We start from the raw sequence: 144,179 nt of genomic DNA on the forward strand, positions 1-144,179 counted from the left end.
CATCCAGTAATACGCGATCCACCGACTCCAGGTATAGTTTCAAAAATTGTCTATACTTAAAAAAAATGTCCTATATCCAATATTTTAATTCACATTTCAATATCCAAAATATATTTAGATGCAAAGCAATTGGAGTTATTGAATAAGATGGAGGAAGATAGAATCTGACATTCAAGGATGGTTTAAACTTCCACATCTTACAAACATGGCTACATGCACAATGAAGACTATTATTGTATAATTGAGGATACAAAATTGTATTTATAATTTATAAGCACATGTTTGAACAATGCTTATTACATGTGTTAAGTGAATTTTTTGGTTACTTGTCCTTCTTAGCTTCTATGAACTTAGTTTATGTGTGTTGACACTGCCATACATTCAAATTTAAAAAATATGTTCACTTCAACCACATAAATGGAAGACAATTAAATTTAAATAAAACTTCAAAAAGTCCAACCAAATTAGAGTTACTAAAATTACTACACAATTGCTAAATACACGTCTTAAATTCTCTAACCACATTACACCCAATGAAATAAACATGTATCATTTCTAACAACTACTTCGTAATAAACATAATTAAGTACTAAACACGTCATGTACGATCCCTTTCAATTATGACTAACAAAATCATTTTTTCCCCTTCCATACCTAGTTCATGGTGATTTCATCACAACCGACTTCACACGTTTCCTTGCTCTATGCTTCACTCGGGTGAATATGTTACTTTTTTCTTCTCCCCCATCTTGGTCTTCGGGTACGTCTTGCTCTTGGGGTACGTCTTGGTCTTCGAGTACGTCTTGTTGTTCGGGTACATGTTGCTCTTCGGGTAAGCCTTGCTCATCGGGTAGGCCTTGCTCTTCAGGTAAGTCTTGCCCTTCAAGTATGCCTTGCTCATCGGGTTCGTCTTTATCATCAACGTAAGACGTCTGCAGATGTTCGTCGTCATCTACAGAAGGACTATCATGCACAGAAGATTTTGCACGTGCACTTAAAAATTCTTGTAACTCTTTCAACTCCTTCTCCAAATTGCTGATGACAACCTGTTGTTCCTTTGCTTGGCGAAGCATATCAACTACTTTCACCTTCATTTTACCATAGTCCTTTTTTTTTACATGTCACTTGTAAATCCACGTCGAATTATCTCAAATGCTTGTACAATGAATTCTTTTTGCAACTCTTCATTGGACGCAGATAAGTCCACAATAACCTGTTCAGGCAGACGACAAATACCAACATAAATAAATAAATAAAACTAAGTATTGTACATTAAATAAAAAATTTCAATGTATTCTACACACCACATTCTGTTGCAGTCCAGATGCAATTTCAATGTCACTCAGCCTAACATCCATCCAATGTGTGATACGAGGATATCTATTTCCAATCCTCGGCATTTGCCGCTTGTAAGAGAACAAATGTTCAAGAGCCCATATCTACACAATTCATGTCAAATTAATGCCAGTAACCAGAATTTGTATGGGAAGTCAAAACACATATGAAGTAATTATTTTAAATTACCTGCATCAAGTACACACAACCACGAACATGGATATATGTAGCATTAGTTTTCTCCTCATACACATTGAAGCTGAACACAAACTCTGATCCAAAAAGTCATAAACTAAACCTCCCCAATTAAACCTACCCAATTCGCCTAGATCATCCACAACCCTAAACAACCCACCAAGGACTAAACCCATTCTACTTGGAAATAAAAACTCTGACATTCCTAACAAGATGTACAGCCTGCAAAAGTCATGTATAGAACATTCGTTGCAACGTTTAACAATTTCATCATAAATCATTTTGACAGATACATGACTACTTTTGAAAAAACTCATACTCTTACAATTGTTTTCTGTTTTTTGTAAGTCAAATTTGTCTCTCAAAACTCTAAGACCTATACCTAAACAAACATCTAACAAAGTAAATGGGACAACTCTAGAGTTGACTACAAAACCATGACTTCTCTCCACCCACCTAGTACATAACTCCCTTAAAAGGCAACGATTCAATTTCAGGTTCCCATCCAACACAATTAGCCAACCAAAGGGGGTTGACTGAATAATAAACTTTTCTTCATCACTTAAGGTTTTGTTCAAACTTCCCAAAAATTTAGGCCTACAATAATGCCTAAAGACCTGCATTTATAAAAACGTGTACACTTTACTAAGAATGTGATGCCATTGTATGCCCAACAAAATTAAGCATATTTGAAATCGAACCTTATCATCCACAAAAGATTTTGCATGACTACTTTCTTCACTTGTCATTATATCCTACAAAACATAAAAAAGCAACATTGAATATGTTATTCAAAACCAAACAACAATCAAAGAACATCAATCTTTAAAAAATCAAACAATTCATAGTTAATGTATTCTGTAAATGTGCTTTTGCAATAAACTGACTTTGGGTCAACACAAAGAACATATGAAGGACAAAAACCTTACATTATTCCCCACCCCACACTAACTAATAACACAAAAAACCTAACATTTTAAGATGAAATTACCCTGCCTCTATCATAGAACTATAATGTGGGTCACCACATATTCCCTCTAGGGTCACCACATTCTACAACTGTCTAAGTGGAGTGAATTTTGTGGTTAGTTTGCACTTTCCTACACTCATGGGTTCTAAAGAACCCATTTAACCCACTTTCTCTCCACCTCATGGCCCACCCTTCACCAACACGAACACTCACTTCCCATATCCAGGAAAAAATTTCACTGGGGCTGTGCACGAAGTGTAATGTGGGTCACCACATATTTCCTATAGGGTCACCATTTGATGATATTCTTAGTTGAGTGAATTTTGTGCCCACTTCACAATGCTCTAAACTCATGGCCTCTAAATACCTCAATTAAACCACTTTGTCCCCAGCTCATGCCCCACTACAACCAACACGAACACTCACTTCCAATTTCCAGAAAAAGTTTCCCTGGGTATGTGCAGGAACTAAAGTGTGGATCACCACATATTCCCTATAGGGTCACCATTTCATTATATTCTCTTAGTTGAGTGAATTTTGTGCCCACTTCACACTGCTCTACACTCATGGCCTCTAAACACTTCAATTAAACTACTTTGTCCCCAGCTCATGCCCCACTACAACCAACATGAACACTCACTTCCCATTTTCAGAAAAAGTTTCCCCACATCATGCCCATCCCAACAAACATGAACACTCACTTCATATTTCCATAACAAGTTTCACTGGGTTTGTGCAGGAAGTAAGAGGTGGGTCACCACATATTCCCTGAAGGGTCACCACATACTGTCAGTCTCTAACTTTACTAAATTTTGGGATTAATTCATAGGGTCCTACTCCAACAACCTCTAAATAACTCATTTAATCCACTTTCTCCCCACCTCCTGTCACTCCCTAACCAACATGAACACAATTCACATTTTAAGAAAAACTTCCCCTGTTAAGTCTGTGCAGGAAGTCTCATGTGGGTCACCACATACTCCTACTAGGGTCACCACACACTGCAACCCTCTAAATTCAGTGAACATTGTGGTTACTTGACACTATCCTACTTTGATGGCCTATATAAAAAACTGATTTAACCCACTTTCTCCCCACCTAGTGTCCCTCCCCAACCAACATCAACACTAACACTAACACAAACACTAACACTCTCTTTTTAACTTTCTTATCTATGTCAACATTACAAAATTTCCTTTATAATTTTGGTACCTCATCAACCTAACATTCCAAACAAACACTCTGCACTAATTATATACCAACACACATATTTCCAACAACAATATTTTCACAAAAAATCAAGTCATACTCCACAAAAATGGGTCCCGATTTTTGGACAACTCTAAATGAGTTGCTCCACCAATCCCTTTTCTTTGTGTATCCTAACATGCTACTATGAAATCAAATACTACAATAATAGTGAAATACAGACCCACAAAGTAAACCCAACATCAAATACAAATATACATTTATCTTAATAGTCTGTGCGAGAAATCAGCTTTGGCTCATACAAGCGTCACCATAGGATAAATAACAGGAATGACCCAACAACAAATCACACAACATCAAGGTTTCAGTTAATAAACAAATGAAAAAAATAAATGTATTACCTTTGAAAACAGGATGTCCAAGAGGAGAACGCCACCCAACCACCGTGAAAACAGGATGTCCAAGACGACATCGCCACCCAACCACCATCAAAGGAGGATGTCAAAGACGACACCACCGCCAAACCACCCTGAAAATAGATGCACCTACGACGACCACGAACGTCGTTGCACATAAAGGTTGCGGAGAACTTCGAACAAATACCTTGCAGAGAAGACGATGTTGGTGGAGAAGACGATGTGCTGGAGAAGACGAAGTGGTGGAGAAGACAAGTTCGTGGAGAAGAAACCTAAATTCAGCCCCTTTCTAAAAACCTAATTTCACATTCTACTGCACCCTAAACACTCAATTTCATATTTTTTCTGGACCCCACATCCAAATAAAATAATATTTTCTTGTGCCACGTTGGTAGTTGTATGGTGGAGCAACAAATTTAGGGTTGTCCAAAAATCGGGACCCAAAAAAACATTAAAGAAAACTGAGAGGGTAAAATATACAGATAACCATTAATTTTTCATTAAATTTAATTATATTTTACCACTTTGAATACTTATATTTTAATAGTTATCCACACACAATATTTAATACTTATACTCTGTTAAAAGAATTTAAAAATGATACTTTAAAACATGAAATTTAATCATTATCAACTTATAAAAAAACAAGTTAATATAATTAATTGATATTAAATATTGACAAACAATTGCTAAAAAATATATTTTTATTTTATTTTTCTTATATTTTTATTGTTTGTACATAATATATTACTTTCAATCAATATTTTTATAATATGTTATACTCAGCACTCTTTAATTAGTATGTGTAAATATTTTTTCCGTTATCTTTAATGTAGGAAAATTAATGTTTATTGATAATATCATTTTAATAGGAATTATCTATAAAGGTACTCTAAAAATTGGTTGTATTTTCAGGAATCATTTTATTAGAATTTTATGGCATCTCATCGTCTTCCCGCGAATATGTCTATATTGCGACTCCAAGAGAAACATGTTACTAAATACGTATGGGAAGGTAATGAAAGACTATTGAGACCCATAAGACATGCAAGTTGGGTACTAAAGCATGAGGATATACTTGACCAACGAGTCAAACGGTTAATTGATCATTCTGGTTTTGGACATTTGTTAAAATTTAAGCACATTGACTTCAACCATGTACTAATTACAGCATTAGTGGAAAGATGGAGAACAAACACTCATACCTTTCACTTTCCTCTCGGTGAAACAACTGTTATTTTGGAAGATGTGGAATTAATATTGGGTTTACCTATTGATGGGCAGGTTGTCACCGGGATTACTAGTGGTGATTTAATATCTTTCTATAACCAGTTGCTCGGATTTATACCACCCTCAACAGCGGTAAAAGGAAATGCAATTAAGTTGTCTTGGCTTAACAACACTTTTCAGGAACTGCCACATAATGCAACCGATGATGTTATTGCTCAACATGCTCGAGCCCACATATTAACACTTATTGGGAGTCTATTGATGCCTGATTCTTCAGGTAGTAAGACATTTAATGTATCTATTATTGTTGGCAGACTTAAACAACGTAAGGAATTACAGTTGGGGGTCAGCTGTATTGGCTTCTTTGTATCGTGCGCTCGATCACGGAATAGAATTTAATCAAGATAATATTGGAGGTTGCATGCTTCTTTTACAGTGTTGGGCATGGGAACGCATAACATGCATTTCTCCACAACTTCAACCATTGACCGATGAAGAAGTTCAACAAGGAGTTGGTTTCCCCTCTCGGTAAAAGGTATGTTATTTTTGTATTAATTTTCGAGATAAGAAAACGAAGTTCTTAATATTTCTTTGCTTACGTTAGGTGGACTCGGAGGATGCATGGGACGCACATAGGAGGAACCATTGTTCCACAAATACGAGCAATATTTGATGGCATTAAAGTTAAAGAGGTTGTGACAAATATATAAACTAACATATCATTTTAACTAAATATTTCATATTACTGATGTTTCAAACATTTATTTACAGTTTCTTTGGACTCCACGCTTGATCACTATTGAGGTTTCCCCAACTGCACGGGTTGTAGTTCCTCTCATATGTTTTGCAACTGTTGAATTTCATCAGGTTGATAGGGTTATGCGTCAATTTGGATTTCGACAGAGTATTCCAAGTGACCCATTCAACCTCGATCAACTTCACAAAGAGGATATGAGAGGACGAATTGATCGATACTGGCCACAATATCATGTCGCATGGATAGCTATGTGGAATGACCGTCATAATCATCTAATTCACGGAAATCAGTTTAACGGAAATGGCAATTTGCATGACAACTCAACATACATGCAATGGTACATCAACCATACTATCCGCTACATCACGCCTATACAATCATCGTTTGATGATGATGTAAGTTCAATTACAAAATTATTTATTATTCTTCATTCACTCATCCAAAATTAACACATATTTTCAAAACAGTATGATATGCCACAGGAGACTACACAACCTCACTATCAACATCATGTCGGGTCTTCTTCTCAAGTTCAATCATTTAAACAACAATCTTTTCGTCCACCAGGTGTTCAACCGACCCAGTTGTTCGGATATAGGGATCAATCTCACATGTCATTTCAATCATCATTCCATCAACCACCTTTCAACTACTTAACATTTCTATCTCAACAAAAATTGTTTGTTGGCCCGTCAAATTCCTTTGCAACCTCTACCATGACCCCCCCATCTGCCTACAATCCAATGTCATTTATGCAGTATTATCGACCAACAATGCCTTCACAAGTGTCCGCAAATTAGAGTGATGACAATGAAATCGAAGGCATTGATGATGACTGTAGATAAATGAATAAACTATTTTTCTCGAGGTTTTCTCTTTAAAGTGAGATTTATCTTTATTATCTATATCATTCATCTTTAAAGGTAAGATGATTCCTCTTTAAAACATTTTTTTTAATGTTTTTCCATTTTATCCTATTACGGCAAAATGTAGAATTAGCTGAAAAAAAAGTGAAGGCCCTGTGGACACTAAATAGTGTGAACTAAACCTTCATTATTAAAAAAATTAAATAAAGTGAGTTATACTCACGTAATTTTTTTTAAAAAAATAAGAAAAAGGGTTGTGTGGTCAAATGGTCACTGTTGAAAATATAAATAATAATAAAAATTTAAAGTTTGAAGATTAAGCTCACACTATGCATTTTGAAATTAAATTTAAATAAATAACAAAATTGTTAAGGTTCAACCTACGCAAATAATTAATCTTTTATTTATTTGAAAATGGCGCTGATGTGTGGAGAAAAGAGTGAAAACTTTTCAAAGCTTGGGTTTAAGTTGAAAACGCGACCAAAGAATGTACATTGAGAACGTGCCCTAGCTGTTGAGCAGTGCGACCTGAGAACGCGACCTAGCTATTGAACAGTTCGACCTGAGAATGCGACCTAGCTGCTGTTGAGCAGTGCGACTTAAGAACATGACCTAAGGAGCGACCGTGAGAACATGCAACCGTGAGTTTCACATTCCTTTCCTTTTTCAGTCTCTGCGAGTTGAAGACTCAACCCTAGGTTTTGCCCCATCTCGATTTCTTTCTTTTTTCGTTATATTGGTTGAGGTGTGTGTTGTGTAATTTTATTTTGAAGATCTAGCCCTAAAGATTCTAGAATGATTCTCAACACCGTGTTTTTTTATTTCAGTTGTTTGAGGGAGCTTGGAAACTTCTATTGTGAGAGCTTGAAGTTCCACCACTTGAGGTAAGTCTTTTATAAGAAATTTTAACCTGTCTGATCAACTGAAAAATCATGAGTTCCATCAATTAAGGTACATAGGAGAAGGGAAGTAGCAATCACTAAGGTACATAGGAGAATGCGATATCATCAAAGAAATTGATCATGGTTTGGTGGAGCCAAATATGAGTTTTGAGGTACTTCACATACTGAATGGCTTCCTCCAACATGGTTTGCTGTAAAAGTTCGTGATATAAGCAAGGGAAAAAGGATTACAATTTTGGAAAAGTGTTACAATTTTACGAGGTACGTAGCTATATACGTTCTCTTCTCATCCTCTGTGAAGACAAACACACTATGTTGTGCCATCTATCTTTGCTTAAAATATTTGTCAAGTGTCATCGTCTTTTCTTCATTTTACTGTAATTAGATTCTCCTCTTCAAATTTAACTCTCCATAAACAAAAAAAAAAAATATATATATATATATATATATATATATTAACACGTTACTTCATCTTCATTTTGCTGTAATTAGATTCAATGTGGAAATCAACCCAAAATTGATCTGTTTTATTGTTGCCGTTTTACAATTGTTTAAGAAAAAAAATGAAAAATGGTAATAAATTCTGTGAGGAGGACAACACATATGGATTATGCATTTGGATTATTGTTTTATATTTTTCCATTGCTTTTTCGTCCATAATGAATAGTTCTAGTGAACCTTCCAGTCATTTAAGTCCACATTTCCACTCATTTGCCAAATTGCAATATAATATTTCTTCGTTGTGCGATAGAATAATATATGTGTAAATCAAATCCCAGCAAAACAATCAGTGCGATGAGAAACATTATAATGATGGTTGGTAGAAAGTGAATATAGGAATGAGGTGGGAACAGATAAAAATGGAATGCTGTAAACAAATTTTACAACTTAAAGTAAAAATAGGCAAGGAAAATGAAACCGCAGAGACATAGTCCAATAAAGTCAATAAAGAGAATAATGTTTAATAAAGTCTTTGAATAAATAAAATAATCAATTTTTAATAATTAATTTATTAAAATAATAAATTCTGTCAATATAATAATTTATTTATTACTTTTGTCTTTTAGTTTCTAACTTATGAATTCATGTTTTTTGCTTTAATGCTATTGAAAAAAAAAAGTAAATTAAAAAATCTTAATATTTAATATTTAAAATTCAAATTTTTATTTAAAAGTGGAGTCATCATCACATGGATAGAAGAAGAAATTTTTTGAGTCCAATAGTTGCCAAATTAGCATTTTATTTCATTGTATATAATTGAGTACAAATCTCATTTCATGAGTCGGTTTTATAGTGTTAACTTAAGCTTAAAGTCTACTTCGTAATATGGTATTAGAGCCATTTCAAACCTATATTAACGAGTGTTTATTGACCTTATCAGACCACCCGCTATCGGACCGTTATCGGACCACCCATAATATATTATCCTAACATGAGCCGATTTTATGACAAAACACAAATTATCAAAAGTAAAACATTAAAGATGTAAAACAATTAACTAATAGAAAAATTATTTTAAGAACATATACTTCTTTTCTCATATTGTATTTATGGTTTAATTTAATATTAATTAGATGTTAATTTTTTATATTAATTTCGATTTATTTATTAAGTTTTTATTAAATTTACAATTTTACTATTTTTTAATTATTTATATTCCAATCTTATTTAATTTTATCAAAATTCCTCCTAAATACTCAATATATTATAAGATTATTTAAGTTTAATAATGTTACTTTTATTATAATTTTTTGTTTCATCAAGTGTTTGATGTATTTTTTATTTTCGTATTCTTCCTGTTAATTTTATCAACCTGCCTATTTATCCTCTACTTGTTTATTAATTTACATTATTATTTTTTAGTATTTTTATTTTTAATTTGTTAGTCAACTCACTATTAAAAAATAATAAATTAATCAGAGGATATTGAGAAAAGAAGAAACAAATTGATCAAAGGAGAAGATAGAAATAATAGTTCCATCCATTTCATTTATATTAAATATCAAACACAAGAAGAAAAATATTTTTAATAAAACCAAAATTTTTAACAACAAATTAAAAATATTTACATTCATGAGATATTTAAACTTATTCTTATTTTTTTTAATGTTAAAATCTGATTATTTTATGTTTATTTTTCCCTTATTTTAATATTTTTGTTTTTAATATTTATGTTTTGACAATTATTCATCATAATTTTATAATTCTGCAAAGAAGAGAAATTCTATTTTAGAAGACTACTTTTACAAATTTACAATTAACTTTGTAAATTATAAGACATTTTATAACTATTGAATTTCAATTTAGGAACTGTTAATATAATTATATTAGTTTAAAAATATATATAGTATGTATTAAAACTTAAATTAACATATATATTAAATTTAAAGGAAAACTATTAATTCTATGTTTCATTTATGAAGAAAGAATTCGACTAATTCCATTATAATGAATATATCTCGTTGAAATTTCACAATCTTAGCTCATATCTTAAAAAAATTAAAATCAAATGGATAAGGATTAAATATTTTTATAATTCTGGTCTTCAAGTATCTGAAAAGTTCACAAGTATACTAAAAAGAAATATTCAATTACTGTAATTTTTAATAATGCTTTTCCTCTTCAGTATCTATAACAATAATTTAAAAAATATATTAAAGTAGTAAAAATAATTAAAGAATAAGATTAAAATAAGGAATATAAGTTATTAACAAATAAATGAATTATCTTACTTTTCATTTATTTATATTTTATTTCTCTTAATTCAAATCACTTTATTCTCTATTTTTTTCATTCATTTTTTAAACAATAAAAGAAAACTAAAATAATCATTTAATGCATAAAAATGGGTCAACTGTATCTAATTATTTTGTTAGTAAATCTTATTAAAGTTTCCTGTAAGTATATAATATTTCGTATTTATTCCAAAACATTGATACGAATAATCATTTAATCTATAAAATAAGTTTAATAAAATAAGTTTTTTTATAATAAAAATAAAAAATACTGATAAACACTACAGTACAGAAGCAAAGGTGTCATGAAAGGGGTGGTGGTGTGTCCGTGCGCGACCTTTTGCGGCGTCAAGGGACACTGTTCAATGCTGCTATGTCTCATAGTCCAACCTTCAAATTAATCCAATTCAAGAAGTGGATAACTATAAAACTCTATTCCATCAAATACACCACTGTCCCCTGTTCACCGTAAGTCTACTATACCAAACAATGATCTCCGTCACTCACGCCATCCAAACAATCCTTAACGTCTCTAAACGTCTTCCTCCACTCACTGTGCCTCTTCACGATGCCCTAGGCAAGGTCCTCGCGCAAGACGTTCGCGCTCCCGATCCTCTCCCGCCCTACGCCGCCTCCGTCAAGGACGGTTACGCGGTGATCGCCGCCGATGGCCCCGGCGAATATCCAGTCGTTGCTGAGTCTAGAGCTGGAGACGACGCTCTTGGCGTCACTCTCTCCCCTGGAACTGTCGCTTACGTTACTACCGGAGGTTCGCCTTTTTCCGTTTTCATTTTCCTAGAAAAAAATGTAAAATAAGTTTTGCTTCTCTCGCAACTGTATTTCAGTTTCTGAAGAAGTTATATTCTAGAGTTTTAAGTTAATTTAATGGAAGTTAAGTCGATAAATTGATACTAGCTTGCACGAGAAGTTCAGTTCAGTTCAGTTCATTTTGTCTTTTCTTCTTCTCTTGTTGTTAATGCTTCCAGTATAGTTTATCGGAGTAGAGCTTTATATATTTATATCATGGATTATTGATTTATGGTTAATATTCTTTGTCACGTTTCTCTCTCTCTTGATTTAGGACCAATACCTGAAGGTGCTGATGCGGTTGTTCAGGTTGAGAATACGGAAGTTGTGAACGATGCCTCAGATGGGAGTAAACGAGTCAGAATATTGGTACAAACCACCAAAGGGAATGATATACGTCCAGTGGTATGCTCTTGTCGCTTCTCTGCTGTAACTCTGATCATAATGTTGAGTTTATGTTTTAAATTGCGTGTCATTTTTAATGTCGCCAAATTTGACACGGATTCGTTGTTTACTAGTTTAAGTTCTGTATAATATCGAAGTTTATTAGCTGTTTTGTTCACTGCATTTTGGTATTCATTGACAGGGACTTGATATTGAGAAAGATGCAATGGTGTTGACATCTGGAGAAAGGCTTGGTGCTTCGGAAATTGGTTTGCTTGCTACGGTTGGTGTGACAATGGTTAAGGTATTCTTTTAGAGAGTTCCTGGATTCTGTAACCAAGCAAGCTTCTCCCTGTATTAGCTAATACTTCCTGAACTTTGACATGTTTTGTCTAATATTGAGTATTGATACATTTAATGATGGGAATTATTGCTTAAGTGCAGGTTTATCCTGCTCCAACAGTTGCTGTTCTTTCTACTGGAGATGAGCTTGTAGAGCCAAGTACTGGGCATCTGAGTCGTGGTCAGGTATTGTTATGTTCTGCTAGGATCCTAGGACTAGTGAGACTAGTGTATGAAAAATGTTTAGCATAACAATAATGTTTTCAGTTATTAGAACTATCATATGGATGGAAGCTAGTGGTTGTAACTTATAATTGACTAAAAATGCATGTCAGCTTCAGGTATTTTCTTAAAGGATTATTAATGTGATAATATTTGGAATAGATTACTAAAGTCTTATCTGAATCAACCTATAGGCAATACCAACATTAATTAGGCTGCTTGCTTTGATTTTAGCATGAGTAGTTTGTTGAAGAAAGAAGGTTCAACCGAGCATTATAATGGACCTATAATTCTCAGTCTGGCAGAGGCTTAAACATATTACTCTGCTGCATAGATGTAAATTTCTTACTCTGCTGCATAGATGTAAATTTCTTACTCTGCTGCATAGATGGTGTTTAAGATTTGTTGGGCAACCCAGCACTTTTTTTACCACATTATTCAACTACTTATTTGTAGACTATGTATTTGGGTTTGAGCAATAATTCGCAAGAGTTGCTGGGTAAATGTAATTAAAATGGATGTAAGCTAATGTAGTTGCTTTGCAGATTAGGGACTCTAATCGTGCCATGCTCCTGGCAGCTGCAGTACAACTTCAGTGCAAAGTTCTGGACCTTGGTATTGCTAAGGATGACAAAGAAAGTCTAGGAAGGATCTTGGATAAAGCTTTTGCTTCTGGAATTAATATTCTTATAACTTCAGGAGGTGTTTCAATGGGAGACAAGGATTTTATCAAGCCTTTGCTTGAAAAGCGAGGAAAAGTACATTTTGACAAGGTTATGCCATTCTTCTATTTGATTGTCTATTAATTAAAAATGTTCTGACATCCTGTTAATCTGTGCCATGGATGCAATGTGTATGTTGTAGTTGTAGAAATCTTACTAGTCCGTATAATCTCTGGTGAGTATAATTTGTAAATCATGTTTTCTTAATTTAGATTTTCTTTTCATCTTTCAGGTGCTTATTAAACCAGGCAAGCCATTTACATTTGCAGAGATTGACTTTCCGTCAACAGAAAGTAAAATTCTAGCTTTTGGACTACCAGGAAATCCTGCCAGTTCTTTAGTTTGCTTCTATCTCTTTGTGGTCCCTGCAATACGCCTCCTTGCAGGGTGGACAAATCCTCATCATTTGAGGTTACTTAATTCCAAAGTTTGTTTTTATGATGGTTTGCTTGCCTTTTGAGTTTATTCATTTAATTATTTTCTATGCAGGGTACAAGCTCGACTTCATCAGCCCATAAAGACAGATTCGTTTAGACCTGAATATCATCGTGCTTCTGTTATATGGACTGACAATGATGGAACAGGCAATCCAGGGTAAGTCGATGATGAATTGTTTGTTTTGGTCTGGGTCTAGCTGAATCTACTGCATATCTGTAATCTACATGCAGATCTGTTCTCTCTATTGTGTGTTTTTATTAATTTAATATAGGGAGGTTGTTATGTGGAGGGTCAGAGGGGCTGTTATCTTTTATCTGTTCTCTCTTAATGAATGAAATTTTTATGCTGTCCATGAATCTCAGTTTTGTTGCTGAGAGCACTGGTCATCAGGTAAGCAGTCGACTGCTAAGTATGAAGTCAGCTAATGCTTTGTTGGAGTTTCCAGCAACAGGAAGAGTAGTTCCTGCAGGGACCACTGTATCAGCTATCATAATTTCTGACCTAAGATCCATGGCTTTTGATGAGAATCATATGTCATCAGATGCGGCATTTTCTTTGCCAGGAATTAAATCACACAAAATAACTACTGATTCTTCAGGGGATGCTGAAGTCAGAGTGGCTATTCTTACAGTTAGTGATACAGTTGCTATGGGGGCTGGCCCAGATAGAAGGTATTGATATTCATATTATATTTGATAGGTGTATGCAAACAAAGAGACAGACATACATCTGAAGATCAAAATTAAACCTTTTTTTGGCCTATCTGTATTTGTTTTTTGAATCAGGAGAGCCCTTTAATTGATTTTTCTGCATTTGATCAATTTATGAATAATGCTTTAGACTAAAAAAGTTTTTCTACTTTCTAGATAAAGCAGCTTCTAGATACTTCTAATGAAATCTTGCAAAAGAAGAAATGTGACACCACACCTTTTATTTTTGAAATTGCTACAACACAATACTATATTGATAGAAACTGAGTATTCCGATGTTAGAAAGAGAGTTAATAGACTTGATACTGCCAAATCTTTATTAGAATTCTCTAATCCAGTTCCTATCAATTTGGTAGAACCGTCCCAGAACCAAGTATGATTACAAAATACCCCACTGAGGTTGTTCGAGAGAACCTCACTCTCCACACACATACAGTTCCTCTTTTTTTTCTCCAACCAAAAAGTCCCTCCCAACTCTGTTTCTCGACTATTTATATAGTTTAGATACAGCTGTCAATTATTTCTTCTCTTATATACAATACCAAACCTATCATATATAAAAAAGGTTAATGAGGTGCTGGCCATATTCATAATCTTTGTTCTTGATCGCCAAAGTCAACTAGTAATTTTTTGTCATTAATTGAGTGCATCTAGTATCCTCTTCCAAACCAAAGATTTTTTTTTCTGTAGATATGAAAATAATGGAGCAGTGTGGCATTTGTTATTATTAAAGCTAGATTTTAGTATGCTCATATGCATCAGCATTCACATGCTGTAGATTTTTAGTATGCTCATATGCACAACATTCACATGTTGAAGGAGTCAAATTAACCAATGTTGGAATACCATCACTGTTGCTATATAAACACACACATACTTTTTATCCAACGAATGACATTATATTTGTTAACATTTTATATTGCTTTTCGAAATTACCCTTAAGATTATTGGGCTCATCTTCTCATTCTTTTCACCTAGTTGGTTAATGTGTGCTGGTCATATTTTCACATCTGCACAAGAGAGAGAATAACTTCTATTCTTTATTGACTACAAAAACTATAAAATAATTAAGTTAAACAAATAATTAATGCAGGAGACAATCTGAATGCCTTGTGAAAAGGGAAAGAGAAATTTCTTAAAAGGCTCTTATATATATGGGCACAAAGGTATTAATTGTTAAATCATATTCCCAGTTGGATAATGTTGAAAGGCATCTAGATACACCTCTTTAAATCATTGTTTGAAAGAGGTCACAAAGTTGATGCAAAACTAAAGAGCGAGCTTGATGTTAGTCAATGCCAAAAGGGGCATGAGATCTACTGAGTGTCTTGCAACAGTCTCAAACTTTTAAGTGTTTAAAGATAAAATTTCTGTTTTGGGCATTGATCCGTCATAGTGTAGAAGTGTGTTCTGTTGACTGCATAACCTTATCTGCAGTACGTCTGGCTGTGGTTCATATTATTGATTTTTCACACATCCTTCATTGGGGTTTATAGTATTTTATGCATTTAAGGATTGTACATTTTTTCTGTTGTCTTGTTTATTTCTTCATTCTCTTTCTTAATTTGTTATTTGCTCACTGCCTTGTGAATGAGTTAAGGAGTTGTGGAACCTTGAACTAAAATTCACCCTAATCACTATTAAAGAAAATGGCAATGTCCCATTTTTATTCAGTTCAATAACAATTAGAAATAAAGGGTTTGACTGCCAAGTTGCTCTGGACATAATTGGAAAGTGGAAGCTTTTTCTCAGTCATCCTTGGCATTAGACATTTCTCCTTCTCTGTTGTTCTAGGTCTGATGTTACTACTTGATTAAAAAATAGCATCCCTCTGTGCTGGAAACACTTGGGTTCAGGTTGAACCCAAAAGAAAAATTGCGAGTGAACTAAGAGCTTTGGCCTGTGATTTTGTTATCTATGAATTTCTGTACTAAATAAAGTGAAGTTCCTTTAGATTTCCCCTGGCCAAAATATTGGAATAGAATGAATGCTTTGGCATCCATTAAAAGAACTGAAGTTTTTGTAGTATTTGTCCCTTCTATGCCATAAGAATGTTATTTAAATTTAACTTACCTGACTTTATGAGGAATCACTATGTCATGATCTGGTTAGTTCAATTGGTTATAGCCGTGATTGAACTTGCTAATATAATAAAGATAAATTTGTCCAGAGACATGTCTGGTTCATGATTCAATTGGTTCAATCAGTCAGTTCAGTTGTTTTTTTAAAACATTGGTGTCGATATCAAAATGTGCTGACCCTTTACAAATAAACAGTGGTCCCAGGGCAGTTTCTGTTATTAATTCTTCATCAGAAAGGCTAGGAGGAGCAAGAGTTGTAGCAAGTGCTGTTGTTCCAGATAATGTGGCAAAGATTCAGGACATTCTAAGAAGATGGAGTGACATTGAACAAATGGATCTCATAATTACTCTCGGTGCATTTTTATCTAACTGTCAGCCTCCCTAAAGTATTTAAAAAATTGTAGTTTTGTTGAGTTGACTTCTGCTTTATTTTTGCTTTTCCAATCCAGGGGGGACTGGCTTTACCTCACGAGATTTAACTCCAGAAGCTACAAAACCATTGATTGAGAAAGAAACACCTGGTCTTCTGTATGTAATGATGCAAGAGAGTTTAAAGGTATTGCAACTATGTTCATAGTAGTTAGATGAGTAATTCTTGTGATGTCTTTTGCATTTTGTGGTTTCTCATTTTCTTGCTTCTTTAGTTTCTTTTTTAAAACCTTCTATTTTTTCCAAATCAATGTTAAAAGAGCCTTGACCTGACTGATTTACCTGGACTGGTCAGTCTGTCATCAGACTCTGCTATATAATGGCTATAACCGTAACCAGAAACCAACATATTTATAGTAATGCACTTTTTTCAAACTTCTATTCACAAGCTTCTTGCTTTGTTATTTGGACGAGAATAATAACCAAAACATTCATTTGATAACAAAGTAAAGAAACACTATAAGAAAATCATTAAATAAAAACCAATTTTAGAAACAAAAAATAATTAGTTCTTATATTGACTAAATAGAGACTAAAAAAATTTCTAGTTTCTAAATTAACTTCTATTATTGTTAAATAGTTTTTAAATTGGTATCTAATTAGCTATGAAGGTTTTGCTACCAAATTTAGAATTTAAATAATTAGTAGTTAAAACATTGTTAGCTAATTAGATATACCAATTTAGAAACTATTTAACAATAATGATAACTAATTTAGAAACCATTTTTTTTTTATAAAATTGGTTTCTATTTAATGATTTTCTTTGTAGCGAAATGAGTTAGTAATTAAATAAACAATGAGTTTGTGAAGAGTTTGTGTATAGAAGTTTGAGTGTAGCATAGCATTACTTACATTGATTAGTTATAGAGCTTGTGTATATGTCTAAAGGAAGATCAATTTTTTGAATTTTAATTTTCTCTTTAGTCTGTTTGATTAATTCTGTTTTCTGCATACTTAGCTATGCTGATATCAGGCCTGCTTCCTTGGAAAGTCTATAGTTAGTGTTTGTTGATTTCTGAAGGGCATAATTGATTTATGTTTAAATAGGTGACCCCATTTGCAATGCTTTCTCGCTCTGCAGCTGGAATCAGAGGATCAACCTTGGTAAGGGAAAAATGCTAATGATATTAATATCTACTTTTAAAGTACCGTATGAAAGCTGTGCTGTGCTTTGTCTCCTGGAGTTTTTGCACCTCATTTTAATGTTATAATGGGATTTGCTTTGTGACCATATCTTTTCATGCATCGTACAGCTTTTTTGACAGCACAGTATTCCATGTAAGATTGCTTGTCAATCTTCTCTTACTCATGAAAAAAGAAATTCCTGAATGTGAATTGAGCGTCTCAACTCTCAAATGTCTTGTTAATTTGTAAAGGGTTATTTCATCTCATTAATAGTTGATTTTATTTTTCAAATGTTCTTTGTTGGATTTGTATGGTTCTGCTCTTTTTATGCTCTTCTCTAGGAAAATATTTTATTCTCCCACTTGTACAATATCTTCTTATCAGTAGCAACAAATGAGAAAGTAATTAACTGCCGTTTGAAGTCAGAAAAATGGTTTACATGTCTTGTTCGATTTTAGACAGGAGTTTGAAGGTAGCAATTGTTTTCATTTCAGTCTTCACCGTTACAGTGTGGTTGTTTTACTTGAATAGTATTATTTTCAGGAAACTCAAATCATCATGTAGATTTTAAAGCATTTTCATATGATAATTTGTATTTATTACTAGTTACTTGGGTTTCATTTCACTTATCACCGTTACAGTGTGGTTGTTTTAGTTGAATAATTACTATTTTCATGAAACACAAATCATCATATATATTTTAAAGCATTTTCATATGATCATTTGTATTTATTTCTAGTTATTTGGGTTTCATTTACTTAGTTTTGGTATACAATACGAGTGCTCTTTACTTCTAAATGATGCTGCATTAGGATTTAAGGTAAATCTTGCGTTATTTTGTTGGTGTAACTAGTACACCCTGAGTCAAGACATGTAATCTGTGTTTCTTTTAGACTTGTATTTACTGGCTATTTATGGTGCTTGATTTGTTGACATTCAGATCATTAACATGCCTGGAAACCCTAATGCTGTTGCTGAGTGTATGGGAGCTTTACTGCCAGCGCTTAAGCATGGTCTGAAGCAGATCAGGGGAGACAAGAAAGAAAAGCATCCTCGTCACGTTCCACATGTCGAAGCAGTTCCTGCAGATGTGTGGGAGCAGAGTTATAGGCTAGCCACTGGCGATGACGTCTCTTGTTCCTGTTGCAAGTAAAGTTAATTATATTTTCTTATCGGTTTCAACGTTTGGCTCCCATGTTTTTCAATAGCAATCAATGTTCGGAAACACTATTTTATCAGAAAACTAAAATTTTGATGGGTGACAATCCTAATTAACTTGAAAGATCATTGAAAAATACAAATAAGAATCAGGAGGAGCAGGAGAATTGAATTATGCTATGTAATCTTTAATTAATAGCAATTTGATAGATCAAGTGATTTTATTAACAAAAGCCTTTAAAAAAAGTATACAAAGTAAGGTTAGTCCTTTATGAGAGAATTTTGTTTATGGCCGGTGGGCAGTGAAAATAATTTTGAAGAAAAATTGTTTTTCTTTTCAAATATTTGAAAATTACTTCAAAACTTAATCTCTACTTTTATTGAAAGCGTGTAAGCATATGCAAGGGAGAAAATGATCAATACAATATTTTATATGGTTTGACCCTACTATTATTCAATTCTACATCTAATCCTTTACAATGTTTAAGCAAATTTTTACACCTTTTGAAAAATAACTGCCATTTGACAGTCGTGATTTGACACATTTTGTGTACGTGATTAAGGGTTTTTTTGTCTATGCAAACAAATTATTTTTTGAAAAAGTGTGAAAGGGGAGGGGAAGAAAGAGAGTAGGCGTGAGATTCATTTCGGGAGAAAATTTTGTAGATCCGTTGTGAAACCTGGAGTGAGGAGTGATTGCAGAATCGCCATTGAACCTTGCAGATGAATATGTCACACATCAGAAGTATTGAAGGAGAGGAGTGATTTCATAAAAGTGGAAATGTTGGCATTATCATCATTGCATCTGGTAAGTTGATTTTAAGGGTTTCTACTTTTGAATATTTGTGTAAGGGTGTCAATGGAAAGCATCCTGATGAGGGAGAGTGTCTAGCTTGATAGGGTGTCCAATTTTGAACTGATGGTCATGGTGCACATGTATCAAAGATATTGTAGAAATCTTTCAAAGGTGTCCATATAATTGATGGAGGGTAAACCACAACTTCCCTAATGTACAACTTGAGTTCACCAATTTCCTGAATTGGTGCCTTTGCTTTCATTACTACCTTAGTATACATGCAAATGACCCCATGCGGTTGTAGTGAACATAAAAAAGAAAAATATTTGGAGTTGTTTCTAGTTGTGGTCATCAGTCAACATTTATCAAAATGGTATAGTCAGTGGCCACATAATTGAAGTGGCCAACCACTATTTTGTAAGGGCATGCCTTTGTTTTAGTTCATTTGTTAGATGATTGTTAAATATTTCTGGATATTTTTAGATATTTTTATCTATTTATATTTTGTAACATAACCTTTTGTACTCACTACACATGAGAGATTTGCCCACATAAGAGATTTCTCCTGTTTATTCTTTTCCTTTATTAGGGATTTACAGCTTAATGGTAAGCTAGGTTATTTTTTTCACACCAAAAATAGTTTGTCTCCACTCCATCATATCTATTTCATATGGCTATTTAGTATTTAGTAATGGATGCAAACCAACCAATTTATGAACGAGTCAACATTGGTTCAAATATCGTAGACAGGTATAAGTTTGTTGTTGGACATTGGTAACTGGTGTGGGGGTACCAACGAACACTTCCATCAAATTTGACCATCACATGCATTGAATTTAAGTTTAATTATTATTTGATTAGTGACTAAATAATTCATAAAATCAGAGTTAACAATTCACCTATGGGTGTATACTTGCATTTATCTTACTGTAAGATTAACAATGTGGTTACACTGGTTAAATTTTTGGCCAACCTGTATTTCTATTTTTTAGAAACATTAATCATGTTAACAGTCATTATGCAGTGAACCTAATAAAATGAATCAAAATGGTTGCAGTGTTTGTATCAAGTCGAAAAATAAGTCTTTTTCTATTAAACATTGCTAAATCTAATTGTTTTGAGTAAGGTCAAAATGAAGCAAACTTCAAAAGGTCAAATTTCACAATTTTTTCGAACTCATTACTTATTTACAAATATAAAACACAAAGTAATGGTTGTATTTTACCAATTTCTACAATTCTACATACTAAAACGTCATGAAATGTCAAAATAATTGAACCAGAACTTTGAACAAAATAATTGGAAGGTCTACTTAGTTCACAATGTTAAACAATTTCGCTTGCCACTAACCTAGTTCAAAAGAACCAGTCAATTCTATTTATTACATCAACTTTATCCTAATAATTTCTCGTACTTTATGGCCACTTAACTCAAAATTTCCCACCACAACTTTTCGATGAATGTTGTTTTCATGAAGTATATGTTTGCATACAAAATCTTGTTGGAAACTCTGAATTTAATCATGACAAAACAATATCATCCATAAATTTATGCACCAACAAAATTACCACAACAACAAAACATAAATATAATGAAATTAAACCAATCGAAAGTGTATTCTGATATGTTATTCCCATCGAACCAAGGCCTACTGACCCATAACTCCACATATTTGAACACCATTAGTCCACAATCATATTTTCAAAACATTAATCACATTATCCATTATATATATACACTAATAGTACATCTATCTACACCTATCTATGAACATAATATAGAGGTATAGACTAACATATTTAGTTGTAATGACATTTTTTCCTCAATAACCTTAAGAGGACGATCTATGTGTTTACATTACTTAACATACCAAACAGATGCTCAGGTTGACGTGTCTCTTAACATGCATATAAATTTTGAGGCATATACGATATACTTAAAAAATAACTTGTTATTTATTGAATGAGTTTCAAATCCTTATTAACTTACCACTATCTTACCAATATGCTTATTTGAATGACCTTTGTGTCACAGGGAATCCAACACCACAAATGATTTCTAGTCTCACAGTTGGCCACATAACACCACTAGTGGTCATCATGAACCATTGGGATAAAGATGTACATTTAAACCAGAATGAATACATTATAGAAACGTTATATTAAGTTAGGGTTTAAAGAACTCACAAATTCAACAATCAAAATTTCTTCCAAATGAAACAAGACCTCAAGTTAACAAACTTTATAATCATACTTTATAATCATTCTAGGTCCAAACTCGCACTTTGGATTTCGAATTTTCATGTTTTGAATTATATTAGTTTGCAAAAGAATTGTATAATAATATAAAGTGTGTGATTGAAACAACTATCAATACTAATTTCTTTTATACTTATTAATTCAACATATATTGGATAAAGCGTACTAAAAAAAAATGAATTCAAGCAAACTCATTTTACAATTTCTCCTCTCTTCATTTCATCGTAGGGTGTTGGATACAAATAACATAACCTATAAACACATTAAACAATTATTTTTATATAAGACATTATTATATGTAACACAAACTTTTACCATATTGTCAATTTTCGTCCTCGATCTAAGTGTATGGAAATTTGTTTTTGTCAAAATTTGTTGTTTACCTGAACTGCCACTCTACACAAATACAAACATAACATCAACAAATCAAGTTTTAAGCATCATTACTAAATTGATTTTGCCATCTTAATATGCACAAACCTAATGTTATCTCCATCACCACCTGAAGTATGAGTCCGATAAAGTTGGCTACAATCAACACCATCAAAGATTGTGTCAGAGTCATCCATGATGCTCCCTCAAAACCTTTTCCCGAGGCATTAAAGAATTCTTCTTGTAGAAATCTTATCTATTCTTCAAGGACAACAATGTGTTTATCATTTGCTTCAATCTTATCCCTATATATTTACTCATCAGAAATAATGCTTTCCCACTTATTCGATAAGGGAAAATCATCATTATCACTCGGTTTTGAAGAACCCTTTCTAGTAGATTGTAGTGCTTCATGCACTATCCCCAACATATATTCTTTTTCTAAAAGGACCCAATTCCATATAATTTTACAAAAAATTAATTATTTCTTCTCAGCTAAAACATAACATACCGTACCAAAATTTACAAAATTGCTTAATAAAATCAACACTACCTCGTTGGATATGAATGCACCATGAATTTTAGAGGATAAAATGTTTACACACTATCATTGAAGAAACCGTGGAAAGCAAGAACTACCACTAGTATCACCCCATACTAACGTGTTGAACTCACAATTGTTGCCAAAAAACTCAAGTTAACATATAAAATAAATACTACATTTTTCGATCTCACCAATATAAAAAAATACATACTATAGTTTTTCATTTTTTATTATACAAAAGTAATTACACTAACTTACAACACTGTAAAACAACCGACTAAGTGAATTCAATGTGCATTCTTCATTCTTCTGGTGGTTGAAAACTTGGGAAGCCTTGTTCGAACTCCTAACCAATAAGCCATGAACATATTTCTCCCAATTTTACACATTCAATTGGTCTAACCTATGCAACAACCAAAATGAAAAAAACTAGTCACAAACCTAAACATTTGAGGGAAATAAAGAACTACAAACCCAATCAATATATACAACTTACAAAAGGCATCAACATAACATATTTTTTATTTTACTATCGCTAAGTTTCTTAACAATAACACTTATTGTGATATCCTCCTTGCCAAACAAATTTTTGACTAACCCACCACAATCATCTTCCAACTTAATTGTTTCCTCGGCACCCAAGCCCACCCCAATACATACATCCAGAGGACTAAATAATATTCTCTGATCCTAAAACATTAATCATCATTGGTCCACCTATTGACCAATTCATGTAGAATGGTTTTTGGAATATGCAATGACTCTTCCAATCTAAGAAGCCATCTAAAGGGGATCTTCTCAAATTTTTTTTTATGTTGAAACGAAGTTAACATACAATTAATTTCAACAATGTATTTCGTTTTCACTTTGAGCCTCACTCTAATATCAAATTAATTACTTTGTTAGACATACAATCACATCTTCAAACTATTTGTTAGTTGATTTTGTTCGTGAGAGGAACCCACTCCCATTTGACAACTGGTGATGTGGCCAAAACGTTGACAATTTTATTGTTGAAACATATATACTGATATTAATTTAGAAACTAGTTTATAAATTTTATTAATAATAAAAATTAATTTATATATCAATAATTTTTGTAATTTATAAAATAATATTTAATTTAATCTATATAATAATTAATTATTATTACTTTTTAAAAATAATTTCTGTTTAATATATATATATATATTCAATTTTTTTGGTTGGATTTAATAAGAATTTTAATTGGTATGTAATTAGATTTATTTCATCAACACCGTAAGGATATTCATTAATCTTCTTTCATTCGCATTGCTCCTAAATCATTGGAGAGAAATTTTAAGAAGCAAAAACCATGGAAAATTATACTACAGAAAAGGTGTGTTATATTTAATTGCAGGTGAATTCACGTAAAAGAAACATAACATAATGGATACAACACAACGTGCAGCAGATAGTTATGAGAAATCGTATAATGCTTTTCTTTATTATTCATTTATTGAAATCATGCATTTACACGCAAACGAATACAGTGTTCTCTTTACGTGCACAAGTACCTGAAGAAGAAGAAAATCACAGCTCTTGGAAGAACAATTCTGTTTCTGATTCTCCATTGGATATGAATGCATTTTTAGCATAAAGACCAAGCGCTACAAGGGCCACAACCGCATAGATTAGCACCATCCATTTCACAATTTTCTTGCACTTGTTTCTCCCTGCGTCAGAATCTCCGTTCACTTCATCATCAACCTGATTTCCAGAACCGAGTGCAAAATCTATCAGCCTAGTTTTGGTTCTTGAAACAGGCCTAGTTTTAGGGGCTGATGGGGTTTCTTCTTTTGTCTCACTTGAGCCATTAGCCTTGGCTTCTTCCTCCTTCTGGGGTGGCTTCTGGTCTGCAGAGACTTCACCATTGGTTTTTGCTTCTGCTTTTGGGGTATCTTGTTTTTGCTGTTCAATCTTCTGTGGTGGAGTTGGTGCTGATTCCTTGGGCTTATTGGGTGAGAGTTTTCCAAATTTGATTGATAGAGTGGAACCCTCAAACTTGGCAGTGACATCGTCGGTGTCATAATCAGACTGAATGGGCAATTCTAAGTTGAAACGACGCCATCTGTTCTGAACGATCACTCGTTCACCTATTAGCCTTAGGGTAGGCTTGGAGGTCACTTGAACCTTCAATTGATCCCTTCTAAAACCTACTCATAGTTCAAAACCATATGATAGATATTTCATTGTTATAATTAGTAAACTATTTTCAACATGAGTATCTGTTTCATTAACAAATTTGGAAAATTTATACATTGAAAGCATAATGAAGTTGATATGATTCCAGAGGGTATAAGGTTTGAGAAGTTGAGAATAATGAATGCATTTACCTGGTAGCATTACTTTGACAAGCCTTTCTTCTCTAACCCATTCATAGAGTGGTTCAAAGTCATCGTAGACAACACCAGATGCTGGCTGTGTACTTGAAGCCATATTTGAGCCCTAGTTTCTTTCTCTTTAGCTTCTGAGTTTGATGTATGTTTGGTTGGTAATGAATTGCACCTAGGGTTTCTTTTATACTGATAGGTGATGAGGCAATAATAAGGAGCATTTTGCACGCAAAATGTAGCATTTAGTTTGCTTTTTAAGTTTCTTGTGAATGGTGAAAACAGTGTTGGTTTGTGTGGTGCAAGGAAAATAATATGCTTTAGTAATGGGAGGAGGTGACCTCGTCCTTTGGTGATGCTAAAACCTAAAAGCAAAATTTTGTTCCCAGACCAAATCTTTTACCGACAAATTCCTCCCTGCTCAAGATATACTATTTGCACGTGTAATTCCAATTCTTTTTTGTTCCCCTCTCAAACATAAACAATAAAAACTCAAAAACATATCTCTCAAGGTTAACTCAAAATTTCAAATTTAATCATCAATTTGGAGGATACCATTTTATCTTATAATTAATGCAACAAAAATAGATTTGTTGAGTGACAATTGTTTACATAGATGAAAACAAATGGAGATCTTTTTTGTTTTTTTGTTTGGATGAGTAGAAGAGTAAGTGAAATAATTTTTTTTTATGATAATTAAAAGATAATTTTATGTAAAAAAAAGTAAAGGTTTTACTATATTATTTTTTTAGTACAAATTATTTATTATACGTTAAGTTACAAAAAAATAAGTTTTAAACAAGTGAAATAAACAAATGTAGCATTTTCCCTTTTTTAAATTTATGCATATGCATCTACCATAATCTTACACTTTCAAAAATGCTACATTTTGAGAAATTCCGACTACAATTAAACGATATTTATACATTATAAAACGTGATCTTAAAGTGCAATATCTTATAAAGTACGCTGCAGACATGAGTATAGTCACACCTATGTAAACATGAGAAGTAGAGTTATATAAAAATTATGTTAAAATCACTCAATAATGCTTAATTTAGTGGATATATTGCAATTGTGTGATGATATTTTTTGGTAGGAGTAATTGAAATTTATATTCAAATTCTAGAGCACCAGAATATAGAAGATCAAGTACAATAATATTATATTATATGTTAATAATTATTTAATAACAAATAAATAAATGAGAGAATTTTTCTCAATGTAAAATCTTGTACTATAATCCACATATGATTCTTAAAATATTTCAATAAGGTCTCACATCTTGATTAATGATTTAGGAAAGAGTGCAAACTTTTTTATTAACATAACTACCAAATGAATGAATTGGGTGAGTCTCTTTGTAATAAGTGAAGTTATTAAATTGACTTATAAGCCTTATTATGAGTTACTTATTCATATGTATAAGTTCTAACTTTTGTATATTTATTTTTTTATTAAATTATATCATATATTTATAACTAAATAATATGTTGAAAATAATTTTGGAAATAGTATAGTTGAGTCTTATCTTTAATTACTATGTAATGTGTTAATAACAACTAATCTGTGTTGGAATATAAAATCTAAGCATCTCGGATATTCTTAACTAATAGGACAACTAATAGGAACACAAATTATTTTTTTAGCCTTAACTTTTTATTTGTTTTTATACCTCACATATTTTATTGACCTAAACCACTACAAGAAAATCTCAACCAATTTTAAATATCAATAATTTTTTGTAATATTTAAGTTAATATTTAATTTTGTTAATTTTTTTATCAACAAATAATAAATGAAATTAAAAAGACAAGAGTATTTTAACTCTTATACAATTGTGAAAATCATACCTTGTAGCTTACAATCCAAAGTATTACAAACCAACAAAATACAAATAAAAACTAAAGTTCACAAGGACATTAATTTTGCAGATTATATAACAATTTTATATAATAATTAATCAATATAATAATTAATTATTTTTTGTTTTTAAAATTAATTTTTATTTAATGTTTTTTAGTAAATATTTTTGTTGAGTGTGTATTATGTAGTAATTCAATATATATATATATATATATGTTTTTTTTTTTGTTTTTTTTTTTTTTTTTTTTGTTAACTTTTTTTATTTCATAAAAGATAGGATATATGTATGGTTTGTTAGTGTCAGAGTTTATACTTTTATTTAGACTCAAATTATTATATACTCCATCTTCTCTTTATAACAGTGGTTTAAGATTTGTTTACTCAAATCAAGGAAATATTCAATTATTTTGTTTACGTATTTATAGGCCATACTTTTCCTACTTGGTACTTTCATAGTATTGTGCTTACGCATCTTATAATCTGTCACGTGTTTTCTGATATTATAATGAATAAACCTTTTTGTTAGTTTCATGAAATCTATAAAGGTGTATACATTTATTAGTTAGCACTGATTACTGCATAATTTTATTTGTGTATATATCACAGGAAACAAATATTGACATCTTCACCACGCAACTAACATATACGTAAGGGAATAATAAAAAGGAATATCAATTGTGTGATCTTTAATACCTCTTATTACACAGGGAAAATTGGTCTATTTGAATCCAGATATTCAACCAGACCAGTTTCACACTCCTTTATTGAATTCAATCATGCTTTCACAAGCATGAACATGCACATGGAAATTAAAATTCCTTGAATTTCTCAAATTCTGGTCCTCCCTGAGATGACCTGAATGCATTTTTCACATACAACCCTACCACCATAACCAATAAGATCACCACACCAATGTTCATCAAGATCTTCGGCCTCTTAATCAGATTAGCACACTTGTTATCACCAAACCCTTGCTTAACATCTTGGTCTTCCACTGATCTCAAACTCACAGTGAAATCTAAAACCTTTGTTTTCAGTCTCTGAGTCATCCTAGCTTTTGGCTTCACTTGTGATGTTTCTGGCACATTAGTCCTCACCTTCTTTTCAGCAACTTCTTTAGGTGCCACTTCTTCTTTCTTCTCACCCTTTTCTTTCTCTTCACTAATTGCTTCATTCTCTTTCGGCCCTTCTGTTTTCTTCTCTTCTTTTTCATCACTGGTTGGCTCTTGCTTATCCACATGATCTTGATCTTGTGCTTCTTCTTTCTCTTTCTGAGACACTGGAGCTACCTGTGACTGTGCCCTAGCAAGGGTGATCAGCTTGGGAAACTTGATGGTTAGAACACCACCCTCAAACTTAGCACTCACTTCATTGGTGTCACAATATGGGGGAATGGAGAACTCTCTACCAAAACGACGACGCTTGTTCTCAATAATCTGTCGTTCACCATTGATCCTTAGTGCAGGAGTTGAAGTCACTTGAACCCTCAGTTGTTCCTTTGTGAATCCTTTGCATTTCCAAAGTATATACAACAAAATGTAACGTTTTTGAGAAAGTACATATATAATGTTCATCCTTTTTAATCAGAACAATTTATATAGTTAATCAATCATAATGACTTCTAAGATATATAACCATTTCAAATTTAATATAATGATCTGTGATTGAAATAAGAATATAAAAGTATATATTATTAGTGTATATATATATTACTCCATAGTTCATGAATGATTATTTTAAAGAAAATAACATTTAAGAACATGTATTGAATCATTGAGTGACACATATATAATATAGAAGGTAGTTGAATGAAGTATATTATATAAATTTAATCATACTAGGGTTCAAAAGATAGGGTAGAAGAAGTTTAATTACCTGGCAGCATCACAGTGAGGGTGGCACTTCCTTCGTCTTCAGACCATTCAAAATAGGGATCAAAATCTTGGTATTCAAAATTAGGTGCTGATTGTGCCATGTTTTTAGTTGATGTTGTTGATATTTTGCTTTTGGCTTCTCTTGTTTCTCTCTTTTGTTGCAGAAGTGTGCTTTTATATGTGTGCTGATGGAAGATTGTTATGCATTTTTACACGCAAAATTCTAGTTCCTGATATTTCTCTTTTGCTTTATTACTTTCTTTTCGTGCAAACAATTTTGTCTCTGTTATTAGGGCAGTGATGCACGAAAAACTATATGCTTTGGTCTAAGAGAAGAGGTAAGTGATACTAAACCTCCAACTCATTCTTCACTGCAAATATATTGATTTCACAAAAGTTAAGCATTTTGGTTTCTTTATTCCTTTTCAAAATAAAGATTTCAAAAACACTATATTTTAAGGAACCGACTTCTTCAAAAGAATGGCTATATATCTCACCAGAAAAAAGAATAGTTATTATATTATGTTCACTTTATTTCTCTATCTTTTTTTTACAGTATCAAGAACTTGAATTATAATGTATCTATATATTTATCTATCTATCTATATATCTACATATAGATACACTACTTGTGAACAGTGACTTAGTTATTGGTTAAGGGTTTTTATTAATATAAATAACAGTACACACACAAATTGTTAATTAATCCTTTAATCAGTTTGATGTGTTATAATAATTGAATGCTTAGGTATACTTAAGTGTACGTCAAGTGTAAGATATTTAAAAGAATATATAATTGCAATTTTGTATTCATTTTCTTCCTGTACTAGGTATTCTAGAAAAGTTAAAAGAAGAAAAGAATTTGAGTTATAATCAATCTTGTTTACAACTTTATTTTGGAATCTTTTGGGGAAAAAATACATGAGAAACTTGGTTCTTTCCAAAGTCTAATAATTACCACCTTGGTGTTTTGTTTACCGTTTGAGAGGAAAAAAAATGCTTGTTTGTATATTAATTGAATTATTTATATTTTAATACAGTATCTCGTTTCTAAGATATTAATATATAAATTATTAAAAGATAAACTCATTTTACAAGTCTTTTAAAAAAAAAATTTATTATAGAATTATGATATATACATATTTCAATAAAAGAAGCTATTGCTTTAAAGTTTCGTATATGTAATAAAATTATATACATATATTTTTATAATTTATATCGTCCATTCACATCTTCATAAGCATATTTTTGTGGATGCACATTTAATTCATTCAATATATAATTCAATACACATATATCATAATTAAGTATTAATTAATTCTAAATTTATTCACTATATTTCATGTCATTAATTAATCACTAATACATTAGATAGACTATTATGCATTCAAAGTCACATGTGTTAAATTAGATTCAAAGTTTGTTTTTATCTTCACTAAGTTGTCAAATATAATAAAACAATATAATAAGAACATATCCACTTTTGTGAGAGGAGACATCCCTATAATCTACTAGATACAAGTCATTTCTCACACTAAGGATTAGGTCATTAGAATTTTCTTTAACTGATAGTTGTCGTTTTGCTGTCAAATTAATATGTTCTAGCGTAAACTTGTCTAACACTAGAGAGATGATAGTATAATTGTGGACAAATGTCCCCAAGTCGTCTCCCAACGAATCCAATAGTAAAATCAGTTGATCAGGGTTTAAAATCTATCTGCAAGCAATGAAAGTTAGCAATAACAATAAAGATGAAAAGGGGATTTGAGATAGTTGTGCAAAAAATATAAAAGAGATTAAAATAGCAAATAAAAAGCGGTTGATCCCAAGTTCTTCCACCATTGAATTCTTCACAGGTTCTCTAAAGATTAATCTTTTCTCAATCCTTCAACAGAGCTAAACCAGATTGAACATGCGCCGATCTAATTCAACTGAAACTCACCAGTAAAGCATGCGTCTACTAGTTTAATCGATACCCACTTTGTTCCATGCGTATACTCCATGGGAATGCTTACCTCCTCTCTCTTGAATCATGCGCCCAAGAAATTAATTAGAACAATGTGAACTAACTAAGAAACCAAAGTTTAAGACAAGGAAGACTCTCAATCATGCGTTCAAGTACAACCTCTCACAAAAACTAGTTTTCCAGGAGATTAGACAATAAAAACAACTACTATAGAGAATTAAAAATCGAAACTTTTATTGAACAAAACCTCAGAGCTCAATGGGAAATTACAAAGGAATCAACCAAAAAGGTTTAGTCTTCCATGCGGAGGCAAAACAAAAGAATTACAAAGAAGAAAATAAACTAAGAAAACCCTATGAAACTCTCTCTCTTCTCCTTGATGCTTGTGTCCTTTTATAGGCTTTTCTGCTCCAAGGATCTTGAGAGAATATTGTAGTTTATATTTTGTTAACCGTTTCCAAGTTTCTATCTTTCCAGAATTATTGTATTTTGCAGAAGATATTGTAGATTTTATTTTCTCTTTCTTCTCCTCGGAATTTGTTTCCTGTTTTGGTTCAAGAAGCAACTTAGACTTTTGCATATTTGGCCCATTTATAAAGGTAGATGCTTCCTCCAGATAATTTACTCTAAAAACACAAAATTAACAATAATAATAGTTAAGGCCCAAATAAACCCAATTATAAGAATATTAATTAAAACAATGGATTTATTTATTACTATAGTCCAATAATCTATGATTAAGGCTATTGTGTGTGAATAAATATATGTTCATCATTAACTCTTATCATTTGATAATTTTGTCTATGTGAGTGAAATATTAGTAAAGTCACGATATTTCCTCTAGAATCTCAAATTCAACGCACAACTTAAACATCTCAACATAATATTCCCTTTCTAGAAATAATTATGTTTACGACACATCACATGTTTATGTCACAATCTTAATTATATTCTTATCCATATACATTTAAACTTAATTTAAATAATAATAGATTTCAAATTTATCATTCATCACAATATAATAATATTCAAGTATAACATGTTGATAAAATATAACAATTTAATGAAATAAAATAATTTTAGCATTTAAAATCATTTAAAACATATTTGTTCAAAGTTTAAAAAATATTGTCTCACTCAATCACTATTATTTTGGCTTATCGGATTAAGTACATATCGGATTAAGTACATGTTTAAATTCACCCAACCATCATTTTGCTCGTTCAATCAAAGCTATGTTCGTCCAACGATCAAAGTGATCGTTCAACGATTAAACTTTTTGAGTTTTTAATTAAATAAATTTTGTCAACAAAAAATCGATTATCCAACTAAACCTCCCAAGTTTTCAATTAATGAATTTTATCCAGTGAGAATTTGGTCACCAACAATACTGTTTAAATCATATTTTTACAAAATTTCACAATTATACCAAATTGGTACAAAAATTGTTCTACTTTTTTTCTTATACATAAAATTGAGTAATTGATTTCTAAATAAGCATATTTTGAACTGGTTTGATCTACTTGAAATATTTTACATTTTTAATGACAAATCATACAATATATATCACTTAGAATTTCACCCACACAAACTATATCACTTCTCTATCCTTATCTTGTGTTTCTCTATATTTTTCTTTTCCAAAATATTTATAATAATTCATAATTAATGTCCCCAAAAGATTTATTCCAAATTCCTATACAATTTTTCTAGTAGTTTGTTTGGCCATGACAGCAACTAGAAAGCCTACTCCAGTTTTTCTACTAATCACTCAATTATTTAATTACTTACATAATTCTCTAAATAATGTTATTTCAAGTGGGTAGGTATGTAATTGAGAAAATTAAACACAGTATCATTTATTACGTTGAAAGAAATACAAGAAGAGTCAACATAAAAATAAAAATGTAGGAGTAACTTTAGCTAAATTGTATTAACCGATAGTAATTTTTATAATTTTCCTCTTATTATTTATTTTTTAATAAAAAAAACACACCACAAATATATAATAAGACAAAATATTTTATAAAAAGCATCTTGAAGAATACAGTGGAATATTTTATTTTGGGATCTCCGAATGAGTTGAATAATTTTGTTTTGATAATCTGAAGGTCATAAACGGGGGACCAGGAAGAGAGTGCAAGACATGTATCACATGTTTCCACGTCGATGCAGTGTTTTTTTTAGTATTGAACCTATTGATAATGTTTTTCTTTAAAATATACTAGATTTAATATATTAAAAAATATTCTTAATATATTTTGAAAAATAAAATGAAGACAACACTGAACAAAAGTCCAATGGAGAATCCAAATTCATGTTATCACTGAAGAAATGACAAGGAAACAAAAAAGAGGTAGCTAAACGATGAGGAGTGTTCTCCAACACTTTTGAATTTTACACTGTGATGTGAAGAAAGATATATACTTACAAACTCACACATCATAAGAGTTTAAAGTCCTCTTGTCTTGCTGAAAACTGATATAACAGTTCCTCGACTATGGAACTGCAGAAGACTCCAACAAGTTTGGTTTTTGCTGTTAATGGTGAGAGGTTTGAGCTCTCCCACGTGGACCCATCAACTACCTTGCTCCATTTTTTACGCACTCGCACTCGTTTCAAGAGTGTAAAACTCGGTTGTGGTGAAGGTATCTATATCTATATCTATCTATGTATACATATATGGTTCTATGTGTTCGACAATCTTTGTTTTTTTTTGTTTTTCAATGGTTTAGTTGAAAGTTGTTGTGCCCTTGTAGGATGCATGGTGTTTCAGTTTTTGCGGTTGTTTATTCTTTGTTTCTGCTTACTGTCAATATATAGATTACACTTGAGCTATATCTTTTCAGTAAAGATATTAGTTCAGGATTAGAGTTACATCACCTTTATCTTTAGGATGTTGTCCTAATTATAGTGGTTGTCTTGTACACGGACGAATAAAATAGGATCCAATAGTTATTTCAGAGTAATTTGATATACTCTGTTTGTTTCTGTATTGGTTGGTACTTGATGTTTAGACATGGTTGGTTTCAGGGGGTTGTGGTGCTTGTGTAGTTTTAATCTCCAAATATGATGCTGTGCTTGAACAAGTTGAGGATTTTACTGCAAGCTCTTGTCTCACACTACTTTGCAGCATACATGGTTGTTCAATAACAACTAGTGAAGGAATTGGAAATTCTAAAGAAGGATTCCACCCAATTCATGAAAGATTTGCAGGATTCCATGCCACTCAATGTGGCTTTTGCACTCCTGGAATGTGTGTTTCCCTCTTTGGAACACTTGTCAATGCTGAAAAGACCGACCGTGCAGAGCCACCGGATGGCTTCTCAAAAGTGACTGTTAGTGAGGCTGAGAAAGCTATTGCAGGGAACCTTTGTCGCTGTACTGGATACAGACCAATTGCTGATGTCTGCAAAAGCTTTGCAGCTGATGTTGATATGGAGGATTTGGGGTTCAACTCGTTCTGGAGAAAGGGAGAGAACAAGGACTTGAAGATTAGTAGGTTGCCTCGATATGACCGTAATCAACTGAATAGTAGATTTCCTACGTTTTTGAAGGAAATCAAGCATGATGTGTTCTTGGCTTCTGAGAAGCACAGTTGGCACCGACCTATTAGTCTAACTGAGACTCAGAGTTTATTAAAGTTAAACAATTCCAATGGAACACGCATAAAAATTGTAGTTAGTAATACAAGTATGGGATATTACAAAGATAAAGAAGTCTATGATAAGTATATTGATCTAAGTGGAATTTCTGAGCTTTCAAATATCAGAAAAGACCGAACAGGGATTGAAATTGGAGCAGCAGTGACAATATCTAAAGCTATTGAAGCACTGAAGGAAGATATCAGAAGTGAGTTTCTCTCAGATTATGTAATGATACTTGAAAAGATTGCTGATCATATGAGCAAAGTTGCCTCTGGATTTATCCGGAACACAGCCAGTGTAGGTGGCAATTTAGTCATGGCACAAAGGAATAATTTTCCCTCGGACATTGCTGTAATACTTCTTGCTGTAGATGCAATGGTTCACATTATGACTGGTGCACAATTGGAGTGGTTGACACTGGAAGAATTTCTGGCAAGACCAGCCTTAGGTTTGGAAAGTGTGCTTTTAAGCATTAAAATTCCTAGTTTAGAACACAATCAAAGTGAATCATCAAAACCAAGAAGTAGCTTCCTCTTCGAAACATACCGAGCTTCTCCAAGGCCCCTTGGAAATGCTCTTCCCTACTTAAATGCTGCTTTCCTGGTTAAGGTGTCTCCCTGCAAGGATTCTGGTGGAACTGTGATAGATACTTGTAGGCTGTCTTTTGGTGTTTACGGGAGTAAGCATGCAATCAGAGCAAAAAAAGTTGAAGAACTTTTAGGTGGAAAACTTTTAAGTTCTAGCGCTCTGTACGATGCTGTCAACTTGATTACAGCCACTATTGTATGTCAAGATGATAACGCAATCACAGCTTATCGTTCAAGTTTGGCTGCTGGTTTTATTTTTCAGTTCTTTAACCCTCTTATTGACAGTCCTGAAAGAATAAGCAATAGTTATTTGAACGGAAACAATAATGATCCTTTTGCTGAGGATCTTGAATTAAAAGTCAGTGAGAAGAAGGTACCTCGTGACAAAATTCCAACTTTACTAACATCTGGCAAGCAAGTCCTTGAAGCAGGCTGTGAGTATCATCCTGTTGGTGAGCCAATCGTGAAATCTGGAGCTGCACTACAAGCTTCAGGTGTGTTTTGTATCATTTAAGTTTTAAGTTGATTTACTGACTGCTGTCTTTTCTTTGCATTTCTATCAACGTTTCAGAGTAGTAAACTAAAATATTTACATACAAAGTTGGGACCTTTTTGTATTAAAGAAATAACTGTTCTCCATGCTCTGGGTTTTGATGAATTGTGTATCCATATTTTGCATCTTATAGTCTCTGGGTACCTTGTAACTATTGTCGAGATAACTATGCTAAAAGTTCCAATTTCCAGGTCATAAAAACGTGTTCCAAATGCTTTCGGTTATGATGAATGCTGCATCCATATTCTGCATCTTAAAGTCTCTGGTTTCCTTCTAACTATGCTCAAAATTTCACTTTCATGGTCACGGACTAGTTTTTATGTGTCTTATTTTATCCTGTTTCGATGCCTGTGAATTATGACTTTTCATGTTTAGTTGTTTAAATTTATGTTCAGTAACACAAGTACATATTTGTGAATAATCACTTATAGGTGAGGCTGTGTTTGTGGATGACATTCCATCACCATCAAATTGCTTACATGGAGCATACATTTATAGTGCTAAACCTTTAGCAAGGATAAGGAGTATAAAACTCACGCCTGAGTTGCAACTGGATGGAGTAAGGGATATCATTTCAAGTAATGACATTCCCAATGGTGGGGAAAACATTGGATCTAAGACTATATTTGGGATCGAACCTCTATTTGCAGAAGAAAAAGCCAGATGTGTTGGTGATCGCCTTGCCTTTGTTGTGAGTTCTTAATCCCTCATTGTGATCCAACAATGTATAAGCTTATTTTTCCTTTCTTTGGAGATTGATATGATAATACCACCATTTTAGTCACTGAATGGCTTCTTCAGGTTGCAGATACTCAGAAAGTTGCAGATATGGCTGCAAACTCGGCTGTTGTTGATTATGATACTGAAAATCTTGAGCCACCTATTCTATCCGTTGAAGATGCTGTTCAAAGATCCAGCTTTTTTGAAGTTCCTCCATTTCTCGATCCAAAACATGTTGGTGATATATCAAAAGGAATGGCTGAAGCAGATCACAAGATTCTTTCTGCTGAGGTACATTGCTATATGTTTATTTCTTTTATTTGTTTTCCCTCATTCTCTCATTTCACAACTTTGTGCGCCGTGGTTTCAATAAAATGTTTAAGTTTGCTCCTGAATGTTTAAATGGTTATGCTGAAAAAACATTCATTGTTATCCATCTTATTTGATGTGAAATACAGATGAAACTTGGGTCTCAATACTATTTCTATATGGAGACACAAACTGCACTTGCTGTTCCAGATGAAGACAATTGCATTACAGTTTACTCCTCAAGTCAATGCCCTGAATCTATTCATTCTACTATAGCAAGATGCCTAGGAATTCCTGAAAATAATGTTCGTGTAATTACGAGAAGGGTTGGGGGTGGTTTTGGTGGAAAGGCCATGAAGTCCATACCTGTAAGTATTGAGTTATGTTTTAATATTTTGAAAATCTTATTCATTACTACATCTCTCTCACTTTTTTTCATTATAATTTACCAATAAATATTGTAGAGTGTAAACATGAAGCTTCAAACTTCTGTCGTTTGGAGAAGTCACCAACAATTTTCCTTAGAAATATTACTATGTGCTCTTGTTGAATTTTCTGAAACAGTACAAAATATTTACCCAGTGGATTATGAATAAAATCTTGTGTCATTTGTAACATCATCTTTCAAAATATCCAACTTTGATGCTTCTTTCAATGTGGCTATATCCATTGTATGTTGTATGATATAACTGTTAACGAACGATTAGAATAAAATGTCTTTGTACTTCTCTGATTCTATTGTACGATTGCAGAAAAGATTCACCAATTAAGAAGTTAAATATGAAAATTATACGTGCATGCATGTGTGTGTATATTACTAACGATTAGATTTTGCAGGTTGCCGCAACATGTGCACTGGCAGCACATAAATTACAGCGTCCAGTTAGGATATATCTAAATCGAAAGATAGATATGATAATGGCTGGAGGAAGGCATCCTATGAAGATAACTTACAGTGTTGGATTCAGGAATGATGGTAAGATTACAGCATTGGAACTTCAGATTTTGGTCAATGCTGGGATCTATGTGGATGTAAGTGCAATTATGCCACATAATTTAGTTTTTGCACTTAAAAAGTACGATTGGGGTGCACTAGCTTTTGATATAAAGGTATGCAGAACAAATCATCCTAGTAGATCTGCTATGAGGGGTCCTGGGGAGGTGCAGGGATCATTTATTGCTGAAGCTATTTTAGAAAATGTTGCAGTTACACTTTCAATGGATGTAGATTCTGTCAGAAGCATTAATCTTCACACGCACAAAAGCCTTCAGTCGTTCTATGAGAAGTCTAGTGGTGAACCTTATGAGTATACCTTGCCTTCAATATGGAGTAAGTTGGCTGTTTCTTCAAACTATGATCAGAGAACCAAAATGGTGAAAGAGTTTAACAGGATTAACACTTGGAAGAAAAGGGGAATTTCTCGAGTACCAGTTGTGATTCAACTGACTCTGAGACCAACCCCTGGAAAAGTAAGTATTTTTTCAGACGGGTCTGTGGTGGTTGAAGTTGGAGGAATTGAATTAGGTCAAGGTCTTTGGACAAAGGTGAAACAGATGGCTGCATATGGTCTCAGTGCTATTCAATGTGAAGGAACTGAAGGTCTCTTTGATAAAGTACGGGTTGTACAATCTGATAGTGTGAGCCTGATTCAAGGAGGCTTCACTGCTGGGAGCACTACATCAGAGTCAAGTTGCGAAGCAGTTAGGATTAGCTGCAACATCTTGGTCGAGAGACTAAAGCCTCTTAAAGAAGAACTGCAGGAGAAAATGGGCTCTATCAACTGGGATACCCTTATTATTCAGGTAGCTACTATAAATAAAGTATAACACCTCAATTTTGAACATTGATTGATTTTCCTTTCAGTTATCTTCACGAATGTGGGAGGAATTTCTCCGAAGATAAAACCAGTTCTCTTCATAATCATGTTGTAACATGAAGCAATTGGCATTTTAACTATTTTTTCTCTTTGTGATCATCCATATGGGGAGACTATTTTATGATTGAAGTTCGCTAATGACTTTTGAAGGTTTTGAAACTTTGTTTTTCTGTTCACATTGATGCATGTATATATTGGTATTTGTAATTTTGATGTATAGCTTCAAGTTTTTCTTGTTAAGGTCTTGGAGTATGTAGTACGGAAAAAGGCACATTGGCACTTAAGCATTCTCATAATTTGTGAGATCATGGTTAACTCCTTTTAATTAAGAGAATTATTCAGAGAATTAAATGTGGAAATGGAGTTGAGAGAATATAATTTCTTCTTATTTTCCTAGCCCACGAGCATAAAATTTTAATTACCATGTTACTGACAATTTATTAACATACAGGCAAACCTGCGAGCTGTGAACTTATCAGCCTCTGCATTGTATACACCCAGTAATGACTCCACCAGTTACCTTAATTATGGTGCTGCAGTAAGTGAGGTTAGTTGTCTTTTTTCCTATGCATATCTCAAATCAAAATGGTATTTTCTTAAGTCCACTGGTAGTCACTACTTCTCTAGAATGTTAAGTGTTTGTGTCATATTTACACACAAACCAAGTTACTGAAGTAACTGAGCCAACTTATCTCATATGCCATGCTAAATAATGGAAATTTTTTCTCAGGTGGAAATTGATCTTCTGAATGGAGAAACCAGATTTTTGCAAACAGATATTATTTATGATTGTGGACAGAGTCTAAACCCTGCTGTGGATTTAGGACAGGTAAGTTGACTACATACTTGCTATGCATGCTCAGCCATAACAAAAGGAATAAACAGGAGTTGGGCCCAAAAAAAGTTTGTATTAATACAGCCTCTCACATCATGGCTCTCTGGGAGTGGAGAAAGGAGAAAGAATTGGGAAACAATTACCTATGCTATAAATTAAATTCAATATTCTAAGAGGGAAAAGCTAGAATCAACTCCTGTTCACTTTGCTAAATAGTTTTTAAGTTTGATATTTTGTTAACAACCAAGATCAGAGGTTGAGGAGCCTTGTTAAGAACAAAGAGTCTTCAACTCCTTATGCTAAAAATATCTTGCCAAGAACCAATTCAACCAAGAACCTGAGATATTAAGTAGAGGTCCTATAAGATGTCTGTGGTCTCTTACAAGTTACAGTTATTCCACTATGAATGTTTATCCTTCTTAACAAAACACTCCTTTCCTGCAGATTGAGGGAGCTTTTGTCCAGGGCTTAGGATTTTTCATGCTTGAAGAATACGAAACAAATCTCGATGGTTTGGTGTTGCAAGACAGCACTTGGAACTATAAAATTCCTACTGTAGACACTATACCTATGCAGTTTAACATTCAAATCCTCAACAGTGGGCACCACCAGCATCGTGTTCTCTCTTCAAAAGGTATGACAGAAAAACCTGTTCATGCATTGATCTTATTTATTTTTCCTCATGAATGCAAGTCAGTCATACATGAAAAGGGGAGTTTTGTGATTCTGTCATTGATTCATTATTCTAGCAGTTACATTCCAAAATCTAGTGATGAAGACAGAAAAAATGTGTTAACCATATATTTTGTAGTGCAAACTTACTAGTTAAATAGCAGTAGTTTGAATACAGATTCATGTAACACCTCTATAGAATATATTGTAAAAAGTAAAAAGTTTGGTATCAAGCATAAGGATTGAAGTGGATGAAAGAAGTAATATTGAGTTCAATTTCATCTGCATATAGTTTGGATGTTGCAGCCCATGTTTTATTTTAGACTGTTAATAAAATTGAGAAAGCTTCAGTGTTAAAAAATGAAATTTGTTGGTGCAGCTTCTGGAGAGCCGCCACTGCTTCTAGCAGCCTCCATTCACTGTGCCACAAGAGCAGCAGTGAAAGAAGCAAGAACACAGCTTCTTTCATGGAGCAACCAAGATGGAGAAGATTCAACATTTCAGTTGGAGGTCCCTGCAACCATGCCTGTGGTGAAAGAACTCTGTGGACTTCACACTGTACAAGCATACTTGAAATGGAAAATGAGCAACAAGTAAAAAGGTTAACTAGGTCTGCAATAATCTTGCTCACTTGTGACAGTCACAGGTTTGAAGGATTTCTTCCCATGAATTGTTAGATAATAAATTAATTGATTGGATATAATAAAAAATAAAATGTATTTCTATTTGAAAGCAATCATATTTAATTAAAAAGTATAACAAATATGTCTAACAATAAAAATATAAAATTTGAAAAAAAAATTAACTTTACCATGTTTAGAAATTTTTATTTTTATTTGTCAAAATAAATTCAGACACAGAGCTTTGGGAAAGTTTTAAAACAAACCATATTTTTAAACTAAAAAATAAAACATGAATATTTAAATAAAAATATAAGTTCTATCACATAAACTTCAATTGGTTTTTTATATGAGATTTTTATTTACATTTAACTTTAGTTTTTTAAAAATATATGTTTTTTAACTCTTATAAAATAAATGAGTTTTGATTTTTGTTTTTATATTTTTTTATTCTTCATCTTATAAAATTGTAACTAAGTAATTTTAATCTTTAATACTCATATAAAGGATAAATAAATAAGATATTTAAAAATAAATAAATTTTATATACAGATATTAAATCATTGTAATATATCACATTAATGCTTGAGACCACTTAAAATGTTCACTTGAACTTTTGTTAGATACATAATTAATTAATAAATGTTATATAAAACTAAACATAAAAAAAGGCATTTCAAATTTGAAAAATTACTAAATACCAAGAAAAATACCCGTATTGAAATCAAAACACACACTCGTCTCATGACTAATATTATATTTAAGTTTTTTTTAATTTCATATTTTTCGAGTGAGTTTTTGTCATTTAATTTTTGTTATAAAACTAATATCTTGTTTTATCATTTTACTTACTTATCTTGTCTCTATTATTAAGAAATGTGAAATTTTATAATTAACATAACAATTAATAAAAAATAATAAGTGATTTTTATTACTTTCTTTAAAGATATGATATTGGTGAAGACGATTACTTCATCATAATGTAAGTGTAGTAGAGAAACATTATAAACTTATTATTTGACATGTTTTCAGTAATAAAAATCACTTTTCGTTTTTCATTAACTATAATGTCATCTTATCTTAAAATTTTACAATTTTTAATACATTAAAACAACTTATATGATAATAATCACATTATTTAATTAATAAAAAAACATAACTATCTCAACTGAAAAATATAATAATTTTAAATATGTAATAAAATAAAATATTTTAATATATACTCAATTAAAAATAATCAAATTTACAATAAACAAAAATCTTAATTTTAATATCGATCAATTTTTAAATTAATCAATTATTTAATCATATTAAATAAATAAATAAATAAAATAATTAACAATTGATGTTGACTTATACACACTAGAAAAATATTAATGATTTATATTAATGTTAGATAAAATCAGAAATAAAATTAATGATAATCATGGTAACCTATGGTTAACAAACGTGCTGCTAATTAATGATAACTATTTATTGATATTAAATAGTTTAATGTAGAAAATAAAAAGCATTAATTATAATAATAATAAAAATTTAATGTTTAATTAAATAATAAATGTAGATAATAAAATTAGCTATTTAAAAAAGATTTAAATAAATTTTAAATACTTTATAAATTTGGATATTTTGAATTAAATTCAATTACAAATTTGTTAATGCTTAAAATATTTTTGTAAGTAAATAGTCCGTCCAATGTAATAATTATATTGATATATTTCATTTAGTATATTAAAATAAAATAAATTAAAAACTGTGATAATACATAAACTTTACAATTTTATTAATTTTATTTGAATTCGGTCAAGTAACCTTGGACACTCCTTTTAAATGGTGTGTTGGATACTTGTAGTGAACTGTTCAATTTAAAAATATTTGTTAAATTTCTAACAATTTTATTATGATTCTAACCTAATTTTAAAAAGAATTAAAAATTCAAACTTTATTGTATAAATTATTATTATGATTATAAAAATTCACTTGTTTGATTATCACATCTGTTTAATAAAGGAGAAAATTAACGAGTTAATAAATGTTAAGATGAAATATATCAATAATTATTATACTGATTATTTATCTATTTTTTTATTTTAATCTGAGTATCATGTTGTTTAAGTTTTTTTTTTAGGATGATATAAATATTGTTTTCGTTTTTTCATCTCTAATTCGAAGATCAACTTCTGTCATCATTTCTATATTTTTCAAATTTTTTCGCCAAAAAATCTGCTTTTTTTTAAAACGAGTTAACTCACAAGTTGGAAAAAAAATAGGATTAACTTTTTTTACCAAATAAATTTTTTAAATTAAATATCTTGTAAATTAATTTTTTTAATAGAAACATTTAATATTATCTTTATCGGTGTCAGTGAGTTTTTTTAAAATTGAAACACGTGTTACACTGTTTACAATGTTGAGTAATAGTGTAATACATATAAAAATATTTCACTTAAACATTAAATATAATAACATAAACAAAAATATTTGTTTTATGAACTTAATTTTATAATGATTATTAAAAGTAAAAGGATAATGTCATGAATTAGGCAATAAAATAATATTCAATTATATATAATGATTAATGATAAATATGAATAGTGGTTGGTCTTTAGGCTAATCAACTTAATTAGAATTTAGTATCTTAAAATCTATATTTGATTATTTAATCTATCATATATAAACTATTCGGATTACAACACACTTTAAATAATTATTTTCATAATAAACTATAATTTTATATAATTTATTACAAAATTAAAAAAAATATTATATCAAAAGTAAAATTTAAAATTACTTTTGACTTAAATTAAAAAAACTTTACTAAGATAATAGCATCTTTGTCATGTCGCATAGGAAGAAGGTTCAATAATTCAGAATTGATCCTTCTTATCCAGAAAACCAGATTTTATTCCTTCAAAAGCCTATTGATATAATTTTATTCATTTATTTCTAAAAGATATTTGTAAACTCAGGGTCCTCTTTGATGATAATATAGTAGTTTGAAAAATATAAGACTTAATTAAATTTTAAATAACTTATAAAAGCATTTTTAATTAACAGAATTTATTTTATTAATTGTTTTAAATATTTTTCTATTCTTATAAAAATTTTATGGTCTGATATTATTTTCATCTTTAGTTGATAGTTGATGTGAAGAATAAAATATTATGTGATCTATTCACAGTATAAAAAATACATAATAAACTGAAAAATTAATTTAAAATATTTAAATTTGTGAAATATGAGTTTTGTTTTAATTTCTTAATATTTTTATTTTTTTCTTATTTTTTAATAATATTTTTTATATGATAAAAGATTGTTGTTAGTTGATTTGATGTGATGTTAGTAGAAAAACTTTTTATATAAAAAAATTAATTAATTAATTTAGTAAAAAAAATATGAAAGAAAATGGGACCAGAGTATCTTTTCCAAATGTTGTCATGTCAGTCTCAAGCAGTTGACTATGTTATAAAGAGAGGTTGATCACTACGGAATGTTTACTCTCACAACACAACACAACTCACACACATTGTAATAGTTTAAGGTTCTCTTCTGTTCTGTTACTGAAAACTGAAACACGAGTTGCTGAAATTATGGAACTGCAGAAGACTCCAACAAGTTTGGTTTTTGGTATTAATGGTGAGAGGTTTGAGCTCTCCCATGTTCATCCGTCAACCACTTTACTAGAATTCTTGCGTATTCACACTCGTTTCAAGAGTGCCAAGCTTGGCTGTGGTGAAGGTACATGCATCTCTGTCGTTCTCTGCGTTCAACCATTTTTTATCTACTGAAGGTCATGGAGTTTATTCATTCGTTTGCTTCATTGCCGAATTAGTTTTAGAGCTGTTCCCCTTCATAGGTGTATTTGAATTTCCGATCTTTTTTATTTTTTATTTTTGCCTTTCAATTTCTGTAAGCTTGGTATTTACTGTAGGGATTCATCTTTTCCTTTTTTTTTTGTCTGTAAGATTAATCTTGGACAAGTGTGATTTTAATGTTTCATCTTATTTTTCTAGTGGTCTACTCATGAAGATGAAGGAGAAGGTGTTGGCTTTAAGTAGTCCTAATTATTGTTTTCAATCTGGTACTTGATGTTTTGAAATGGTTGGTTTCAGGGGGGTGTGGTGCTTGTGTAGTTTTAATCTCCAAATATGATGCTGTGCTTGAACAAGTTGAGGATTTTACTGCAAGCTCTTGTCTCACACTACTTTGCAGCATACATGGGTGTTCAATTACAACCAGTGAAGGCATTGGGAATACTAAAGAAGGATTCCACCCAATTCATGAAAGATTTGCAGGATTCCATGCCACTCAATGTGGCTTTTGTACACCTGGAATGTGTGTTTCCCTCTTTGGAACTCTTGTCAATGCTGAAAAGACCGATCGTGCAGAGCCACCAGATGGCTTCTCGAAAGTAACTGTTAGTGAGGCTGAGAAGGCCATCGCAGGGAATCTTTGTCGCTGTACTGGGTACAGACCAATTGCTGATGTCTGCAAAAGCTTTGCAGCTGATGTTGATGTGGAGGATTTGGGGTTCAACTCGTTCTGGAGAAAGGAAGAGAACAAGGAGTTAAAGATTAGTAGGTTGCCTCGATATGACCGTGGTCAATTGAGTAGTAGATTTCCTACGTTTTTGAAGGAAATCAAGCATGATGTGCTCTTGGCTTCTGAGAAGCACAGTTGGCACAGACCTACTAGTCTAACTGAGCTTCAGAGTTTATTAAAACTAAACAATTCCAATGGAACACGGATAAAAATTGTAGTTAGTAATACAGGTATGGGATATTACAAAGATAAAGAAGGCTATGATAAGTACATTGATCTAAGGGGAATTTCTGAGCTTTCAAAGATCAGAAAGGACCGAACAGCGATTGAAATTGGAGCAGCAGTGACGATATCTAAAGCTATTGAAGCACTGAGAGAAGATCTCAGAAGTGAGTTTCTCTCAGATTATGTAATGATACTTGAAAAGATTGCTGATCATATGAGCAAAGTTGCCTCTGAATTTATCCGGAACACAGCCAGTGTAGGCGGAAATTTAGTCATGGCACAAAGGAATAATTTTCCCTCGGACATTGCTGTAATACTTCTTGCTGTAAATGCAATGGTTCACATTATGACTGGTGCACAATTTGAGTGGCTGACACTGGAAGAATTTCTGGAAAGACCAGCCTTAGGTTTGGAAAGTGTGCTTTTAAGCATTAAAATTCCTAGTTTGGAACACAATCAAAGTGAATCATCAAAACCAAGAGGTAGCTTCCTCTTCGAAACATACCGAGCTTCCCCACGGCCCCTTGGAAATGCCCTTCCCTACTTAAATGCTGCTTTCCTGGTTAAGGTGTCTCCATGCAACGATTCTGGTGGAACTGTGATAGATACTTGTAGGCTGTCTTTTGGTGTTTACGGGAGTAAGCATGCAATCAGAGCAAAAAAAGTTGAAGAACTTTTAGCTGGAAAACTTTTAAGTTCTAGCGTTTTGTACGATGCTGTCAACTTGATTACAGCCACTATTGTATCTCAAGATGAGAACACAAAAACTGCTTATCGTTCAAGTTTGGCAGCAGGTTTTATTTTTCAGTTCTTTAACCCTCTTATTGACAGTTCTGATAGAATAGGCAATGGTTATTTGAATGGAAATAATAATCATCCTTTTGCTGAGGATTTTGAATTAAAAGTCAGTCTGAAGAACGTACCTCATGACAAAGTTCCAACTTTACTAACATCTGGCAAGCAAGTCCTTGAAGCAGGCTGTGAGTATCATCCTGTTGGTGAGCCAATTGTGAAATCTGGAGCTGCACTACAAGCTTCAGGTGTGTTTTGTATCATTAAGTTTTAAGTTTTTTCACTGACTGCTGTCTTTTCTTTGCATTTCTATCAAATTTCAGAGCAGTAAACTAAAATATTTACATACGAAGTTGGTACCTTTTTGTATTAAATTCCATTTCCTTTGAAGTGAGTCTTAGTGCTATTATAAGATTGTAAAGCTTGTGACCTTGGTGATGAAATTTTTATGTCTCACAAACAGCCTCTCAACTACGATGGTTAATTTGTATACATCTTAGCCTCTCTCGATCCTGTAAATGGATGAGAGTCTCAAAATCAGTAAGTTAAAAAAATAACTGTTCTCCATGCTCTTGGTTCTGATGAATTGTGTATCCATAATTTGCATCTTATAGTCTCTGGTTATCTTATAACTATTGTCGAGATAACTATGTTAAAAGGTCCAATGTCCAGGTCATAAAAACTTGTTCCAAAATGCTTTTGGTTCTGATAAATTCTGCATCCATATTTTGCATCTTAAAGTCTCTGGTTTCCTTAACCATGCTCAAAAGCTCACTTTCATAGTCACAGACTAGTTTGTATGTGTCTTATTTTATCCTGTTTTGATGCCTGTGAATTATGACTTTTCATGTTTAGTTGTTTAAATTTATGTTCAGTAACACAAGTACATATTTGTGAATAATCAAATATAGGTGAGGCTGTGTTTGTGGATGACATTCCATCACCATCAAATTGCTTACATGGAGCATACATATATAGTGCTAAACCTTTAGCAAGGGTAAGGAGTATAAAACTCACGCCTGAGTTGCAACTGGATGGAGTAAGGGATATCATTTCAAGTAATGACATTCCCAATGGTGGGGAAAACATTGGATCTAAGACTATATTTGGGATCGAACCTCTATTTGCAGAAGAAAAAGCCAGATGTGTTGGTGAACGCCTTGCCTTTGTTGTGAGTTCTTAATCCCTCATTGTGATCCAACAATGTAGGAGCTTATTTTTCATTTGTTTGGAGATTGATATGATAATACTACCATTTTAGTCACGGAATGTCATCTTTAGGTTGCAGATACTCAGAAAGTTGCAGATTTGGCTGCAAACTCAGCTGTTGTTGATTATGATACTGAAAATCTTGAGCTTCCTATTCTATCCGTTGAAGATGCTGTTGAAAGATCTAGCTTTTTTGATGTTCCTCCTTTTCTGTATCCAAAACATGTTGGTGATATATCAAAAGGAATGGCTGAAGCAGATCACAAGATTCTTTCTGCTGAGGTACATTAGAATTTATTTGTTGCTCTCCTTTGTTTCCCACTTCCTCTCATTTCGTGCCTTTGTGCTCCTTGGTTTCCTAGGCAATGTTGAAGTTTGCTCCTGAATAATTACTGTTTAAATGGTTATGCTGAATAAAATATGTGAACTACAGATGAAACTTGGGTCTCAATACTATTTTTATATGGAGCCACAGACTGCACTTGCTGTTCCAGATGAAGACAATAGCATTACAGTTTACTCTTCAAACCAATGCCCTGAGAATACGCATTCTATTATAGCAAGATGCCTCGGTATTCCAGAAAATAATGTTCGTGTAATTACAAGAAGGGTTGGGGGTGGTTTTGGTGGAAAGTCTATAAAAGCCATGCCTGTAAGTATTTATAATTCTTTGAAAATATAACTTTATTTTATCTCTATTGTTTTTTTCATTGACTAACTAATAAATTTTGTAGAGTGTAGACATGAACTTTCATCTCCTGTTGTAAAGGAAATACACTAATAATGTGAAAGAAAAGAAAAGAATGTGTCTATAGTCATTCCACTTATGTTATTTATATATTATATTCAGCAATCTGGAGACGTCCTTCTATTGTCTTTGACAATGGTTTTGTTTATTAAAGCAACCATTTGCTCTTGAAATGTGTATTTTGAATGTAATAAATTAGAAATTGAATTCTTCTCTTGGATAAAAAATTAATGTTAAGTGGGAGGAAGGGTAAAAAGTTGTCAGATAAGCAAACGAAACAAGACAGAAGAAAATATTAAAACATTAGGTGAAAAGATCCTCTTTGATAAGCTACTATCCCAATTGTTAGATGTGTTTTACAATATGGGCCTAGGCCCTTACTCAGATTTTCGGGTTAAAGTATGGTTACACCTTTTCTCCAGTCAACAAGATGGTCTCTATCAAATTATTTTTAGCCATAATTGTTTTTTGATGTTGCCTCCTCTATCAGTTGGATGTAAACAATGTCTTCCTACATGGTGATTTAATAGAGGAAATTTATATAGAACAACCTCTTGGTTTTGTTGATCAAGGGGAATCTTTCGACTTGGTTTGTCATCTCCGCAAATCTTTATATGGTATATCGTCATTCTATTGTTGGGTGTATCTACCTAGTAGTGTATGTTGATGACTTTGTTCTTACATGTAGCAATCACCATGACATTTTACAAATAAAACAACACCTTTGTCATCATTTTTAGACAAAAGACCTTGACAAACATAAATATTTCAGAAGTATACATTGGATATTTTAAAGGAGACTGGACTAATGAATTCCAAGTCCCTTGACGCACCTATAGATCCCAATGCTAATGCTCAAATAGTTACTTAAAGAATTGAGATTAGGGAAGGTTACATCCAAATTTACTACCAAAGACTAAAGACTTATTTGTGCATGAGATTTCCACTTAGTGGAGTCCAAGGAGGGTAGTTGTATGAAGCCTTACCCTTGTAAGCAGAGAGGTTTTTTTAAATTTGAATCCATGGCCTCTGGAAATTTCATGTCCAAAGACTGCTTGGTTGTTAGGAATTATAGCTACTTCCCCTAAAATTATCCCTAAGTGTCAAAGGAAACCAAGAAAGAACAAAGGGTGCAATGAAATCTTTATTATCGAACAGGAAGTACAGTATCCTTACCTAGGCAAATCTCCTTCTACTGAGCCTGAGGTCTAGGGTCTCATTTCTACAAAATTTCTAACTAACATACAACTGATTCCCTCTTATTTTGTAACAGTAGCTACCCACTTCCTTACTAATTCTCTCAAATTCTCTTATATACGAAAATTTATATGTCTTCGTGTGTGTGTGTAGTACTAACAATTGGATCTTGCAGGTTGCCACATCATGTGCACTGGCAGCACATAAATTACAGCGCCCAGTTAGGATATATCTAAATCGAAAGACAGATATGATAATGGCTGGAGGAAGGCATCCTATGAAGATAACTTACAGTGTTGGGTTTAGGAATGATGGTAAGATTACAGCACTAGAACTTCAAATTCTGGTCAATGCAGGGATATATGTGGATATAAGTGCAGTAATGCCACATAATGTAGTTTCTGCACTTAAAAAGTACGATTGGGGTGCCTTAGCTTTTGATATAAAGGTATGCAGAACAAACCATCCCAGTAGATCTGCTATGAGGGGCCCTGGGGAAGTGCAGGGATCGTTTATTGCTGAAGCTATTATAGAAAATGTAGCAGCTACACTTTCAAAGGATGTAGACTCTGTCAGAAGCATTAATCTTCACACATACAATAGTCTTCAGTCATTCTATGAGTACTGTCATGGTGAACCTCACGAGTATACCTTGCCTACAATATGGAATAAGTTAGCTGTTTCTGCAAACTATGACCAGAGAACCAATATGGTGCAAGAGTTTAACAGGATTAACACATGGAAGAAAAGGGGAATCTCTCGAGTACCGGTTGTGTTTCAATTGATTCAAAGACCAACTCCTGGAAAAGTAAGTATTTTTTCAGACGGGTCTGTGGTTGTTGAAGTTGGAGGAATTGAACTGGGTCAGGGTCTCTGGACGAAGGTGAAACAGATGGCTGCATATGCTCTTGGGGCTATTCAATGTGATGGAATTGGAGGTCTCTTCGACAAAATACGGGTTGTACAATCTGATAGTGTGAGCTTGATTCAAGGAGGATTCACTGCTGGGAGCACTACATCAGAATCAAGCTGCGAAGCAGTTAGGCTTAGCTGTAATATCTTGGTAGAGAGGCTAAAGCCTCTTAAGGAAAACCTGCAGGAGGAAATGGGCTCTGTCAAGTGGGAGACCCTTATTCTTCAGGTATCTACTATAATAAATTTAAAGAGCTTAGTTTTAAACATTGATAGATTTTCCTCTCAAGGAATTCTCGTTCTCATCATGGGAGGAAGTTCCCTTGAGATAAAATTGGTTCTCTTCATAATCATTCTGTAAAAATGAAGCAAGTGGATCTGTAACTGTTTCTCTCTTTATGATCCATATAGATAGATTATTCATGATTGAATTTCACTACTGTTTGCCTTAAGGTTTAGAAACTTTTTTTTTTCTAATTTATATCGATGAATGTATATTGGTATTTGTAATTGTGCATAGGATGTATTGCTTCAGGGTTTTCCCGTTAAGTTCTTGTAGGTACTCAGTGTTCTCATAATTTATGGGATCATAATTAACTCCTTTCAATTAAGAAAGTATTAGGGGAGTGCTCTGGAAATGGAATTAAGTATAGAGAACTTCTTATTTTCCTAGTCCACAAGCATAATATTAATTACCACGTTGCTGACAATTTATTGAATACAGGCATACATGCAAGCTGTGAACTTATCAGCATCTTCATTTTATGCACCCAGCATGAGCTCCATGAGTTACCTTAATTATGGTGCTGCAATAAGTGAGGTAGGTTGGTCTTACTTTTGGTTTTCTGTACACATTTCAAATCAAATTGATATTCTTTTCGAGTTCACTGATAGTTACTTCTCTTGAATGTAAGCACTAATGTCATATTTTCACATAAGCCATGTTGTAGAATGTAAGTACTGATATTCTAAATGATGGAAATTATATCTCAGGTGGAAATAGATCTTCTGAATGGTGAAACCAGATTTTTGCAAACAGATATTATTTATGATTGTGGACAGAGTCTCAACCCTGCTGTGGATTTAGGACAGGTAAGCTGACTACATATTTGTTATGCAAAGCCAACTCTAATCATGGAATAACACAATACAATAGTTCGAGGCCCAATAATAGGTTTTATTAACACGGCCTCTCGCATAAAGGCCCTCTGGGAAGTCAAGAGGAGACTAAGAACTGGCACACTTTTCCTTCCTAAAAAATTACAGTTAATTATTAGAAATGGAAAAGGCAAGAATCAACTCCTGATAACTTTCTGATACCTTGTTAAGAAACACCAAAGAGGCTTTAATTCCTTTAGCCAAAAATATCTTGTTAAGAACAAACTCAACCAAAACGCTTGAGAATTTAGTTGGAGATCTTGGAATGTTAAAAGTTACAAATACTGTTCAGTTGTTCAACTATGTGTGTGTATTCCTCCTAATCATATAACACATCCTGCAGATTGAAGGAGCTTTTGTCCAGGGATTGGGGTTTTTCATGCTTGAAGAATACGAAACAAATCTTGATGGTTTGGTGTTGCAAGATGGCACTTGGAACTACAAAATCCCTACAATAGACACTATACCATTACAGTTTAATGTTGAAATCCTCAACAGTGGGCACCACCAGCAACGAGTTCTCTCTTCAAAAGGTATGACTAAATCACAAAAAATCTGTCAGTGCATTGTTCTTATCTATTTATTGTCCTCATGAATGCACATCACGTGATGAAAAGGAAGTTTTGTGAATTCTCCTCCATTGATTCATTATCAGTTCATTCTAACTGTTAATTCCAAAATGTTGGGATGAAATGAGCAAATATTTGTTAACCATATACTTGTTGTGGCGTAAACTAACTAGTTAATTAGTGTAGTAGCTTGAATATGAGATACATGTTATAGTTATACATCTAGAGCAGGAATTAAAAAAAAGGTTTGGTATCAAAGCTAAGGTGGAAGTGGATGGAACTGAATAATCAATTCAATTTCTTCTGCATAATAGTTTGGGGGGAAAATTGTGGTTATAACTTGTAGGCATGCTGCAGCCTATTTTTTATGTTAGAATCTTAATAAGATTGAGAAAGCTTCACCTATTCCTGTTTGAAAATCTAATATGAAAAAAAAAATTGAAATTTGTTGCTGCAGCATCTGGGGAGCCACCATTAGTTCTAGCAGCTTCCATTCACTGTGCCACTAGAGCAGCAGTGAAAGAAGCAAGGAAACAGGTTCTTTCATGGAGCAACCAAGATGAAGCAGATTCAACATTTGAGTTGGGGGTCCCTGCAACCATGCCTGTGGTAAAGGTACTCTGTGGACTGGACAATGTTGAAAGATACTTGAAATGGAAAATGGGAAGGACATAATACTGTTGAATATCCTAGATTAGTTAGAAGAATAATTTTATTCTATCCATTTTTCAGTCCTTCTGGTAAAAATTTAAAATAAGTTGAGTTTTTATTATTTTATTTCTCATGATGATCATGCTAGTGCAAAACTTGCAATTTTTTCTTATGTTCACAATAAGAAACACAGGCTATTTCTTGTGGGGCAGTTTTTGCTGCAAGAATAAGGTATATCTGGACAGTAATGTACTTTAGTTATGCATAAAGTGCTTAAAGTGATGTGCATTGCTTTATCGGTATAAACATGTTTTAATTTATAAAAACTAATTTATGTAGAAATTAATTTTAAAATTTATAAAAAATAATTTTATTTGAGAAATGGTCTGTTTCTTAAAAGGAACATGTTTGCCGACAAAATTTTATTCTGCAATATGTTATTTTGTAAGGACTACCTTTTTTATTACATGTACGAAGTTCACCAAATTCTGCATGATGAGATTCATCCATATTAATTTGATAATAAATGCTGCATCTGCATCATAAGCAATGTGTCAAACACTGGTAACAGATAGCATTTCTTTTAGTTTATATTACATTTTAAAGATGAATATATGAAATATTGCATTATATTCCTATACTTTAAACATCCTTTTATCCAATTTTTATCTCTAAAATCGAAATAGATTTATGGTTTGGTTATATTTTTAATTATTTGAATTTAAATTATGTGTTGTGGTAGTTTCAAGTTTTTAGTTAATTAAATTTTCTTTTTTCAAAATTAAGTAGGTTTATACACTCATCTAAAAAATGCATTTTTATTTTTTTAAGCCATTTTGAACAGATAGAGGTTTAGTGGTTCCGGTGAGTTCAGTCAATCTAAATTTCTAACTCACTTATTCACTCACCATACAATAATGTTTTAGTATGAATCATATATATAATTTCTATTTATTTAGTTACACACCATGACCTTAAACCATTATTTTTATCACATACTAAAGTTTATCATCTCATTAATGAGAATCAATTACTTAATTATGACTAATTTTTTATGTGATCTTTTGGTAACATATAAATAACTGACATAAGAAAATCACCTTAAATATCATGTTTAAATGTTTATAATTGCATTGTTCCTTTGTTAGTTTCTAACTTTGAGAGGTTGGAGTCATGATTTTCATTATTATCTACAACGTACGAGCAACTTAATCATCTTATCTTATGTTAGTATCCTTAAAATATTTACAACTTAAAGCATTTAAATTATCATTTATTCAAAAGCTCATTCATTCCATCAATTTTGTATTAGAATTTTTTACGGGATACAGGAGATAAATCTTATATTAATAGGTTATGAACAAATAATACAAGAGATCATGATATAATTTTATCTTAATAATTCGTTAATAATATGTGATTGTATTTTTTAATATGTCCCAACTTTTTTATTTTTAATTAGTGCACAACTTTTATTTTATACTTAAATTCCTAACATTTTTTTCATTGAAAGGAATATGTTTATGATCATTTTAAAAATACATGTTCTATATTTTCGCACATGATTATGAATGAAAAATTTGGGATGTAACCACGCAAAAATAAAATGAGATTAATCATAATTAAATAATAAACATTATTTGAAACAAAAGAAATAATTTTAGCATAAAAAAATACCATTTTACGAGTGCCTTCTCTGGTACTCATTTGTTTGTATGTTAACATCAGAAGCAAATATTAGAAACACAGCCTGTAATTGTACTGCAACAAATCACTCACAGCTGCCCTGCAATATCAGGAAAAGGTATATGCAAATAAAATAAAATAAAAATAAGTAAAAGTAGATATATAAATAAATAAAAGAGAAATTAAAAGTTTTAGTTTAAGAGAAGTATATAAAAGAAGAAGAGAGAAAGAAAATTGAAATAAATAAATAAAAATAAATATTGATTTTTATCAATTTCAAAATTATTTTTCCTCTCAATCCCATAAAAACAAACCGTCTTAGCTTACTTCTAGTTACACAAAATTATTCCATCTCGTAAATCAAACAAAATTTTAGTCTCATACTAAATTATTAAGTGATTCCATGATTATTATTTATTATAATTTCAGTTAATTTCTATATTCTCTCATTCTAAAATAATAGTAGTTTAAAGTTTTTCAAGAACAACAATAAATAATAAGTGTATGTTTGTCTTAATAAATTCTTATTTTTATATATTACAAATACAAACATTGATATAATTGATCTGAGAAATAAAATTAATATTTTTGCTGAAAATGGGAATATAAGTTAATTTATAAGTTTAGAAAAATAAAACTACTGGTATTTATGATCATGAGTATCTTATAATTTATCCTGAGAACTGCACAAAACACATTAAGACACCTCACTCTCAAACCCACTTTGTTATCTCCATTCAACTTCTTCCTTTCAGCTTCTTCACTTCAGTGCCTGAAGTAGTGGTAACCTTCTTAATGCCATTAACTATGCTCCATTTCATGTGTTTAGAAAACTACATGTTTTTCACTTGCTTCATATGCATGTCAAATAATGGAATTCACATCTTATGGCTATTGTGAAAATATCTCAACTACATGCTGATTATATACAGGTTCAACTTCAAGTGTTGAAATGGGGGCAATTGCAACACCCCTTGTGGTTGTTCTTCTATTTTGCTGCCTAGTTTCTGTTTCACAAGCAGAATACTTGAAGTACAAAGACCCAACACAGTCACTGAATGTTAGAATCAAGGACTTGCTGAAGCGGATGACCCTGGAGGAGAAGATAGGTCAAATGGTGCAGATTGAACGAAGTATTGCCACCCCTCAAGTGATGAAGAAGTACTTCATTGGTAAGCTCTCACCCAATCTCTGAAAAACTACCAGTGCCTTATATGCTACTATACTATGCATGGTGGTTAGTAATGTTTTTCTATTTTCCTCATATAATAAGTGTATGAGTTGTTGGATATAAGGGGTATAACAGTGTTTGCAATTATGGAGGTGACATTATAGAAATACATGTGATGTGATGATTGATGGGCAGGGAGCGTGCTGAGTGGGGGAGGCAGTGTTCCAGAAACAAATGCATCTGCTGAGACTTGGATCCAAATGGTGAATGGGATTCAGAATGGATCTTTGTCTACCCGCCTTGGGATTCCAATGATTTATGGCATAGATGCAGTTCATGGCCACAATAATGTCTACAAGGCCACCATCTTTCCTCACAATGTTGGGCTAGGAGTTACCAGGCAAGTATGCATGATATACTTAATGAGTAGTCATGGTCATTTTCTTTTGTGACAAGATAACTTTTTTTGTTTGTAATTTGAAGACCTTGGTTTTCAAATGCTAATGGTGCCGTATGCAGTTGAAAGCCATATTTCAACATGTTGACATTTTCACTACACCCTTCAATTATTATCCTCCATTCAATGATAAACCAAATTGAACTATAGGAATTCATTATTGGGACATTTTAGATCTTTAAAATGAATTATTATTTCATTTTTATCTCTTCTCACTACCTTTCTTCTTAGCTGAATACATAAACTAATTATATAATGCTAATAGGGATCCAGTGCTGATAAAGAAGATTGGAGATGCAACTGCCCTTGAAGTTAGAGCTACTGGAATTCAGTATGTTTTTGCTCCATGCATTGCGGTAATGTTGATGATTCCGTTCCTTTTACATCAAGTAAAAGTTTAACATTGATCAAATGTATGTTTGGTAACCTTTTTCTTCCATAGGTCTGCAGAGATCCTAGATGGGGGCGTTGCTATGAAAGCTACAGTGAGGACCCTGAGATTGTTAAAGCAATGACTGAAATTATTCTTGGTTTGCAAGGAGACATCAGTGGAAATTCCAGAAAGGGGGTTCCCTATGTTGCTGGAAAGTAAGATTCTTAATAGTAGCTTGAGTTCAGTGTGAACCATTTGGTTAATTGATCATCCTAAACTTTTTAAATACTTCCATAGTTCCATGCACATATGTTGGATGGTAATAATCACTCTGTTCCTTCTCACCTCTTGTTTATAGTTTATTGTTGTTAAAAGATTTTCTGTGTTTGTAAATTATTTTAAGCTTTTGTTCTGTTTTTTTTATGCAAAAGCATTGTATTATTGTCTTTAATTGTATTTATGCAATTTTCTTTAAGATTTTGGGTTCTGGAATTTCTGTGTAAAATTTTGTGAGTTTTGCTTCTACAAAAAGTGTTACATTATTTAAACTTGAATATTGTTTCAACATTGTAATTAATTTGACACAGGAACAAGGTGGCGGCTTGTGCTAAGCATTATGTAGGAGATGGTGGCACATCCAAGGGCATTAATGAGAATAATACTTTGATCAGTTATAGAGGATTGCTTAACATTCACATGCCTGCATATCATGACTCCATCCTCAAGGGGGTTTCAACAGTAATGGTCTCCTACTCTAGCTGGAATGGCAAGAAGATGCATGCCAATCATTTTCTTGTCACTGATTACCTCAAGAACAAACTGAAGTTCAGGGTAACAAATAAAACTTATTTGATTAGTCTCTAATAAAGCAATTGAAGTGTACTTTTGGTTCTTTTAATTTACATTACATGTGATTTTGGTTTCTCAAGTTTTGTTTTTTACCTATTTTTAAATATATAAGAAAAGATCTTCCATCAAATTCAATGAGTAAACATGCAGTTTCTGATGTAGTCTTTTTGGCATTTTTCAGGGTTTTGTCATATCAGATTGGCTAGGCATTGACAGGATTACTTCTCCTCCTCATTCTAACTATTCGTACTCTATTCAAGCTGGTGTTGGTGCTGGAATTGACATGGTAACAAAAGAAAGAAATTTTTTATGACTTTTGTGACTGATATTTAGTATCATGACTTTTTCATTTATATCTACGTTTACATTATTTTACAGATCATGGTTCCTTTTAATTTCACTGAATTCATTGATGTGCTGGTTTATCAAGTAAAGAACAATATTATCCCTGAAAGTAGGATTGATGATGCTGTGGAAAGAATCTTAAGAGTAAAATTTGTCATGGGCCTATTTGAGAATCCACTTGCTGATCCAAGCCTGGTGAATCAACTTGGTAGTGAGGTATATTTCCAGAAGGATGTACTTTTAATATCTTTCAAATGAATATTTTTTTATGAATTACTGTGCCTTGAACAGGAGCATAGACAGTTAGCAAGGGAAGCTGTAAGAAAATCTCTTGTGTTGCTAAAGAATGGTAAATCTGCTGAGAAGCCTCTACTTCCCCTTCCCAAGAAAGCTGCAAATATACTGGTGGCAGGAAGCCATGCTGACAATTTGGGTTATCAATGTGGAGGATGGACAATTACCTGGCAGGGGCTTGGTGGCAATAATCACACAGTTGGTAAGCCAACACGCTTAATTTTGGTGTAATAATGTATATTTTTAAGGTAAGAGGCCTTGGTATACGATATAATGTGTTTCAAATAATCAAGAAGGGTTTTGGGTGTTAAAAAGGTAAGAGTATGGTGTGAAGTTTCAACAAACCACCGGTGCCAATGTAATTTGCCCAAAACATTAACTCTTAACCATCTAAAACCTGCATGGATAAGCATGTAAAACATTCATACACACTGCAACTTGGATTATCTGATTATGGTTTTCTTTTTGTAGGATAGTTACGGTTTATCTGACAAAAAAATATCACTTTCCTAACAGGTACAACAATCCTTGATGCTGTAAAACAGACAATTGATCCTGCTACTAAAGTTTTCTACAAGGAAAGTCCTGACTCCACCTTTGTCAAGTCCAACAACTTTTCTTATGCCATAGTCATTGTAGGTGAACCCCCTTATGCAGAAACACTTGGTGATAGCTTGAATCTAACTATAGCTGAGCCAGGTCCAAGCACCATTACCAATGTATGTGAATCTATCCAATGCGTGGTAGTTCTCATCACTGGCCGTCCAGTAATGATTCAGCCATATCTATCAAAAATAGACGCTCTTGTGGCTGCATGGCTTCCAGGAACTGAAGGCCAAGGTGTCGCTGATCTTCTATTTGGTGATTATGGATTCACTGGCAAGCTGGCAAGAACATGGTTCAAGACAGTTAACCAACTTCCAATGAATGTTGGTGATAAATATTATGATCCTCTCTTTCCATTTGGATTTGGCTTATCTACAAATCCCACCAAGCACTAAAACAATATTTGAGATTACTACTCAAGTCTCACGGCTCCTTTTCACCAAGGAGATTCTGAATTGTCTTCGGCAAGTGAATGATCACACATGTATGTTTGTAATGAAAACCTTAGAGAAACTTAGCACTAGAAAATAAAATTTACTGTTTTGACAATTTTATCTTATGAATTTAACATTATAGTGTGCTCGGATAAGTAAATAAAAGTGTTGATTGCAAAGGATAGAGATGAAACAAAACAAAAAAAATAGCTGTGATTTTTCAACTTGACAGATTTAAAGTGCAGTTCTATATACACTTCTCACTCACAACACAAGTAGAACAACTTAATCACCAAGAAATTTCAACCACATAAGTTACCATTCCAATTCTACAAGGTCCCTTATCATTCATATGCAAAGATCCCAACATCATCTAGAAATCACCTTACGTACTTCAAACTTTATAAATAAAATAATTTCCTTTCGGAAAACCAAAATCAATCCACAATTTCTAACATTTTATTCCAATTATCAAAGATGCATTGACTTCCATCTAATTTCCAATTCTAACTTCATTCAAATAAACTTTCAAAATTGAATTAGTTTCTCACACCTTAATTTTCTTGTACCCCACGGAACTAAAATGGTAAGGATATGTGAAACACACACCCTCAGCAGCTTCTAGATCAATCCAAACCAATTAGCTAAACATCAATCACCACCCAAAAAAAAATTATAAACCTCAATTTCTCTCGAATCTTAGAAACCCTAGACACTTGCATTCAAGTCTTTGAAAAGATGTAAGAATAGAAGGAAAGAAAAAAGAAGTTTACCCTGAGTAAGGAAACATCAAACTTATGCTCTAGCTTTCCTTTTAAATGAAATTATGGAAGAAAATCTCAATTAAGGAAAAGAAGGAGATTTGGTGCTTTTTTACGGCTAAGGGGAGAAGAAACGGTGAAAGGAGAATGAAGGCAATTTTTCCGGCACCTCCATAATTTGTTCTTGCACCTCCTTAGTTTCTTTTTACACCTCCATAATTATTGTAATTTTAAAAATACCCTTATGAATTTGTATTCAAAATTTTAAAATTAAAAAGTGATTTTCTGAATTCATAAATACTTTTAAGAAAATGCTCCCTGCACCCAACACTTTTGAACCTGCACCCAACACAATTTAAAAAATTCCAAAAATACCCTTTATTTTGGAAATGAAAATCTAGAATTAAAAATAATGCATTCCGGAAAAGTAGATCCAAAAGAGATTTTTGTGTTCTGGATATAAAAATCCGGATAAAAAAATCAAAATTCCCTTCCGGATAAAAAATTCCGGAATTGAAAATAATTCATTCTGTAAAAATTTATCCATAAGAGATTATTGTGTTTCGGAAAAAGGGTCCGGAGTGTAATTTTATATGTACCCTTTTTTTAAGGGTATTTTCGTAGTTTCCCCTATGATTGGGTTCAGTGATATGGTGCAGGAAGCAATTGCCTACTTTTAAATTATAGAATTTGTAAGCCAACTTTGTATTGTAAATTCTTCAATTCACATGACTTCCAAATAGTAGAAATTAGAATAAAAAGTTGGCTTTCAAATTATAAAATTTGGAAGACATTTTTTACATTGAGTTATGACGTCCAAATTATAGAATTTGGAAGGGAATTTTGTATTTCAAATTATATATAAGTCATTTTTTAATTAAAAAATAACTTTTATTTTTATATAAATTGTAGAACTCAGAATACTATTTATACTAAATCTGACTTTTCACAAAAAAAGTATGGAGGTGCATAGAGAAACTATGGAGGTGCAGGATAAAATTTCCCAGAATGAAAGTTAGAAATGTTTCTGTTCAAATTTTTAGGGAAGGAAATAAAATAAGATTTCGAGTTACACCCCTTTTCCTCTAAATTTCACTCTCTTCTTTATCGTTTCTTTTTAAACAACACCTGGTTTAGCCCACATATAGCCCAATTAAATCAAGACTAACTCTCTCTATCCACTAACTACACCCTTATTCTCACACATACACGCATCCTTCAATGAATTAAAGATCTCTCTTAAAATAATTTTAATTAAAACTTTTTTATTTGAATTCACCCACTTATTAAATATGAACATAGTACAAAATACATTACTTCTACATATAAGTTTTATCTAACTCTTAAAATCTTTAACAATTTAATAACTAACTGTAAAGATTAATCATAAATATTTAATTTTTTATATTAATTTTTTTATATATAAATACGTTGTTACCTTTATATATTAGAGTATTTTTTTAATTATAGACATGATCATATTCATAATTGTATAATGGTTAGCCTTTTATTAAAGTTCACTCTAAATTTTTTATGAATATTAATAGATGCACTATATTCATTGATAATGATTTTATAATAAATAAATAATCCATTTTATCGTATATTCTAATTAATTTATACGAACTTTTTATATAATTATGTGATTTACATCGTTTTTATAAATATTAAAAATTTATTAAACATATGTATAATTATGTTTCATCTTATATATAGTACTTATTAATATATATATATATATATATATATATATATATATTTCAATTATAAATAAAAAATTATTTAATATGTTACATTATAATAACTATATATAAATGACCATATACATCATTTTATTTAAATATTTAAAAATTGTTAGATATAACAAACTTTAAAAAACGTAATTGTTTAAATATATAAAGAATTTTATATTCTGTACTTAATTCTTTTAAATACATAAATATATATAATAAAAAAATTATTAAGAATGATACTTTTAAAATAAAATCTACATAAAATCCTAAACATCCTATGTATAATTTACACCGTATTCTTCATTTCATGCGTAGACTATAAGAAAATTATTTATTAAAAAGTATAATTTCACTCGAATTTAAAAAATATTACAATTTATCAACTTTCAACAAAATCATTTTTATGAAAACATTTATGTAACAAAATCCATATCTTGTCAAGCTCAGGTAAATATTTTCATAAATATTCCTTTTCTAAAAAGTAATAAATAACAAATAGTTTAATTTTGTTTAAATTAAAAAGAAATATTTTTAAAATTAAATTAATTTTGCATATTTAAGTTAAAACAAAAGTTCTTAGATATGAAAAACATCCTTCCACGGAATTCACTAATCTATTCTTCTAATAATAAACCATATTATCCTAAAAGAGCTATTAGACTAATCTCGGATCATGATGACCCCACATTCATTTGTTTTCCTTTAGTTGGTACCAAAACCAAAAGGATAAAGTAGTCTATCAAAATCCATTGAAATTCTATATTTTGGGAGCAAAAATGTTTTAAAAAACAACAAAAGCTATCACTTGCCTGTATACTTCCTGGCCCCTTTTAAGGTAAAAAACAAATACACATACCATTTGCTCCCCCCATACTTTAAACCAAAAGATGATGCATGAAAGCAATACAACTTTCTTTCAGACTGGGGAAAACCCCTTCTCTGCCTCGTTGATGATTACAAAATCTTTACATCCTATACAAAATTTAACAGAATCAGTAACTGACATCAGAAGATGAGAACTCCAACTTTTCTCTGTGGAGTCTGGAGGATAATGAATGCCATTACTTCTTTGAGAAAGTGAGATATGGGTCTTGAGCAATGGTTAACACATCTGGTCTCTCAGCCTGGTTATATGTTAGACACCTTCGGATAAAATCCTGACAAAAAAAGTGTACATACGCAACAGACTATTGTCAGGTTTGACAGTATTGTAGATAGTAGGCACATGATACCATATTCTTCCTACAGTAAACCGGATATAAGAAAGTGTATATACATTGAGGTCTTCAATGGAAACCACAACCTTCCTAGTTCCTACACTTGCATGTGGAATCATGTTTGAATATTTTATTATGTCAAAACGATCATAACATACATACAACCTTTCAAGAAGCATAGTTGTGTCCATCACTGAATAATAGAACAGAATAAAGGCAACTGCACAAGCTAAGAAGCTAAAAGAGAAAAGCTCTATTGAGAAATACGATAATGCACTTCTACTATGATTTTTAATGCACCTCAACGCTGATTCCTCAATCAGTGCATGACATTCATTTGCAAAATACCCTTCAATAAAAAATTGACGCAAGGCAAAAAGGGATCAACTATGGGCAGATAATATCGGTAAAAGGGTGAAACTCACCTTTGCCTCGTTAGAAATGGTAGGTCTAGAAGGAAAGTCAACCTTGCGAGCCTTAATAATTGTGTCCTCACGAAGTATTCTCTCTTGGGTTTGGTGATGCCCAAAAGGACGTCGGCCAAAGAGCATTTGATAATACAAAATACCAGCAGACCAGACATCAACCTGACTTCCACAAAACATGTCAGAAAATATGAGCCAAATGATAAAAATCTCTAACGTTATGATCAAAGAGTTCGTTGTTTGCATAATCCCAGTCATCATGACACTTGTGTCAAAGTGAAATATCCTTTGACCAAAGTAATTGAGTGAGAATAACAACAACGAAAAAAAAATAGAAAAAAAAAATTATCTGTGTATTTACAACTTAGAAAATGATTGACCTTTGATGATATAAGAGGTGTCTTGCTGAGCTCAAAGCATTCAGGAGGCAAATACCTGCAAATTGAAAAACAAAAAGAGCGGATAAAGAGGTTGTTAGATATTATTAGATATTTCTATTTATGTAATGGGCTTAGTTCATATGTTTCTTTTTTATATATAAACATAACCCTATGTGTTCAATATACACAAGGGATTTACCCTATTCTTCCTTTTCTTTTAATAGAGGTTTTACCAAAGTAAATACTAGAATCTCAAGGAAACATAAAAAGGAGCACCAAAGGTTAAGTCAGATTGAGGAGAATGAAGCCTAAAACATACAAATTTGGACTACTTCAAATTTTGGATTCCAACAAAGATTGTCACCACTTACCAATATGTTCCAGCTCCCTGGGATGTAAGTTCCATACCTTGGGATCCCACATCATCCTCCACTATCTTACTAAGACCAAAATCAGTCACTTTGGCAACACCAAGCTCATCAAACAGAACATTTCCAGGCTTCAAATCATAATGGATAATCTTCTGTGTTCTTTTATTCATGTAAATGAGGCCTTGAAAAATCTGAACTATGATAACCTTAGCCTCCCTCTCGGATAATATAGGTGTTGCTTTAAGAACAGCATCAAGATCCTTACCTGGGAGAATAAAGGAAAGTCAAGCGCTAAGGGGTAGATTAAACAAGAAATCATACAAAAACAATGAAGTTATTCCAGTTCAAACTCCAAAAAAATATTTGGAGTCTGTAAAATAAATAAAAATAATGAACTTCATAAAATAGTTAACAGTGTATACCACTACAATACTCTAGAACGGTGCAGAATGTGTTTTGATCAATCTCAAAGATGTCCCACAAACGAACAATGTGGCGATGTACAAGAGTCTTGTGAATATTATACTCCCGAATTGCATGTCGTATGTAACTTTGCTTCTTCTCTTCACTCCATTGAGCATTTAAACCATGAAGTTTGCACGCAACATATCTATGGTCCACCAAATCGAAAGCCTGCTGGAAATTTCTTACTTCAAATTACTGCAAAAAGGTATTTATTTACAATTGCCCATGTAGGCCATGTAATCGTCTAGACTCTGGTTTTTAGTTTTTTCAAAACCTTTTATAATATTTGCTAAAAGAGTAGACCAGACACATTTTGAGTTAAAATTTATTGAAAAGTACAAAAGCATTAGTGGAAGTATTGAATGTTGATACAGAATTTGTGATATATAATCATTTTGTCAATGATAAATAGTTTCTAGAAGTGTGTTTAGTGTCTTGCTAGCATTTTTCCAGCAAAAACAATATCAACATGATCAAATGATTATTATTTCTGATCTGACCTTGTACACCTCACTGAATCCTCCCTTCCCAAGAAGGTTAAGAAGGGCATAACGATGATTTAGAATCTGAAAGTTGTTAAACCGTGAACCATCTTCATCTCGTATGCGTTTCATCTCCCGAATTAACCTCCCCTTGTCTATTTCATATCGATCCCTCTCTCGCAAAACGATTTCCTCTTCCTGAACATTTCCATGCCATTAGAAGCATAAAGAAGAAAGAAAACAGTTGGACCAGAAGAAATTGCAACTTACTCTTTTAAGGCTAGCTAATCGACATTTGTAAATTTCATCGTGAATTAGAATATCTTCTGGCAATGCAGCCTCTGCATCTGTCCCATCACCCTTATCTTCAACAAAAGAAAAGACAAACAAAAACAAAACACACTATTAACACAGGGAGTAGAGTAGTATAGTACAAGATATAGTCCAGCGATTTGTGTGTGAAACAGATATTTTTTATATCAAACTATTCATTTGAACATCTGATAAGTACCCTAGCACTCAGGGAATCCACCCTCAAAAGCTAGCTATTAACGGTGAAAACCAATCACTCAAATATTCTACCAAGTATTCCATTCTAATTCATGTGAGACATAGGCACTCCGATCCATAATACCCAAGTTCCTCTATAGCACTGCCCCTGAGACAGGCAACCAGTTTTATATCAATCACTTGGGGAACCCACCCTCAAAGGCTAGCTATTAAGGGGGGAAACAAAACACTTAAATAATTCACTGGACATCCCATACTACTCAATGAGGGACTTAGGCAACCATAACACCCAAGTTCCCATCAACATCCTTAAGGAGCATATGGATTATCATGATTTGTATAATTTCTAGCGATGTTATTGAGATTCAATATACACAAAGTACCTAATGTAGAGATTTGACAACATGCATGGAATGTTCATACCAATGGATGGTATAAACTAAGGGGAATGAGGAAGTCATAATGACTGGTCCCAAATTTGGTCCAATCAACCTCTCCTCCCTAATATTAGAAGGATAGTGCTGAAAGAAAAAAAGGAAACAGAATTTACCAGATTGCTTTTTCTTAAATAATTTGCGCTGCCGCTCTATCGCCTCCTTTGTTTCTACTAGTTGTTTCTGGGGAAAAAACAAAGAATGAAAAGGAAAAGGAATTCTTGGCATCACTAATGAACACTATCAAGATAGGCAAGGTTTAAATTGCAAAAAACTAACAAACAGAAGCTATGGTGAAATTGACATTATATACCCGGTGCTATAGCTAAAAGATACTGAGAAGGAAAACACTTGACACTCCAAAAACAATATCCTATAATTTTATTCACTCAAGTGAAGCAAAAGAATTCAGATTTGGTAGTATTTATAATATAAGGATAGTAAAAACTTTGTAATTTCACTGCACAATTGAACATGAAAGTATCTTCAGATAATGACAATTTAATTGAATATGAAATGTTCAATCAGAAACAATCAATTTTAATGATATTGATCACAGAAAATTAGGAAAGAATCAGAATCCTAAGAATCTGTTATAATAATTCCTAAATCAGAAAATCTCACAATAAATCCTAGTTGAATCTGATAAACTAATCACAATCATTAATAATCTCCAGTACAAAAATTAAAAAGAAAAGTCATGAAGAAGGAGAAAGGAAATGGGACATACAAGCTGGGCATTCAGATCCTTTAAAGCTTGACCATCTTCCCAGGTCTCAGATATTACAGTTCCAGCTCTACAATTCATTATTTTAACTAATAAGAAACTTAGTAAGAAAAGATAATGTGAAATATAATTTCTCAGTTTCATTTCTGTATTTCGGTTGCCAGAATATGAATGTCTCTAGTTTAGGGTAAATATATGTATATGTATAAATTATTAACTTTTATTTTTAAAATTCACAATAGCAAAGCAGTTTTGGTGTCAGCTGCTCCACACTGCTATCCGGGATTGATAATTATGTAATTTCTTAAAATGCTCCATGCATACCTGATTACACCAACATTTCCAAGTCTCAACGAGTCTTGTCGTACTTTCAGCCTTGCTTCTTGTCTTTCAGCCTTTGAAACGGATATCAGCAAGTCAGATATTATTTTCATTCTCTGCAAAATAGAAAGATCAGATGTGAATATGCTGCCTAATTGATGCATGATACAGAGAATGCTAATTAACTATTTAGTTGGGGGGAGGTAATGGGGATTTAACTCCTGTAAAGTGAGTAAAGGTTAAGAAAGTAATCTTGCTCATTGAGAAAATAATTGTTTAATATTCCAACACATGCATGATTTACTATACATGTGCACTTCATATCAACTGGTGATTTTCTCATCAATGATTGATATTACTTAATGCTTACTATACTCTCTAAAGTGAATAGCTTTTAGAGGAGCCTCCCATTTATTGTATAACAGCAAGGAGCTGTCTAAGATTTCTAGTTCACTTTTACATACAGAATTCAAACAAACAAGATTTAGTGTCTGCATTCAGTTTCATGCACCGTAAGGACAGCCAGTGCTCATTGTTTAAATAAAAGTACATAATTAGTGATGAAGTGTTTCGATAGACTCAAGAAGCTGAGAATATCACACCTTAGGCTTCATTTGTTGTTCATGATCAGTCATCTCCTTCAGTTCCTGCATGTGCCAAAAAATCAAGCAACAATATTATAAGAACAAAAAATCAACACATCAATTCAATAATTCTCAATTCTCTATAATTTAAAATATATTTTGCAATTCAGTATATATTCCTTGTTATTTTGTCCCCAAAATTGGGAGTACTTTCATTAGTCAATGTTATCAAAAATCATGAAATTTGCAAATAGAATCACACGATTTGGTCCTTTTCACTAGCATCTAGTATTTTTCAGGCCACAACAGCCATGGTTTATATCTGTGTGGCCAAAACGGTAAAAGATATGAAAATTTTAAACTTTGTACCTTCTTCAGAAACGTGAATATTAAAAAAACTATATCTGAGACTTTATGGTACTATTACAAAATGCAATTGCACAGAAGATTTAACTGTGTTTTGGTTTGGCAGTGAGATTGCAACAGAGCAGTTCAAATCTGCTAGACCCAAACAGAAAATACACAAATTTGAAATCAAAACACTTTTTTTCAAAGAACAACAAATAAGGTAGAATTTATTAAACATGACAGGAAGACCTTTCTTGGATCCAAAAACAAGAATGGTGACATAATAGCAATTGCCCAGCTTTACCTCCTAGTGGAAATGTATCATGAATCAATTTTTTATATTCAAGTCTGGACTCTATCTTTGAATTTGAAATTTATGTAAGACATGATTAGTTGTTATTGTTATAACAAATTAAGTGCCATGTTTGGTATTAAAATAGTTAAATTTGGATTAAAATCATATGTTAATCCATTGAGGTATGCCTCTTTGAAACTATTTTTCAATTCGTGATAATATCTTACAATTATTTGATACAATTCAAGATTCAGACATCATCCATCTAATTGTGACATGACTATGTCATCCATATACCTGTTCTAACTGTTGAGTAAGATTCTGATAATCAACTGCTTCTTGCTTTGATTTACGCAATTCCTCCTCCAAAGCAACAACTTTAGCTTGTAAAGATGCAACTTCATCCTAATTTAAGACAGAGATGAAATAAAATGAGATAAAGTTTGAAAATTACAAGCTTGTGATACCTCAATAAACAACAATGGAGTTAAAGTATCATCAATGTCCTTGGATATGGCGGAAGGAGGTAGAACTGAAAGAAGTCATACCAAACTCCTATTTATTTTCATATAAAGCCACACATTTTACAAGTGGAATTAGGCAAAAGCCATACCTCTAATGAAACACAATTATCACTATGAAACTGATCACTGGGTTTGCCACCCTGCAAATAAATACAAGCTCTATAGGGTACAATCAAGGAGTACAAAATAAATTATTAACGAGTAAAATTAATTGCTTAAGCAATATGACATTCCTAAACTTATGAATCTTCCATTCGTAGGGATCAGAAAAGATTCTAATTTGTATAACAACAGGTAAAAAGACGCAACCAGACAACAATATCAAATAACCATTGCAGAATAGAGAAGACAGAGTGGTTTATAAGACATTACACTGATATTTAGTAACCATTGAAAAAACAAGCAAAAAAAAGGGCACCCAAAACCAATGCAATCAAATTTCCTTTCAGCTACAGACTATAGATGATATAATCAATCCTTACTGCTGAAATCCTTTCAGCCAAGAAGTTTAAACTTCAGAACTCCATTAATATCAGTTAAAGAAGACCAGGTGTGCAACTATGCTTCCAATCATGTATAGACAACAGACAGGATCACAATAATAAGACCAGTTTAGAAAAACACAATAGGGACAATTGAAAAATTACAATTACAGAAACAAATATTTCATGGGAATGAGCATACTTTATGGTATACATTGTCGATCTGACCATTTGAAGCCAAAACAGTTGGAGGAGAAATTAGTATTTTGGTCTGATCATTAACTCTGGAACCCCGGCCTCTACCCGAACCAGAACTCCCTCTTCCACGACCATGTTTCTTTCTATTCATTTCAACATGCATTTTTGTCTCCACAGAATCCAAACTAGTTTGCCTTCCATCAGTAACAACCTAATATGTAAATTATTTTCAGTTGGATTAGAAATCACAAGATGACCAGTTTCTGAGACAAAATGTACACATTTTACCCGTGGTTGTTAAAGTCATCAAATACTAGATACAGAAGATGATGAGAACAATAAATTTATAAAGGATGCAACTTATCCAGTAAGTAGCTGTATTTCAACAACAGATGCAGTTATTGTATAAAATCAAAGAGTGTATCAAGTCATAAAAACCAACCTCAACACGTTCAAAAACACTGGCGTTGCCATCTTCTTGAAGTTTTTGGCGCTTCTGTGTGTTGGCTTGTATCAAGAATGCCCCGCCATTCTGGAACAGAAATACGAAGATACCAACAATCTAATCAGTCAAGTTATCAGAGAAACATGTTTCCTTACATCTACCGGTTCAACGAGATAGAAACAGCGGCAATGAACACAAAACATACCACCTACATTTATTATATCCTAAACCATAGATAAATACCCAAGCAATAAACCTCCAAAATAAACAAAAAAAAACTACAAATATTAACATTGAAAATCCCTGGTACCACAAGAACAAAGCCAAAACCTAAAAACAAACGTCCCGCTAAATGAAGTCAAAGTACCAAACCCATGCACTGTATAAGGATAAAACTTACATCATCATCAGAATCACTTGAAGTTGACGGTTCAGCCGAATTTTCAGCAGCTCGACCAAATTTCCCAGCAGAAGGAACAGACACAGTGGACCAACCTGGTTGCTGAGCAGAAGTTGAGGAACCCTTGCCAACCATACGAGCTTCCAACTTCGCAATTTTTGTAGGCAGGGAATGATCGGATTGGTTTGAAGAGTTGGACGAGAAATGAATGAGCATGTCATCTGACATTGTTGCTGCAACTACAAACTGTTTGGAAACAAAGAAAAAAAAAACGTCTCAATTCAAAATAAACCAGCAATCTAGAAAATTCAACCGATTTAGGGGGAAAATGGCTTTTAAATGTGGAAAAGGAAAATGGTGAATAGAACTAGGCCATACCCATTCGTGATTAAAGATGCCAATTTTCCATAGACCCCCACGTGAAAGAATTGGGGTTTATGAAAAGGGAAAACGGCAGAAAAGTTGAAGAAATCAGGTAATCAGAGAACTGATACGGCGATGTGATTGAAAGAAAAAAAAAAATGAAACTTTGGGAAATTTTGAGTATCTTTTGCCTTTTGGTTGAAGAACTCAGAGAATTAAGCCAAATAGAGAATCTAGGGTTTTGATGTTTGGTAAAGGGGTGAAGGAATCAAAAGATTGAGAGGGAAGAATGAACACTGGGGAAGTGAATGAAAAAGGCATGACTGCAAATAACAGGCGACAGTAGAGAGTAAATTCAGTGACTTTATCTCAGGAACTGCATCATGCAATTGAGATACTATGAGCCATTTGATTTAATAAATGCTTCAGATTTTGCCATGTGTCCTTGGATATTTTTTAATCACCATTACTTTCCTTGTATCTTCTCTGAGAAATTCAACTTTTTTTTCATTTGAGAAATGTAATAGTTAATTAATTGCATTGTGTTTACCTCAAATGCAAATTCAAATGTACCTGATGTCTTGGTGATTGTTTTGTCGGTATGGAGATGTTCAGGTGCATTGACCGTTACATGTATTTAAATGACAAGTGGCAAAATCTGAAGCATGTATAAAATCAAACGGTTGACAATGTCTCAACTGCACAGTACAGTTCTTGGGTTAAAGACACTGAACCACTCCTGCTTAGAGTAACAAATAATGTTTTTTTTTCTGAGAGAATGTGGGTTGTTTGAATTTGTTTTGGGCTGTTTTTATTGAAAGAAGTTGCTGTGGGTGTAAATGTATGACATGAGAATAGTAGCAGAGAAGTTAAAATGGACCAGAACTAAAAAATGTTGCACATGTAGGTGCAGAGTGTGTTTGAATGTGATGTGAGTGCTTCTTAAATCTGGTGAGGTATTATTGTGAACAATGATGGCAGTTTGTTCTTACCTATTTTATTCATATATGATAATGGTGTTTTAAATTCAAAATTTTGTGAGGATCCTATGTATTTATAGGGAATAAATAGGTACACTTAATTAAGTAAGAAGATTTAGGACTTAGATTGGGGGAAGTTCAAGATCTTTATTTGGATAAGATCTCTTCACATCAAAATTTGTGAAAATAACTTTTGGTTGATAAATTGAAAGATTAAATAAAATATACTTGTTCTCCTCAAAGGTTCAAAGTAAATGTACAAATTGTGCAGGTTAGTTTATTTTTTTCTTAAAGAGTGGAGTTTTGATAATCTATAAAAGATTATTTTACGTTTAAGTCAATAAAAATTTAGAAATAGGTTAAGGGATGAGTGAATAAAAAAATATTCAGTTGTTGAAATCAGTACTCTGATATTAAATTTATAAGCTTTTGGATCCACTAAAATATTGAGATAACTTATATCTAATATCGAATATAGAGTTAATTTACACTAAAATTAGTTATTTAAGATATTTACAAGATGTGCATATAATGTACATTAGTACAATGCTTAATCACAAGTTTATTATGGGCTAAAATGATGTTATGAAAATATAACAAATAAAAGTGTTAATGTCTCAAATTCAGGATAATGTCTTAGATAGGAAAGGCAAATTACACAATAAATATTTTATTCTTATTTTATCTATACTTGTATATAGGATCATAAGCTGATTCTGTCGTTTTTTTGGAAGATATCATTGATAATGATTTTAAGGTTGAGTTGATCTCAATGTATCAAGTTAAACTATCTTATCAAAAGAAACTTCATAAAAAGATCGATTAAGTATCATGATTACTTATTTATTGATGGTAATTAAGTATTATGATATCATGTGTTTATGTGAACTTTGCTACCAATGACTTGAGATGTAATATAAACCTAAATCATACGCCATAATGAATAAAATAAAAAGGACAAAGTATTTTATATGTGATATTATATTTATGTAAAGGACAAAGTATTTTTTTATATGTGATATTATATTTATGTAAAATTGACTTTGTAAACTTATATTAGTTATAATTTATTATTTGATTATAAGGAATGTGTTCATAAAAGAATCATCATGAAATACTCTCAACTTGCATAGATTTATTGTGTGGTACTTATAATCTAAAATAACAATTAAGCATCGTCATAAAATACTCTCAACTTGCATAGATTTATTTTGTGGTACTTATAATCTAAAATAACAATTAAGCATACATTTTGTTTGAAGTAATTTATCGGATAGTTTCAACAACAATGAGACACAAGTTAAACTCGTATAAATGATTGACACCACATTGAGATAATGGATTTGAGTCATATTCTTTATATGTTGTTTAACTTACTTAATTCTACATAATATGAGACTTGGACTCACTTTAATTCTCAAGAATCTCCTCCTCAAGTGTGAGTTGCTTTCATATTGGACACTTTCCTCAAGCATAATAATTTATAGCAACGAGTACCTTTGTTTGGTCTTTCGAGGGAGATTAATAGAAGAGATTCAACAACAATGAGATATGAGTCAAATCTATATAAGGGATTGACACCAACTCCAACCCTAAATTACCAGATAATGGATATTTATAGGTCTTCTTTTTTATATGTTGTTCAACTTTATTATTTATATGTAATGCGGAACCTAAACTCACACTTGGATTTTTAATAATTTTCCTATTGGGTGAGTTCCTTCCATATTGATACACTTCCCTCAAGCGAAAACATTTATAACCATGAGTACCTCAATGATGATCCTTACTTGTATTGTCATTCATCATAACGAGACAAATTTGCTTAAAAGTTTCGTGAGGAAAACTTTCAATACAAGGACCATCATTCGCTCTAATACCATTGTTGGGTCTTTCAAGGGAGAATTTACCAGTGAGATTCAACAACAATAAGACATAAGTCAAACTCATATAAAGGATTAACATCATCTCCAACCAAAAACTTCAAAATAGTGAATAGATTTTCAAATAACTTACTCATGTTTATTGGATTTTTAAGATATTTGATAATTATTGTTCAATTATTTTAAAACACAATACATATTTGTAGGACCAAAATTCATGTCAATGTTTTCTACCTCACAAAAAAAGTAAAAAATAATATAAAATATAGTTCATGTAAAAATAATTTGATGATATGCAACAATCTTAATTGGATCACTTAAGTAAATTAAGTAAAAAATAATACAGTTCATGTAAAGACAATTTGATGATGTGCAATAATTAATTAGATCACTTAAGTAAATTAAAGTTACGCACATAACCCATTTTTATTTAAATTAATTTGATTTGTTCATCGGTTGAACTATATATATATATATATATATGTGGAAGCTTACATCCATGGGGTTTTTGTTGGGGAAAGAGATAATTTTATGAGCTTGAGGTTAATTTGGAAATTTCATGACTATGAACTTGAGTTTGAAGATGATCAAGGACTTTGTCTGGCATTTTATTTCATATTTTTCTTTATTTAAAATGGTAAGAAAATTTTAACATAAAAGAAACTAGTTTAGTTATAATTTTCAAGTTAAATTATAGTTCATATTATAAAGTATTTTGAATGGATATGCTTGCATACTTATAACATTTTAAATAAAATAAAAAGTATAATTTATTAAAATAATCTGGTTTTCAAGAACTTTATTGTTGTTACATGCACTTAATAATGAGTTTGTGTGGTGCTTTCGTGAGAATAATGAAACTTAAACTTAAACTTTATTTGTAACACGTACTATTTAAATGATATTTTGAGCATAATAAGAAGATAGCAAATATTTTTTTCTATGATTATTTTAAGAATAAAAAATAGTTATAGGATTTAATAATAGTTATATTTCTTTTATTATTAAACACACTATTTATCTAATGAGATATATCGGCGATTTAGTTTTAAATTTCATTTCTTTCCAGACATTATATTAATGTATTGTTGATCTAAAAAAAATGATTTTAGATCATTTAAAAAATTATTAAGTTTAAAATTTTGCAAAATTCAAGTGAGTATCTAGAATGTCGTGTAAAATTTAGTGTTCAGTAAAATTAATAAATATTCATGTCTATAATATAGAACTAAGAAAACCCTTTCTGATTATCAATGTAGTTGTTATCTCTCTATAAAGTAATAGTCTCTGTAAAGTAATAGTTATCATGACTTTATAATATAATTCACTAGAAAAAAATTAGTTACCGACTAAATAAGAGATATTTTAAAAATTAAAAAGAAATAATTTTTAAATTATTTGTTATTATTGTTAAATAATTTTTAAATTGATATTTAATTAACTATCAAAGTTTTAATTATCAATTATTTAAATTATAAATTTGGTAGAAAAATATTTGTTGTTAATTAGATAACAATTTAGAAAACATTTAACAATAATAGAAACTAATTTAGAAACTAAAGGTTTTTTAATCTTTAAAATTGTCTATAATTTAGTCCCTAACAACTAATTATTTTGGTGTCTAAAATTGATTTCTATTTCATGATTTTCTTGTAATGATTTATATTAGTTTTCTGATCATAATACTAAAAGAAAAATAGTTATTTGATGTAAGTGTTAATAAAATAAACACTTTTGTATAACACAAATTAAAATACTAACATTGTTTCAATTTGTATAGTACTGAATATTGATATGTATAATTGAACTAATGACCAAACTAAATTAAGTTTAACAAAAATTGGTCACAAGATCGATTATAATACTAAAATATTGATATGCATGAAAAATTGAAAAAAAAAAATCAAAGTGTTAAATTGGAAGTCAATCTTGGTCTAGATCAAGCTGAGTCGGCTTAGACAAGTTAAGTCAAGTTGTCCTGAGTCAGGTCAAGTCGAGTCAACCCGATTAGATCGAGTTGAGTCAACCTGAACAAGGTTGAGTCGACTGAGTTGAGTTGATCCCACGTCAGGTCAATCTCATATCAAATTTAATCTAATTTAAACTGACTTAAAAAAATCTAAATAAATTTGATCTAGTTAAAATAATATGGATTTTATATACAACCTATTTTATTGGATATGGATTGGATGTGACCTTAATTTTAAAAAATACAATCCATAATCATAATGATATGTATAATTCATAATCATTTGTATGAAACCTACATTAATTCTCGAATTACATGTAAAATAAAAAAGACTATTAATTTGATTTGGTTACTTGAGCACCATAATCATATATTATGTTTTAAATTCTCATTATTTACTAATAGATTAACCTAGATTTTGTTTATTAAATAATTATATATAAATAGAAAAGTGTACAAGTTCTGATTTCGAAAATTACCTAATATATTTTAAAAATATTTATTTGATTTTTTTCACATGTTCAATGTTTACGTAATTTGAAAAATGATCTTAACACAAGGTATAAAATAAATTAAAGGATCTTGGACGTGAAAACATGTATGAGTTTCCTTGAACACATCCTTTATTATAAATTCAACTAAGAAGTATGATGACCATAAATTTATGACAAAAACTTAAATACACTCAAAATGTCTTGAATTATTTAGAAAACTAAAATAAAAATAGAAAAAATATAAAAAAATATTCTTTGAAAAATTGATTTTGTTTGGGATTAAAATTTATCCCAAACTCAACTCTAAAAAAAAAACAATTATAACCTATACAATATTTTTCTATTCATAAATTTTGATTTTTTATGAAATTTATATGATATAATAAATTATAAAATTAATTAATGCATGAAAATTATTATTTAATGTAATTAATTACATTGATTGAAAATTAATTGCATTATTAATAGTGTGGAATGATATGCATGATGGATTATGTCTTATAAAATAATTGATTATGTCTTTTGATATGATTGATCATCTACCTTCTTTCCACTACAACACTAGTAATAAATGAAATTAATGGATGTAATGGTTATGAATTTAAAAACTATTAACACGATTAATAAATATAATTAATAAATACAATAGTTATAAATTTTAAAACGTTTTAAAGTAGTTTGTATTTACTTTGAATTGAAAAAATATAAAAAAAATAAGATGAAAATTAAATATGACAAAAATATGTGATAAAAATATTTTGGTACAAATAATTGTAATAATATATATATATATTAAAATAGTTAATGTTTTTGTTCACTCCTATTTTAAACAAATCTTAATTTTCTTTTATTTGAAATTGAAACTTTGTAAAATAATGTTAAAAAATAAATTAAATTTATGTAAAAGTATAAATTTATATGAAAAAATTAATTATTTTTCAAATCAATATTATGAAATTTATTAACAAAATAAATTTAAATATTATTTTCAAATTTATAAAATAATTACTTAATAGTTATTTTTTTAAAATAATTCATACTCATTCTTCTTTAAATTAAATTAGGGATATTATTGCAATTTATTATATTATTTAATTATTTTTAAAAAAAATCTATTATATCAATAAAATCTATTACAAACTTTTCACTAGTTTCTAATTATTAGTTTTCTTAATATAAACAAATTCATTTTCATATTTTTCCTTGATTTTCTTCTTTTTCTACTCTCACTCATGAAAATGAAAACCTTTTCAAAAGTAATTAATTTTGAAAAAAAGTTTTTATTGTGAGTTGATACTTAATTAAAAAATAATTAAATATAAGGATAAATTTTCCTTATTCATCAAACAAATACAGAACTTAACAACTCATAATTTTATCTTTTATGTAAGATCTTTAAAAGGCCAAATTTAAAAGATAAAGTTTAAAAAATTGTAATTTACTTACACTCATTTCGACTTAAGAAAAGTTATCTACATAAATGTTAAATCTAGATTTTCACTTACACAATCTAATTAATAATCATAAATTTTTAAAATATATATATATATATATGTATTAATTACAGCTCAAATTTATACCGAAATAAATTACATAAGAGTAACTTTATCCTTCCACAATCTTATAAAAAAAGTTCGAACAAAAATTAAAATAATTTTTTAGAGTGAAAAAAGTTAATAGATTATTTTCTTTGTTTTAGAGTGCAAACATTTAAATTTTGTTCTCAGACACCGTCAACCATGGTTTTTTTAAAACATCTTTAATTATGTTTTTTGTTTCTTCATTCAATACTTTTATAATAACTTTAAAACATGTTTTTAAGATGTGTTGGAAGAAAGTAAACGAGAAAATAAGATGGGAGAGCATAACAATAATACTGTAATATATTTTATTTTAAAAAATGAATTAATTTTTTATTAAAAAGGAATTCTTCTGAAACCTATTTTTGGTTTTTTAAATGCAAACGAGACACAGAAATTGATGAAAATAACACACACATGCGTGGTCGTGTTTTTGCACATGTCTCAAAAGTCTATTTAAAATAATAAAATTAAAAAATATGAATATTTTAGTAGGTGTATTATGCAAAATAAATGTTTTATTGATACAACTAATATTTATAAAAATAATAATTTTTAAAAATATTACGATCAAAGTATAACAACTAAATATGCTAAAATATAAATTACACAATAGACATTTTACATCGTAATAATATTTTTTAATTATTTACAAATTTTTAATAAAAAAACCCTCAAAAATACTAAATACATATACACACAAGGTTGCAAATATTTGTTAATTTTGTTAATGGTTAAATTTTACAAGAGTTTCTAAATAAAATATGTTTCATACTAATACGTTGCTACTAATTTATTTAACTAATTTTAAATTAATTTAATCAGTATAAAAATGTTTCATAATTAATGCATCAACATAACTTATTATGAGTTATTTTTGTTTATGAATTATATAGTAAATTTGACAAAACTGACTTATAAGTTAATTAGTAGTTGAAAAGCTAGCCAACTGACAATTGATAACTTTTAATTTCTAAGTTTTGAGTGAATAAATTAAACTAATAGATGATAAATTAATTGATAAATATAAAATAGAAATATAATTATATGAATTTTATTGTATAAAATAAATTTATGTTTCTAAAAAAATGTTATGATGTAGTTATAAGATATATTTCTTTAAATAGTTAATTTATTGTTAAACCTTTTAATACTTATATTTTTTAAATATATATGTTTGAACAAGTAAATTTAATTAAATGAGTTAATTATTTAATTTTTTAAATTTAAACTATTGTTACATTGAACGATTTTTCTTACATTTTTTATAGTGTGTAATTTGAATAGAACATCATGTAAGGACATTTTTGTTACTTAAATTTGTAATATTAATTTTTTAATTTAAATAGAATATAAAATTCAAAAATCACCTAAAAAGTACTAAAAATAATGCAATAGTAATTATTGTATTTATAAAAATTAAATATATAATAATAAGTAAAATAAAAATAGAGATTATAAGAAAATATATTAAATTATATAAAGTAGTAATGGAAAAATGATAAGTTAACAGTTAGCTGAAATGACTTATAACTTGTACGGTAAATGGTTAATTTAGTACAAGTATTGACATGTTTCCTTCTAAATACAATAAAAAATTCAATTTTATTAATTTATTTTTAAGTTTGTTAATGCTTAAGGTAATTGCATAGGTGATTTACCTTTATTGATGATCATGTGGGTTTATTAATTAAATGGAAAATTAATGTCAATATGTAATTGAAGTCTTTTTATCCTTTTTTGTGTAAATTAATTTTTTTTAATGATTATTTCAGAAATAATTACATATTAATGTTAAATACATGTGATAATTATTAAATATTAAATACATGTTCAATTATATTAATTAGTAATAATGATATTAATTAGTAACGAAGTTTAAATAAAACTATAATAATTACTAATTGTTGCATTAAGAGAATAAATACAAATTGTTGCATTAAGAGAATAAATACAAATTGTTGCATTAAGAGAATAAATACAAATTGTTGCATTAAAACTATTGTAACACCTCAAAAATACATCTAACTATTATAATACAAGTTTTACATATTTTTATATAAACTTAGGGTTTTTCCAAATTTCCTAATACATAGAGTTTATAGAAATACAAATATTTACAATATAAGTTTCAAAACAGCACTCTAAAGCTTTTCAGATCCTCCAACACATGTATGATCATCTACTCCTGTATTATTGCAGTTCACAACATAACAATAAAACAAGTGAAAATAAAATTTTATAATATACAATTAATTCAAAAGAGAAAACTAAATTACATTGATCAATTTCTCAATTATTCAATCTTCTTTAAATCCCAACATAAAATAATCACATAGATCTCACATGGATCTACACATCTAGGATATTCAACAAACATAATAACAACTGACATATTCCAGAATACCCGTATTAAGTAAGTCATACAAAATACTAACACTTGATCCAAAGATTACCAGCGAATCCAAGAGAAAGGATAATGGTAAGTTCAATACAACCCAAGTCGTGCATCTCATATGTCACGGTGTGCATGAACTCTCTCATCAACTTCTCATCACTTAATATCTTAGTCTACCAGTGAAGCTCAAATATCTCTGTTATCACATAGGCATCATTACTTAATATACAAACAAACATCCATTCATACATTATCCAAAGTGTATGAATTCAATTTCATACCATTTTTCATCATACAGTATCATTCAAAACGCGATCCATAACATTCAAAAGTTTATTTAACATAAAAAACAACACTTAAATATTAAACCACACAAATATAATATTTCTACAAGTTTAAATAATACATAAACAAACAACACAATATATAAACACACAACATCCCTGAAAGAAAAATTGAATATTGGGATCACGTCCCCTTCACATCCAGATCTTCCAGTCCAGGGTGTTATTAAAAATTAAAGTTAGATTCTCTTACCTTAATTACTTGTTGTCAAAGCAACTTCTATAATTTTATCTCTTCATTATGGATAAACTTTAAGATTTAAGGGCCTAATGCAAGTTATCAAAACATAATAGAAATTTAGTATATAGTATAATAAGTTGAGATGATTACTCTTCTCGACTGACCCCACAAAGATTGGTGACTAAATCTCGAGGAAAAACAGAGAATAAAAGATTTTTAGAACAAAAATGAATTTACTTCGTTTAAAAATTTGATCAGATAGAAATGTAGTCTGACTCATCGGCTATTACACGGTGTGGTCAAATTTTGAAAAATAGACGAGTTATGGGAGAGAAATAGAAAGTGAAAGAGATAGGGTCGGTTTTTTTTTCTTTCATATTTAAGGATTCTTACATAATTTTTTTTTTTATTTTACTAAAAATAAAATATGTACTTATCACATTGAATCGACTATTTTTTATTAATATATAAGATAATTAATTTATTGTACTCAACATATGTAGTAAGTTACTTCAAATAGTTTTTACTTGTAGCTTATTTATTTTCTTATATTTTTTTTATCATTCTTTGTTTTTTTTCTTATTTTCAATTTGACACCGACAATAACTTTTTACTTATTTGTAGTAATTGTTGAATTGCTTTTTATTTTTATGCATATCAAGTTGAAAAAATTAACATTACAAACTAAGATAATTAATATTTTATAACATCAATGTAAAAATTACACACATTGAAAATTGTTAAAAAAAACCACTGTAACGATAATTTAAATTGAGAAATCATTTTTTAAAATAAATAAAAAATAAATTTAATCAGTATTCAATGACATCAATTAGCTTGAATAAAATTATTGTATATATTTAAAATTATATATAAAATTTGGAAATTAAATTGAAGTACTTTTTTAATAAAACAATATTAAAAAAAATCTAAATTTATAACTACATAATAATATATTTTTATCTAAAAAATATAAATTTTATCTATATAATATAACAAAAAAAACTATAGAAAGGATAACATTCAATAAAAAGTTGATGTAACAAATTCATATACACCAAAATTAAACTGGTCACAACAAAAAGAAATAAAAACATAAAAGGGCGGTCCACTGATATAGTAGAAAACTCCATGGTGATATCTACACATGTTTTCATACGCACCACCAAACATAGTTCCCAAAGTTTGTATTTGAGTTTATTTTGTACACAGTACATTTATAGCATGTCAAGCACACAGACAACAAACATGAGGACAGTTTGTAAAAAACGAACATGAAGACACTAGAATTTGATATTATTGCATCCACTACAAAATTCACAATTTGTTACAAATCATCATATGCTCATCACATGCACACATATATTTATTCACATTTTTCAAAATACTCCTATTGAAAAAGTCATATTAGAGACAAACACATTTTTCATATAAGCATCTCACACTTTGCTTCAATGGATACGAGTTTATAACGGGACTTGTAGCGTGCTAAATATGCAATAAATTCTCATTCAACTTCTCGTCACCTAATGTCTTAGTTTATGTAACAGATAATTAATGAAGCTAGTGATCTCTTTAATTAGAGTATGAGCATCAAACTATAACTCCACTAGAGTGAAGACAACTCACATATTTAAGTGTATCTGACTAAAAACTCACTAGAGTGACTTATATATGATGTCTTTGTTTCAGTGCGTTCACTTTTTGCCGATTGAGGGTTTAGTAAAAATGGAAGGCACTTAAACCATTCTACTTAATTAAGTGATCTATGTTCCTTACTTAGCCAATAGCATATTAACATAGAAATGGATGACTTGAAGGAAGTAAAACATTAAAAAAAAAAAATCTCAATAAATGCTATTAATGGATTGCATGTATTAACAATTTATGAAAATAATAATTATTAATAAATGCTAAAAAAGGTTACTATTATTTTAAAATGGTTTATCTTCATGACTTTTCTAAAAGTGAAGAGAATGCAACCATAACAATCATTATTACAAAATGAATTAGATTTATATTTTGTTACACTACAACAAAATGATGAAATAAAAATCAATTTTAGAGAAAAAAATATTTAGTTGTTATAGTAAATAAATTAGAAACAATTTTAAAGATTAAAAAAAAGTTTAGTTTTCAAATTAATTTCTATTATTGTTAAATAGTTTATAAATTGGTATCTAATTAGCAACTAAGGATTTTGCTACCAAATTTAGAATCTAAATAACAATAATATAAACTAATTTAGAAACCAATTTTTTTTTATATATATGTATACTTTTTAACAAGTTTAAATCCTTTTAATTAATAACTAATATTGCACACTATTATCTAAAATTCATTTTCTCATTTAAAGGAGCTAAAATCCTTAATCTATACTATAATAGTCATAATAAATATTTATATTTATATCTTGTCGCATGTATATAAATGAGAGAAAAAAAATCATAATGATATGTTTTTTATTAATTATTTTGTTATAAAAACAAATTTGTTAATTAAACAATTGAATAATTTGTTTTGTTCTATCCTTCAGATGGAATATTTTTAATATGTTCACACGTATGAGTAAAACTAACTGTAGTTAATTTAGGTAAGTATTTAAGACAATGTACTAAACACTGTCATGTTCTTTTATCAAAAAGATAAAAAAAGAATTATAATAATCTTAAAGAATGACCAGTTTTTTTTCAAAACTAGGTGTGAGAAATAATTATATTAATATAATATATATATATATTATTGAAGGGAATAGTAAAAGTAAAAGCAGAAAATGAATTAGAATTAGAGTAATTATAGATGATGAGAGAGGTGTTAAGAAAAGTGTAAGAAATTCGATATTTTAATTTGCAGAGAGACAATGAAGAGAGAAGAAGATACAAATTTGTCCAAGAAAGTGAGGGGTGAAATACCGAAAGTGGGTAAACCCCCCAAATAAAAACCAAAGACATTTCTCCCTCTCGTCTCGAGCAATAGGAACACAGCAATAGCTTCTGGTGATCTCGTTTTTTCACAGTGCTCTTCCCCCTTTTCTCTTTCTCTTTCTCTGTTTATCTTTCTCTCTCTTCCATTGCTACACCACAAGTAACGCAACGCGAGGTCAATTGCGTAATCGCCATGACTGTCATGACTCCTGCTCCCATTGACGTACGTTTCTTACCCTCACTCCGCAACTTCCCCGTGCTCCTTTTCACGCCTCCATTCACTCGCGCCTTTTCAATTTCGCTTCTCGTTTCTCGTTTTATCTTATCTGCTTGCATGATTTTGTGCCTTTTGCTCTTCCGGCGAATGGTGTCAATTTGATTGTCGTTTTGGTGGGAGGGTTGGGTTGGCGGGGACTGATGGGGTTTCGTCCAGGGGTTGTGCTTTTGATCTGCGCGACTGGAATTTGCTTCAATTTGGCGATGCATTTCGTGCTCGGATTTTCGGGATTTAATTGGTTTTGTTTCTTCGCTGGATCCGAAGTACGGTGATAGTGATTATTTTTTGTTGGGTGTTTGGTTCTTGCAGCAGCAGGAGGATGAGGAGATGCTTGTCCCACACACTGATTTGCCGGAGAATAATCACCAACCCATGGAAGGTACTTGTTGCTTTCTTACTCTTTTGATCCGTCGAGAAACCCCCGCTATTTTTGTTACTCTATTTATTGGCTGTTATGTGATCGATTGGTATTCCTGTTAGAGTACAGGGAGCCACTTCGTGCATTTTTTGATTGCCAGAGAGACAGAGAGAGAAGGACTAAGTGACGAATTCGTCCAAGAGTTTTAGGTTTTCTAGACAAAAAGTGATTTCTTGTTAGTTTACATTCTAGGGATGTTGTGTATTTTCAATGTCTTTCTTTCTCCTCGTCTTACTCTTTTTTTTTTGAACAAGTGGATGGCCTAGTTCATTTTTTGTTTCTTGCCCTGGTTTCAGCATTTAAAGCAGATACTTAGTTGTTCTTTTTCATTGATTTTATTGATCGTTAGTTGTGGCACAACCTGATGCTGCCAACACTGTGGAGAGCCAGCCTGTCGAGGATCCTTCATCGACAAGATTCACATGGAAAATTGACAACTTTTCTAGAATGAATTCGAAGAAGCTCTATTCAGAAATATTTGTTGTTGGTGGATATAAATGGTAACGACAATCGTGTTTTCACATTGGCTTAGTTGATTAATGATGTGCTTATCTTTAATGATCTCTTCTGATTCTTGTCTTTACTGAGCAGGCGTGTACTTATTTTCCCAAAAGGGAACAATGTGGACTATTTGTCCATGTATTTGGATGTTGCAGATTCATCTAATTTGCCCTATGGCTGGAGTAGATACGCACAGTTTAGCTTGGCTGTTATTAATCAAATCCATAATAAATATTCTGTCAGAAAAGGTAGTCTCTTAAGTTTGTTCCTTGCAATTGTTATTGTTACAAGATGATGTAATATGTATGTATGTAGAAAAGATCATTGCTTGAACTAAAGTTATAGAAAGTGGTGGGATTTTTGTTGCAATTAATTTAAGAACAGTTTATACATGTGTGTGTATTTATTTCCTTGTAGAATTGTATCTAAATCTAGATATATTATATTACCTCTTGAATGAACTGTCATCATTAACATGCTAAATAAAACAAGGCTTTTGCAAATGAATGCTCTAATGGTACTGGTTATTGGTTAAGAAATAAATGGTAAGTATTTATTATTTAGTGCATGTAATGTGTTGGGAATTTAAAGTGTTTGACCTTTTATTTAATAATTTGTTATTTTTTTTAATTTACCATGGAATAAAAGTAATAAGGGAAGAAAGTGAAAATGCTCATGGTTTTTGGGTATACTTATTTCGTATGTCGTGTTCTAACTTTGTTTTACATGATATAGACACACAACACCAATTCAATGCGCGAGAAAGTGATTGGGGTTTCACGTCCTTTATGCCACTTGGTGAATTGTATGATCCTACCAGAGGGTATCTTGTGAATGACACTCTTGTAGTTGAAGCCGAGGTTCTTGTCCGTAGAATTGTTGATTACTGGACTTATGATTCAAAAAAAGAGACTGGCTATGTTGGACTTAAGAACCAGGGTGCTACATGTTATATGAATTCTCTACTCCAAACTTTATATCACATTCCTTATTTTCGAAAGGTCAGGCCCTATTTTTCTTTTCTTTTCTCTTGTAAGTTTAGTTGTTTGACTTGATAGTGATGACGAAGTTGGGACTTGGGTCCTGGTGGTCATATTTCAGGCTGTGTATCACATGCCAACAACAGAGAATGACATGCCCTCTGCAAGCATCCCTTTGGCATTGCAAAGTTTATTCTACAAGCTCCAGTATAGTGACACCAGTGTTGCAACAAAGGAGCTCACTAAATCTTTTGGATGGGACACGTATGATTCTTTCATGCAGCATGATGTTCAAGAACTGAACAGAGTCCTTTCTGAAAAACTTGAAGACAAAATGAAGGTAATGGATGGCATTTGGATGTTTTGTCAACAACTTTTTGTGGATTATTCTCTCAAATTCATGATGATTATGTTTATTTTGTCATTAGGGAACTGTTGTTGAGGGAACTATACAGAAGTTATTTGAAGGACATCATATGAACTATATTGAATGCATTAATGTGGACTATAAATCAACTAGAAAGGAGTCGTTTTATGGTACTTCCGTGTTCATTTTGAAGTTAATTATTTGTTTAATTGTACCATGCCACTTGATTCTAATTTAGGTTTACATATGCTTGCAGATCTTCAGCTTGATGTGAAAGGCTGTCCTGACGTATATGCTTCCTTTGACAAATATGTTGAAGTTGAACGTCTTGAAGGGGACAACAAATATCATGCCGAACAATATGGCTTGCAGGTTGGTTGCAATCGTTAATTTCTGAGTCTGGTTGTAATAAATCATCTGTAGAAGTTCTAAATCTTTAGTTCTTATATTTTGACTTAACAAAATTAATTTTTGTTTTCAAATTTTAAGTTCTGAACTGAATCCTTTTAGTTTTTTATAGTTACTGTCTGAATGCACTCAAACATACAAGTTTTCAATATAGTTTCATATATAAACTGACAATTTTTCATTTTTTTTTCAGGATGCTAAGAAGGGTGTCCTATTTATTGATTTCCCTCCTGTTCTTCAGCTTCAGCTGAAAAGATTTGAATATGACTTTATGCGGGATACCATGGTAAAGGTTGGTAGTCAAACAGACTCTGCTCTATAGGATATTTTTTTTCTCTAGGTGCTTTATTTGCTGCCATTTGATTTAGTTCGCGTTCAGTCAGAGTAAGGTTCAAACAATTTCCTGTAGCTCAACTATTAATGCCAATTGAAGATTATTTCGATTAAATTAATTCCTTATGCTGGACTATCTACTGTGATATCCTTCTTCATTTGTGGTATGTATTCATCTACAATACTGTTACTTCATGCAAGAAAGTGATTCAGCACATCTTGTGTGGGACAATAGTGCCCCAAGATGTTGAAAATAATGAAGAATTTCTGCAAGCATTTTTCTTAATACCTTTTTGAAATGTAAACTGCTATTTTGCTTTTCTTTGCTCTGGGTGGGAAATCTTTTGGTTGGTTCTTTTGTTTGCATGTGTATATCCATGTATTTAAAATTTGTGTACCTCATTTGAAACAATCACCTGAAGGAATATTTTCTGCTAGAGGGATCATGGGCATTACTTAGTTTACGTTTTTGTCCATAGGTTCTCATTTGATGGAATGGTTAAACTCTCTTTTCAATAAATGGAAGTTTAATTTTTTTTCTTCTTCCATGTAGATTAATGACCGTTATGAGTTTCCCATGCAACTCGACCTTGATCGTGAGAATGGAAAATATTTATCACCCGAGGCTGATAGGAATGTCCGCAATCTTTACACACTTCATAGGTAATGTTGTGGTAATTGCAGCAGTATTTGTTGCCAGACTACATGGTTTTTTTTTGGGACTGGTCTTCTAGTGATTTTTTTGAATCTTTTCATGACTTATTTATTACCTGTGCTTGTTTCATGATATTTTATTTTGTTGTTTGTGATTGGTGCATGGTGCGTGTTTTATCATAGGTAATGTTGTGGTAATGGCAGCATTATATATTTTATCGTAATTTTACCCATATACTTGAGTCAAGTACAATCAATCAATGACTTCTACAATCTAAAGAAAGAAAAAAAAAATGATTAAGTAAAATAAGGAGAAAATGCTGTGAGGATAGAGGATAAAAAGAACAAATTTTTTTATCTTGGGGTTCACTGTCTAAAGCTTTCTGAATTTTCCAAATAAAGTGGGGCATTGAATTTTTAAATCATCTTGGAACAATACAATTTGTATCGTTAATATTAAAATTTAATAAAGTCCATCAAATTTGTAATTTTTCTTTCTCAATGCTGATGATTTCCATTACTGTGAAATTACAACTTTTTCTCCAAATGCATATTTTTTGACAGATTTAAATTTTTTCCACAGTGTTTTGGTTCACAGCGGTGGTGTACATGGTGGACACTATTACGCTTTTATCCGGCCAACTCTCTCTGAGCAGTGGTATGTATATACTAGAATTACCAGGTCTGAATTGTTCAGTGCCATACAAGCTAGGTGCTTTTGTGCATTTGTGATGATGACTACCAGGGGTCACATTCCAACATGCTTAAATGTTGATTTTGCTGCATTCATTGTAATGGTTCATAGGATCCTACCAAAATGCACAATTACTGATAAAATAGAATGTACATGTGATAAACATGACATAGAAGGAAAATATCCTGTAAAAGATAGCATTTAACTTAATTTTAAAATTCACATTCATATTTTATACTGGTAACTTTCCATAAACTCATACTAACCTATGTAATCTTTGTGTAACATACTTTAGTTAACTTGATAAATACTGATTTTTAAGTGTTCTATTGATAGTACCCTGTTATTATGAGTTACTATAAATACTGCATAGGATATGTGATAACTATGTGTTTACAAATTGTTGATAAGTATATATTAATTTATGAACATGAATACATGGTTTTAAAATACACAATCTAATTTTGTTAATATTTATCTGTAGTATATAATCTTAGTCAAATTAGTGTACATAACATATTTTATAGGATTGTTAGCAAATATTTTAAAACTGAAGCTAGTATTTAATAACCAGCTCACATGTGAGCTAAAGCTTTACCATCAAAGTTAAAAAATCAAAGTCAGAACCACAATAAATCAAAATAAGGAGTTTCTTTTAACAGATAAAATAATAAAGTATACATGTTATTGAGATGACGTAGATAAGGAATATATTTTGTAAATGGTAACAGTGAGTTAAACATAAACTGAAAATTCGAATTCATTGATTTATATGTGTAGCCTGTAAATGATACCATTATTAGTTGTGCGAAGAGTAGGTCATATCTTACATTTCAAATGAATGTGTTGCAAAGGTAAACAGTTGAAATGCTGAATCTTTTTTTTCGCACTTTTTGTTAGATTGATAATTCATAATGGTTGTCAATGAACTTGGATATAGCATGCAATTTTCTGATAGTCCCTTCACCTTTTTTTGTTATTTTGAATTGCTTTTCTTGCTTTTTTTTACTGAGCTCTTCACTGCATGCTTTAATAGAATGTATATGACTTATTAGGTATAAATTTGATGACGAGAGGGTAACTAAAGAAGACACTAAACGGGCATTAGAGGAGCAATATGGTGGTGAGGAAGAGGTAATTATTTTTTCAATTGGCTGTGAAATTGATCCACATATTTGAACATTTACTTATTCATTGTTTAAACTATTTTAACAGCTACCACAGACAAATCCTGGGTTTAACAACACTCCTTTTAAATTCACCAAATATTCAAATGCTTATATGCTGGTGTATATACGTGAAGCTGACAAAGACAAAGTAATATGCAACGTGGATGAGAAAGACATCGCTGAACATTTAAGGGTAAGCGATCATTCTTAGTTACTTTGGGCTCAATATAAGTCATGCTAAACCAACAAGTTATTTTTTGTACGTGATAAGTTTTTTAGAAGTATTTCAAGCCAAAATCAAACAAATTGTCATTTAAATTTCTATTTTTTGTTGTTTCTGCTTTATTCTGGAAAATTTGCATTGAATTTCTTCAATGGATTAATGCAGGAGAGGTTGAAGAAAGAACAAGAAGAAAAGGAGCACAAAAAGAAAGAAAAGGCGGAGGCTCACCTTTACACTATTATAAAGGTTCCTTGTTGCTAGTTTCTAACTTGCTATTCAGAATTTAATACTGTTTGTGTGTGTCTGTACATATATGCCGTAGGCTACCTAATCAAATTGTATTTAGATATAACCTGATAGCATGTCATACTTCTTAGGTGGCACGAGACGAAGACCTTGGAGAGCAGCTTGGAAAGGATATATATTTTGATCTTGTAGACCATGCCAAAGTGAGGTCTTTCCGTGTTCAAAAACAGATTTCTTTTAACTTTTTTAAGGTATAATCTTTAATTGCACTTTTAGCTCTCCTGCTAGATGTGTTTTGACTTGGCATATCTTTTTCATTTCTTGTCTTGTTTGGTCTGGTCTCTGTAGTAAATCTCTCTTAGTCTCTGCAAAAATTGGAATTCAGGACAAACTACATTTCCGACAGCATGCCTTGTTTGTTTATGATTGTTTTGAGGCGGATATTATAAACTGTCCATTGACAGAAAATTATATTATTATAAATGCTGTTGAATGGAAAAATAAATCAAAATAGGATTGAAAAAGGAGTATTTTTTCAGTAGAATTATTTTTCTAAGAAAGGGCAACACTACATAATTTTTTTTTCTTTTCTTGGGAGAGGGATTCAGTGGCATATGGAAATTGCCCCTTCCTTTCACTAAATTATGTTCACAGTTGATGAGTTGTCTAGATATCATTTGACTGAATATAACCCACGTAGGATTTGGGATGTGGGAATACTGATAATATGTTGTAATCCAAGTAGGATTTGTTAGTATCTTAGTTTTTCTTACTACTAAAAATTTTATACTTGTGATTTATGGAACTAGAAGTTTAATTTGTCTACTAAAGAAAAATCATTAGTTTTGTTGCTTCTTCTGAGATGATAATTATTTTTAGAACACTGTTAAAATATAAAACTTACGATGCTTTAGCTGCATGAAAAATATCGCATATGCAACTTTGTGATCTTTGATTTTCTATTTGAATTTGAAGATGATATAAAGAAAAGCCAAAAGTGACGCTGGACACAGATTTGATTGATATGGACATAAGCACACAAATTTGAAAAGTCTTAAATGAAAAAAAGAGTACATGTCTTAAAAATGACCTCAAGTTATTGTTGACTAAACAGTGTTATCTACTTATTATGGTATTTTAGTTTAATATAGCATAAAAGGTTAAAAATAATAGAAAATGCAACTAAAAGTATATGAAGTGTTCAGCATGGATACTTATCTAACACAGCTATGACATTACAACTACTATTAAGAAGTATCAATGCTTTCCTATATGCTTGTTCAAAACACATCCTATTTTCATTAGTTTGATTTTTTTTATCTGATCACTGGTTGATCCGTGTGATAAACAGGAAGAGGTTGCTAAAGAGTTTGGCATACCAGTCCAATTCCAGCGCTTTTGGCTATGGGCAAAGCGGCAAAACCATACATACCGTCCAAACCGACCGTTGACACTCATGGAAGAAGCACAATCTGTAAGTTCATGAGCTTGATTAAAGCTTTTCTGTATTATTTTGCTTATATACTCCCCTTCAAGCTTAATATGCATTGCTTGTTGCCCCACACTTGTATGTTGAATGTGTTTTATGCTTCATGTCTAATCAATATGCCTATTTCGTAATTGTCCTGGCTGTTTGCCTATTTTGAATTTTATTTCTTGGGCTGGACTAACAGTTAATTCTGTGTTGGCTTTGCTTTTTCAATCATTTCATTTCTCCCATGGTTGGGTAGTTTATTTTATTTGATTTTATTTCTGAAAATGAATAAGGAAAGCAACTGTAAACATTTTTTAAACTATTTTTGTGACCCTGAGGTTTGCTTTTTGTGTTGGGAGTGGTGGATATTCTACTGTTATTTTTATCTTTCTGCTTTTGGTTAATTTCTGCCATGTCTTTCTGTGTTATCTGAAGTTCAAACTTTTTGTTAATCTAATTTGCGTTGCAGGTTGGACAATTGAGAGAGGTATCAAACAAGGTTCCCAATGCAGAATTGAAATTGTTTTTGGAAGTGGAGCTTGGGCTGGTAACATTTGTGTTTATGGAAGTTGTATTCCACTTTGATTGCATGAACATGAATATCCAAATTCTGTCTTTCTGACAAACTACATCAATCTTTAGGATTTACGTCCCATTGCACCACCTGACAAGACAAAGGATGATATATTACTTTTCTTCAAGTTATATGATCCTGAGAAAGAGGAGCTACGGTACTGAGTAATATCTATATTTTAACGTCTGGTTGTGGTAAAACACGAGTTTTTGTTGACATCAGATGTATTTCCCTCTTGTGGCAGTTATGTTGGAAGGCTCTTTGTGAAGAATACTGGTAAGCCATTGGAAATCTTGACAAAGTTAAACAAAATGGCTGGTTATGACCCTGATGAAGAGATTGGACTATATGAGGTTTGTTTGTCTTCTCATTTAATATTTTTAGATTGCACTTCATCCTTGTATGATCTAAACACTATATATTTGTTTAACAACTACACTTACTGATGATTGATGATAATAAAGTGCATCATGTTCCGAGAGAAGTTTGGATCTGATCTCAATGAGAGTGACTTTACTCGTGGCATTTGTAAATTTACTGTGCCTACTATTATTGTGCAGGAAATTAAGTTTGAGCCAAATGTTATGTGTGAACCTATTGATAAGAAATTGACATTTCGAGCTAGCCAGGTAAATTATAAACACCATTGGAGCACTTCGTGCTACTATTGTTGATTTGTTCATTGATTTGTTTTTCTAAATTTGCAGTTAGAAGATGGAGATATTATATGCTTTCAGAAAGCTCCTGCTATATACAATGTGGAACATGTACGCTATCCAGATGTGCCGTCATACCTAGAATATGTGCACAACCGCCAGGTACTTTTCCTTTTTTGGTTCAATTAAAGGCAATATGTATAAATTGATGTGATGCAAAAATGATCACCACCCAACATTCAATTGTATTATGTTTGATTTTCTGCACCTTCCTCCTCTGTCCATGCCTGTGCATATCTGTATGTTTGTAACCAATGTACCATGTGTTTTTCATTATATTTTTAGTGTAAGATGTTAGCTAGTTTTTTAATATCCAATTGATGGATTTTAGGTTGTTCACTTTCGATCTCTTGATAAACCCAAGGAAGATGACTTCTGTCTGGAGATGTAAGTATTGTGTAATTTATTGGAGCAAATCATTAGATCTATTATATTGTAGTAGCAGAGAGAACATTAAGTACTTGTTATTTTTCTTGGAATTACATCCTTAGGATATGCTCTGCACATTAATTTCTAGGTCAAGGCTATATAAATACGATGATGTAGTGGAGAGAGTGGCTCAACAACTAGGTTTGGATGATCCATCCATAATCAGGCTTACTCCTCACAATTGTTACTCTCAGCAGCCAAAACCTCAGCCGGTTAAGTATCGGGGTGTGGAGCATTTGTCTGAAATGCTGGTTCACTATAATCAGGTAATCATTGACTTAATGCACAATCTTTCATTTTGTTTCTTATTTAAAATCAAAACATCTTATTTCCCTTCATGCATGTCAGACTTCGGACATATTGTACTATGAAGTACTTGACATCCCTCTGCCAGAATTACAAGGTTTGAAAACTCTGAAAGTTGCATTTCACCATGCTACCAAGGATGAAGTGAGTATATAGTGATCTGATTTTCTTTTGGTTTTTATCTAGATTTTTTCTGACCCTTTTTTTAAATTTTTATTCAGGTGGTTATTCATACCACCAGACTTCCAAAGCAGAGCACTGTGGGGGATGTCCTTGATGATCTGAAAACAAAGGTGATTTTGCCTCAGTATTGTTCAGTTCATTAACATGTCTAAATTGTATTCTTACTCACCACTGAAATCATATCATCAATCTCCTTTATTTTAAAAAAATAGATATGTGAAGCATGTTTACTGTTTTTGTTGAGTGCTCCAGGTTGTTATAGAGTAGCGACTGTTTGAATGTAAGTCTTGTGCTCATTTATTATTGTTCACAGGTGGAATTGTCCGACCCTGAAGCTGAGCTTAGGTTGCTTGAAGTTTTCTATCACAAGATATACAAGGTCTTGTGTTACCTCTATTTTAACTGATCCTGGATTTATTGCTTATTCTTTTATATTTTTCTGACAAAAAAAGATGATTCGGAATTCAATACAATACTAAATTTACATTGACTTGTGATCTTGCAATTAATTGTTACCCTGCCTCTCTGCTTGTGCAGGTTTTCCCTCCCAATGAAAAGATTGAAAACATTAATGATCAATACTGGACTTTACGTGCAGAGGAGGTAGTAGTCTCTTTCTGTTTGTAGTGGGCTGGGAAGGGAGGTGTTAGCTTTTAGTCCATGAAGTGTTCATGCTTTAATTTACTGAAATTATTGCATCAGTGGATTTTTCTAAATGCATAATCAATTACCGTATTCAGTTTATGTGACAATATAAATGAGTTGCTGTTCTTGTGGTTTGCAGATTCCAGAAGAGGAGAAAAATCTGGGTCCTCATGATCGCCTAATCCATGTGTATCATTTCACTAAAGATACGGCTCAGAACCAAATGGTATATAATTGTATTTGATCCATTTTGCTTAATGCAGTTTGTAATATCGTAATGGGCTTTGATACTTCATTCTGACTTAGTTGTATGCCAAATCAATTGTAATGTTTTTCCCATTTGATTTGGTATGACAGCAAATTCAGAACTTTGGGGAACCATTTTTCTTGGTCATACATGAAGGGGAGACTTTGACAGAAATTAAAGTTCGAATACAAAAGAAACTTCAAGTTCCTGATGATGAGTTTGCAAAGGTATTTCCTCCTTTTTTTGTGTTATGTGTTTATATTTTGTTTCTTCCCTTTTGGGTAACTTTCTTTTGTTTGGTGGAAGTTTCATTGTCCATAAATATTATTAAATTTGATGTTAGTCTATCTAATTTTTTATTATATTTTTTGTTTGGCCAGTGGAAATTTGCTTTTTTTTCTTTAGGGCGTCCTGAGTACCTTCAGGATTCTGACATTGTATCCAGTCGTTTTCAGGTACATCCATTTATAGGCTAATTCCTTTTATTTTTAGTTGTGTTAATTCCATTCATTTTTTGTAACATTTGCATGTATTTGAATTAATGTATCTTGTGATATAGAGGAGAGATGTTTATGGTGCTTGGGAGCAGTATCTTGGCTTGGAGCATACTGATAATGCTCCAAAAAGATCATATGCTGTCAACCAGGTTAGTAACCTTGTCTGCAAGAACTAATTTCTTAAGTACATTTTTTGTCTTTTATTTATTTTTGTTGAGTTTGTTCACTATTCTGATAATACTGGAGTTTAGTTTTGAAGTTTAAGAAAACTGGTTTGATTACACCATTTCAAATTTCTTGGGTTTTGTTTCAGAATCGCCATACATTTGAGAAGCCAGTAAAGATTTATAATTAGAAAACTTGGTATTGACGAGCTCTCGTCTTGCGTGGGATGAATTTGGCATTCTTCTACATCTATGGGCTTGTAAAAACAGGGAAACAGCAAAAGCTACTCTGTATAGGCCAACTAGTGAGATCAGCAATCCAGGTGGTTTCTGCAGATTTTATATTAAAATTGTGGTATGTAATTCTTTCTGTCAAAAGGAGTGACATTGCTCTCAACACTATCTGCTGACCACAGCCCGTTGAGCTTTACTACTTCCAACTGTGGAAGTTCTTCAAGTTGAGGTCATTGATCATCATCGCTGCACTGTATCAGTACATAAGATTTTTGGATTAGTGAGTGTATACAGGGTATAGTTGGTTGACTTTTTTTTTGTTCATCTTAATTGCTTCCAGATTTTGTTCAGTCAGTAGTTGTCAAATTATGTGAGAGCTGTGGAATGGTGTAGCAGAGTTCATGTAATGTTGTAAAAGAGACCTGTCAGCCTCAGTATAACCCGATAGCATAAATATAGTTTCCTGCCGCACCATTTGGTCCATTTCTATTTCCTTTGGCTGTTTTACCTTTTTATTTTCTGTTTCTTCCTGCACCTGACCCATCTTTAGTAAGAGCTGAATAAGCGTTATCATGGTAGTCTCAATTAACTTTAGAGTAGAAGTAATGCATTGATATATGGGTTATTGCCACATGTGCCTATTCCTTCATTTCATATTTTCAACTTTGTTGGACATGATGACAATAGTATAATCTGCTTTATATGGCACTTTATTATTTTTCCATCCAATGCAACCAAAGATTAAATTTTCATGTTGCGTAGTTAGAAACATTTTTCTCTAATGGTTTATTACGGCTTTGTTTGGACTTACGGAAGACTGAAAAAGGACAGAAAGGATGACAGACTGGAATTGTTTGGATAGAAAGAAAATGAATGGAAAATAAGAAAGAAATTTGCACTAAATTGATGTGATAGAATAAAATTGGTTTTATTTTAATATGTTTAAAAGGAATTTACGGTAAAAAAATATTTATTTTGAAAATGTGAATTAAAGTTAAAATAAAATTTAAATTAAAATACAAATTATTATAAATTTTTAATAAAAATATCAAAATTTAAATAAATAATTTTATTTAATTATTTATTTTTATATAAAGGTTGTTAACAAAATATTAATTTTTTTATTATATTAATTATTTTGATGTTTTTATTTTAATTATTCATTTTATTATAGTAGTAAAATATAATTAGAAATATTTATTACATATCAATTTAAAAATGTATAAATTACATTAAAATTCAATTGATTTAACTTAATTTTTTTTCTAACAAACTAGTTTAAAATAATTTATTTTGTAAAATATTAATATTCAAATTCTTTTATTTATTATTATAATATTATTTATCGTATTATAATTTTAGAGTAATATTATATTTATTTAAACATAATCATGTCTAAAAATATAATTAATTATAATTATATAAATATAATGAAATATCTATTCGTAATCCTATTATATCTTTGATGATAATTTTTTATTTATTTTTAAAACTCTTTTTGGTATTTGGATAGAAAGCTTAGAAAAAAATAATCATTTCGTTATTTTTTTTCATTTCTGCCTCTCCATGACTAGTGTATAGGAAATACAAGAGTTGCAGTATGATTAGTTCTTCAGAATTCAGATTGAAAGTAAATGGTTAGTGCTGACTCACTTCCAGCCACCCCTGGTGTTTTACTGCAGTCAATTTTTCTATGTAGGATTTTGGAATTTTGTTTATTAGCAAATTATGATCATAGAAAACATTTGCAGTTATGAGATGTTTTTGCACTATTAAACCAAACCCTTGCCTTTGAACTTGTCATAAAATTTGATGAGGAATTCAAATTATAAACTAATTGTTAGATGACCGAGATAAGTTCGTCATGCTGTCCAGACCCAGTTAACTGTACGGATGTGGCCTAACCCATCTTAGTGGTATAATATATTTTCTATTATTTGTTCAAAATCTTATATATTACCATTATTTAAGTTTTCTATTAATTCTATAAATACAAAAAACATGTACTATATGCTATTGTTAATATATTTAACAGCAAAACACTGTATTATATTCAATGAAAAATTATTGGAGTTAATTATAAAATATTTTTCTTCTAAAATCGCTCTTTCTAACTTGTATTATTTTAAATTTGTAAAATTTCATTTGTAAGAATTAATTATAAAAAACAACATAATTACTACATCTTCGTTCTTAAAAAATTCCTGTAATTGATCATGAATATATATTACCCTGTGTCTGTATAATTTTGAAATGTGTTGAAATTTTTGAGTTTATGGAAATGAAGATATTAAATAGGTCTTAACTAAATAAATTATTGTAGAATAGAATATTATTTTGATAGTAAGTTTTAGAAATTAAATATTCATATTAATTTTTTATGTTAAATAATAACTTTGTATTTAGAGCTATTATTTACAATAAAGTTAGAAGAAATAAATATTAAAAGATAGAGGAAAAGGAAATAACAAATATTTTTAAGTCACCCAAAGACAAGGAGGTCCACTTACATTTGAGTCAATCAAAAGCAAAACAAAGTCAAGAAGGAATTTAGGCATGACATGTTTGAAGGAGTATAGATAGTATGACTCAGAAAAAGAACACAAACTAATCTATAGTTAAATTTTGAATTTTTAAATTAAATTTTTTCCTCTTGGTTTAGTTTAAATTTTTCGTACCATTTTTTCAAGTTTGTTTTTTTATTTTATTTTAAGGATTTTAAAATTATATTTCAATTTATATATTATTCTAAATTTTTCAGTTAGATTTTATTTTTTTATTCTTCTATTTTTTTCATTTTAGTTTTTCATTTTGATTCATATAATATCTTTGTTTAACTAGATCCACCCATAGATCTATCAAACTTGGCTCTTACTTATTCTTCTATTTTCTCATTTTGATTCATATAATATCTTTGTTTGATTAGATCCACTCACAGGTCTATCAAACTTGTACAGCACTTCAATAAATACTCCTATTTATCTAATTATTTAATAAAACTATCTAATTAGATAATATATTTATTGTGGTTAAAAATGCAAGATTATTAGTATGTTTATTGTAACTAAAAGTACAAGATTATTAATAAAAACAGTTGAGTTCAAATAAACTTAAATTCTAATTAAAAATATGTGAATTTATTTAATAATATAATCCAAGAAAATTATAATTAAAATTATGTTCATCAAAATCAATATTCTGTGAAGATTCAATTGTCTGTTAGTGTGCGAGTTTGTAGCTAATATAATAATTTGTATAACTTAATATAAATGGTTGTCTTTAATTATCATAGCTAATTAAGTTATATGAACAATTTAAATAGTTAAGCTTATTCTTCTTATTCATATTTTTATAACTATGACAATCATGAATGACATGTGATTACATAATATACATGTGTAAAAAGAATACTTTAAACAATATTAAAAAGATATTCTTTTATATTTGACGTATGTTATTAAATGTAAAAACTTTACAAATAAAGTTCTTTGTGATTCATATGTACGAAAATTAAATATATCAAAATAAAATTTATTTTTAAACATTTATATATATATATATTTATATATATATATATATATATATATATATATATACGTACTTGATATCCATGAATATATATATATATATATATATATATTATATTCTAATCAATTTTAAAAAACATTATTGTTTAATGTATATACTTTTAATAATGATATATTTAAATATTATTAGTAATTTATATATATATAAAAATTTAATCTATGAAAATTATTTATAAATGTTTATATATAAAAAAATTATAGAGTCATTATATCAAATAATTCAATTATTCTTATTATTGTAAATTAATTTTAATTAAATATAATATAATATAATTTATTTATTTATTTAATAATTTTAGTATTATTGTTATTAATTTATCTTTTTATTAGATTATTTATAACATTAATAAATATATTTTTCTTTTTAACTATTTTATTTGGATATACAAATTTTTCTTATCTTTAAATTTTTTAATTTTTAAAAAATTAATTAATTAATTTAATTAACAAAAACTAACTACACATTTTAAAAAATTATAATGATTATAATATTAATAGAAAATTCTTCCTTTTAACTACTTCTTTTTAACAACTTTTTACTATTTTACCTTTTAGATTCTGTAACTCATTTTAAACTTAATGGTGTACTTACAATAAATCTACGCTCTAAAAAAAACTACTTATAACAAAATTATAATTTTTTTTAGTATTTTTTGAATATCTTTTCTATGTTTTTTAGTTTTTTATTTTTTATTATGATAGTAAAAAGTAGAGACAAATCTACAGAAATGTAAGCGTATCTGTTTCAATTAGTATTATATAATTAATTATATTGTATCCATTATAGGTATACTATAACATATTATAAATAATACTTTTCAACCATAATTTTCATTTCGACAAAGACAACAATATAACCTGTTACTCAAATTAGTATCTGTTTCAATTAGTATTTAATTAATTATATTGTATCTATTGTAACAGCGCTTTTTTTAAAAAAAAAACAGCAGACCCCACCCCACCATTCTTTTCTTTCTTCTTCTTTCTTCCTCTTTTTTCCAAATCACTTTCTCTCTCTACCAACTTCTCTCTTCTTCATTTTCTCTTAATTTCTCACTTCATACCTCATCTATTTTAAAATCTGATCATATCACGCTGTAGCAGAGGAGTTAAGGAACATTTCTACCAGATCAGATTTTCAAACAGAGTAAGTTCATTTTTATTCTAAATATCCTTTGTTATCTGTTTTTTTTTAAGATTTAGTCACCAATCTTCGTGGGGTCAGTTGAGAAGTTTAATCCTCTCAACTTATTCTATTATATACTGAATTTTTGTTCTGTTTGGATAATTTGCATTAGGCCCGTAAATCTTGAAGTTTATCCAGACTGTGGGGAATAAAATTATAGAAGTTGTTTGGAAAACAAGCAATTGAGGTAAGGGAAGCTAATTTAATTTTTTTATAGCACCCTAGGATAGAAGATCTGAATGCGGAAGGAACGTGGTCCCAATATTGAATTTCTCTTGCAGGGGTGTTATTTGTTTATATATTGTGTGTTTGTTTATATATTATTTAAAATTTATAAATATTATATTTTGATAGTTTGAGAGTTAAATATTGTTTTTGACGTTGGAAAAGTTCTGGAATGATATGAATTTTTAAATGTTATGTGATTGAATGATATGTATTATATACGAATGATGTAAATTGTATGAAATTGATGTCATACATTTGGGATAATGTATGAGTTGTTGTTTGATGGTACTTTAAGTATGAAAAACCTATGTTTAACGGAGATCCTCTGGCTTCACTAATGATCTAAGTCATGTAGACTAAGATATTAGGTGGTGAGAAGCTGAGAGGGAGTTCATACACACCGGGTCCCACTGTAGACACTCGTTATTGAATGTTTGAACTTACCCTGATCCTTTTTATTGGATTCACTGGTAATCTTTGGGTCAGGTGTTAGTCTCTGGTAGGGGCATACTTAATGAGTCTTCCAGAAGACGAAGTGGGATTGAAATAAAATCCAATGATTGTGATTGAAAATAGATCCATGTGTGGTCTATATGAATGATGAAATTGATATTGGAATTTTACATGAAATTACTAAAGAAATGTTTATAAATTATTAGTATAAATTGGTTCTATTTCCATGAATTATGTTATGGATTTTCTTTACATTAGCTTACCCTTGCTTTTCTTGCTGTGTTTGAACTGCGATGACTGTACTACGTACACGAGCAGATGATTTTACAGGTATCGGAGGGTCTGAAGAGCTTTAGGATGTTGATTTTGAAACTTGTATTGTAAATATTTATATTTCTATAAATCCTAATCATGTATTAGGAATATTTTGAAAAACTTCAAGTTTGTATAGAAACTGGAAGAACTTTTATTGTAATAGTTATATGTAAATTATGGGGTGTTACATCTATTATAGGTATACTATAACCTGTTATAAATAATACTTTTCAACCATAATTTTCATTTTGACAAAGACAACAATATAAGCTGTTAGACTACGGAACCTTATGTTGGACTTGTGATACTCAAATTTAATTGGCAAGTTTTTCTTTTAAATACATTTCATCAAACTTACATTCTTTCTAATTTACGAATCTTTGTTTCTTTTAATCTTTGAGCATGATTGAATCAAGGTTTCGTTGTTTAGTTTAAGTGTTATATTTTATATTTATGTTAGTTCAAATTTGACCTTTTATTTTAATCACACTTCTATATTATATAAAATACTCCCAACTTCTATGTATTTCTTCTTTTCTTTCAGCAATGGAATAAAATTATTGAGAGTGGAAAATTAAGAGTCATATTATTGCTGCAATTGTTGTGATGAGTTGTAACGGATAATGACGTTTCTAAATTGAGACTTGACACTTCTACATATTGTGATGGGTAATACCATTAATTAAAAGTAATAAAATAATTATTGAGCTCAAATTAATATATTTATTCAATATTAAATATAAAAATTCTAAATATTTCTTTTGGAAATATACATTTGAATATAGATTATTTTTAGAGATTTCAAAAACGTTTTTAAGCATCCTTTTATGAAATTGTTAGTGGTGTTGGTGAAGATAAAATTAGAAAATTGTCACACATATTACTCTTGCCATTGTCATTTCTATTTGAAAGTCTTTAGCCCTTTTGAAGGGATGCAAGACCTGGAAATTTCAAACATGCCATTTCATTTTGGAAATTCCTAGCCATCTTCACGACGTAAGATTTAAATACGAAATAGGAAAATAAAAAATGAAAAATGAAAAATTCCAAAAAATACAAATTTAAGAATTAGTTTCATGATAGCTAATTTTCAAAAAACTGTCATAAAATTATAAAAAAATCTTTAAGAAAGAAGTTTTAGATCACCATATATAATTCTAATTGATTTGTGTATAATACAAAAGTAAATTAAGCATTATTATTTATTTTGAAAATTTAAAATAGTCTACCTTGTTATAAATAGATCAAACTCAATGGATTGGTTGCAACCAAAATCCATATGAAAATGAATTGGGTTCTACTCTCATACTTGATCATCTTCCTTTGCTTCCTACTTCATTTTCCTTCCTACATTTGTTTAGTGTGCAACCATGATGACAAATATGCCTTGCTGCAATTCAAAAACACATTTCTTGTTCCCAACTCTTCACTTGCCTTTGATCCTTGTTCCTCCCATTTCTCAATGATGGAATCTTGGAACAACATCAGAGATTGTTGTGGGTGGGATGGGGTCACGTGCGACTCCAAGTCAGGCCACGTGATTGGCCTCGACCTTACCTGCAGTGATCTTAGAGGAGAGTTACTGGGTTCCAATAGCTCCATTTTCAGACTAAGGCACCTTCAACAACTCTACCTTGATTTTAATGATTTTTCTGGATCTTCAATACACTCTGCCATTGGTGACCTTGTCAACCTCACCCATCTAACTTTGTCTGGCTCTGGAATCACTGGTCATGTTCCCTCCACAATCTCTCACTTGTCAAAATTACTATATCTTGGTCTCATTTCCATCGACTTATTATTACTACTTAATGATCCCACCACAAGCTACTCCGAAATGAGACTTGATCCATACACTTGGAACAAACTCATTCAGAACGCAACTAATTTAAAAGAGATTTCTTTAGGAAGAGTGAACATGTCCTCCATCAGAGAGAGCTCTTTGTCATTGTTAACCAATCTGTCATCCTCTTTGGTTTCTCTATATCTCTTAGACACCCAAATTCAAGCCAAACTTCCAACTGACATCTTCCGTTTACCCAATCTCCAAGAAATAGATCTTTCATACAATGAAAACCTCAGAGGTGAACTTCCAAACTCCAACTGGACTACTCCTCTAAGATTCTTGTCTCTCTCTTCAACTGCTTTCTCAGGATACATTCCCGATTCCATAGCCCACTTGAAGTCTCTTAGCTCACTAACTCTTCGGGATTGCAATTTCAATGGACTTCTTCCACTATCATTGTTTAATCTAACTCAACTTGATCAGTTAGATTTATCAGAAAATAAATTAGTTGGCCCCATTCCGACCCATATCACGAAACTCTCCAAATTATCGTACCTATATTTGTCTGGTAACATGTTAAATGGACCGATTCCTCGTTGGTGTTATTCTTTTCCTTCCATGTTGTCCTTGGATCTTCAAGACAACCAACTCACAGGGTCAATCGGTGAATTCTCAACTAATTTTTTGCAATATTTGTTGCTGTCTAATAACAAACTGCAAGGTAATTTTCCAAATTCAATATTTCAACTCCAAAATCTTAAGTTTTTGGGTTTGTCATCAACGAACTTGAGTGGTATTGTGGACTGTCACCAATTTTCAAAGCTTAGAGCTCTAGTTTATTTGGATCTTTCTAGCAATAATTTTCTCTCTGTAAACTTTGAAAATAATTTTGACTACATCTTACCCAACCTTCAATACTTAAATTTATCTTCAAGTAAACTAATTAGTTTTCCAAAATTCTTAGCACCAATGCAAAATTTGCAAGGTTTAGATCTTTCTCATAACAGAATTCGTGGAAGCATTCCCAATTGGTTTCGTGAGAACCTCTTGCGCTCCTGGAAGAACATTAGTTCCATTGATCTCAGTTTCAACAAGTTGCAAGGACATCTTCCAATTCCACCAAATGGAATTCAAATCTTTTTAGTCTCAAATAACAAGTTTAGTGGGGACATTTCTTCAGCAATGTGCAACGCAACCACCCTTTATGTACTCAACTTGGCTCACAACAACTTGACAGGACTTATTCCACAATGCTTGGGAACATTTCCTTCTCTCTGGGCGTTGGATTTGCAAAACAACAACCTTTACGGAAGCCTACCTCATAACTTTTCTAAAGGAAATTCCTTTCAGACTTTAAAGTTGAATGGAAATCAGTTGAATGGACCGTTACCACAGTCTTTGACCCACTGTACAAAACTCGAAGTTTTGGACCTCGGAAACAATAACATAGAGGATATGTTTCCCTATTGGTTAGAAACTCTACCAACTTTACAGGTACTCAGTTTACGGTCTAATAAATTTCACGGTGTCATCAATTCTTTCCATACCAAACTTCCATTTCCCAGGTTGAAGATTTTTGACATCTCCAATAACTACTTTATCGGACCCTTGCCAGCGTCATACATCCATAATTTTCAAGGAATGATGAATGCGAATGACAACCAAACTGGTTTGAAATATTTGGGTAATGATAGTTCATATACTGATTCAATAGTGATTGTAATGAAAGGGCAATCCATTGAGCTAGAGAGGATATTGACTGTTTTGACAACCATTGATTTTTCAAATAATATGTTTGAAGGAGAAGTTCCGAAAGCCATTGGAGAGTTGCATTCTCTCATAGGGCTTAACCTTTCACACAATAGAATCACTGGAACCATCCCACTGACATTGGCTAATTTAAGCAATTTGGAATGGTTGGATCTCTCATGGAACCAGTTGAAGGGTGAGATTCCCATGGCTTTGACAAATATGAATTTTCTAGAGGTATTGAACCTTTCACAAAACCAATTTGAGGGAGTGATACCAACAGGTGGACAATTTAACACATTTGAAAATGATTCGTATGTTGGAAATCCAATGTTGTGTGGAATCCCTTTGTCAAAATTCTGCAATGAGGATAAAGAAAGGGCAACACGTTCAATAGTTGATGAAGAAGAATCGGGATTTGGGTGGAAATGCGTTGTGGTGGGGTATGCATGCGGGATAATGTTTGGAATAATATTAGGTTGTAATGTATTCTTCGTTGGAAAACCCCAATGGCTTGCAAGACTTGTTGAAGTTGTGTTAAATATGAGGCTCATAAGAACAAACAAGAAACCGTACAAATCATAGATGAAGGAATTAGTTTAGTTTTACTTTAATATGGTTGGTTTTGTGTGCCTATATGTAGTTTTAACTTCTCTTTACTGTATCTTAAACGATCAATTTCATGTAGTTGAAAGGGAAGCACGTCCGTTGATGAAGTAGAATCAGGCTTTGGGTGGAAAAGCGTTGTGGTGGGGTATGCATGTGGGATGATGTTTGGAATAATATTGGGTTATAATGTATTCTTTGTTGGAAAACCCCAATGACTTGCAAGACTTGTTGAAACCGTATTAAATGTGAGACTGATAAAAACAAACAACAAAAACCGTACAAATCGTTGGAGAAGGAATTAGTACAATTTTACTTTAATATGGTTATTTTTTGTGTGTGCCTATATGTCTTTTGTAGTTTTAATTTCTCTCTACTCTATCTTAAGAGATCAATTTCATGTTGTTGAATTTGCAAATAATAAAGAATTGTTATTATGAATCCTTATATGGGGTAAAATGTCAAACCTGCATTAACATTAAGGTAAAATCAATAAATTTCTATAATAATTTTTAATGAAGCTTCAAAGAGGTTTCTTTCATAATATATTTTTACTTTTTTTAATTAAGAATATATGAATTTATTGTTGATTTTGAAATATAAAATTATTAAAACAACTTTTTTTTGTTATTCTCTCTTTTTATCATCTTATATAAAAATTCATAAAAACAGAAAAAAAAAACAAAAACGAAGTAATATTTTTATTGTTTAAAGTAAAAGCAAAAAGAAAAATTGAAAATTTTATTTATTATAGAAAATTTAGGGAAAGGAGATAATGCTTGAGTAGAATACATGAAAAGCTTGTGGAGCGAGAGTGGGTGTATAAATTCTTTGAAGGAGACATATATGAACTCATTTCTGCAACTCTATCAACTCTTTAATGTTGAAAATGGACATTTTTTCTCTATTTATTAATGTCCAATAAGATACAAATTATGTCAGAATAATTTAAAAAACGATAATTGGATATATATATTATAAGATGCTGTAAAAAATAAAGACTTATTTAATGATTTGGATATATATTATAAAGACTTATTAATGTAATTATATGATGATTCTTACTCTAATAGAAATTTGGGGCTTAAAAACAAATTTAATAACATAATATATATATATATATATATATATATATAATTCATGAACCCTTCAAATCATGTAACATAATTTTCAACTTTAAGAACATTTAATACAAATGTTTAACTTATTAAATACCTAATATAAAGAAACGAAATTATTAAATATTCAAAATAAAAATGATTGGGGAACTCGAAAGTTATTTAAATATATTAGGTGACGCGATTAAATAAAGTAGCTTGGTTATGAGTCTACACAAGGTTTGTTTGTTTGTTTGAGCTTTGTGCTTTTACTTCTAAAATGCTATGAAAATTTAGAGACTGTAGTTTCTGTTGGAAATGGTGATATGATTTATGGTAACAAAGTTTAATGTATAGAAATGTTCCCGCCGGTTGACCAGAGACATCTTTGTGCGTGGCTTATCCTTGTGAGTTAGGGCACTTTCGTTCTGTACCGTCTGTGAGTACATGAAAAGAAGTGAACAAAGGAGCGCCCTCGCGGCCGTTTGCACTCCGACGATCAAGTCAGCTAGTGAGAAACATCAAAGGGGACGCACCTCCGTATCGGAACACCGTGAACGGATGCTCTGAAGGTGGTCCAATAACTGAGTAAATGATTTTCTCTCTAATTGCCTGTGCATACAGTGGGTATGTGAGCAAGCAACTAGAGTGTGTGCGTAAACTGAGCCTCAATTTTTTTTTTTTTCCGTCTCAAACGGCTAAAGCCCCTTTTAAACGTCTAAAGCGTTTAAAGCGTCTTAAAGCGCATTTAAAGCATCTTAAAGCGCATTTAAAGCGTCTTAAAGCGCATATAAGGCGCTTAAAAACATTCAACGCGTTTAAAACGTTCAAAGCATTTAAAGCGTTTGAAGTGCTTTAAAGCGTTCGAAACGTAAACTAAATTAAAGCGTACCTTAGCAAACTTTCAGGAAAACATTGATGTTTCAGTGCTTACTGCCACGTGTTCTTCTGACTTGATTACTATTCTACGTGGAGAACCTCACAGCGTCATAACCCAACTTAGGGACATTCTATCGTGTAAGTCCTCCCTCTTTGAAGTGCATCTGGCGCAGGGGGTGACTTTTTGGGTGCCAACTCATGCGCCCCAGCCTCTAATCACTCGCCCTGGGAGTGTATCTACCTTCCTCTCGCACTACGCACATGGTTCGCCCCTGGGCATGACCCTCTCATGGGTCGTATCTATCCCAGGGGTCTCCCCGAGGTGGCATGAGTACTTCACGAGTCAGGTTACTCCTCACTAGTACTGGGAATATGGCCTTGAAGCCACATTTCTCTTCTCTTTATTACTGTTCTAATGTATCGGGGCCCGAGACCTCCTCGTGGTGTCGCCCCCTCCACGGTCTTTCCTACCTATGGGTATCGGGGGTAACATTGTCGATGTCTCAATCTTGGCGACGCCTCAACTTGGCGACCCCTCCACCTGGCGATGCCTCAACTTGGCGACGCTTCAACCTGGCGACACCTTGTCCTGGCGACGCCTCAAGCGGTCAACCCGTTGACTTTCTCCCATTGGACCCCTTGATGGGTCCCACCATATGTTGACTTTGACTTTGACTTTGACCTTGGTCAACGCCCGGGGACGGGACGGTACAAGAACAATTATTCAAATGTAATTAATCACTTAATCGAGAAGTGTATATATATACAAATCTACTTGTTGCACCGTGTCTGTGTATTTTGTGTCTCTAATTTAACGTTTCATTGTGGTTTTACGGTTAGGGGTTTGGGTCTTAGTGCCATTGTCATTGTGTTGTTTCCTCATCGTTGTAATGTTGGAAAATGGCATCAGTAAACCCTAATGTTTTTTTTTAATCGATAATAAATAAATAAATAAATATGATCCACTTTAGGAGTGATATAACCCTTATACATAAACACAACCTTTAATCTCTCTTACTAGACATACTCTCATATATGCTTATACATAACACTTCTAACTGCACCCATAGATAATCACCTGAGGCAATCAAACATACATCTTAAATGAGTACATCATGAGATCATCCTCATACAAACCAGAGGATCAAGACACCAATCAGAAAAGGAGAAAAACGCAGAATGTGACTTGGATGTAACACAAGACCAATTGGACCAAAGTAAAAACTTCTAATACCTCTACTACACCCCCTTTAAAGATTACACTGTTTTTATGCTTCCAAATCTCGTTGACTACTGCAATCCAAATCACTCCCCAAACCTCATTTACCGAAGCAGGCACATTGCACATCCTAAACTGTGAAAAATTTAGCAATGTAATGTTGTGAAACACACTCTGCACACCCATCCATACACAATAGTGGTTCCACAATAACCAGGAAAATCTAATGGTGAGAAATCACAAGGTTCTCTTTTCTCTGTTTTTGGGATAGAAAGCATCAACTTATAGAAACTGAATGGGAAAAATAATTTAGCCTAGTTTGCTTCTGTAATTGGGTTGAATCACGACAATGGGGAAGGACATTGTACCGGTGAGGGTCGTACGACTGATGTCACGTATGGGTCCTCATCACTGGATCAACCGAGGTAAAGGCCCACGTCCATAGGGCTGACCAACAACACAAGTCCAATTACGCTCAATCAAGGTCAACGAAGCTAATCCTCGATTAAAAGCTAGGTAATGCAGCCCTAAACGCGATCCAACTCCTTAACCTGACCCAATAAGGAAAACCCACCAAAGGTAATATAAATAGCACATATTCCAAGAATTAGGTAAGTCATCATATGTAGTGCTCTGAGAACAGAGTACCGAACGTCTTTGCTGACTTGAGTGTCAGAGTGCCTTCTACACGTACCCTCTGAGTCTGGATTACGAGAAGACGAAGAATCGATGTTAGGAAGGAAGAGTGAGGAGTTTGCAAGGGAGCTGAAGGAAAGTAGGATCGACCGATAGAAGGAATCCTCTCAATAGTTCTCTAGGCCCCAACCCCCGTACGAGAACAATTGGCGTCCACCGTGGGGCCGAAAGAAGTTGAGTAAAGAACGCTAGTAGTGTTAGAATGTATGGCCTTAAACGAGAGAGGGGTGAATTGTTTAATAAAGATTTTCGTAAACTTTTATGCCTTAGAATGAAAATACTTCAAGATAACCTTGATTAAGAAATCAGTTTTTCAAAACATAAAGCAAAAACACAATACTGGAAAAAAAATCGGTTGTTTTAACAAAATAATCGGTTGTTTATACTAGTTATCAAATAACAAAACTGAATTTAAAGAGATAGGAATAGAGAGATTGTACACAGATGTTTATACTGGTTCACTCCAAACCCAGAGCTACATCCAATCTTCTCAGAAACCCTGAGGAAATCCACTAAGCAACCACAACTTGATCACTTACACAACAACCAAGAGAATGACCTTGAACACCTCAAGAAACACATTCTCCTTGGTCAACACAACAACACCAAGATTGTGGATCTTGATCCCCTCAAGAACACACAGTCAATCTTAGCAAACACAAAAACGAAGTTGTTTATAGAGTACAAGGATTACACTTGTTACAAAAGATAATCTGAATTCAATACAAGCAGAATCCTATTCCACAAACTTTGATCAATCACAAACTCTTAGCAATCTCAGCTCTTTGAAAAACTAAAAAACTCTTAGTGAAAACTTGTCAAAAGATTACATTCTTAAATCTGTTATTTGAATTTATTCAAAGATGTAGTTTGTTATCAAATCTTAACAAACTCTTAAATTGCATTAAAAGATTGGTCAAAGCATTTAATGACTGGAGCGTAAGCAGTTAAATCATTTAAAGCTCAGTCAAAGATAAAACAGTTTTTCTGTTATGGTCCCAAAACAAACAATCGGTTGTTTCCTCGAATCAATCGGTTGTTTTGGTTCTTAACAGTTCAACCATTTGAAAAACAGTTTTCAATCTTTTTCTCAAAACACCTAAGTACAAACAATCGGTTGTTTTGACAAAACAAGCGGTTGTTTTAACTTAGTTTGAAAACATTTTACTTTCACAAAGATTGAGATGCTTATTCTTTAGATTTAATTTACAAAACTCAAACTACCCCAGAACTATACTAAACCAGCACAACAACACCAAGCACAACAAAGGCTTCAACATCCTTCAAAAGATTTGTATTCTTCAAATCTTGAACACTACTTGGTTCAACAATCTCTCCCTATTTGATGAAGACAAATCCCTGGTGCTTATGTTTGAACTGATTGAATCTGAAGCAGTACCTGTAAAAATAACATTTAACCTATCAAATGCTTCTAACAACAGCAAGTTAGATTTTTTACATATCTCAAGCATAAACCATGATAAACAATTGGTTGTTTACACGAAACAATCGGTTGTTTTTATCAGCAGCAGAGAAAACCTTTTATATCAGAGATTTTAACAGATTATTCAGTATCAGATAAAGATATACAAGAACCAACCAATTCTCCCCCTATTTGTCTTCACAAATAGACTTTAGCATGAAAACAAAAACAGATTTAGGAGAGATTATTAAGATCAAGGATACCTAACTCATTTCTTAAGAAGAAAAACCTCTCTTTTGGTAAAGGCTTTGTGAAGATGTCAGCTAACTGCAGTTTGGTCTCCACAAACTTCACTTCACAGTTCCCATTGTTTACATGATCCTTGATGAAATGATGCCTTATCTCAATATGTTTGGTCCTTGAGTGCTGAATCTGATTTTTGGTAAGATTGATGGCACTTGTGTTATCACACATCAAAGGAACCTTGCTGATTTGCAAACCAAAATCTGCAAGTTGTTGCTTAAGCCACATAATTTGTGCATAGCAGCTACCAACAACTATATATTCAGCCTCAGCAGTAGAGAGAGCAACACATGCTTGTTTCTTGCTATGCCATGAGATTAAGCTTGAGCCAAGAAGGTGACAAGTGCCACTTGTGCTCTTTCTATCTAGCTTGCAACCTGCAAAGTCAGAATCTGAATAACCAATTAAATGAATTGGAGAGTGAGAAGGATACCATAATCCTACAGATGATGTTCCTTTGAGATATTTCATAATTCTTTTTGCAGCTTTGAAGTGTGACTCCTTAGGATTTGCTTGATATCTTGCACAAAGACATACCGCAAACATGATATTCGGCCTACTAGCTGTTAGATAGAGCAAAGATCCAATCAATCCTCTGTATTTTTTTTTATCTACACATTTTCCAGCAGCATCCGCATCCATGTAGCAGCTTGATGGCATTGGAGTGCTTGCTTCTTTGCAACTCTCCATTTCAAATTTCTTGAGAATCTCTTTGCAATACTTTGATTGACTTAAGAAGATCCCATCCTTTGTTTGCTTAACCTGCAATCCAAGAAAGAAAGATAGTTCTCCCATCATAGACATTTCAAACTCACCTTTCATTGCAGCCACAAATTCTTCACACAATCTATCTTGAGTAGCACCAAAGATGATATCATCAACATAGATTTGCACAAGGATTATTTCTGCATTTGATTTCTTGATGAAGAGAGTCTTGTCTACCATTCCTCTTTCATAACCATGAGATAGCAGAAAGTTGCTAAGCCTCTCATACCACTGCCTTGGAGCTTGTTTCAGTCCATACAAAGCTTTCTTCAACTTGAATACATGGTTGGGATACTTATGATCTTCAAAGCCCGGTGGTTGATCTACAAAGACTTCCTCATTGATGTAGTCATTCAAGAAGGCACTCTTGACATCCATTTGAAAGAGTTTAAAACCACTCATACACGCAAACGCCAGCAGCAACCTCACAGCCTCCAATCTAGCAACAAGAGCAAAGGTCTCACCATAATCTATGCCCTCTTCTTGATTGTAGCCTTTTGCAACTAGCCTTGCTTTGTTCCTTGTGATCACACCATCCTCATCTAGCTTGTTCCTGAAAACCCATTTCGAACCAATAATATTCATTTCATTAGTTTTAGGGACCAGAAACCATACCTCATTCCTTGCAAACTGATTCAACTCTTCATGCATAGCTTCAACCCATTTCTCATCCTTGAGAGCTTCCTCAATTGATTTTGGTTCAATTTGAGAGACAAAGGTTGTGTGCCTGCAGAAGTTTGAGATGGAGCTACGTGTGGAGACACCTTCCTTTATCTGCCCTATGATGTTGTCCACTGACAGATCTCTAGGAATCCTCCACTCTTTGGGCAGCTCACTCTGTTGCAGAATTTCAAACGGTTGTTTCTGCGAATCAACCGGTTGTTTTTTTGCATAGATATCCAGCTTCTCCAAACTGATGCTCTGTTCATCTTCCTCAACACTGGTCTTTTGGGATTTGATTGACTCTGCGATCTACCTCATCAAAGACAACGTGAACTGATTCTTCTACAGTCATCAACCTCTTGTTGTAGACTCTATATGCATGACTTGTGAGTGAATAACCAATGAAGATACCAAGGTCCGCTTTCTCATCAAACTTTTCCAAGTTTTCCTTTCCATTGTTGAGAACGAAACAACTGCAGCAAAAGACTTTGAGATGACTGATGTTAGGCTTCCTTCCATTGAAGAGTTCATATGGAGTTTTCTTCAAAATGGGCCTTATAAGCACCCTATTCATCACATAACAAGAGGTGCTCACTGCATCTGCCCAAAAATACTTAGGAAGTGATGATTCACTAAGCATTGTCCTTGCAAGCTCTTCAAGAGACTTGTTCTTCCTTTCAACCACTCCATTCTGCTGTGGTGTTCTTGGAGCAGAGAAATTGTGCAGAATTCCCAACTTCTCACAGAATTTGCTAAACTTCTCATTCTGAAATTCTCCTCCATGATCACTTCTAATAGAACCTATGTTGCTGTTCTTTGTATTTTGTAGCCTTCTTGCTAGCTTCTTGAATGTAGAAAAGGCATCACTCTTTGATTCCAAGAAAAGAGTCCAAGTGTACCTAGAGAAGTCATCAACAATAACAAGAGCATAATAATTTCCACCAAAACTCATAGTTCTTAAGGGTCCAAAGAGATCCATGTGAAGAAGTTTAAGAGGTCTCAAAGATGAAACAACATTTTTAATTTTGAAAGAACTTTTCACTTGTTTCCCTTTTTGGCATGCTTCACAAATGTGATCCCTCTCAAACTTGAGTTTTGGCAGCCCAATCACAAGATCCTTTGAAATAAGCTTGTTCAAATGATTCATGTGAATATGAGCAATTCTTCTATGCCAAAGCCAAGATTCATCTTGCTTGGATAGAAGACATCCAATTGAACATGGTGAAGAGATATCTAGAAGATACACATTATTAACTCTCTTACCTACCAACATTACCTCTTTGGTGTTAGGTAGACAGATTTCACATGTGTTTGTCTTGAACATCACTCGATATCCCTTGTCACATAGTTGGCTAATGCTTAGCAGATTATGCTTTAGGCCTTCAACAAAAAGTACATCATGGATCACCAAGATGTTCTCATCTCCTATGGATCCTCTCCCAAAAATTCTTCCTTTGTTGTTGTCTCCATAGGTGACATGACCCTCTTGCTTGAAGGAGATTCTCAGGAACTTTGATTTATCCCCTGTCATATGTTTGGAGCATCCACTATCCAAGTACCATAGTTGTTTGCCTTCCTCCAAGATTTCCTACAAAAGAGATTTTCAAGTACAAAGATTTGGTCCCCTTATGAATGTGGGTCTATCTAGTTTATACTCATCAATTAAAGTTTTATTTCCCTTAGGAATCCACTTCATAAGACCTTTAGGAACAACATGTTTTCTGATTTTACAGAACCTCACAGAATGGCCTCTTTTCATGCAATAGAAGCATGTAACAATCGGTTTCCAATCGATTGTTTTTCTGGCATTTTCAAAAATGATTTTGAAAATCTATCTTGTTTGTTTTGTGGATTAAAACTCAATCCAGCTTTTCCAAAAACACAGTTTTGAGATGCTAGAACACTCTCAAAGTTGGATTGGCCTTTACAAAGCTTATCCACTGTTTTAACAAGATAGTGGACCTTCTTTTCAAGATTTTCGCAATTTTCACAAACTAGAGTATCACACTTGCAGGAGGAGTTTTTGTAAATGATTTCCAGATTTTCAAAGTCTGTTTTTGAATTTTCTAAATCCTCTTCCAGTGCCTTTACTCTATTTTCAAGCCAGTTGTTCTTTTCTTTTAACCGATTGTTCAAGAGAGCCAATCGGTTGGCTTCTTCATGTGTTTCTTGAAAGGCTTGAAGTAATTGACCATAATTTTCAGAGTTTGAGGAGTTTGATGAACTTACACTATTTGAGTCATCCTCCCTTCTGGCCATGAAGCAAAGATTGATTCTTTTCTTATTTTGCCTCCTTTTTCTTTTTGCTTGACTCTTTGTCATTGCTTCCTTTGGTTCATGAGCAGCCTTGAGTGTGTCCCACATTTCCTTAGCAGTTTTGCACTTTGATATCCTGAAAAATTCATTAGTATCCAGTGCATAAGCTATAATGTTTTGAGCAGATCTATCAAGCTGGGCCATCTTACATTCATCATTTGTCCATTGAGACAAAGGTTTTGAAATGAAAGAATTATTCTTTTTGAACTTTGGAATGTAAGGACCATTCTCAATTGAATCCCAAATTCTTTGATCAATAGATTCAATAAAGATTTTCATTCTTGCTTCCCAAAACTTATAATTCAATCCACATAATAAAGGTGGTTTGTAGATTGAAGCACCTTCCTCAAAAGATAGTTTTCCAGCCATAAAAAAGATTTTTGATCAACTTGAATAACTTTAAAGAACCAAGCTTTTGATGCCAATTGTTAGAATGTATGGCCTTAAACGAGAGGGGGGGGGGGGCTGAATTGTTTAATAAAGATTTTCGTAAACTTTTATGCCTTAGAATGAAAATACTTCAAGAGAACCTTGATTAAGAAATTAGTTTTTCAAAACATAAAGCAAAAACACAATACTGGAAAAACAATCGGTTGTTTTACCGAAACAATCGGTTGTTTATACCAGTTATCAAATAACATAACTGAATTTAAAGATATAAGGATAGAGAGATTGTACACAGATGTTTATACTGGTTCACTCCAAACCCAGAGCTACATCCAGTCTTCTCAGAAACCCTGAGGAAATCCACTAAGCAACCACAACTTGATCACTTACACAACAACCAAGAGAATGACCTTGAACACCTCAAGAAACACACTCTCCTTGGTCAACACAACAACACCAAGATTGCTGATCTTGATCCCCTCAAGAACACACAGCCAATCTTAGCAAACACAGAAACAAAGTTGTTTACAAAGTACAAGGATTACACTTGTTACAAAAGATAATCTGAAATCAATACAAGCAGAATCCTATTCCACAAACTTTGATCAATCACAAACTCTTAGCAATCTCAGCTCTTTGAAAAACTCAAAAACTCTTAGTGAAAACTTGTCAAAAGATTATATTCTTAAATCTGTTATTTGAATTTATTCAAAGATGTAGTTTGTTATCAAGTCTTAACAAACTCTTAAATTGCATTAAAAGATCGGTCAAAGCATTTAATGACTGGAGCGTAAGCAGTTAAATCATTTAAAGCTCAGTCAAAGATAAAACAGTTTTTCTATTATGGTCCCAAAACAAACAATCGGTTGTTTCCTCGAATCAATCGGTTGTTTTGGTTCTTAACAGTTCAACCATTTGAAAAACAGTTTTCAATCTTTTTCTCAAAACACCTAAGTACAAACAATTGGTTGTTTCGACAAAACAATCGGTTGTTTTAACTTAGTTTGAAAACATTTTACTTTCACAAAGATTGAGATGCTTATGCTTTAGATTTAATCAAAGGGTGGATTACAAAACTCAAACTACCCCAGAACTATACTAAACCAGCACAGCAACACGAAGCACAACAAAGGCTTCAACATCCTTCAAAGGATTTGGATTCTTCAAAGCTTGAACACTACTTGGTTCAACAAGTAGATGGTATCAACCTGCAGCATGACAAGCGAGAGGATGACCGAAGCTGACTAGTTGACGTTGTTGATGTCTTTGTAGATAGAGATGGCTGAGTTGAGGAGGAGAAATGAAGAAGTGAGTAGGACATCCAAGCTCTCCATAGGAAGAACGAGTATATGAAGAAGAAGTTGGTTAAGGGAGGACCATCCGTTGTGCCGACTAACCTTGTCGGTAGGTCATTCACCTCCCCTCCCAACCCGAGAGCTGTTGGAGAGACCAAGGACAAGGCCCTCACTCAGGAGATGGATAGTGAGTATTTTCCTAACAAGTCGGTCCGCACGACCCGTACCATGGATTCGGTGCGTCGACACCCTTTCACTGATTCTATCATCGGGTTCCACTACGGGATAAGTGGAAAGGCTTCAACAAGGATCGCTATGATGACACAACCGATCCAGATGGGCACATGGATGCGTACACTACGCACATGAGCCTGTATACCTCGAACGATGCGGTCTTATGCCGAGTGTTTCCTACGTCGTTGAAGGGAGGAGCTCTTAACTGGTTCACAAAGCTCTCTCCCAACTCCGTTGATAGCTTCGCGACGCTGATGTCTAAGTTCGAGACACAATGTGCCACAAGCCGACTGCACCACCTGACCTCCATTACCCTGGTTGGTATCCGCCAGAAGAAGGGAGAATCCTTGAGGACCTTTGTCGATAGGTTCGACAAGGTAACAATGAGCATTCAGAACCTTAGTCCGGACATGGCCATGCACCAAATGTTAACGGCCTTACGGTCGGGGCCGTTTGCCGACAACCTCTGCATGTAGCCGGCCGCTAGCTTGGACAAGCTTCGGAAGTGAGCTACCAAGTATATTCAGTTGGAGGAAGTGAGAAAGTTCCGTAACCAGGCCCGGGCGAAAGCCAGCGCCGAGAAGGGAAAGGAGGAGAAGGAACGCCAGGGCTGATCGACCAATAAGGGAGACATGCACATGGATAACCGAAGCAACCAATTCTCAATATACACCACCTTGACGACCGAGAGGGGAAGAATCCTGGAAGAGGCTCTCAACCAAGTTGATCCCTCCACCCAGGAAAGCATAAAACCCAGAGAATGTTGACTATAGGAAACGGTGTCGGTATCACAAGAACAACGGACATTCCACTGAGGAATGTCAGACCCTCAAGGATAAGATAGAAAAACTTATCCAGGTCGGGCACCTGCAAAGATTCGTCCAAGGTGATCGAGGCACAAGATGATCCCCCAGGTGGGACTAGCCCGTGAAGCGGAGGAACCACTCCCTTCCAAGGGCGCGGGATGACCGTCGACCCGAGGAGGGATGACCCTCCACGTAAAGAAGATCGCTCATGGGAGAACGAGAGGGAGGTGACCGGGAAGTCATCAACACCATCGATAGAGGGTTTGCCGGTGGTGGAAGCTCCAACAACGTCCGGAAGAAGCACCTCAGAACGGTGCACCAGGTGAACATGGTTTCATTCTGACCGAGGATGTCACCCATCACCTTCATCAACTACGATGGAGTAATTTATGGTTTTATTTCAATAGTGTTCATTTAATCATTTGATGAAGAAAACAGTTGAATCCGATAGGTAAGCATTTGAACTTTTAAAATATTTACTATATTTCAAATTATCTTATCAAAAAATATGATATGCTTTGTCATAACATATATGTCATTCCACTATATATATCATAAATGTTTTGTTGCATATTGCTCTCTAATTTGAATATGCTCTTGGTGAGACAACTTTCTTTTCAAAACTTACATGGCATTCAATCATATGTGAAACATTACATCATAAATAAGAGGTATGAACATTATGAAATTTTTAATAATTTAATTTGTAATTATAAGTTTGTTATTAAATAACCTAATAATGTTTTTTCATATTGTAATGACAGTTGTGCTCTTGGATTAAAAAATAGTTATCTTTCTCATTTCTATTTTTTAACTCACTATTTCTTGACTTATTACATGAAAATAACACTTCAATAATTACAAGTACAAATATCTACTTTTTTCTTGGCCAATGTGAACTCCACCCGTCAATATAACATTTGTTTTTTTACTAATTGTTTCTTATTTGAATTTGCATGGTAACATAGTTTTTCTTATTATAGTTGTGCTTCTGCTACAAAATTGTAATAAATATAATGTCTTATCAAAATCTTCTATTGATATGTTTGCATTTGGACAAAATAATACTTTTACTTACTGTTTTTTTAAGACGTAACAATACAAGTATGACCAGTACAAAATTAGTCTCTTATTTTTCATATATTTTCACCAATTTTACATTTAAGTTATCTGTTGTGGTCATTGAAATGTGTTGACATTATAATCTAATATTGCTCAACACTTAATTTATGGCAGCTAAAGCAAGAAACTTATCTAATTCATTTCCTCACTAGTGCAGAAACATGAAACAAATGCGGCTGCATTTGATCAACACGCACTTGTAAATCAAGAAATATAAATGCGGCTATATAGCCGCATTTATATATACCATTTACAAGTGCGGTTATTTGCTTTAACCGCACTTGTATATGGCAAATCATTAAAAAAAAATTAAAAATTTTAAAACATCGTCAATCTTGTGTGAAGGCAACGTTGATGAAGAGTCACGGGAGCGCCAACAACGGTGGCGACAGTAGAAGCGACGGCGGACATGGAAGCAGCAACGGAGCAAACCAAAAAATCCACAAGAAACCACGAAGACAATGAAAGAGTACTGAGCAATGCAAGAAACCAAACAATGTAAGAAAAACGAATGTCAGCCAACAAAACAGTGCTTCGAGACCACCAATGCAAGGAAAAAACATATATAAGAAAAACGAAAACATTTATGCATATATTTGTGAAGATGAAGAAGAAGAAAGAGAGTTCGAGAAACTTACATTGCACAAATGGAATGCAGATGCAGCAGAAGGAGACGAACTCAGAGTGCGAACGCGAAACGAAGGCAAAGACGAGAAAGAAAGTTTGAAATTGTGTGTGGCGCGCTTCAAAATTTAGGGTAAAAAAGGATTTACGAATGCGGCTAAAGGTAAAACCGCATTCGTAAATCAAGCTCTTTGATTTACAAGTGCGGTTATACAAATAGCCGCATTCGTAAATCAAAATAATTTCAAAAATGCCACCGCGTTTTTTACGAAAGCGGGTAGCGCAAAAACCGCACTAAATTAAGCGTATCATTTTCTTCTTTTTGTACTAGTGCCTATTATTTGTTGGTTGACATATTTTGTTATTAAGATTGCCTTTTTCTCTTATTTTTTTTCTACTTTTTGTCAATATCGTTATGTAATAGTTATTAAATTCGTTAATAACTGCTTCTTCATATTGAGTTGCTTATTTTAAATTTGTTGATTTAAATTTGTTAATTCAATAATATAATGTACTTTAAAGTAATATTGTTTCATATACAAATGTATATATTGGTAATTACATTTCTACAACTATATTTATGGTTTTTTCTTTTATTTTGCTTCTATAGTATTATATTTAAATCGTACGTGTTGTCTTATTTAAAATGTGTTGACTTGATCCTATCATGTGGTCTACACTTCAAATTTGACAACTACATTAAAATAGTATAATTCATACCTATGTTTGGAATTACTATTGTTAGATTTAATTTTTACTTTTATTTTTATTTATTGCATATTTACTTGCTAAAATGATATTATGTTGTGTTATCTACTTAATTTGTTAATATTGTTATTTAAATTTTTCTAAACAATTCAGACATCGTACTAGTTCTTATATGTAATCGGATACAGTTAAATTCGTATATATGTTCCTACCGGGTTTGAACTCGGAGAGTGCAACTCGACAAAGACAGAATATTCCTCAAGGAATGAACTTTCAGTTGGTCTCCGATGAAAAGGAAATGTTCACCTCAAAATGACTTTATGATGATTAGGCCATTAAGAGCACAAAGATAGCTAGTTATTAACAATGTGAGTGTTAAGAGTATGAGAAAAGATTCCTCGAGAGTGCGTATTTATAAATTCATCAAGTGATATTTTTTGAGTTGATGTTTGTGAGCCCTTACATTGACCATGTAACTACTTTATAAGTTCATTAATTAGATCGTTTTACTTATAATGATCATTAATAACAAATAACGACTCCGTTACTAAGTAGAAAAGTCATCCCAAACTATTAATCGTCCGAAGCTAAACAGGTAATATATATATATATTCAAAGCAAAAACAACAATGTTTCAAAGCTTCAATAGCAAACTACTTAAGTTGACTCTCTCATTTAAAAAATTAATATAATATCTTGTGAACCAATGATTCAAAACAGAAACTACACTTGATCTTAGCCAAAACGCCGAGAAAGATATTTTTGTATTGTTATGTAGTAGAATTATTTCTAATCAAGTTAAAAAAAAGTCTACCAATATTAATAAGATTATATTTTGATTGACGTCATTAAGAATTCTTTTACTTGACCTCTATTTAAGTTCTTTTTTAAAATATTATAGAGATTATTATTTTTATTTATACCATTAGTTTTATTTTTTTATCAAAAGTCGATAGAGATTTGTTTTCTTAATATTAATTACATAATTTTCAATTTGACTAAAATTCTCTTTGATAATATATAAAAAATAATATATCAACATCATAAGAAAACATACAGTAGGCAATATCAAGCAAAATAATTTGCTGTTAAAAAAAAGAAAAAAAAAAGCAAAATAATTTCAACTAAACTCAATTGATAAAAGCATTCTCTTATTTAAAACAACAAATTGAAGGTAAAGAAATTCAAATTTAATATATTTGAATTTCTTTGAAATTGTAAGATTCTGAACGCCCTTTATTTTCACTTTTTTATGCTGCTTACTCAGTTGCATGGCAAAAGCACTTATCGGTCTTAGCAGCGCAATTCCAAGCTGCCCTAGCTTCTCATTTCAGTGACAATATGTGAAGCTTCCAAAGACAACGTGGTGCCAAGAACACCAACATTTGAAGAGACGCTCCCATTCTTCAACAAGTTAATCACCAATGGTCCAAGTCATGTCATTCTCAAAGATCCAATGACACACCTCAATTTGCCCCGGACCCGACCCGAGAGCCAAGAAAGCTCCGTGAGATGGGCTCCAAGCTGACGTGTCCAAGTGACAGATGGCAACACCACGGTTGATCTTGGCCTTGCTTTTCGGGTCCAACAGATCCGCTTCGTAGACCCGAACCTTTGGAACCGAATGGCAGTAATAAAGCAAATAAGGAAACAAACTCTGGTGACAAGAAACGGATTCAGTAACTCTCCCACCGTTAATCCCATTCACCCAACCCACCATCACATTCCCCTTCGACCCCTTCACGTTCTCTGTGGTTCGAACCACAACGTTGGAACCCAACACCCCTGTGGCGAAGTCCACCATATCCTCCATGGACCCCACGCACCTCTTGCTCTCACCTTGGCTCGGTACTCTCTCGCACTCGCTCACTGAATCCTTCACAATCTTATCCAAACTTGAACCGGCACCAACCTCAAAAACCCGGTTCACCCCACTAACGGTAAACGGTAACTTAGACAAAATTACCCGGGGCAAAAACGACCTTTCAGGCATTTTATCTCTAATATCAGGCATAGCCATCACCGTTCCCTCTTTCAGCATAAACTCCCGAAAAAACTTACCCTCCTCAACCCAATTTTTTACTATTGTGCCACTGAAACTCTCGTTTTTGTAGCTCGCAAATGTTTGAGCGCCCTGTTTGGCATACTCAGTGAAAGAGGAGTTGATTCGGTAGCCAGAGAATCCAAACCTCTGTTTCTCACCACCCTTTCCATACCCAATGAACTTATCCGAGTTACTATTATCCGATTTATCATACCCCTTGAAATCCACGTCACCACCGTTAGATTCTTTTCCGTAATTCTGAAACGAGTCACTCCCACCGTTGGACTCAACCCTGTAAGTATCGAACCTGTCAACGGCGCCGTCTCCACCGTTACCGTAGCTCTCGAACGTGTTCGTTGGATTGTTCCCTTGGTTAGCGTAGTTCTTGAACGTGTCGTTCACTCTAACTCCGTCGTTGCCGTAGCTCGAGAATCCGGTTAGGGTAGGGTTGGAGCTTGTGCCGTAGTTTTGGAACGAGTTTTCCGTCTCATTGCCGCGTTTCCCGTAACCGGCGAACGATTGTTGGCCGCCGTTACCGTTCTCGGTGTATCCAATGAAGGATTGGGTTCTTTTTCTGGCGTCGTCGGAGTAGGAGGCGAATTCGAGGTCGTCAAAGCCGTTGACCGGTTCGGCGTAGTTTTTGTAACTGGAGGTGCCGCCGGTGGCGCCGCCTCCATAGCTTCGGAATGTGTCGTTGATGACGTTGCCGAAGGAGCCGTAGGTTATGAAATCGTCGCTGTGGTTTACGGAGGCTTTGCTGTATTGGCGGAAGTCATTTTGGGGGCCGTTTTCGCGCTGGTTGTCGGAGTAGTTCTTGAACGAGTTGAGTCCACCGAGTCGACTCGTTCCGTAGTCGGAGAAGTTTCTGTTGTTGTAGACAGCAAATTTAGCGTCTCTGCTGGTGCGTTGGGCGGAGAGAGAGAGAGGTTTGGAATGACAGAGTAAGCGTGCGGCGGAGCAGAAGCGTGGGAGGTGCGCGGAGAGGGTGTTGTTGGCGGCAAGTTTGGCGAAGGTGGCGGTTTCCGCTACGGTGAGTGGAGAGGCCTTGGAGAGAAGAAAATGTGGCTTTGGTGATTTGTTGGTGATTTTGTTGGTGATTTTGTTGTCCCAGTAACGAATTAAGAAAGCCTTTGGGGAGAAAGGATTTTGGTTTTTATCTCTGACGCTGGCAACCTGCAATATTGATAATGAGCATGAATAATAGAAATATATAAATAGAATTTGACATTTTGTTAATTGGTTAATTGAGATTTAAAAGAGTGGAGTAAGTAGGGAAGAGTAATGTTGGAAGAAAATGGAGATAAAGAAAGGTGATTACAGTGAGAGATGAAAGGAGGAGAAGGAGAAAGATGCGGGTGATCATGTTTATGGACACTGACAGTTGTGATGTGAATGGTGGTGATGGAGAATTTTGGGTTGTGTACTTATACTACTTAGCGGCGGCTGCTGCTGTCAATATTGTTCTGATCTCTATATTGAATGAAAGTTGCAGATTTTGTTTGGAATCATAGTTTTCACTTTTAAGAGAGCCCCTGAAACTGAAAATAGATGTTTAGCATTTCAAGCTTTAAGCACAAAGAGTGAAAAGTTGAAGGTGGCAAGATTTTGGTAAATATGTCAACAAGTTTTGCAAATTGGAAGGAATTGGGAGGAGTTTCACTAATCCCTCATAATGTGCCAATGTATCTCTATACACTTAGTGCACTCATGAAACACTTGGTTGCATGTAATTTTTTATGACAGACAAGTTATATTACAATAAATAATAGTTGGTTAAGAATGAGATATATGAAGATCTTTAATGAGATAGATCAACCATTACAACTCTCAGAGTGGTCTTAACAAGAACTCTGTACTCAACTTTTGTAGAACTTTTAGAAATAATTTACTATTTCTTATATTGCGTGAATTTTCAACATGTAAAATGTATTCGGTGATAAATTTTTTAGCATTAGGGCATCCTGTTCAGTCAAAGTTACTGAAGGGTTTGAATTTAACTTCATTGTTAGCATTAAGAAAGATTCCTTTTAGATAATGCAGAATTCGAAAAGAAGCTTGATGATGTGCAGTTATAGAAGCAGAAAAAGCTGACTAAGATGATGAACCACATGTGTTATATCTTCACTTATATTAGTAAAATAGATATGCCTCCCTATATATAAGTATTCTATAGGATGTAGGGTCTCTGTTAGATCACGAGGACAACCATTTGTTTAATTCAAATTTAGTGATAATTTTTAATATATTATTTTGAAAAATAACAGATTATATTTTAAATAAGATTTACATTTAAAAGACTTAAATATGTTTAAAAAAAATAATTTATCAAAAATAATTTCAAAATATTGTTTTCCGGATTAATAGATTAATTTACTGATATAAAATTTATTAAAACTAGAAACCATTTGTAATTGAAATTTTTAAACTTTTTCCAACACACAAAACAAACCTCCACAGTCAAATATAACAACAATGGAGAGAAAAATAATTTTACATTTAATATGATAGATATATATTTCAGAAAAAATAATCAATTGTTTTATAAAACATTGATTGTATAAAGATCAACAGAATTTTATTAAATTGTTTATGTTTCAAATAATTTTATTAATCATAAATTGATACAAATTACAACAAAATATATTAAGATTTGATATAACAATCAATATCAATTATTTGAGTAACTCTAGTTTTACAGAAAATCAATACAAGTTTGGAAACATCAAAAGAAATAAATTATTTAAAAAAAACCAACAAATTGATCATATAAAAAAAAATTATTATGTAAACAATTCATAAAGTAGAATAAAAAATATAGAAAAACACCAAGAATTTTATATTAGTTCACTCATATACAAAGTTACATCCAATCCCACCTGACACCAAGGTGATTTTCACTAAAAACGAAATTCTTTACAAGAAAATACACCAAACTCTTGACATAATTGACAACATATGTCCAAAATTGAGCAGAAACATTAGATTGAAAATCAAAGTTATAGTAACATTTAAGAGGTGTTGATGTTTTATTTTATTTTTTTTATTATCACATTTTGTTTAGGTGTTTCAACATAGCTAGTTTGATGCAAAATTCCTTCATAGCAGATTCACACCCATTATTGGATCTTATGATTTTAATAGCAGCGGCAACCTGGTTTTTTACATACGCTATGAAATTAACAAGATGTATACATGTTTTAGACTTATTATGCATTAGATAAATCCCAGTATAATGTGAGTAATGATCAATAATGATAAAGAAATATTTATGAAGATATGGGACAAGGTCCATAAATATCAAGATAAATAACATCAAATATCTTAGCATGCATGGTATATATTTTGTGGAAAGGTAACTTTTTTGTTTGGTTAAGTGGCAAACATTACAACCATCGGTTCTAGAATCATTAATGTGTAAATACTTTTGCTCAATCTATTATGTCAAAGATTGTCGTTGTCAATTTTACAAATTTAAATCCTATCAACCATATTAAGTGAACAATTTGAGCCTTTAAAAATATAGAGATCAACATGGATTTCAATTGTACTAATCCTTCCTTTTATTTTCTGGTCTTGGATCACATATACATTCTTTGTAAAAGGATCAATGTCATGGAAGGATACCAATTTTGAAATAAAAATTAAGTTATATGCAAAATCTAGAATAAATAAAAACAAAATTTCATTACTGATTTTGATTGTTCCTATGTGAGTAGCTTTAACCTTTGTTCCATTAAGAAAATTAATAATAACATAATCAATTTTCTTATTAGAATAAAATTTATCAAAAGAGGAAGTCACATGATTAGTGACTCCTGAATCTAACACACATGTTGTCACACTATTTGTCTTAAAAGAATTAATGCTGAAAAAACTTTTACCTTCAGCTTAAATAACTTTTACCTTGATTACAAAAATTTGGAATGATAACACTTATTTACTTTATATGCAATGTGCTTGTATCTTTATCAATATTTGTTTGATTAATCAAAGCTGTCAAAGCTCGATAATGCTATTGAGTGAACCATATATCTTGCTCAACATTATTAGATTCTATTTCTTGCTTTGTATCTTGAGTCTTAGCCAAATTGTTGTTTTCCACTATAGTGCTCGTGACCAGGTAGAAATCATGCTTTATATAGCAAACATCAACCATGTGCTCACCTTTCACACAATGAATACAAACTTTTCATTTTGTAGGGTTCTTGAAACTCTTTTAAGGGAACCCTTATTTCTTAAAACAAACAGATTCATCATAACTATTCTTTCCACAATATGCACAAGATGTTAAAATGGTAGCAATCGCAACCTTGATTTCTAATTTAGTGAAAAAACTATTGTCTTTCTTGTTGCGCGACATAGGAATTTTTCTTAGAAATGGGAGGTATAGGATCGATAAAAAAAACGTGAAACCTAACATTACTATATTGATCATTTAGACTTCTTAAAAACTATGTCACTACCTTTTATTTTTCTCTATGCAATTAAAGATGTAATCCCACAAGAACATCTCGTGTTGCAACTGCAAATAAGATCAAGTCTAAAGTTCTCTAACGCATCCCATATAATTATAAAACTTTTGTAAAAAAATTTGTGATGGTATATTCTCTCTCTTTTAGATATGTGACCTCCATTTGTAACTATATGCTCTTAAAAGGTCTCCTTGAAAAAAATCTAGACTTCAAGTTGTTTCATATGTCTTGGGCTTTCTCCATTCAAAGAATGCTTTGTAAAATAGGTGGTGACATGGAATGCAAAAGCCATGAAACCGCCTTGCATTACTTCCAAGCTTGATAAGATGCATCATCCTTCAATGATTCAATAGTGAACCCATTAATAAGTTTGAGCTTGTTCTTTGCACTCAAGATTGTGATCATAGATCTACTCCACACTACAAGAAAATTATGAAATAGAAACCAATTTTTAGAGACCAAAATAATTAGTTACAATAGTAACTAAAATAGAGACCATTTTGGAAACTAAAACAAAAATTGGTTTCTAAATTAGTTTATATTATTTTCTATTATTGTTAAATAGTTTCTAAATTGGTATGTAATTAGCAACCAAGGTTTTAGAGACTAAATTTAGAAACTAAATAATTGGTAGTTAAAACACTGGTGGCTAATTAGATACCAATTTAGAAACTATTTAACAAAAATAGAAAATAATAGAAACTAATTTAGAAACCAATTTTTGTTTTAGTTTCTAAAATGGTCTCTAATTTAGTTACTATTGCAACTAATTATTTTGGTTTCTAAAAATTGGTTTCTATTTGATGATTTTCTTGTAGTGCCATAAGTGATAGTTATTAGAGTCAAAAACAAAAAAAACACGAGTTATAGTTGAATTCTGTGTAAGTATATATAATTATGTATAGATAAAAGAAGAGTAAATTCTTCGGTCATCATGAATGCTCAATTTGGATCCGAGTGAACAGTTCACTCGGATAGAAAGATATTGATTTGGAGGAAGTAAGTATGTTTGTATCAATTTAATTGTGAAGAATTGAAAGTGTAGAAAAAAGTGGAGGAGTTCAAAATTGTTCCTCACATAGATGCTGAGATTTGAGAGGAAAGCCACTTAAGCAATGTCATTTTCATTTAAATAGTAAATGTATTTTATTTTTGTTACTTTTTTTATTTACATTTTATTTGGTTTTGTATTTACATATCTTTACAAAATATCAATTTATAATTTAAATTTAAAACTAATTTTAAAATATAATAATTAATTTATTATTATTTATATAAATATTATAATCGATTATATAATATAATAAAATAATGTTAAATAATAATAATTATTAATAAAAATAAATATTAAAAATTAATAATAATGAATATATAATCATTTATAATAAAAAAATAATTTATACAATAATAATGTTGATTATAAATATAAAATTATTATTATTATTATTTAAATTTGAAATAAAAATTACTTTTAATTAATTTTTTTGTAATAATGAATATTTAAATATTATTTATTTTTATTTAATGATTTTTATATAATAAAAAGATTAATAATTATATTTTTATATATATCAAGGTTATCTTCTAAAAATAAATATTTTAATTCATTTTAAATTATTTTTCAAAATATTTTTTACAATTTTGAATATTACAATTAAATTTATAACGGAAAAAATTTATTTTTATTAAAATTTTTTACAATGATAATAACTCATAATTCTTGTAAAAATAATTATTTAACAATAAAAAAATAATTTACAAAATTTTAATTAACTCAAATCTATATAAAAATATATCATATTTTATTATTCAAATATTTTTAAAAAATAATAAATTTATAAACTTACATTTTAAACTTTTTAAAAATATAAAAAAATTTCTCACGATCATCTCATTAGTTATAAATTTTGATAACTTTTTCTCACAAATTGACTCCAACGTACCATATTCTAAACACATTCATTTTCATTTTCTTCATATTTTTCTTTCACGCATCATTTTCCTCAAATATTCACATATTCACTTTGAATCCAATCACAACCGAAAAAATAAGGAAAAAAAACACCTGAAACCTTTTTTGAAGAAAGAAGAAGCAAATCAAGAAAGAGATTAAAATAATAAAGAAAGAGAAAGAGATACCATCTTAAAATCCTTGTAGTCATTAAAGAACTGGAACTACATGTTATCTTGCTTGCAGTAAAATGTAAAAGATTCATGTAAAATGAAAAGCAGAATAAAAAAGAAAAGAAAATAAATACGAAAACTCTGTACATGAAAAGAGCATTTGCAGAAAAAATAAATTTATCACTAAAAGAACAAAACAATGAGTTATAAAGCCGAAAACAATAAAAACCGGAAAAACTACAAAAACACACTTAAGTGTGACTAAGCTTATCAAATTAAATTAAAACGACATATTTATTTAAAATAATAGTTTTCACTATTATGAGAGAAATTATGTGGTAAATAAGAAATAAAAAAAAATAAACCTTTTCATTATAAAAAATATAATAAAATAATGTATACCAATTTGTTGGGTTTACATTTTGTACTTTGAAATTTATTTTCTAGAGTTTTCCAAATCAACAATTGTATTCACATGTTATTATAATATTTTTTTTCCCTTTTCTTCACTTATAAGATATTATAATAAATGTTGAAAGCCCATTATTATTTGGGTGGGTCTCGACGTGTAACGCACTATGTGATGGCGGCTGAAAACAAGAACCATTAATTGCACTTTGTTATAGGCCTTGCATTTTACACTTCTTTTATTTATACATTTTTTCGCTATTTTTCTGAAGGCATTTTTCCAAATCAAGTTTCAGAAATTATGTCTCTAAATTTATTTAAGAAATTTTACCATTTTAACACGTTCTAAAAACTAATTTTTAAAGTGTTAAGAATTTTAATATTTCTCGAAATTTAATTTGAAATTTGTTAAAATTTAACCTTGGCATAAAATTTGTTAAAATTTGAATTGAAGCTTTATGATTTGACAATGGCGGCTGGTGACACTGCTATGTGGTACATGAACTTCAATATAAAAGCACAACAAATCTGACTCAAAGACCAATAATTTAAAAAAAATAGTATTCTAAATTGTTATTCTGAAAACAATTTAATATTGGACTAAAATTATTTAAATTTGGAAAACTGGAGAACCAATGTTATTAAAGTTTTATAATCACTTTATTTGCAAAATAAATCATATTAGGAAAGAAATAGAATGTGTTAAAGTTCCCATAATGTTAGTTTCAGGAGTAAATAATAATTTGTAACAATATCATATTCTAAAAAAAGTTTTATAAGAATGATAAGTGGATTTAAGCTTATATTGTTAACTTTAATCGTGAAATCAAATAATGGTATTGTTAATCAGTGAATAATGGTATTGTTAATAGGCAAGCCCTTTTGCATCTATACCTTCTTTCTACACCTTCATATATATTTTTCCTACATTTTTATATATTTTTTTAATTTCAATCATATCCTTCAGAGTATATGTTAGAGTTTTTTATTTGTTTATGTTTTTCATTTATTTTAAAATTATAAAATCCGTAACACTCTTCTATTATAATATATTTTAAATTATGTAATTTAAAATATAATTCTAAATCCAAAAATATCTCTCATATTATATAATTCAAAATACATGATAAATTATAGAATTTGAAATACATATTATAAGGTGTTATAGATTATACAATCCAAAGCTATTAAATATCTTTCGTATTCTATAATTTAAATGAACTTTTAAAAAGTAAATTATTCTAAATTTCTGGATGTGGTCCAGGTGTTATAGATTATACCTTCTAAATTTTACAATCTAGTCCAGTGTAAATAGAAAAAATAACATTTTTGGATTTTAGAATAATAATGTATTTTGTAAGAATAAAATGGTCTTTTCGCCTGTAGGGGTGTCAAGAGAAACTATGAAGGTGCAGGAAAAAATAGCCATCCGCAAAGGAGGAGGCAGGGTATGTGTGTGCTGGGCTGGACCGCTATATTTTTTTTCTTACATCCCTACATTCTTCTTCCTGCACCCATATATTCTTTAAAATATTGAAATTATTCTTGATAGTTTTGATGATTTGAAGTAGAGATTCTATAAGAAAAAATGTTTCTGGAATAGAAGTTTTATTAGTGAAAGGTGTTTTTGGAATAGAAAATTCAGAAGACAAAATTATTTCAGAATATCTATTCTGAAACATATTTTTTTGTTTTTGGATGAAAAATTCGGAATTCATAAAATATGTTCCAAAAATATTCCAGAAAAAAAAACCTGAAAGCCATTTTTAAAAGGGTTAAAACAGTCTTTTCCGAAATTGATGGGTACAGGAAGATATTTGTTGGGATGAAGGAACATGCGTTCTTTGGGGAGTTTCTTTCTGCACCCCTACATTTTTCTTCCTGCACCCCCACAAGATTGTGCAAAGACAAAAGTGTCCCTATATAAATTGTACATTTTTTTTGTATTTTGGATTATGAAATCCGGTAAATTTTCGGATTGGTGCTTCCAGTAAATTTTCAGATTGGTGCATCCGGTAATCTCCCGGATTGATGCTTCCGGTAGAACATGAATGATAGTGTTAATCCAAAATAAAAAAATGCAAAACATCCATATTTGAAAAAATCATTCCAGATCCGTCAATCCGTAATTCAAAATATGCATTCAGAATTTAGAAATCCATAATTGAAAAAAATCATTCCGGATCCACCAATCTGTAATAGAAATTAGGCTTCCGGATTCAACAATCTGGAAATCAATAATTTATACAAACTTTGCTTCTGGAACACTCCCTCATCCAGAATGCAACATGATTGACTTCCGGATTGATGAATCCGTAGCACACTCCCAAATCCCGAAATAGTGGGGTCAGTTTCGAAATTTACAAAATTGTGGGAGTGCAGGAAGAAAAATGTAGGCGTGCAGGAAGAAACTGCCCGTGCTTTGTTGTGTTTGGGTCATGAATTATGGCCCAAGCCTATGATTCTTTTTATCAAATCTATTTTGGTAAATAAATTAAAGAATACAAAAATTAAGTGAAAGAAAAGAAAAAGAAAAAGGCGCGATGTGACATGTTTGAAGAGCTTAGCTCCACATACTAATAATAATATTATTTGATTTAGTTTTATCAATGGCCACTCTTCCTTACTACACTCTGCATCCTCTATCTTCTTCTTCCACTTCGCTTCACCTTTCTTCATGCTCTTCCACACGTTCTCCTTCTTATCTTCTCCAATTCCCCTCCATTCTCAGACGCAAACCCACCAAGAAGCCCAGGCTCTTCATGATCGTCCACCCCATTTTGCTCTTTAACGGCGTCGCCACCACTTTCTATTTCGACACCCAAACTGTCATCGTTACTGTCAGTGTGTTGGCCGCCATTGCTCTTTCTCTCTTCCTTGGCCTCAAGGTTCTTCATTTTCATTCTTTTAATTATGGGCTTCTCTGACTTCACATAAAAATCAAAACTTTTTTATTTTCCTTTTTAGATGTAATGTAAGACTTACTATACTACCCACATGCATTTATTGTTTATGTATTCAGTTATCTATTATTTCAGAAATGTGTTCAGTTTAGCTTATCATGGTTCCAATGTTGCTAATTATTTCCTTTTGTTGAATGATGTTTTTTGGCTTTGATTAAGACATTTACTTCTGCTTAGTGCTTACTCTCTGCTGCTTCAATTTTGGTTTTGGAAAATTGTGGAGTGGGAATGATAAATGAGATAAGTGATGTGATAGAAAACGTTGAAAGAAAAAAATGTACACTTGTAATTATCTTTTGAAACTTTTAGGTTTTGATTTGATAAAGTGATAAACATTTTTTTGGGAGGGGTGGTGGTCGTGGTGAATGTTGACAACCTACCTCATTCAGAAGTGTAATGTTGTATTCATATGCATAATTGCATCAACATTTGCTTGTTGGCTACTTTCTAACAGTAACACTGTGGGTTAAAGTTGATACTTATGTTTGGTAACGAGTGATGGGGTTTTGCAGGGTGATCCGGTGCCTTGTGAGCGATGTGCTGGCAACGGTAATTATCTTTCTGCATTTGAACTTAAACATTGTTGTGCTTTAGTGTTGAATTTTAGGGGAATTATTGAGGCATGAATCATGATGGTAACAGTACGAGGAATATTTTAGATATTGGTAACGAGGATATCATTATTCATGTGTTTAGGACCTTGACTTGAATGACTGTAGTTTGTGGGATAATGATTGTTTTGGCTGAGGATACTTGTGGTCTGCTTGATTGAGCAAGTGAGAAGGTGGAAAATAAAAACAGTTTTGAACTAAAGTTATTGGTGAGAATTGAAAGGAGATTGTTTTATTTCCCACTCTTCGTGTTTTTGTTATACCAATCAAATGTGTAGTGCTTTTCATGTGAAAATCTTCACCTCTTATTTCCACCTATTCAACCAAGAAGACATATAGGGGCAATTGGTTGAAGTTTCAAAAAGTATTCCCAGCAACTACATGCCTGACTATTGTATTTTCATAAGGGGAGTGCTGGCAAGTGCTTGGATGAGGGTAATATGTAGAAGTTTGTGGATAACATATGATCTTCGAATTTTATGCTAGATGACAGGTGTTGTGTTTCTCAGCCACTATAATGTATGGTATAGAGCATAAAGCTTCTACCAATTGTTTATGCATTATAAGATTGCGCTTCTATTATCCCAATAACTTCAAAGTTTTCTCTTCTTACCCCTTTTCACGTATGCTTTCTTCCTTCAATAATTATATCACTGTGAATGGAGATGTACTCTATGGCAATAGGTCATTTGGACTGGATAAAGAAAGTCTAGTACCTATTTTAGTGATGGTTATGAATGAGAGATCTACTTTCTACTGTCATTGTCCCTCTCACTATTGGGATTCCTGTAAGTCTGCATTGACCTGCGTTTTTACATTGCATGTGAAATTAAGGGGAACTTGTTTTAGTATTGAAAGAAGATACTATATTTTGAATAACATTGGTGACAAACAGGTGGGACAAAATGCGTGTTTTGTGACAATGGCAAGATGAAGCAAGATACGTGGTTAATTAACTGTAAAGTATGCAAGGGTTCAGGTATATCTTTCTGTTCTCATATGCGTAAAACAAATTATTATGATTGCATTTTCTTACATGAATATTTTGGGTTACCACCTTTAAGAAATTGTTTGATGTTGGTATGAGAAAATCAACATATTGTATCCCCTCGAGGGGAAAAGAAGAGATTATACTCTTTTTCCCCACGTTCAACAATGTCTTACTTAAGGTCTTCCTTGTTCTTTCTGTTTATGCATATGTTTCCACCTTATAGGATTGATATTCTGCAAGAAATGTGGAGGTTCTGGCTATTCCCGTCGGCTATGAGCTGTGAAATTCCTGTTATATATTAAAACCATCTGTTCTGAAATATGTAAGATCTTGTAACAATTTTATTGTTCATAGTGTTTTTTTTCTGTGAATCATTTTAATCAAGTTATTCTGAAGCCCTTTGAGGTCTTAGCTATTGAATCAGTCAAATTTTGATCATAACAGGTAAAAAATGGTTGTAGTCATGTAAATTTGACTAGGGGAGTGTTTAATCTGGTTTTTTCTTCTTCTTGACAATGTAAGTTAGGTAAAACATGCTTAGAAAAAAACTTAAAAGATTAACAAACATAGTTTTTGTTTTTACCAAAGAAGCATAGTTTTTGTAAAAGAAAAGGAGGGAAAAAGTAGTTTCAAAAACCAAACAAAGAGTTGTTTTTTAAAGAAGTTGCTCACAGTAACTTCATTTTGGGTTTTTATTAAAAAAGTTATTCACTGATTTTTATTTTTAACCAATTAGTTAAAATTGGACTAGTATTCGTATATCGTATTTTGATCTCGTCTATTATTTTAAAGTGTTTTTTTTTAATTATTATCATTAAGTGAATATGTAATGTTAAGTTTAATAATATTTTATTACTTTTAGTGATAACTATCTTTTATTATGATTTTTATCTTTTAAACATTACTCGATAAAAATATTTACTAAAATTAAAAGAATTATCGATGATTAAAAATCACGAAAAACATTGATTATAAAGAAAAGCTTATTTAATCCATTTATTTGTATTAGTCTTTCTTTATTTAAGTTCTAAAATTAATATATCTGATATGAAGGCTAGCATTCTATGGGTTAGAATCAAATTCTTTTTTTATATTAATAGAAGAAATTATCGACAAAACTTATCATTAAATCATTAAGGGAACTATCCAAAAGTTATCTGATAAAGTAATATATATATTATAATAAAAAATTATGAGAATATTAACGTCTTCTCTTTTAATTTTAATGAAAACTTTTATCAAACAATACACTATTAAAAAATTATTTAATAATTAATTATTATATTGATTAAATTAGATATTAAAAAATATTAATATTTAAACTAATTTTTATTATTAATAAATAATTTTTAAATTAATATCTAATTAGCTACTAAAATTTTAGTTACCAAATTAAAAAATCAGTAGTTAATAGATATTTATTTAGAAATTATTTATTAATAATAGAATTCATTTAAATATTAATAATTATTTTAATATTTAAAATAGTATCTAATTTAATAAATATAATAATTAAATATTGATTTTTATCAAATGATTATCTTATAATGATGTTTGAAAGGGAAAAAAATCATTAAAACAATTAGTTGTCATTAAACTTAAATGTTATTAAATTGAACATGTGATTACTTAATATAATAGTTGAAAGAATGTATTAAAATTAAAATCATAGACAAACCAAAACATAATGTAATTAAAAAAATTAAAAATCTTTTGTATTGAAAACAAAAATCATTAAAAGTTGAAGGGATTGGACTTAAGTTGATGAATAAACGTTGACAAATTATTTGATAATGATCTGAAAATAAATGAGTTGATAAGTCAACAGAAACTATCATTAAAAAGCAACACAACTTATAATTAATTATATATCATACTTTCACTGTTAGTATTATTTGGAATTGCTCTGAAGAGTCTACATATTTTTTTTGTCCAATTCATTTTCCACCAAACACGGTGTATACTGAATAAGAATGCCAATAATATATCATTGGGCAAACACAACATCAAATATTTAATAATAAAAATGTAAGAAAGAAATAATTCAAAAATTCTTCTACAATTGTTCATTTCTCAAATGAAATAAAAACTCCTCATTTCATTTCACCTTCTGAAATATGATGCACCCATCACTTTTCATTCCAAACCATCACAGTTTTATTTAATTTACTCTTATGGCATAATTTTTTGTTATCATAGAACTTAGATTAAATCCTGCATATATTTTTTTATTTTATTTTATTAATATGCATACTTTTAGTTTTGACTAGTGTTTTATATTGTGTAGTGTATAAGATAAATATTTATTTTTATGAATTTATTATTGTAATTCATAATAAATGTATAAATTAAATCTTCAATTTATAATAAAAAAATTAAATGGTGATATGAGATATTTCTAAATTAAAATGGATACCCATTTTAAAAAAAGTGTATATATAGATATGACAGTTTGAGACGATTTATAAAGATAACTTTTTGCCAAGTCACAAAAATATACTTGAAATGCACTTTCCTATAAAAAGGAGAAAGAATTACAAAAACCCTTAATTGTATAAGTACTTTTTTTTTAATTTGAATTTTAGTTCTTTATTTATTTAAATAGTTGCAAGAAAATACATTAGATTTTTTTGATAGAACCCACCACCTGAATTGTGGTCTTATTATACCAGCTAACCCTCTCAAATCAATACCACGGATGGTTTTAATGGAATTCAGGTTCTAAATAAATTTAATCTTTATTTAATTTTTAAAAATGAATTAATTAATGAATCCGACAAATAATTTTAATTATTTGACAATGACGTGCACTAAAATCATTTATTGAGTTTGGTTATTTTCATGTATTAATAGGGATGATAAATCAGACAAACAGGTTATTTTAATTATTTGACAATGACATGTACTAAATAAAATCATTCATTGAATTTGGCTATTTGCATTTGAAATATCCAAATTGTTGTCAGTTGACAGAAAAAGGTGATACTAAATTTGCAAACTACTTGGTACCAAACCCTTTTGCATCCTTTTTTTTCTTCCAAAACAGTGAAAAAACATGTAGTTGGTGTCAAACAGTAACTAAAAATTTATTCATATATCATCTACATGACAAAAAAAGTAGTAGTAAATTTGTGACAACAGATCAGAATGTCAAAATTTGACCTGAATATCTCTGTTATATACTTCATTGAAAATTCACATGCCTTTGATTTATATACAGGAAAAGGTAGCAGAGTTATGATATTATATAGCAATGCTACCAATAGTGAACTTCAAAAACTATCTAATGCTAGTTTTATTCTCTGCATTAAACGTGATTTTCATCACATTCAAACTCACTCAAGATGACAATGAGCCGCTATGTTTGCTTGCCAATGGTGTGTGTGTTCCTCCGGGACTGGCGTTTTGTTTGTACAACTACTGGCTCTTGCTCTTCCCACTTTTCGCTCATTACTTCACTATCACTATCATCATCACCTTTAAATACAGGATGGATATATGCACTCTGAAGGAACTCTTTCAAATTGAAGTTTGGCTCTCTTGCACGCTCCAATGTGTCCTTCATCATTGCTTCCTGAAGTTTCACCAAAAGAGAGGAAAATTAACACGAATTTGGTGAAGAAATGGGTGAGCTAAGATGCCATGATCAAGAAAAGGATAAAAAAAGCAATTTCAAAACAAATGGTTTCTTGCAAAGTTAAAAGCTGTATGCCAACAGTGTTGCAATATCAAGACCAACCTGTAATGGATGCTTAATGAAAGCAGGTTGATATCGTCCCTTGCAATACAAATGGAATGATATTGTCAAAACTGGGAGAGTGATGAGCAATGGAGTTGAGTTAGCAGCTTCTTTTGTACTCAATAATCCCATTAACAGAAGCTGTGAGATCACTAATGCAAATATGATACGTCCATGAACATCAGGCCAGAATGCTGCAGCACTCTCATACTCTTGGTTGTAGACATTTATGATCTGCCATCAGATATCGTGCATTAACTTAGATATTAAAACTCAAGTTGGAACTCCACTCACATAGTAAATAAATGAGAAGACTTTTATGTTAGAACATACTGTTTAAGTTCTACGTAACAGTTGAAATTTTAATAAACACTTGCTAAAAAATTTCAGACACAAACTATGATAAGCTTGCATTGTAGGTAACATAATTTATCGTTCAAAAGCTATGGTGTAAGTATAATGCCATAATATTGTAGAACATTTTATGTAATCAATTTTATGCAAATACCTTGTGCCATGTTTAAGTTGAATAATCATACAGAATTTTTTGTGTGTATGTGGCCAGTTTATGAAAACAGTAACTAAATGTACAGAAACAGAAACCTGTCATGAACCAGCTTTTACCTGATGACGGTAGACGACATATGCGAAGCCAAAGAACACTATGATGTATGGAAGAAGAAATGGTGTGACCATAGCATACACAAGGCCAAGTAAGAAATAAAGTTGTATCTGAGGTTCTCCTGTATTGAAACCAAAGGTCCCTGGATCCATTGCTTCTTCACGATCCTTTTCAGTCTTCACTAAGAAGAAATTTTTCAAGTGATAAAATATCAATGGCTTCAACCTTAAAATCTCACCAGCACATCCAGCCCACCCATCCACCATTATGTAAGTTATGAAGAATGTTGCCTTCATTGGAATTGAGACACCAACTGTTATTGGAATTCTGCATACACAGCATATGTTTACTTTACGTTATTGAAAGCTATTTGTGACGGTTTATAACCTCACTTTTTTACTTCAGGTTATTAAAACTCTAGAATTAGAAGAGTTTGCCACAAAATACCACTACTTAAAAATGAAGAGACAACCAGAAATTCAACCAAACACTTGATTTCATGTTGTTCAATCCTCAGACATTTTACACAAACATAACCTTGCATGTGCGATTCGCTAATCTTATTTTTAACTCAATTTTCATGAGGAAAAAATGGAAAATCTGGGGAATGCCAAACAAGTTTATACAATATGACTGTGTCTATACTTCAGTTGAATCATGTTTAACGTTAATTCATTGTGAGAGGTGGATTGAGTTGAACGTTTGGAAAGTGAAAAATGGGAACTGAATGGAAAACAAAGAAGCACATGGTCATTAATGAAAGGATATTTTCTGTGATTGTTTTACTATTATCTAATTGACTGTGTTGACCAGAAGAATGAGCGAAAATAATTAGTTTCCAAGATATAATTTATTCAAACTGAATTGCTAACATAAATGAAAGTTAAATGCAATAGTAATAGTAGTACTACGAGGGCTTACTCATTTGCTGACTGGTGGAGAAATTTATCTAGCTGTTGGAATGCAGTCCCAGTAATTATGCTCCCAAGAAATACATTAATGAACTGGAAGATGTAATATCTTGTGGCTGCTCTCCTTTCCAGAGAAGAAGTGCTAATATACCCTTCGAACTTGGACATCATCATCAATATTGATGGCAGAAATATGAGAAATATCTTCAAAGCAATACCGGGAAGGAAACCTTGTACGAAAGCTTTTATGACTTTCCTGGATAAAAGAGAAGCATAAGATTAGTTTCCACCACAGACACCATTAAGATATCAAAGAGCAATACAGGGTTATCAGTAACATATTCTGGGTTGCGATCATATTATGTTCAATAAATTTTGTTCAGGCGGAAATATGTATTATGCAAAAAGGAAAAGGAGATGATATTAAAAATAATAGCACTTACATTTCAATAAAAGGTTTAAGGAAAGGTGCTGCTTTTTCAATGCCTTCAATGTTAGCTAATGACTGAACAAAAGCAATGGGGATCATGAAAAAGAATGTCAGAAAGAAGAAAGCTACAGCAATTATAAGCCTCCTTATTGTGAGTGAAACATATGGTATTGCCATGTTGTCCCAATACACATCACGAGGTTCTGGAGCCCACTCAGTCAACCATACGGTTGGATTTCTGGACTGTTGTGTTTGCGCACAAACAGCTGCACCCCAACGAGTTCGGAAGGAAACAAAAGCCGCTGGCATTATATATTTAGGATTCTTCATCACCTTATCTTTCTCTAACTCTATCTGAAAGTGCAGAGGAACATAACACTCAATCATTTTCTTAAAAGAAAATTAGTTAACAACTCAATAATCTATGATGCAAGAAACATAGATAACAGAAAATGGATTTGGAGATGTATAATGATGATGATCATAAGCGAATATTTGAATTTCAAAGATGAGGACAAATTATATCACTGATGGAAAACACCTCTGATAGAAGGATCTCTTATTCTGTTTTAGGTGAAAGAAAATCATTTCAGATAAGTATGCCTGCCGATAATTAGCTCAGATCTCTTCCATCTTTTTTATTTTCACAATTAAGTGGAATAAAATTTCTTTCTAGTTATCAGCATTGTAAAATAAACATAGAAAGCACTGCTTACTTCTTCTGATAATCTGTCAATTTCAGCAGTGTAAAAATCAATTGCATCCACTCGATCACCCCAAAGACCTAGACAACCAGTCTGCAAGCAAGTACAAGATAATGGAATTATAGTGCAGGCGAAAAAAAATTGGAATGCCTTTAGAAAAATAGCAAGAGTTTATGCTGAAATTTTTTAAAAATGGAAGATAGTTTAGAACTCATAAGAACCAGATTAGTGAAAATGGCATACCTTTTTATATGGCCTTGTGGATTGATTTCTAGAATATTTAAGTTCATAGTAGTCAAGCCAATTCTGGGTTTTCTTCTTCTTAGAAACTAGACTAGAAAGTTTCTTTGCATTGCGAACAACCTGCAGGAATATCTTTAAAAGTAAGAGAAAAACAAAAACAAAAGTACTTCGTAGGATAAAACAGAATGAACAGTCTGTGAATGAAGGGTTAAGACGGATTGAACTTGATATCAAAGTATCATTATATCAACAGTGCATTTAACATAATAAATCTTGGTTGACTTGATCATGCTACAAAGAGAAGAGTTGACATAGGTATCGCCAGAAAGTTTCTAGCCCAATAAGTAATCTTTAGCTAACAGAAACAAAACAGAAGAGGAAGTTTGTCAAATATACTATGAGAAGCTATAGTACAATAAAACCCAACTAAGAAATATGTATTTCTTTGATTATAACCAATCCTACAAAAAGGATTAGGAAATAACTATCCATTTGAATAAAACAAAATTAATATAAGGATATAAATGGTAAATATTGTTAATCTGATACACTCAAATGCAAAAACCATATTACAAGCTTTGAAACAAAAAATAATAATTAGGCAAGTGTGATTGTAATAAAAAAGGATCAGACCTGGTGAGTGAAATAGTGATCTGGATGGTTGACCAAAAAGAAATGTTCCACTAGCTCACTAACTGATTCATCAGGATCAGGTGGTACATTTCTAACAAGTACCTGCACAGATGTAAAGGACAAAGTTTATTGTCACAAGTTTTTCTTCTATATTTATGAAGGTACAATTGGATCGCTACTTGAAAGGACAGTCCTTTTGATGTAAGAAGGTAGGAGATATGTGGACTTTACTAATCTTAGGATATAAATCCTTATTACAGAAACAGTGGAACTACGAGTATGAACATATCGTCTTGTTCAGCTATAAAACTTATTCTTACTGTAAATTGGTCTGGACGGCGTCTTTCTGATGCTAGAAAATGCAATCTCATTGTTGCAACTATTTGATACTCCCTTTTCAAGATATAGCATGTCCAGAAGGTAAAAGCATAGGCCATTACCAAATGAGTCCAGAATCTGCAATTCATGTAAAAAGCATTGGAAGATAATCATGCTTGTTCGAAAATAGGCAGTTACTTCAGGAAGAGAGTAAGGTTCTGCAAGTAGTTATTAATTTGTTTCAACTTGACTTAGAAGATTTGCATGGAATACCAGATGTATATACCAATTCACCCACTCTACAACAGGGACAAAAATGAATGTACGCAACATACTAATACTAATGTGCAATTCTTTAAAATTAACAAACACATATCAATAGAAAGTTCATATCAGATGAAAGAATATGTACAAGGCCAAAGGAAGGTAGAAAATAAAGCAAACAATCCTACCGTTGAAAAGTTTGCATACCTATTTGATCCGGTTGGAATATTTGAAATAGAAAGCTTATCAATCTCACTATAAGTCAAATTGGAACGCTCCAAGGTGCTATTTGTCCAATTGACAGGAACCATAACAGAAAATGCTAGGAATGCAATCGGGACAAATATTTTCAGCCTGCATTTCAATCGGGTAAGAATACGCAGTTAGTAAAAAAATCAAAAGACATAAGCAATGTTGGAGCTAAAAACTGGGGAAATTCTGAAAAACAAACTACCATTGGAAGTGAAGGAAAAAACAGATGAGAAAGCAAGAAAGCAATGAATAGTTGACATCCACAAATGCCACAAAGAATGATTCATCAGAGCATACCCAAGTAAGTAGATCCTCAAGAAAACAGCAGAGTCCAAGCCTGCATGGTCAATTAGTTCAGGTTCTGGCATTTGCAATGCTGAAGGCATCCAGCTCAGGAAACTTATATATGACTTGAAGTCCAAATTGACAAACTTGCTGACAAATAACCCTGCTTGCAATGGACTGCTCCTTAAACCCTTCAAATACCATTTTGGAAAATACACCCTATCGTTTATAGGTTGAATTCGAAGTAAGGCAAAAGCCAATAAGAAAGTAAATGCACTCAGGATGTTAATTGCTGCTGCGAGTCCGATATCACTCAAAGAAGCCATAAGCATATGACAACTTAGAAGTAAGAAGCTACTCCCTGTAAAATATACAAATAAAGCATGATGTCAAAATCAACACCATTTCTTTATAAGCTTTGAACTTAAAAGTACAACCTTATTTTGCAGCAGTGATAGGTGGAAGACAAAGCAGACAATGACATGAAGATTTAACATCCGATTTGAAATAAGAACTGATGTAAAACTGATTTTCATGTGATGATATAGACAAAAACAGAACCATAATATTAAAAAAAAAAAGTTGTCAAGTGGGAGAGGCTGAAAAGTCACAGTCAAATGAAGTTTTCTCTTCCCCAAATTTTCACCCAAAGTCATAATCAAGTGAGGAAGTAACAATCAACCCTTCTACCCCAAAATCTCTCGGTGGTCAAACTATAATCCACTTCTAAACAAAAGAATGTCTTTCTGTTAGGCATAACCGATCATGATTCTGAATTCCCATTTTCCATGCAAAACCAAAAATTAAAGCCAAAACTTAATGACATATTTTGTTCTTCTAACCATCTTAGCCACCAATCAACAGAAAACAGAGTTCAGCACCCAGAAAAATTCAGCATTGGAAACCAAAGGAACTAAAACACAATGAAAAAAAAAATGTCCTTGAATATTACTACACAATAGATCCACTCCATTGGGGTACATTACCTTGTCTGCCACAACAAATTCTCCGAATAGAAAATGAAAGACGGGAGAAAACGAACTGAAACAAAAAGGTAAAAACGAAAGGAGTAGTTTTTCAACGCAATTGAGATGATCACACTGCCACTGTTAGTTCAACCGACCACAGGGAGAAAACCCAAAAGCCAGAAAGTCAGCAATTAGCAAAAGTTACAAACTTTATGGCATTTCTTTTCAAAGGGGTGCGTTAAGGATTTATAATTTGTAGCGGCACGTCTTAGTCAGGTGAGGTAAGATTCGTGCCTACTCATATACACCATGTCGACCATTCACTGTATATAATAAATCCTGCATGTAAAATAATGAAAAGCAATTGAAAACAAAAGCTTTAACTAAAAGAAAATTGGATTGATAAAACAGTGAATCAAATTTGGATCATTTCATGAACATATGGTGAAAAGATATTTTACAAATTACAATTACTTTTTCTAATACAGTGAATATTTTCCAATTAGTTTTGTTATTTTACCTTTTATAACATGATCCTATGATGGTAAGGGAATATGAAACAAAATTAAAATAAAACAATTAGGATTTTGAATTAATAAAATTCTGACATTAAATTATGTTTGGTTGGCTGCACATGGCACGAGGAGGTTGGGTCGGAGAGAGAGTATTATAGAAAGAAGAAGATACTGTGTCTTTGACGTTTCCTTTCTTTTCATAACGGCTACTATTTTTTTTTTTTTGCTTTTGTTAATTCACTACAACAGTTTAAAAAGCCATGGCCAGCCAAAATGAGAGGTTTTTTTTTTAAAAAAAAAAGATATTTTGATACTCCACGTTTAAATAATTAAAAGAAAGCTTATTTAATCTTAAATAGTGAGCTTGAATTCAAATATTCTTATTAATTGTTCAAAATATTTATAAAGTTAGTTTTGTGATTCATATTAACTTTATTTGACTCAGTGATGATTGCCTTCCATAAAATATACATATAGTTTATGGTAAGAAAATTGTTTTTTTAAGACTAAGGGTTTTTGAAATTAAACTCTAATTAAAAAAACAAGAAACGTGTAAAGTTGCACATTAAAAGTTAAACCGAACATAATTTTTAATTCAGTTGAAGATGTGTACAGTTAAACTTGTACAATAATAGTCATCAAATTTTATATTTGAACACTCTTTATCTAAGTAACTTCAACTCTATTATTTTAATTTAAGTTGTGACCTCTCTTATATAAGTTTTTAATTTTTGACAATTATTGTATTATTGAGACTTAATTCTGAAGAATTTTGATTTTACAGTGACACATCCCTTGATCGTTGGTATAAGGTTTAACGTTTCAAATAAACCCGGGCCCACGTGATAAAATGTTGAAAGCAGTTATTGAGATAAGTTTAAAGTTTTCAATTAATGAATATGTTTATTGTTTCCATTGTCAAGTGCCTATTAAACAGTGTAGAGTACATGAACATCAAGATTTTATTTTAATTGAACCATAAAAAAATTATATTGTTACATATTAAACGGTGAAAAATTTGTAATTTCTGTTATAAATATTACATTAATTATATTCACATAATACTTTTGATATAATAAATTCAAATAATAGATCATGCAAATGTGTTTAAAAATCATAGCTTATCGACTTTAATGTAAAACCTTTTATAACTTGTATATGATGGGACTTCTATTTA

At 31.7% G+C, this 144,179-nt stretch overlaps 12 protein-coding genes and 1 pseudogene across 21 annotated transcripts; 7 read left to right on the forward strand and 6 right to left on the reverse strand.

Annotated features, from left to right (window-relative positions):
• The first annotated feature begins 10,885 nt into the window (after positions 1–10,885).
• Positions 10,886–20,411, forward strand: B73 (molybdopterin biosynthesis CNX1 protein / molybdenum cofactor biosynthesis enzyme CNX1 (CNX1)). Of its 5 annotated transcripts, none has more exons than XR_016514593.1 (14): positions 10,899–11,384; positions 11,697–11,827; positions 12,009–12,110; positions 12,251–12,334; positions 12,916–13,143; positions 13,325–13,503; positions 13,582–13,686; positions 13,893–14,201; positions 16,517–16,674; positions 16,771–16,877; positions 17,798–17,854; positions 18,816–19,024; positions 19,700–19,841; positions 19,926–20,042. XR_016514593.1 is itself a non-coding variant. In XM_068628988.2 (13 exons), exons 1-13 carry the CDS (start codon positions 11,105–11,107, stop codon positions 19,758–19,760), a joined length of 2,010 nt encoding a protein of 669 aa, XP_068485089.2. In that variant the 5' UTR covers positions 10,896–11,104; the 3' UTR covers positions 19,761–20,411. The 5 variants fall into 5 exon arrangements, 3 of the variants coding, with proteins under 3 accessions (XP_090149627.1, XP_068485089.2, XP_068485090.2); XR_016514594.1 differs by having other exon boundaries at positions 19,757–19,841; XM_068628988.2 differs by having other exon boundaries at positions 10,896–11,384; positions 19,700–20,411.
• Positions 20,412–24,442: 4,031 nt separating this feature from the next.
• LOC137826520 (uncharacterized) lies at positions 24,443–25,538 on the reverse strand. The gene is made up of 2 exons (XM_068632510.1): positions 25,361–25,538; positions 24,443–25,180 (listed from the first exon to the last, which is right to left on the reverse strand). The coding sequence occupies exons 1-2, from the start codon at positions 25,461–25,463 to the stop codon at positions 24,558–24,560; spliced, it is 726 nt and encodes a 241-aa protein (XP_068488611.1). The 5' UTR covers positions 25,464–25,538; the 3' UTR covers positions 24,443–24,557.
• A 2,257-nt stretch (positions 25,539–27,795) lies between these two features.
• LOC137826783 (uncharacterized) lies at positions 27,796–29,257 on the reverse strand. Its single transcript, XM_068632920.2, has 2 exons — positions 29,099–29,257; positions 27,796–28,730 (listed from the first exon to the last, which is right to left on the reverse strand). Exons 1-2 carry the CDS (start codon positions 29,196–29,198, stop codon positions 28,033–28,035), a joined length of 798 nt encoding a protein of 265 aa, XP_068489021.1. The 5' UTR covers positions 29,199–29,257; the 3' UTR covers positions 27,796–28,032.
• Positions 29,258–33,345: 4,088 nt separating this feature from the next.
• On the forward strand, positions 33,346–44,599 carry LOC137823412 (abscisic-aldehyde oxidase). 2 transcript variants are annotated; one of them, XM_068628531.2, is made up of 11 exons: positions 33,346–33,711; positions 34,097–35,791; positions 36,282–36,541; positions 36,652–36,861; positions 37,029–37,247; positions 37,717–38,682; positions 39,208–39,303; positions 39,487–39,585; positions 40,036–40,225; positions 40,643–40,909; positions 44,486–44,599. In XM_068628531.2, the coding sequence occupies exons 1-10, from the start codon at positions 33,564–33,566 to the stop codon at positions 40,858–40,860; spliced, it is 4,101 nt and encodes a 1,366-aa protein (XP_068484632.2). In that variant the 5' UTR covers positions 33,346–33,563; the 3' UTR covers positions 40,861–40,909; positions 44,486–44,599. The 2 variants fall into 2 exon arrangements, with proteins under 2 accessions (XP_068484632.2, XP_068484631.2); XM_068628530.2 differs by lacking the exon at positions 44,486–44,599 and having other exon boundaries at positions 40,643–40,995.
• On the forward strand, positions 44,354–53,120 carry LOC137823413 (abscisic-aldehyde oxidase). The gene is made up of 10 exons (XM_068628532.2): positions 44,354–44,621; positions 44,996–46,690; positions 47,354–47,613; positions 47,724–47,933; positions 48,085–48,303; positions 49,772–50,737; positions 51,233–51,328; positions 51,502–51,600; positions 52,010–52,199; positions 52,693–53,120. Exons 1-10 carry the CDS (start codon positions 44,474–44,476, stop codon positions 52,908–52,910), a joined length of 4,101 nt encoding a protein of 1,366 aa, XP_068484633.1. The 5' UTR covers positions 44,354–44,473; the 3' UTR covers positions 52,911–53,120.
• A 2,088-nt stretch (positions 53,121–55,208) lies between these two features.
• Positions 55,209–59,216, forward strand: LOC137825516 (uncharacterized). Of its 2 annotated transcripts, XM_068631198.2 has the most exons (10): positions 55,209–55,355; positions 55,505–55,744; positions 55,939–56,143; positions 56,466–56,556; positions 56,643–56,788; positions 57,161–57,404; positions 57,604–57,708; positions 57,801–57,983; positions 58,059–58,263; positions 58,578–59,216. In XM_068631198.2, exons 2-10 carry the CDS (start codon positions 55,525–55,527, stop codon positions 59,060–59,062), a joined length of 1,884 nt encoding a protein of 627 aa, XP_068487299.2. In that variant the 5' UTR covers positions 55,209–55,355; positions 55,505–55,524; the 3' UTR covers positions 59,063–59,216. The 2 variants fall into 2 exon arrangements, with proteins under 2 accessions (XP_068487299.2, XP_090149709.1); XM_090293583.1 differs by lacking the exon at positions 55,209–55,355 and having other exon boundaries at positions 55,485–55,744.
• A 3,111-nt stretch (positions 59,217–62,327) lies between these two features.
• TSL (Protein kinase superfamily protein) lies at positions 62,328–71,000 on the reverse strand. 4 transcript variants are annotated; one of them, XR_016514814.1, is made up of 17 exons: positions 70,582–70,957; positions 70,204–70,449; positions 69,801–69,890; positions 69,363–69,569; positions 68,768–68,818; positions 68,452–68,559; positions 67,530–67,574; positions 66,931–67,043; positions 66,610–66,676; positions 65,996–66,062; positions 65,206–65,300; positions 64,954–65,133; positions 64,411–64,648; positions 63,989–64,253; positions 63,618–63,672; positions 63,238–63,399; positions 62,328–62,752 (listed from the first exon to the last, which is right to left on the reverse strand). XR_016514814.1 is itself a non-coding variant. In XM_068629569.2 (17 exons), the coding sequence occupies exons 2-17, from the start codon at positions 70,429–70,431 to the stop codon at positions 62,657–62,659; spliced, it is 2,040 nt and encodes a 679-aa protein (XP_068485670.1). In that variant the 5' UTR covers positions 70,432–70,449; positions 70,582–70,957; the 3' UTR covers positions 62,328–62,656. The 4 variants fall into 4 exon arrangements, 2 of the variants coding, with proteins under 2 accessions (XP_068485670.1, XP_068485671.1); XM_068629569.2 differs by having other exon boundaries at positions 64,411–64,621; XR_016514815.1 differs by lacking the exon at positions 68,768–68,818.
• A 12,220-nt stretch (positions 71,001–83,220) lies between these two features.
• On the forward strand, positions 83,221–95,541 carry LOC137827040 (ubiquitin C-terminal hydrolase 13). The gene is made up of 32 exons (XM_068633240.2): positions 83,221–83,542; positions 83,906–83,975; positions 84,364–84,514; positions 84,606–84,763; positions 85,251–85,516; positions 85,617–85,835; positions 85,924–86,032; positions 86,119–86,234; positions 86,464–86,562; positions 87,157–87,266; positions 87,841–87,915; positions 89,007–89,085; positions 89,167–89,313; positions 89,509–89,589; positions 89,721–89,840; positions 90,941–91,063; positions 91,533–91,610; positions 91,706–91,794; positions 91,882–91,990; positions 92,198–92,266; positions 92,345–92,455; positions 92,685–92,740; positions 92,871–93,048; positions 93,131–93,232; positions 93,310–93,381; positions 93,585–93,650; positions 93,809–93,874; positions 94,056–94,142; positions 94,274–94,390; positions 94,544–94,618; positions 94,723–94,809; positions 94,974–95,541. The coding sequence occupies exons 1-32, from the start codon at positions 83,513–83,515 to the stop codon at positions 95,013–95,015; spliced, it is 3,357 nt and encodes a 1,118-aa protein (XP_068489341.1). The 5' UTR covers positions 83,221–83,512; the 3' UTR covers positions 95,016–95,541.
• A 6,556-nt stretch (positions 95,542–102,097) lies between these two features.
• LOC137826817 (receptor-like protein 7) lies at positions 102,098–104,975 on the forward strand. The gene has a single exon (XM_068632955.2). It carries the CDS (start codon positions 102,107–102,109, stop codon positions 104,945–104,947), a length of 2,841 nt encoding a protein of 946 aa, XP_068489056.2. The 5' UTR covers positions 102,098–102,106; the 3' UTR covers positions 104,948–104,975.
• A 15,157-nt stretch (positions 104,976–120,132) lies between these two features.
• Positions 120,133–120,265, reverse strand: LOC137827313 (U2 spliceosomal RNA; annotated as a pseudogene).
• A 374-nt stretch (positions 120,266–120,639) lies between these two features.
• Positions 120,640–123,349, reverse strand: LOC137826242 (polygalacturonase 1 beta-like protein 1). The gene is made up of 2 exons (XM_068632136.2): positions 122,868–123,349; positions 120,640–122,722 (listed from the first exon to the last, which is right to left on the reverse strand). The coding sequence occupies exons 1-2, from the start codon at positions 122,910–122,912 to the stop codon at positions 120,920–120,922; spliced, it is 1,848 nt and encodes a 615-aa protein (XP_068488237.2). The 5' UTR covers positions 122,913–123,349; the 3' UTR covers positions 120,640–120,919.
• Positions 123,350–131,117: 7,768 nt separating this feature from the next.
• LOC137826350 (thylakoid lumenal P17.1 protein) lies at positions 131,118–133,541 on the forward strand. The gene is made up of 4 exons (XM_068632284.2): positions 131,118–131,441; positions 132,029–132,065; positions 133,023–133,106; positions 133,342–133,541. Exons 1-4 carry the CDS (start codon positions 131,163–131,165, stop codon positions 133,392–133,394), a joined length of 453 nt encoding a protein of 150 aa, XP_068488385.2. The 5' UTR covers positions 131,118–131,162; the 3' UTR covers positions 133,395–133,541.
• A 2,638-nt stretch (positions 133,542–136,179) lies between these two features.
• On the reverse strand, positions 136,180–141,905 carry LOC137826079 (hyperosmolality-gated Ca2+ permeable channel 1.5-like). The gene is given in 12 exon segments (XM_068631925.2): positions 136,180–136,499; positions 136,501–136,692; positions 136,858–137,091; positions 137,482–137,806; positions 138,401–138,646; positions 138,834–139,174; positions 139,537–139,617; positions 139,768–139,887; positions 140,401–140,502; positions 140,721–140,856; positions 141,190–141,336; positions 141,532–141,905. Coding segments are annotated over 12 exon segments (2,286 nt in total). The 5' UTR covers positions 141,852–141,905; the 3' UTR covers positions 136,180–136,457.
• Between the last annotated feature and the right edge of the window lie 2,274 nt (positions 141,906–144,179).

The sequence above is a fragment of the Phaseolus vulgaris genome, chromosome 8 (genome assembly GCF_051622355.1).
Source record: "Phaseolus vulgaris cultivar YP4 chromosome 8, ASM5162235v1, whole genome shotgun sequence".
Taxonomy (NCBI): Eukaryota; Viridiplantae; Streptophyta; class Magnoliopsida; order Fabales; family Fabaceae; genus Phaseolus; species Phaseolus vulgaris.

What these genes read in the sequence shown, in the direction of transcription:
- LOC137826817 (XM_068632955.2), top strand. Translation starts at nt 102,107, where the DNA reads ATGAAAATGAATTGGGTTCTACTCTCATACTTGATCATCTTCCTTTGC.
- LOC137826350 (XM_068632284.2), top strand. Translation starts at nt 131,163, where the DNA reads ATGGCCACTCTTCCTTACTACACTCTGCATCCTCTATCTTCTTCTTCC. An exon ending in CTCTCTTCCTTGGCCTCAAG is followed by an intron (nt 131,442 to 132,028) that starts GTTCTTCATTTT and finishes GGGGTTTTGCAG; the next exon opens with GGTGATCCGGTGCCTTGTGA. An exon ending in TAAAGTATGCAAGGGTTCAG is followed by an intron (nt 133,107 to 133,341) that starts GTATATCTTTCT and finishes TCCACCTTATAG; the next exon opens with GATTGATATTCTGCAAGAAA.
- LOC137826242 (XM_068632136.2), bottom strand. Translation starts at nt 122,912, where the DNA reads ATGATCACCCGCATCTTTCTCCTTCTCCTCCTTTCATCTCTCACT. An exon ending in TCCTCCTTTCATCTCTCACT is followed by an intron (nt 122,723 to 122,867) that starts GTAATCACCTTT and finishes TCAATATTGCAG; the next exon opens with GTTGCCAGCGTCAGAGATAA.
- LOC137825516 (XM_068631198.2), top strand. Translation starts at nt 55,525, where the DNA reads ATGGGGGCAATTGCAACACCCCTTGTGGTTGTTCTTCTATTTTGCTGC. An exon ending in TGAATCAACTTGGTAGTGAG is followed by an intron (nt 57,984 to 58,058) that starts GTATATTTCCAG and finishes TGCCTTGAACAG; the next exon opens with GAGCATAGACAGTTAGCAAG. An exon ending in TGGCAATAATCACACAGTTG is followed by an intron (nt 58,264 to 58,577) that starts GTAAGCCAACAC and finishes CTTTCCTAACAG; the next exon opens with GTACAACAATCCTTGATGCT.
- LOC137823412 (XM_068628531.2), top strand. Translation starts at nt 33,564, where the DNA reads ATGGAACTGCAGAAGACTCCAACAAGTTTGGTTTTTGCTGTTAATGGT. An exon ending in AAAACTCGGTTGTGGTGAAG is followed by an intron (nt 33,712 to 34,096) that starts GTATCTATATCT and finishes GGTTGGTTTCAG; the next exon opens with GGGGTTGTGGTGCTTGTGTA. An exon ending in CTGCTGTGGATTTAGGACAG is followed by an intron (nt 39,586 to 40,035) that starts GTAAGTTGACTA and finishes CCTTTCCTGCAG; the next exon opens with ATTGAGGGAGCTTTTGTCCA.
- B73 (XM_068628988.2), top strand. Translation starts at nt 11,105, where the DNA reads ATGATCTCCGTCACTCACGCCATCCAAACAATCCTTAACGTCTCTAAA. An exon ending in ACAAATCCTCATCATTTGAG is followed by an intron (nt 13,504 to 13,581) that starts GTTACTTAATTC and finishes TTTTCTATGCAG; the next exon opens with GGTACAAGCTCGACTTCATC. An exon ending in TGATGCAAGAGAGTTTAAAG is followed by an intron (nt 16,878 to 17,797) that starts GTATTGCAACTA and finishes ATGTTTAAATAG; the next exon opens with GTGACCCCATTTGCAATGCT.
- LOC137827040 (XM_068633240.2), top strand. Translation starts at nt 83,513, where the DNA reads ATGACTGTCATGACTCCTGCTCCCATTGAC. An exon ending in TCTATCACAAGATATACAAG is followed by an intron (nt 93,651 to 93,808) that starts GTCTTGTGTTAC and finishes CTGCTTGTGCAG; the next exon opens with GTTTTCCCTCCCAATGAAAA. An exon ending in ATACGGCTCAGAACCAAATG is followed by an intron (nt 94,143 to 94,273) that starts GTATATAATTGT and finishes TTGGTATGACAG; the next exon opens with CAAATTCAGAACTTTGGGGA.
- LOC137826783 (XM_068632920.2), bottom strand. Translation starts at nt 29,198, where the DNA reads ATGGCACAATCAGCACCTAATTTTGAATACCAAGATTTTGATCCCTAT. An exon ending in CCTCACTGTGATGCTGCCAG is followed by an intron (nt 28,731 to 29,098) that starts GTAATTAAACTT and finishes GGAAATGCAAAG; the next exon opens with GATTCACAAAGGAACAACTG.
- TSL (XM_068629569.2), bottom strand. Translation starts at nt 70,431, where the DNA reads ATGTCAGATGACATGCTCATTCATTTCTCGTCCAACTCTTCAAACCAA. An exon ending in CAAGTGATTCTGATGATGAT is followed by an intron (nt 69,891 to 70,203) that starts GTAAGTTTTATC and finishes TTTCTGTTCCAG; the next exon opens with AATGGCGGGGCATTCTTGAT. An exon ending in GTGTTTTTGAACGTGTTGAG is followed by an intron (nt 69,570 to 69,800) that starts GTTGGTTTTTAT and finishes TTTACATATTAG; the next exon opens with GTTGTTACTGATGGAAGGCA.
- LOC137826520 (XM_068632510.1), bottom strand. Translation starts at nt 25,463, where the DNA reads ATGGCTTCAAGTACACAGCCAGCATCTGGTGTTGTCTACGATGACTTT. An exon ending in TGTCAAAGTAATGCTACCAG is followed by an intron (nt 25,181 to 25,360) that starts GTAAATGCATTC and finishes AACTATGAGTAG; the next exon opens with GTTTTAGAAGGGATCAATTG.
- LOC137823413 (XM_068628532.2), top strand. Translation starts at nt 44,474, where the DNA reads ATGGAACTGCAGAAGACTCCAACAAGTTTGGTTTTTGGTATTAATGGT. An exon ending in GGGAGACCCTTATTCTTCAG is followed by an intron (nt 50,738 to 51,232) that starts GTATCTACTATA and finishes TATTGAATACAG; the next exon opens with GCATACATGCAAGCTGTGAA. An exon ending in ATGGTGCTGCAATAAGTGAG is followed by an intron (nt 51,329 to 51,501) that starts GTAGGTTGGTCT and finishes ATTATATCTCAG; the next exon opens with GTGGAAATAGATCTTCTGAA.